The following is a 142,452-nucleotide window of genomic DNA, read 5'->3' as shown; positions in this document are numbered from 1 at the left end:
GTCGTGTGAGCAAGAACAAAAAGGTTGAAAGTCAAGTAATGGTCAAATAGTCCACAGTCACTTTGTGGAAGTATGTTTCGATTGGTAATTCACGTCCACAGAGATGAAGGCGGATTTAATTGTTGCATGTTGCAGCAATCATTCTAAAAATGTATAATTATAGTCGCAATATGCAACAATGAAACGAACACAATAAAAGACATGTTAGAAATGCATCGGGCTAACTCCTCCTAACCACCTCTTGAATTCCTGGTGTGTTACTCAGGTCCCATGGCTGCGGCAGTGCCAGTCTGCAATAAGCAGGGTCACATATTTCTGCGGAGATTGTAAAAAACAACAACATCGTTTTGCCATGTAGCCCACTCGGAAATATGTCTACTTTGGGTATTATTCCGTTTTTGTTTGGGTCAATATTAGATCGACTTAGGAAAACAACGACTACAACAGCCCTGTTAGACATATTTGAGGGAAAGCGATTCCCATCAAATGGAATTATGATCGTATGGCTTCAAATGTAATATCTTTCCCGTACACTTAAAGGCATCACTGGAACTTGTTCAACTTGTTGAAATAAGGCCAGGAAAACATTCACTGCGGGGTATAATCGGATGCATTTGTGCGTTTGAAAGCTCGTTTATCATCATGTGCCTGAACCCGCACTCTGACGTCGAGTAACAGGTGGTGAAAAAACAAGTCCGTCGAGAATCTATGTTTAACTTGGAAGAAAACTGGAACAAGATGCCATTATTTAGGTTTGGCAGACCCATCGGTTAATGTGTGCAGAAAATGAAAAACACTTCTGCCAGCAGATACATAGGTGAAGGCCTAGAGTATCAACCAAAATATGCGTCGTGGCAAACTGTCAACACAATAGAAATCATTTTTAGATACCTTTGCCGGAGTGTAGAGAGACAATTGCTGTCTTGATAGACGAATCCCTTTCTGTCCCGTCGACCAGTTGGATTTGTATTTAATAAAACCATTATAGCTGCACTACTGGAGGAAGTGTTCATATTGTAGTAGGTCCATTGTAAAATATATGAATTAACATTTAGCCTAGTTTCTTCTTGAAGAATAGTCCTGTCGTTGAAACGATGCGGCCGCTGCTGCTTGCTGTGAAGGCTACCTACTGTCCTAAACTCTGCCTCGGCGGTTCCTCCTCCTCCTCGGCCCCGTGTCTCCCCCGCCTCCTCTCCCCCGCGCCCCCCCCCTTCAACGGCGCATGTGAGCTTTGCAAAAGAAAACAAAGGGAATCGTAGGCCTACTTAAGTTTCACAGCACGTCACGATTACACACTTGTTTTGAATCTTTCGATCCACACAGTGACACGTTATACTGAATTGATCACAGAAAAAAAATTGTTGGAACAGTTTTTATTTGTTTGAAGGTGAATGTTTTCACCTTCATCGAATGAATCGAATTGAATTCAATATTTTTAGAGTACCATTATTATCATATTGTCCTAATGTAGTCATATGGTGATGATATTATTGGAATCTGAATTCGACAGTTGTGTATCTTATTCAATAGCAGATTTTCAACCACCAAAATATCCCTATTGAGATGCAAAATACACCAAGTATCGCTTGCTGAATTCATCAATCAATTATGACTCTAAACGGTTTTCCAAGCAATGCACTGCATGTCCAAATTGAATGGGTTCTCAGTGTAGTCGCTTCTGTTGAAGGAGGAATGATACTGTTGGAACGCAACTTGCAAACAATCCGGCCTATACAATGCTTCTTCATCACAAACAAATTATTTTATTAGCATTTGATGGCATGTGGCACTTTGTGGTAGAGAATACTGCCAACTAATGGCCAAAAGAGCCCCTGTACTTTTTGCTAGTTTTATCTATAATCATAATAATGATGCTTCTGTATCATTTTGTAAATATTAGCATATTACACAGCTTGAACCGTGTGTGCAGTTTCAGGCTAGTACACCTCGTAAATGCTTATTTTCATCAGAGCAGCTTGTCTGTTTATTCAGTCATACCCTCTGGGGCATTTGTCAGAAGTCATACTACTCCAAATATATTTACAATTAAAAAAAAAGAAATATGTATATATGTGTGTGTGTGTGTGTGTGTGTGTGTGTGTGTGTGTGTGTGTGTGTGTGTGTGTGTGTGTGTGTGTGTGTGTGTGTGTGTGTGTGTGTGTGTGTGTGAGAGCCATTGCATCACCAAGTGCTATTTCAAATTATGTGATATATGTAAGACAGTAACAGCAAAAAAGGCTATACAGCAGGAAGCAGCGGTGGTGGGTGAATGACAGCTGTTAGAGAGTGAGTGAGTGAGTGAGTGAGTGAGTGAGTGAGTGAGTGAGTGAGTGAGTGAGTGAGTGAGTGAGTGAGTGAGTGACTGACTGACTGACTGACTGACTGACTGACTGACTGACTGACTGACTGACTGAGTGAGTGAGTGAGTGAGTCACTTTTTTAAAAAACTATTTTCAAGGTTTTCTCAATTAAGCAATAAACAACTATGAAAACCTTGTTAGAATTCAAATTAGCAGAAAGATTAGTACAACTTTAAAATAGAAGGGCAGTAAAAATTTCCTATATTGGCCTAATATCAAAGCCTTAATAGGAGAAGACAAAATTTAAATGTGAATTAAATATATAATACCATAATTGAATGAGAAAATACAATTAAGAACATGCTAAAGGTTTTCAAAAGATGGCCTGAATATTAATTCGACCAAAATAGGGTTTCAGTAAGTAAAAACTTGCGTCTGGAAAATGATGAAGAAGTAGAATAGTATTACTTATACAAAACATCTGCGATCCACTGTCCACTGGTATCAATACATTTTGTCCAGCAGATGGCGCCTCAGGCCTGCATAAGGTGCCGCTACTCGCAGACACTTCAGAACGCGTCATTGATGTGATTGGAAGATTGATTGAAGATCTATTGATTGCACTGGTCTAATTTTAACAACACTCGTAAATTGCATTTATTTAACTAGTCCTACTGTCCGCGATGGCTATACCCAGACATGTAGCTAACCTAGATCAACTGTAGGTTTGTATAATTCAGTAGTTATTCGGACCCCACCCGAGACTTTCACATTCATTTCTCGAAGATGAACCTTCTAGTGATGTAATGATCGTGTATGTAAATTGGCCGACGCGCCTCAACCAGACCGAACAAGTTTGGGTCAGTTCAATCCGGAGATTCGGCACGCTGCGATGAGCCACACGCGAGGTCTTCTGTGTCATGCTGTTGTTATAAGCGGTCCTTGAGTTCAAGTTACATCCTTTGATATCCAAAAGACATCTCAATTAAAAAAACGATTTATTAAGAAAAACGACGCATCCGGTTAACTGAATATTGTATGCGCCTAGCCTATGAAAAAAGTGACTGCCTCGGTAGTTGACATGTTTGTTATTGTTTAGAGCAAATCTGTGCCTCTAGTTTCTAGAACAAGCAAATACTTTGTAACGCGAATTAAATGTCACTTATCTCTTGCATTGTTATCATCAGTGTAGTCGTATATAAACTCTGTTGCGCAAAAATGATTCTATCTTGTGCCCGAAAATAAATGGATATTGCAAAACCTTACTACTTGATTAATGGATGTTTTTCAGCATCGCAGTACATTATATGAATGCAGAGGGGGATATAAAGGTGTCGGGGATATAAACGTGTCGGACACATACGGAACATTTACATTGTTGCTAGGTAAACTACCACACGCCCTCCCTGCATGACTTTTCTAGGTTGTCTTGCGTCTCAAATCCAGTATTTTTCCATCAAGTAGCGTATGAGTCACGTGATGTTAGAAAAAAACCGCTGTCATGTTTGCATCCTCTGTTGACATGTTTATAAAGTCGCACAAGTATTTGAAAGGACGCAGAGTCGAGCGTGTGTGCATTTCAGTCACAGCCTTTATCAAGTGAAATCGCGACAATTCCCTGTGCACTTTAAAAGGCGTCGCGAGACATTATTCTCCTGGAGGTCGTTTTTCTAACCTCGTGCGTTCATGATCAGCTAGCCACGCCCACTCGTGGCTGGTGGAAAATTACCAGCTTATAGGCAACAGGACAACGGTTCGCGATTGTGTATATAGATCATGTTTTCAATAATGACACCTTACCGAGCAGTTGGAAGCTCTTCCTGATATGTCATTAACTATCCGTAACAAGCCAGAATGATATTATGCATTAAATGAATAGCATTTTGCCTTCCATGTCAGGTCATCACTATGTAGATATTTAAGAAAAATAACGAAAACATGCTGTAAAAGGAAATCTGGTTGGCAAAAAGGTAGAAACAAGGTAATACTGTGACAACTCTTTCCTGACTGTAAACGAGGAGTCCATTCTGCATGGAGTCTGCCCTCTTTTTCTCTCCACGGGCGTAGTGGTGGCGTAGGCGCTTGGGCGAACTGAATTAGACCGACAGCTAAATGGTCCAATGGGATCACGAATAGGAAGTCCCTGGCGTAGACGACACCAATCGCAATGGAGTGTGGGTGTTGCTTCAGTCCAAACTTTGCGCGGCGCCATGGGCTGAAAGCTAAACCGAGATGGAATCTCCCAGTCTGAACCGGTTTCAACCGGTTACGAGTTAGTTGCTTGAGAGAGGAGAGGAGGCGCAGGGACACCATCACCACACCGCCCCGCTGCAACATTATTTAAGTAAATACTTAATTTGTCCGTCAATGATTATTTTATTCAGGATAATGTGTTGGGATAGACATTCTGTGGGATGCCTGGATGCTAGTTGAGGATTTTTCATCCCTGGCTCTTATCCTCCAGACATCACTCACTGCTGGGACTGGACACAGACACCGTTGCAGATAGTGTTTTTTATTTGCAGTGATACACAGTGTTTATATATAAAGTATACTTATAACTTATTTGGCAAAAGTCGCTCTTTCAGCCAGAGCCTGGGACTTTAGGGTAGGTAACGTGGTTGCAATGTGACGATTCTGTACGTATTTTAGTTACATTGAAAGAGGAAGGCTTCAGAGTGCATTAGCGTGATTAAGGGAATAATAATCCAGGTAGTTCTGATGTGCTAAAATATGAATTAACCTAACAGCACCAATGTCATGTGCCAGTGTCTGCTGATTGCTGACCAGCTAGCACTGGCTCAATGCATAGTTAGTTACACTTTCGAAATCGGATGGTCGACTACTGTCCACTAATTGACCAAACAGTGCAGCACCAGTGTGTACCTGTGAATCACGGCTCTGCCGCTGAACGGTGAAACCAGCACTGGCTCTCCAAGAAATCACTTGTTTGAGAGGATGTCAAGTTGATGTTACTGGGCACTTTGCGTCAACTTTCTGCTTACAATCTGACCCAAAGGGCTGTAATCCCAAAGAAAGGGGATTTTTAGTAATCGGTTTTGTTACGTAATGTCTAAAGTGTAGGCCGGTGTAGCGTTAAACAACAGTTTAATTGGGGTGGCTTGTAATGTTGGACCTCCTCGTCGTGCCCTCCCGCCCCTCGCTTTGTGAAGGGGGAGTGGTCGCAGCTCTGTCAAGGTTAGAGTGATGGTCCAAGGGAGGACCACCTGTAAACCGCAGCCTCTCACCACCAATGAACTGTCAACCGTTTGCAATTGTGAAACGGTGATCGTATAACGTTATACGTAACGCTGACATGCGTAAATACGGTTTTCGTTATGGGTTTGCAACTAAGGATGTTTATAAGATGTGGGCTTTCCCTTGTGCGGATGTAAACAATGTGACGTATGCGTTTGTTACACACATGTGGTTTGCTTGGTATACGCCAATTAATTGCTGATCGATTGATCCAATAAATTGTAAATAAATGTAGTTACGAGTTGCGAGATCATTTAGTACAAATATTTACCGCTGTTTGTTTAGGTGGGAGCAAAAACTCGCTTTGTTGCTAGATTGTTATGTGTTTAAGCAGGTCAAGACCCTATTACACCTGTTCTTGTTGCCCCTGCCAGGGTAAGGGATTCACTTTAAAGTGGAATCCTAAAATGTACATACGGGATTACAATGCATACATATTGATATTGTATTTAACATGACTTGGAGGTTGAATTGTTTTGATCTCCAATATGAAAACATATTTTTCAGAGCTCTATGCCAGCAATAATGACAATGTTGGCAGACCATGCAGCACAGCAGCTGCTGGACTTTAACCAGAAACTGGACATCAACCTGTTGGATAATGTAGTAAACTGTTTATATCATGGAGTGGGACCACAGGTAGGTAACAAATTGTATTTTTGCTACATTACATAGCATTTTGTATTACATTTTGGATGACATTTAAAATTGTATTGAGGGTATGTTAAGCATTGTTGTACAAATATGTCAAGTCCGAAACATGTCACCTACTAAGTGGTACAATAGCATTAAGATAGCATTAACAGTAGTTTGTAAATGCTGTGTTTCTTCTGCACCTGTAAAATGTACCTGTTTACCACCTGGGATATTTGATCCTCAGGACTTTATTCTAAATGCAACACTCTACTGTTATCTATTCCAACGCAGCAAAGAATGGCACAAGAAGTGTTGACACATTTGAAAGAGCACCCGGATGCCTGGACCCGCGTCGACACCATACTGGAATTCTCCCAGAATATGAACACCAAAGTAAGTGTACTGTGGCTCACATGGCACTGGTGCAGGGGGGCAGGCGTAGCCGCTGTTGACATCCCTTCTTTATCACATTTGAGGGAACAACAAGAACACAAATCGAATTCAGATATTTTTGAGGAACGCCCTTTGGGTGCGTTGTGAGTTGTGCAGGTCCCATTTGATATATCGCACACAGTCCATGACTTATCAGCATGGGTGCAGGCGTCACTGGGAACAACACCACTGGTCCTGGCAGTGTCTTGCTTTCCATGCTTTTCGGAGCCTACCCCAGGACACTGGGACACAGTTGGTGACAGTGGACCTGTGGCACTGTCACCTCTTCGACTATAGATATAATTTGCATTCAAATGAGGCCATATAGCCTCTCCACCTTCTGATCAAAAATAAGGATTACACCTTGAACCCTTTTTTAAAAACATGACCCTGTCTGTTAAAAGGTCCTCTTACGACTCAACAGCCTCTGCTCCCCTGCTCTTTTCCCTTGTTAGCTCGTGACCCAGAGGCCCTCCGTGGAGAGCCATGTCGTTGCTGCCCCCACTTTGCACCACTGAAGTGCATCACTTGTATGCACTTCATATCCAGCAAGTCATGCTGGATTTTGTATACCATTAGACCACCGGTTCTTGCTCAAAGTTAGGGACTCTCCTTGGCCAATTCTTATCACTTTCTATTATCATGGTCTTGTAGGCATAATTTAACATCATGGACATGACAAAATATTCACAGGGTTTCCGTCCGTGCTCGAAAACCTTGAAATGAACAAAAACATTTTCCAGTCCTGTAAACCAATACAAATTTTTAAATGAAAACCAAATCATGCAAATTGGGTATAAAAACATCCAATATCAGCCACATTGAGGGAGAATTGGGAAATCTGTTTTTGCGTGTAAGAATGCATTTGTTACCAGGTAATTGTGCTGGAAAATGAGTTGGTTAATCCAGGGCATTTCCTTTATGACTATAAACAAGGGTCGCATTGCTTGCCCATTCAATGGCTTTTAACACTGCATTCAATACTAACTTCTATCAAAATAGCATAAGATTTTTTCCCAATTTGTTACAAGCCAAAGATGAGGGCATTAAACGGAGAAGAGAAAACAGCCTTGAATTGTTATTGAGTTTAAAAGCAAAAAGGTACAAAGCCAAAAATTTAAAAACTTTTGGGATAACAGTTGACGTTTTCATAAGCCATCATTTCAGTCATGATAACATGCCAATGTATTGACTTGAAAGTTGTGACTTTTTTGATATTAATCACAATGTTCCATTATGTTTAAGGCCTGTAATAGGACGAAACGGGGTGTGTCTTCCTGTGCACCTTGACACAGCTAGGCTTTGACGGCAGGCCTCCACAAGGTCTACCCTTTTTTAAATTCCCTTTGACTGAATTCTGTTCATCCGTTTCTGTTGCATCTGTTACACTGGACAGAGGGAAGGCACAGGCTTGCAGTCAGGCGGCTCGGTTGAAGATGATGTCTTTTAAGGACCTAGATTCTCTGATTGGTTTTCAACTGTAGGGATCATGGCTCTGTCACCAACCCTCTTCCTTTTTTGTGTTTCCTCCTTGTTCGTCCTCCTTCATGTCTCCAAAAAGTCTTTAAGAAAGTCCTAAGTGGCAGGACCTTGGCTGTTTTTTCTGCTGATAACGTCATTCTAGTGCTTGTGTTTTTTGAGTGTCTCTTCTGGTTTAGTTAGCTGAAACAAAACAATAATTTCAGGATGGTCTGTGGCACCTGCTATTGTGTGCCCTTATTGCTGTAAACCTGCAATCTGGAGTTAATGCATGCCTGGTGTCACCTCTTTGGTTGTTTTGGTCTTGCAAATAGGATTATTTACTTTTTTACTGCTACAGTGTTATTGTCTTATAAGGTCATATATATATATATATATATATATATATATATATATATATATATATATATATATATATATATATATATATATATATATATATATATATATATATATATATATATATATATAGAATCAAGTAATCATTGGATGGGATGTAGGTGTGTTGGTGTTATCTGCTGTTCATCAATGACCCAATTGATTTACCTAATTCATCAAACAAGATGTTTTACAATGTGGATTTTAGAACAATCACATCAATTATTTACCATCTCCACGTGCAGAAATCACCCGACAAGAAAACGGCCATGTCTTGAAAGACATTTTCAACATATCACATTAGTTCCTGTTGTGGATAATGATGTTGAATGTATCCCTCGCTCTTTCCTCCCCAACCTCTCTCCCCAGCCTCAACCTCTTCTAATGCATGCCACTTGTTGTTTCCAACACATCGCACTCCTGAACCGATGATGATCCCTACAGTTGAAACTGTCAATCGTAACCATAGACCTTTTGATAGCATAAGTGGCTCCAAACAAAATAAGGAATTTAACCAAGCAAAGTTGTGCGGTTGTTCTCAGCGTGCCGAGGAGTTAACATAGGGCTCAACCTGTGGTGGGTCTTGCTGTTCCCTATGAGACACACCAGTTAAAGGGTACAACAGGACTTTCTCATTTAATGTCACCGTGTGTTATGGCTGAATCGGTGTGAATAATAAATATGTGACGTTTATTCCCTGATGCTTTGTGAATTGGCACTGGGTTTAGAACCTTTTTAATACTACGTATGTATATATATTTGGAAATAAATATACACCAGCAGGTCATAGCAGTGCCTCCTGGACCTCTGTTCTCCGTTGCTTTCTGGTGTGACACTCGGAGAAACAGCAGGACTTCTGCAGCGTTCAAACCTAATGCCTGTTGAGACCGAAGAGACAAGGCTGATCTTAGTCTATATTTTTCATATCGCCGACATCCCCAATGAATAAACCCTAAATCACACGGCAGTTTAAGGAATGTCAGACAGACGCATGTTTGCCATTGCTTTGGTCGGCAGAAGCCATCCTTCATAAGTTTTCCTGAAGCGTCTGTGTTGTGCGGTGGCACGGTGGATTTCCTGTGTACATTGTACGGCACATAGGCAGTGAGTTTGTTGACATCCTATTCCTGTGTCACGTTTTGGATGAACACAGCTGTTTTAGGGTCACTTGTTTGATAGTCAAATGAATGGGCTGGATTGAGTCTGCAGGCCAAAGCACCTGGGGGTTTGAGCTACACATTTATTCATGATAGATGTCCACCGCAGAGAAGGTAAGCGTCTGGGTGCCACTCACTAGACCACAACTTGTTTTTTGAGCGTTTCTTTGGGGATGTTCGCAATAGGAAAAAAATATAATTAAAGCAGTCTTACTCTTTTAAAGAGAGGAGGAGGGAAGCAAAATGTTTTCTTACGCTACTATGTGCATGAAAGATGTCACTTGTCAGGGGTTCTTGCATTCAACATGTACACTGCTTGTTTATTGACCTCTGTCGTAACAGCCGTAGCCCTAACGCCGCCTTCTCCTTTCAGTACTATGCTCTTCAAATTCTGGAAACGGTTATCAAAACAAGGTGGAAAATTCTGCCCAGGAATCAATGTGAAGGTAAGTTCAATTCGGTCTCAGAGTTATTTACTGCTGGTGCCTCGTTTTCTCGAAATCCACCCTCCCAGAATTCAAGACGTGGTGCCCTCATCTGTGACCGTGGTGACTTGTGGTTGCCAAGTCGAGCAGTTTCCACCATTTGAGAATGCAGTTTTTGCTGGTTTTTTTTGTTGCTGGCTCTGACTGACAATTAGAAAATGACTTCAGTGAGAGGGTGAACCAGTAAAGCAAGCTAAGGCGGTCTAGATTTTAATTGTGATGTCATGCCGAAGAAATCACTGCTATTATAGGCATTCGAGTGTGTTGGATCAATTGAAAACATTAACATGAATTATCTTAACATTCACACAGTAACTGATCATGAGATTGACCATTTAGTCATTTAGACATTCTTTGCTTATACAAATGAGGAAATGACAACGAAAAACCATTGTGCAAAGAAGCTCTTTTCATAAAGGGAAATTGCCCCTTGCACAACAAAAAACAAAACGATGAATGCATACACCATGATGGTGTAAAATGTGACCTTGTTTTTATTTTTATTGTGATATTGCTGTTGGTTATTACAGCATTGATTTTCAACTTTGTTGCCACCTGCTGTTCAAAACAATCAGTGCAGAGGGACCCTTAAGAATGTGGGGCAGTTTAGTTGATAATCTTACGCTTTAATCTAAATCTATAATCGTTCTACCCCCATATTTCTAGTTCTTTAATTTCCGTAATAATTCTGCTAAACCTCTACTTTCCTCATTGACCCAAGACTTCCCCACTTCTGACCGTAGATGCCTGACTTTTGTTCAAGTGGCAAACCCAGTGCAGGGTGACCGGCAAGTATGTCTTTCCCCCCTTTGTGTCAAAGAGAATTGCTTCCGGCTCCGCCCATCACACCCTTCCACATAACACTCACAAATGTCACTTCTGCAGACAGCATCTCAAGCAGAGAAAAGACAAGGTGGTGATAGGTGGAGGTACCTGCTCCTAATAAGCCCACATTCAGGAAAATGGCATGCCAACTTCCACTGAATTGCCCTGCAATTTTATTTGGTTTTGCCCACCATGGCAGAAACTCTAGCGGCGGTAGCACACTACATCCATGCCTATCCCTACTGGGTTTTTCGGCACCTGGAGACTGGAGTTAATGCCATGGAGCAGAGCACCTCTCCTCTTCTAAACCAGTGGAAAGTACTGGGCTAGGATGGGTTAGTTTCAGCTGAGCTACCAGCCATTAGCCTTTGGTAGGACCACTAAGATAGGAAGGCTCCACGCCACCGGGTCATGTCAGTGGTACCATAAGGGGGGTGTATTTGTACCCTCACCCAGACCACTCAACGGCGGCTCTCTTGTGGTACTTTTCTGTTTCCATGCAGGTATTAAAAAGTACGTTGTGGGTCTCATTATCAAGACCTCGTCGGACGCGACTAATGTAGAGGTGAGTCAAGGAGTTCAAAGAGCCTTCCGGTAGTAGTCACTGGTCGAACATGAATCTCTTTTTTTTTTATACTTGTGGTCCACGGGCTGCAAAGATAAATGAATTAATCGATAAATTGATGGACAGAAACTTTACCAAATCTTAATTTGATAATATATGTTGGTAGTAGAAATAAAAGACATTTGCCTAATGCTTCAGAAATTCTAGATTATTATAATTACGGTACTTTACATATTTTGGCTGGCCGTCAGATAATTGACCAGGAAAATAATAGTTAGTTGCAGCCCCTCTGTATGTGCTTAACTGTTTCGGATTATGCATTATTGTTGATCAGGAATTTTGTCAGAATGATTATGGTTTTGTTTGCGTGCTATTTTCCAGCGCTTTTGATGTGTCTGGTGGAGGAAAACAGTTGAGACAGCCGATTAATGTTTCTGGACATTTCTAAGTAATGTTGTCTTTCTTTTCCAGAAGGAAAAAGTGTATATCGGGAAGTTGAATATGATCCTCGTTCAGGTGAGGCACGGTTGTTCTTTGAGTAATCTTAAGGCTGTATTAATATTTTAAAATATCTCTGCTTTCTTATAATAGGATTTAGAGAATTGCTACTGGCTCTCAAAGAGCAAGAACAAGTCATCTTGTTCTTTGTCTGGTCAGGTAGCTCCCAATTACTGTGCTCCAAATTGTTTAGAAAGAGGACTTTGCTATAAAGACAGATGGGCAGACTTGACTGCAAATTCTATCCACACAAATTTAATTTTGTTCACTTGAATGAATTCAATTGTGTGTGTGTGTGTGTGTGTGTGTGTGTGTGTGTGTGTGTGTGTGTGTGTGTGTGTGTGTGTGTGTGTGTGTGTGTGTGTGTGTGTGTGTGTGTGTGTGTGTGTGTGTGTGTGTGTGTGACTCTGCAATAATGGTAATAAGAAAAAGCTAACTTTGCACCCCCTGGCACATTCCAGATTACACTCACCTACTCAGCGGTGCTAGCCAGTGTCTGTAGCACATTTGTGTGTGTAGACTTGCAGTGCATTTCCATTGTTAAACAAATGTCAACGATTGAATCTGGGGCAGCGCTCGAGGCGTAAACCTTACGTCACTGCTCCTGGTAGATCTTGAAGCAGGAGTGGCCCAAGCACTGGCCCACCTTCATCAGTGACATCGTGGGCGCGAGTCGCACAAGCGAGAGCCTGTGTCAGAACAACATGATCATCCTCAAGCTGCTCAGCGAGGAGGTGTTTGACTTCTCCAGCGGACAGATGACCCAGGTCAAGGCAAAGCACCTCAAGGACAGGTCAGTAAACTGAAACCCTCCGGCCACAGACCACCCTGACCTATGACCTCTGAGCCACACCCCCGTGTACTGAAACCCACCGGCCACAGACCACCCTGACCTACGACCTCTGAGCCACACCCCCATCTTGCGGGTCTGTGGAAGTTCATCTGGGCGGCAGTAGCCCCGGAGGTGGAGCGGGTTGGCTGGTAACAGCAAGGTTGCTAGTTCAAACCCCGGCTCCTCCTAGCTGAGTGTCGAGGTGTCCCTGAGCGAGGCACCTGACCCTAACTGCCCCCCACGAGCTGGCTGATGCCTTTGCATGGCTGACTCCGCCGTCGGTGTGTGAATGTTTGTATGAATGGGTGATTGTGAGGCAATATTGTAAAGCGCTTTGGGTGGCCACTGGTTACAGAATAAGCGCTATATAAATGCAGTCCATTTACTGTTTACCATCTGTTCAGGCGGGATTCGTGTGTAAATTAAAACTTATTATCTAGCGTGTCTTGGGGACCATCAAACATACAAAATGCCTCGCTGTGTAAGGATCTGCTTTCTAGACATTAAAAATCATTACTGGCCTACTGAAGAACATGGGCATGATGTTCATCTCACATACACTGTGAACTGATCCTCTCAAGCCCTGCATAAAATTGGCCTTCTCTGTCGGTCATAGAACAATAACTCCTTTCATCTTCCCCTTTTATTCTTATGGAAATTGATTTCTGACCTGTTTGTTATTGTTGGGTTTCTTTCAGCATGTGCAACGAATTCTCCCAGATTTTCCAGCTTTGCCAGTTTGTCATGGTATGTAGATGCACCTCTCCCATGGCGCTCGTTATTTTGTGTGGAATTGTCCTCCCTTTCATATTTCTGCATATTTGGATTTCAACTCCTTGTGCTGCTCTCCCCCTCCCAGGAGAATTCCCAGAATGCACCCTTGGTGCACGCAACCCTGGAGACCTTGCTACGGTTCCTCAACTGGATTCCACTGGGTTACATCTTTGAAACTAAACTCATTAGCACACTGGTGTATAAGGTAGGCCCATATCAAATGTGTTTATTTTTTTATTATTGTTAAAAAAATAAACTGGAAAATGAAGTCAATACATTTGTTTATTCCCTGTGCATTTTAAATAAATAAATAAAGACACAGTTTCAGACGGGATTCCTCATGAGATTTTCCTGGGGAATGAGCTTCTGGCTGTTTTCTGACCGGTAGCTTGACAGGCAGATATATTATAACATCGTGATGCCAGGCAGAGCTAACCTGGCCGGCTAGTGAAGTGATAATACCACTTTGTATTCTCACTTCATTTAAATAACGATCCCGACGGCAAGAATCAACTGACGAACACAGAACGGTTGTGTTAATGCGTGGCCCTTGCCTCCCGTCAGTTCCTGAACGTGCCCATGTTCCGCAACGTGACGCTGAAGTGCCTGACGGAGATCGCAGGCGTGAGCGTCAGCCAGTACGAAGAGCAGTTCGTCACCCTCTTCACGCTGACCATGTGTCAGCTCAAACAGGTAAGACCTATACAGTGTCTTATCTCTTTAATGGCCTTGTCCCGGGACACTAGGAGAGTATCAGAGCAAGCGGGGCAGGATAGTGTCCTGGTGGCATCGGTGCTCGTCTTCCAGTCGAAACGTTACAGTGTTCGATCCCAAATGTCAACAGCCTTCTTGTAGAGCCATATTCGCTAACTCCTTGCTCCTCAATGCCTGCATCTCAATTCAATACAAGACACTATGGTTCGATGGTATTTAGGAGGTCCCAAATGACTTGAAGGTGATCCGGAAGATCCCAAACGACGAGGAGCCAGTGTTGACCGTCGGTCTGTTTCCTTCTCCGTTCAGATGCTGCCCCTGAACACCAACATTCGGCTGGCCTACGCCAACGGGAAGGACGACGAGCAGAACTTCATCCAGAACCTCAGCCTGTTCCTCTGCACCTTCCTGAAGGAGCACGGCCAGCTGGTGGAGAAGAGGCTGAACCTGCGGGAGACGCTGATGGAGGTGAGGCCGCGCCGCTGCCTCTAAATAGTCCCTTTACCCCAGCCTGTTGTCAAGGACGGCTAGACGATCTCCGAGCTGTTGTCCACTAACTGCAACATTAACTTATTAAGGGGGAAAACTGTCGAATGGGTTTGATAAATATGCAGTCTTCCCACCACTTATCGGGGTACATTGTTAAGCATGATTCATTGCCGTTGTTATTTTTTAAGTGGCTGGTCATATCTCATCTTGGTCTCCCCCAGGGGGGCTGTAGTCTCTTTTATTTATTATTTATTTATTACCTTGTTTGTTAAGTGATTTGCTCTGGTAATGGCATCCTCATTGGAGGTCTTGATGGCGGGCTCTATTTTTTAGATTTAGCACTATTTGAATCACTATTTGCATTACTTGCCACCCTCTCATCGCAGGCCCTGCACTACATGCTGCTGGTGTCTGAGGTAGAGGAGACGGAGATCTTCAAGATCTGCCTGGAGTACTGGAACCACCTGGCGGCAGAGCTGTACCGCGAGAGCCCCTTCTCCACCTCCACCTCGCCCCTGCTCTCCGGCAACCAGCACTTTGACGTGCCGCCCCGCAGACAGCTCTACCTGCCCGTGCTCTCCAAGGTAGCGGGGGTTTAGTGTGATGGGGAAGGTTGGGGCGGGTGCATGTGTGTGGGATATCAGATCGTCTACTATATCAAACAGAGACGCTTTAAGTAATTTGTAAAGGATTGTTGAACCCTCCATGCTGTGTACTTTTGCCCTTTACTTTTTTGGTCCTTTCCGCTTCCTTATCAGGAAGGCTCAGGAAGTGGTCCCACTCAGGAGGGCTGGCAGGCAAGCCGCTGCCCATACTGAGGTGATGATTACAGACAACCTCGTACGGCCGAGCGTGTTATGACAAATTACTCCATCAGCGCCTGGAGGCGTGGTCGCTCCCAGAGCCAGCCCTTCCGAACAGATTTTTATTTAAAAAAAAAATGTATATGATTTTTAACGGTTGCTCCAGTAACTTAACGTATGATAAGTCACGTGGTGACATGTTGCAAATGGAAAAGGAAGAGGGGGAGACTAAATTGCGGTGGACACGCCCTTACCGAGAAGGTTCAACACCCATTGTCCCCAGTGAGGGGACAGCAGGCTGTGTGTGTGTGTAGGGGGGCCTGACCAGGTGCTCTGCCCCCTGCTCCAGGTGCGCCTGCTGATGGTGAGCCGCATGGCCAAGCCGGAGGAGGTGCTGGTGGTGGAGAACGACCAGGGTGAGGTGGTGCGGGAGTTCATGAAGGACACGGACTCCATCAACCTCTACAAGAACATGAGGGAGACGCTGGGTACGGCCGCGCCTTCCCTCACCTCTCGCTCTCTTCCTTGGCTTTTTCCTTTTTAAAGACTACGTGAGGGAATAATCCAAGGCAAGACATTTGGGAGTCGCAGCACTAAGTACAAGACGGTAGTGGAAGTAAAAAAAAAAGCATACTATCAAAAATGATGGAAACAAACCCTTACCCTATAATATGTCTCCATAGAATGACTGCTCTAATGGTTATAAACACCCTCCTTTATACCCCGTGCTCAAGTATAGTCTGCAGAACCACTTCATTCCCGCTGGCATGCCACACCTGTAATCTACCAAAGCATAAATCGTTTACGCGGGCTTAATCTCAATGGGGGGGGCGGTACTAATCTTCCTTTACTTAACCCACTCACCCGTCCATGACCCCGCAGTGTACCTGACCCATCTGGACTACGCCGACACGGAGCGCATCATGACGGAGAAGCTCCACAACCAGGTGAACGGCACCGAGTGGTCCTGGAAGAACCTGAACACGCTGTGCTGGGCCATCGGCTCCATCAGCGGCGCCATGCACGAGGAGGACGAGAAGAGGTTCCTGGTCACCGTCATCAAGGTGCGTACGCCACCGTGGTAGCCAAACCACTAGACTGTGGGCCAGGGTTTGTTCCATAACACCGTTCCTGGGGTTCTGAACCCTTTTCAGCCTGAGGCCCACTTCCCTGTTCCTAGAACGTGTTCGAGACCCACAGCCGACCGAACTCTCAGTATTTCGGAACCCAGCTGTAACTAAGGAGTGATTCCAGGATTATTAATGACATGCCCACATGAGAATTACACTGTGCACAGCCAGTATTCTTTCAGCATGGATTCATTGTGAAAAGCTCATGCTTTTTAATTGCCCCTGCACGAGGAATATTCAGTTTGTCTCTGCATGGGGCCCTTGCCTTCGGCAGACTTACCAGGAAAACAACCACATTTCCCTAATTTGACTAATAGATGTGACACATAAATAACACACACCACAAAGTTCAGCAGAGTGCAGACGGTTCTCGGGTCAAACGGGGGAGTCTCTCTCACTGGGTCGATATGAGACGATATTCTGTTGCACCAGCGATAACACTCAAGCGGCGGGGTGTGATATGTTCGTGACGCACTCTCTGCCTCCAGGATCTGCTGGGTCTTTGTGAGCAGAAGAGGGGCAAGGACAACAAGGCCATCATAGCCTCCAACATCATGTACATCGTGGGCCAGTACCCCCGCTTCCTCCGGGCCCACTGGAAGTTCCTGAAGACGGTGGTCAACAAGCTCTTTGAGTTCATGCATGGTGAGTGCAGCTGGACAGCACCGGGGGCTAGCACGGATAGCACTAACACTAGATAGGACACTGTGTGGACCTATAAGCTACCGTGTTCCAGAGAGGTTAATAAAGCATTGACAAACTGATGGGGTTTATGGATTAGGCCTACTATACTCTTAACTTACATCCTCACTCCTGCTACTGAGGCCTAAAAAAAAAAGTTTGGTTCCTGTTGGTTGTCAGTTGAGGTCATGCGTAAGTAGGGAATTTATTTTAGTTTTTTATTTTAGTTTTTCCAGCGGCAGTGAATGATTTAAAAACGAGAAAATTCTCTCAACCTTGTATAGAATGAAGAGGTGCTGTACCAAAACGTAATTATAGTTTGCATTAAAAAAATATATATATTTTTTTTTTTAAAGCTCATAACATAATTTGGGTCGCACATAAATTGACAGGGTCGGTCGGAAACCGGAACCAAACATTTTTTTATTTTAGGCCTGATTGTAAAAGAGGCATCAGATGAACAAATGCTGTCTCCACTTCCTAATTTGGAGTTTTTGCTCATCGTTTGCCTTAGCAACTTCATGGAAGTCACCTCATGCATTTGTATGTGTGCGTGTGTGTGCTGATTCAGTGTGCTCAGCAATGCCTCACCCGTCTCTCTCGCTCTCTCTCTCTCTCTCTCTCTCTCTCTCTCTCTCTCTCTCTCCGCCAGAGACCCATGACGGTGTGCAAGACATGGCGTGCGACACTTTCATCAAGATCGCCCAGAAGTGCCGGCGCCATTTTGTCCAGGTGCAGGTGGGAGAGGTGATGCCCTTCATCGACGAGATCCTCAGCAACATCAACACCATCATCTGTGACCTGCAGCCGCAGCAGGTACTACACACACTGCTGCTTCCAGCAGCGCTGCTGAGGTGTGTGGGAGGTGCACTGGGTTGATTTGTCCGTGCGCAGGAATCCAAATATATACATGGATATATAAAACATATTTGCAGTGGTGCTAGTATTCCATCAGTGGCGCTGTTCCACTGATGCATGTAGGGGAAACGCTAAAACATGTTTAAGTTCAACCTGGAAGCTAATCTTCATGTCCCCAAATGTCCTTTTCCTTAGTATTGTAACACAATCCAACAAATTTAGATTATTTGAATAAGATACGTGATCTGTTTTGTATCTTTGAAACATCTGTGGTAATCAGATGCGTAGTATGTTTTCCTATCGATGTGTTTCCGTCATAGAACCCAGATCAAGGGGGTACATATTTTTTAGCTTCCAGCCACCTCACTAAAGCAGTCTAGTGTGTCTCTTTAAAGATGTCCAGACAGCCTGTGACTCTTCCTTCACCTAATGCATGCATTTCTTGTGTCCCCAGGTTCACACCTTTTACGAGGCTGTGGGCTATATGATTGGGGCCCAGACGGACCAGGCGGTCCAGGAGCACCTGATAGAGAAGTACATGATGCTGCCCAACCAGGTGTGGGACAGCATCATCCAGCAGGCCACTAAGGTACCTCCAGCGCCCCCGACGATCCTCAAACCACACTGCGGTCGGATTTGTTCTTTGTGATGTTACATTTGATTAACAATCATTTTTGGAGTAGTCTCATCTGTTAATTATAATTTAATTTTTTTTAATTTGAGGGGGCGTGTCTGCTGTGTTTAGTTAATTAGGTGGTTCTCAAAGTTCTTGCCACGCACCCCCTTTATCATAATATTACTAAAATTTAATTAATGAACTTCTCAATCAGCATAGTGATGCATTTCAAATACAGCAGGCGCTTATTTACAGAACAGCATTTCCCCAGACAAATAATTTCCTCAATGTATTGCACATGAGCTCTTAAAAGACAGTCCCTCACCTCGTCACCATGCAGAGCCGTGCTCACCTGCCCCCCCCCCCCCCCCCCCCTCCTCTGCAGAACGTGGACATCCTGAAGGACCCAGAGACGGTGAAGCAGCTGGGCAGCATCCTGAAGACCAACGTGCGCGCCTGCAAGGCGGTGGGCCACCCCTTCGTCATCCAGCTGGGCCGCATCTACCTGGACATGCTCAACGTCTACAAGTGCCTCAGCGAGAACATCTCTGCGGCCATCCAGACCAACGGTGGGTGGGGGCCCGTGGGGGGGGGCCCGTGGGGGGGGGCCCGTGTGGCGCTCGGGTTCAGGGTTGGTTTGGTTAAAGGGAACCTGTATTTGGACATGGTATAATTATTGGAATGTTTTTGTGTGTGCGTGTGTGTTCAGGATTCATCTTTGAGTTGAGCGGGGAAACCTTTAATGGTCTTTCTGACTATTTATTTGACTCAATGTTTTCCTATTTACCGATGCATTTCAACAGTGTTTCCGATCTGCTTTTGAGGCTGTAAAGTCTTTTTTGAAGAATGTGACCAGAGTCGGTGCTCATCAATGTCCCTTGCAGGTGAGATGGTAACCAAGCAACCCTTGATCCGGAGCATGCGGACGGTGAAACGAGAGACGCTCAAACTGATTTCAGGCTGGGTCAGCCGATCCAACGATCCACAGATGGTGAGCAACAGCAGTGCAGCTCTGTGCTTGAGTACACTTGACCTCGACAATGACCAACCTCTAGAATCATCTGAATCCGCTGATGGCAATAAGAAGTATACTTAAAGTAATAAGAATGCACTTTTAGTTATCCTGAATCTCTTTTTCGTTTCACTTCATGATTTAGACACTTTATTTTGCCTGTGCTGTTGTCAGAGGCTGGGCCAGGTCAGGAAGTGAATTGTTAGAATTGTACCCCCTTGCTTCTACCTACATTTATTTATTTTTTAAACAGGAATCATTTTTTAAACATTAAACAACAGCGAGAGCCCAGAGGCTAAAAGACACTTCAAAGGCAGAATCCAATCCCTCACTATGGGAATCGCCATGCTGTTAGTCCCATGGAATCCATCATCATATCTGTGCTTCCAGTCCTGCCAACAAGACACCGGCCGGCTCAGAGAGAGAACATGCAGCGCCGAGCCCCACCTGACACCAGTCATTAGCTTCCGCAGAAAATCAAATCACAGAATTATTATGTCCTTGAGTGGGCAGGGACTCGACAGCGTCGACCGGTGAAGGCTCAGAGGTACCCCGTGCCAGGGGGCGCCCGTCCCTGACCACATCCGCCCCCTCCCCACCAGGTGGGGGAGAACTTTGTGCCGCCGCTGCTGGACGCCGTGCTCATCGACTACCAGCGCAACGTGCCGGCGGCCCGGGAGCCCGAGGTCCTGAGCACCATGGCGACCATCGTCAACAAGCTGGGCGGACACATCACGGGCGAGATCCCCCAGATCTTCGACGCCGTCTTCGAGTGCACGCTCAACATGATCAACAAGGTGGGGCCTCAGGAGCACACTGAGCACAGGGCTGGTTTACGTCCGGACGCAGTGTTGACCGCCACCTGACGCGTTAAGGTCTGAGACTTACAGTCGGGGGTGGTAGTTGGTTTCTTTGCGTTACGGAGAGTTGTCACATACTTTCCGACGTCATGTGCAACCATGACTAGTGTGGGCGCTCTTGATGGCCATATATGGAGGGGCGTGGCCTGTAGGTCGTTTAGGTTCCAGTGTTACATGATCTGTGTTGAAGGGTTGCGTCACAAGAAGACACTGTAGCTAAAAAAAGCTCATTCACTCCACGCACCCTGGAGGAAAATAGATGGATGGATGACAAGGTTGTGTTTGTTAAAGTTAACAATATATCAAAAACTAAATAATTACAATGAATTATAGCTAGGGATAGAGGACACTAATACCAGTTCAGATGAATACCAGTACACACTAATGGTTGTTTCACCGTTTCCTTGATGGCGATAGAATTTCGAGGAGTTCCCGGAGCACAGGACCCATTTCTTCTACCTTCTCCAAGCCGTCAACTCCCACTGCTTCCCTGCATTCCTGGCCATCCCGCCGGCCCAGTTCAAGCTGGTGCTGGACTCCATCATCTGGGCCTTCAAGCACACCATGAGGAACGTGGCTGACACTGGTAGGGCTCGGTCACACAGGACCCAACACTGAGATCAACCTGAGAACATGGTGCATTACAGATGAATCATGTGTATGTTCTGATTCACGAAACCCATTGTGTACAAATCTAGACACTTAGTGCAATAGAATTCAGTGTACGGTACGACCCTGGACCCATGACTCCACACGTCATCACTCCTATTGGCAGGGGGTCATCCAGTGACGGTGTGTGTGTGGTCCTGGCCCTCCCTCCCTCCCTCCCCAGGCCTGCAGATCCTCTACACCCTCCTCCAGAACGTGGCCCAGGAGGAGGCGGCGGCGCAGAGCTTCTACCAGACGTACTTCTGTGACATCCTGCAGCACATCTTCTCCGTGGTCACCGACACGTCGCACACGGCCGGTGAGCCATTCAGCCGGCCCCCCACTCCCCCCTCCAGTCTGGTTGCCTGGATGGGAACGTTGGGATCATGTCAGAACCATTCATTTTATAACACTAGCCATAGAGCAGTGTTCCCCCCTCTGAAACGTCCTTTCTGGGGTTAATGACGTTAATGTTATTCATGTGGGGGGAATAAGGTTACCTAGAGAGACGGCTATTATTGAATACTTTGCACACAGAAATGTACATTTGTCGTTGAACCCTTGCTGTAGGCCTCTATATCATAATATCCAGCAGTGGTAATAACGTGTGTGTGTGTGTGTGTGTGTGTGTGTGTGTGTGTGTGTGTGTGTGTGTGTGTGTGTGTGTGTGTGTGTGTGTGTGTGTGTGTGTGTGTGTGTGTGTGTGTGTGTGTGCACGCTGCAGGCCTGACGATGCATGCGTCCATCCTGGCCTACCTGTTCAACCTGGTGGAGGAGGGCAAGATCAGTACGGCCCTCAACCCCGCGGCCCCCACCAGCAACCAGGTCTTCATCCAGGAGTACGTCGCCAACCTGCTGAAGACCGCCTTCCCTCACCTACAGGAGTACGTACACACACGCACGCACGCACGTACACACACACAATGAAGCTGTCTTTTGAGGGAATAGCAAGTATGCTCACCAGGTTGTGTGTTGTCTCGACCAGTGCCCAGGTGAAGGTGTTTGTGACGGGGCTGTTCAGCTTGAACCAGGACATACCTGCTTTCAAGGAGCACCTAAGAGACTTCCTAGTCCAGATCAAGGTGAGGCCAGCCTCTGCTTTCGAGCTCTGCTTTGTGTCCTTAAGTCGACATCGGGGCTATTGCACCGTGCCCACTGCGTGCCCAGTGTTTTGTTCACCTCCGGATGGCCGGGGCTATTTTTAACAACGAGGTTTATCATTAGCACGGCAGTGCCACTCGGCTCTTGTTTCTATAAATAACATTTTCCTACGGGTCCACGGGCTGCCCCCTTTTAAACAAAGCTGGAGACCATAACATGGGGATGGAAGCGGCAGTGAGGACTGTTGGGATAGGTAACCCCCCCCCCCCCCCTCTCTCTCTCTCTCTCTGCCCCCCAGGAGTTTGCGGGCGAGGACACCACAGACCTGTTCCTGGAGGAGCGGGAGGCGTCGCTGCGCCAGTCCCAGGAGGAGAAGCACAAGATCCAGCTGTCTGTGCCAGGCATCCTCAACCCCCACGAGATCCCCGAGGAGATGTGTGACTGAGGCCCCCCCCCCCCTCCGCCCCTCGTTCCCTTGACAAACTGTACAGCCCTCCCCCCATTCCTCTGCAAACAAAACGTGCAAACGTAGGAGAGAAACAAGAAGCTAACCGCATGAAGTGACACCACAGCAGAACCCAAAAGGGGCGTTCCCCCCCCCCCCCCCCCATGTGCCGGCAGAGCGGGGCATCCCATTGGATGTTTATCGACCAAAACAATGCCAACAATATGTAAATGATAACCATGTCACCCTGTGGCTCTTTTGCATCATAGGCATTTTGTATGGTGACTTGGTGTAATATCTTTACAAAACGGTTATTTCAACTGAAGTTTGTTTGATCTGTGACACATCCCAAGAACTTGCATGAGGTTGCGACAGTTTGGAAAAGTGAACATGTTCTTTTTTTGTCTTTTCTTCCTTTCTCCTCCTTTTTCTTGTTTTTTTTATATTTTCAGTTCCCTGTCGTCCACATAATTGTTTATAATATATATTTATATATACGCACAGTTTAAGCAGACGGTGTGTGTGTGTGTGTGTGTGTGTGTGTGTGTGTGTGTGTGTGTGTGTGTGTGTGGCGAAGCGAAGCATGTGTGAAGAGGCATCAGAATGGAGGCTTCTAGAGGAGTGGCAATGGACACATGTTTGGTGCCCCCACTGCACCAATGATGTGAATCTGGATGCGTTTTGAATGGAGGCTTGAAGAGAAGCTGCTCTTCTCACAGAGCGTGGAGTTGTATGTAGGCCTTGAATTAACAAACAAAAAGGAGGGGGAAAATAGGATGTTTGGCCGCGGCCAGACAGGAATCTGTTTTTTCTTTTTAAGGGAAAACAAAGTCGATAATGTGCATATCCTCCCAACTGTAACGCATTATGAATACCGTGGGAACAGAAAATGGATGATTATTTCTTCCTTATTCTATTTTTTTTTTTTTTTGGTGTGTGTGTGCGTGTGTGCTGTCGCCTGGTCGACATCAGAGTTTTGTTTTCCTCTAAGAGGACTGTTGCTCATTTATGAGCCTTCATTAATGGCATGTTTTAAGGAAGCAGTGGATATATTTATGGGTTCTTGGTTTGGTTGCATCTTTATAACTCCTGTTTCACTCTGACAGCTTTTCAAGGATTTTGAATTCTACTAATTTACGTTGTTTACCATAATCCTGTAGTGCTTCAATTCACTACCTTTAGAAACCAATACAACCTTGGTTTACTTATTTTATATATTTTTTTTCCTTTGTCATTTGTAACTGTTTTAAGATCAATCCAAATAAACAAAAGGCTTTTTTCCAGAGAGCAAAAGTAATTGCCAATTAGCTTAATTAGGGAAAGAATGTATAAATCCAAATAATTACCTAATATCTAATGGAAAATATCCCTTCTCAAGTGATGGATTTGTTGTGAACTTTTTGAACTGATTAAAGATGAGAATTTTATAAGCACCTGTTTCTTTATTTTACCAACAAAAAAAACATAAATAAAACAATCTAGCGTTATTGTGTTCCATATCACTCTCCGTGTTCCTAGTCTGTGCTTGGGCTGTGATAGATGGCTTTACAATAAAATAACTGCCCGAGGACTGATTGGATTGTTAGGGGAGAAAAGATGATGGTTATTTAGGTTTACATTTGGTACTGCTGGTTGTTTGTACTTTGTGATTGTTACCTTGATCACAGAATTCATAGTTTAGCCATTATTTGAACTACTAAACCCCTGTGTCTGTATGTGTGTGTGTGTGTGTGTGTGTGTATGTATATATATATATATATATATATATATATATATATATATATATATATATATATATATATATATATAAATGAGTGCAGCAAAATTGCTGGACCAGGGAGTCAATTCACAAAATAAATCAGAAACATTTAAGAATAACAATGAAGTTAAGAAACGATATCCTGTGAATTGTTGAGTCCTTTAAAACCGAGATCCCAGCATGTATCTAGATCAGATCAGTTTCCTGATGAGTTCTGGAGGCCTTGTTCTGATTTCTGCCATTTTATTATGGGAAGCTTGTGGGGGTGTTGGTGATGATGCATATGGGTTGAATGATGTTCGTTTTTGAAACCTAAGGACTAAGCAGAGGATGAGTCAATGGATGAGTGAATGGGTGAATTGAAGAATATGTGTTGAATGAGGTGGATGAATGAATTGGCAGATCTTAAAACCATCGCCTACCATCATTAAAAATTATTTATTATTGCCTCCCACGTCGTTTTTTTAAGATAGAATATGACACAGTTTATAGACAACATTAGACGACATTGATAATCCTTGTTTATTCTCCCATCCATCCACTCCCTCACATCCAACCTGATTCACTGGCCACTCACCCATTCATCCATCAACCTTTAATAATTTAACCGGCCACACCCACTCACCATTTCATTCATTCCCCCACCAATCCACACACCCTTTAACTCATATCAACCGGGGAGGGATTCCAGAACTGATTAACAACAGTTCTGTCCACTGACCCAATGAGAAGGCTATAATCTACTCACGGTTTATGTTTGAAATTAGAATTCACATGTTCCCAAAAACTCAAAGGTTCCTCAAAAGTGCATTCTTGGCAAGACTTGAACTCAGATCCACAGGGCTGATAAGCAACAGCTCTCTGCTGGATCGAAGAGATGGTGACTATAATGTGGACAGAGGTTCTGATTACAATTCACATGATTTTTTTTGTTACATTTCTAAAATTGCATTACTCTTTGATGGTGACCGCCATCGGCAGGAGTTTAGCCCAGGGTCTCCAGAGATGAAAGCCAACAACCAGCCGTGTTACGAAATTGCTGGCTATAACCTGGTCAGAGGTTACAAATAGCATTACAATGTCCATGACTTTACATTTCTATGGAGAAAGCCCTCTGGGGGAGTTGATGTGTCCATAACTGATAAACAACCACTCTCAGTCACTGGCTGGGAGTTTATATCTGACATCTGAACAAAATAACAGACGGGGCAGTTAATATGGTCTAATATTGTTTTGGTCCAAACAAAGACAAAGCAATAGGAGATATTTATTTGTAATTTAACAGATGCAATGAAGGCTCGCCAACTGCCCAGTCTCAGAACCGCACCTACAAAACGAGAGGGGTTGAGTTGGAACAAACATCATGGCTAATTTACATCTGAACATGCACAATTAACCTGGGTTCTTGACCAATAGGCCAATCCTTTAATATTTTCAGTTTTATTTCCCTTAATTACCCACGGCCACTTATTGGCAGACCGTTGATCTGTGTCTGATTGTAAATCCAAAAATAAGCATAATAAAATAACTTCAGGTTGAAATGTAGGCTTTTTTTTTTCCAAATCAATAAATACATTTTCAGATCACAAAGTTCACCTAGGGAAGTGATATGGTATTAATATACTCGGCCTGAGCTGGGCTGTCTGCGTCACGGGGCCTCCAGGATGGCATCATCATCCTGTGTCTGGCCAGGTGACCTCAATGAACACGTGACACCGGCCCTGATCAAATCTGACAAATGCACTTGAACCTGCACACCGATCGTTTTCTGGATAGTTCAAAAAAATGTATTGTTAAGAAATGTTCAGTTCAGTGCAATACCAATGTCTGAGTTCACTCTCCGTCTCAGTTTCTTATTATGTTGCACACTCGTATTCCTCTGGCATGTCACCTCGCTCTTCCGCTCAGACGTCTTTTCGCAAAGGTTGGGGCATGAGCCGACGGCTAATCCTTGTTAACGTGCTGGTATTCCGTTAAAGGCTACGGTGACGCTTTGTGTGAGTTAATAGGCCTATCGCTGCTCAAAGCCCCACGAGTCTGTCCCAGCTACACCACCAGCAGCGCATTCCACGAGGATCATCCCTGAAGCCCTTTACTGACCCCTTCCTCTGTCCCGCAATATTACATTTTATTATATATGATAAAATCATATTACATGTAAACATAATACATACTTTATGGATTTTTTTCAAGAAATTCTTATACCATATTCTTGTTCAACATGCCCCTAGGTAAATCTGTGTCATTTTCCAAGTGTTTTCACAGCAGCGTTTTTTTTAATAATTAGATGTTAATATAAGCAGATATAAAATAAACATAAAAAAGTAATCAAATAGTTTCCTACAAACTCCTACATATTATTGTTCAACATGTCCTTATTGCGGGTTTTTCAAGAATAGCATTTTCGAATAATTAGATGTTAAACTGATTCCCAATACACATCCATTTGCAGATATAAACAATCCAAAAAAGCCTAGGTACCTCTCTTCTGGTTGTCAAGGAATTATACTGCAGCATTCTTTTAGAATTTGATTTTAAAGTGATCCCCAAATGTTGGTTGTTCTATTAACATGTGAATCACTTTAGTGTGTCGATTGGCTGTCCGGGCTTCTCCGAAGTGCAGAAGGCGCGACTGCAGTGAGAAATCAGTGTGGCTGCTGCTGCAGGCTCCAATCCACCTACCCCTCCCCTCCCACCCCTCTGACCCTGATCACAGATCCCCAGCCGTCTGCGGCATGCGCCTTTGAGGAGAGGAGGCAACAGCTGGATTACTCTGATTACTGCTGGGCGCAAAGCCAGACTAACGGCCCCAAAAGCAGGCACACAGCCACCATCGCGTCTCCCTTATCCCCAAACCTTGCAAGAGGTGTGTGATGATGGCAAAGAGGGACAGGTTGGGCCCCTGCAGCCAATCACTGCTTTTCAGGCGGCAGAGGAGGCTCTAAAGATTCCAATAGAGGAAAACGTAGAAACCTTGTTCTACCTTTGATAATTGTGGAATTAAGAAATAGTGTCCCGTTTGTCCAAGTTTAAAACCCATTTGATTATGGATAAATCACTGGTCTAAATGTGGATACGGGAACGTTTTAAAAATAAACATTTTGAAATTTGACCCATGAAATGCTAAGAGCTCACCTTCGTTTTCCCTGGAAAGAAGAAATTGGTTTCGTTCCAATTGGGCTAAAGGTAGCGGGCAGCAGCAGCTGGTCTTAGAGAGGGATGTCTACTGACATCTGCTGGCCAATTACGGAAAATTTCATCGTTAAAAAAACCCACGAAATACACGACAAACTGCAGAAATTACTAGATTTATTTACCATGACATCACCCAGGTTTCTTGCGGTCATACAGGCATAAGGTACAGCCATAATAACATAATAACAGCAGCTACAATTATACATTTCTTTCTTAAATATCTAAGGATAAATCTGACGTGCAGTGCATGTAAATAAATGTGTTTATAACGTTCGTAAAAGGCGTGTGGCATGCTGAACGGTGCCCCAATCTGCACTCAGATTAGGAGACACTTTTATAAAGGACACTTTCATGCCCTGTGCAACCCAGAAGATGTATTTTCGATGCTGTAAATCTCACCATGGCATACACTTTGGTCCGGTAGGGATTTGGCTGGAGTAAAGTGGCACTGTCTGCAAAGGATATCGATTGTTTGCTTTCTTGTTCTTTAACCTCATGATGTAACCCAATTATCCTTCCTGACGGGGGTTTCAGACACAAATCGGAGGTTCAACAGGACCAGAACGTCCTCCTCCTGCAAAGGGTCGATGTCTATCAGGAAGTTTAAAACTGAAAGGTGCAAAGGAAGCTACTGTCCCTACGCGAGCTGGACTCAGAACGCACCCCTACCTGGTGGAGCGTATTAGATAGAATATTAACTCCACTTCTAAGCATAAGTGAGAGTACTGAATCGACTTCTAAATGTAGGCGAGTATATTAGATCCACTTCTAAGCATAGGAGAGTATATGTAAGCCACTTCTAAGTGTAGCAGAATGTGCTGGATCCACTGCTCTGGGCTTCTCTGTGTATGCAGGAGAGACTCCCACCAGGCGCGGCTGGGCGGGTTGTTTGGCTAAAGCGGCTTGAAGTGGTTTCTCTGCTAGTCGCTTCCAGTCCTTCACCCCCTCTATGCATCCATCCGCTCCCTCACGGCGTTCCCCCAGGGGGGTCTACGTGGTGCGGATCTGAGCGTAGCGGGTTTTAGTTCTGCAGAAGCGAGAGAGGGGCGTGAAGACGGAATCAGCAGCGAAACAATGGGAGCAATGGAGCAGAGACTGTGTGTGTGTGTGTGTGTGTGTGTGTGTGTGTGTGTGTGTGTGTGTGTGTGTGTGTGTGTGTGTGTGTGTGTGTGTGTGTGTGTGTGTGTGTGTGTGTGTGTGTGTGTGTGTGTAAATGGATTGTACCTAGGATTTTTGTCAGCACTCTGCTGCTTGGTCTGAACAGTGCTCTTGAACTGATTCTCCAACCTGCAGTAGATCCCTCCTGTCGGCTGTCACAGCAACCACACACACACACACACACACAATGTCTACTCAAACCGATGTAAACAACGTTACACACGTAAAGCTTGTAATCAACGCTACACCCATAAGGCCTCGATCACTAAGGAGGTGTGCATGTTCATGTGTATTATCAAGCAGACTGCACAAACAATGACTAACCCCCATTGTGGTTTGTCTTCATGCTTGATATAGAAATAACATTGTAAAAGCCTGATTTGCATTTTAAAATGAACTCTCACGTGCACACAAACAAACACACACCCTACCTCTTTGGTGTCCTTAGATTTGCTCTGCTCCTGGTCGCCAAATCTCATTTTGGTCAGGTGAGAGATTATCTCCACCGTCCTGCGTTGGTCTGTTGGGCAGAGTGAGCACCATTTACCATAGACACAGACACAGACACAGACACAGACACAGACAGACAGACAGAATAGGTGTAAGCAGTGGAGGTGAATGGAGTATCAATGTAAGGGAATGCTCGTGTTCCCCCAAAACTGTACCGGCTCCAATAAGTACGTCATAGAAAAGAGATAATAAAACATTCAAACATATGACATCAGATGGTATAATATAACAGCGTAGTTACCTTCTTCTCTCTGAGCATCCTGGTTGTATCGCAGGGAGCGCTTGCTGTCCCATCTGCTCTTCTGGACGCTCATGCTAGCAAACACAGAACAGCACCAGATATTCACTACGGATCTGTTCAGGTTCCTTCCAGGGGGTTGAGTCAGATTAGCTTAGAATGTCCTGGATTAATTTGATGCAAGTGTTATAGCCACTAGGAGGAATGTAGGGATGTAGGTCCACTCACGTGAAAGGTGTGTGGTCCCTCGATAGTGACTGGAAGAGAAAAGGACAAAGTTAGTTATTTATGCACACTGGTTGGCCTACATTCAGTGTGATGTAGTGGAGCATTATCTACACCTAGGGAACCAATAGATTTGGGACAATTATTATTCAACTCTAGAAACTATATGTAAGAATTCTTTATTCCTTGTATAATATAATATTCCATGTCAAATAATGATGTGCCTTGTAATGTTATAAATAATGATCTCATATTGTATCCATTGTTAATAAAGATAGCGTGAATGGTGAAAACCAAAGAGGAATTCACCTTCTCCGATTTTTCTTTGCGTTGAAAGCTGGGGGAGGACATTTGTCTTTTCAACGGTCTATGAGCCCGCTTGCCCTTCTTGGCAGCTGGTAGAAATGATACAAACACAACCGTGATGAAATAACCCTGCCTCGATTATAGCATCAGGACACAGTGCCATCTGGTGGCAGCAATTAAACTTTCCCTGGTCATACCTACCTACACAAAGAATAAAGCCGTTCCATTCCCTTCAATGATAGAATGGTATTGAAATCGCTATTTAATCATTTGTCTTCATCTTTTTTTATGCTGTATTTTATTCCTTTATCATATTACCCCACCACTAACTCCACCTTATGGCTGCCTCCTGACTCACTACTACTCCACCTTGTTCCTTATCGCCCCCTCCTGCTCCACTACTACTCCACCTTGTTCCCCATGGATCCCTCCTCACTCATTACTATTCAATCTTGTGTCTTATGGGTCCCTCCTCACTCACTACTACTCCACCTTGTTCCTCATGGATCCCTCCTGCCTCACTACTACTCCACCTTGTTCCTCATGGATCCCTCCTGCCTCACTACTACTCCACCTTGTTCCCCATGGATCCCTCCTGCTCCACTACTACTCCACCTTGTTCCTCATGGATCCCTCCTGCCTCACTACTACTCCACCTTGTTCCTCATGGATCCCTCCTGCCTCACTACTATTCCATCTTGTTTCTCTTGGGTCCCTCCTCACTCACTACTACTCAATCTTGTTTCTTATGGGTCCCTCCTCACTCACTACTAGTCCATCTTGATTCTTATGGGTCCCTCCTCACTCATTACTACTCCACCTTGTTCCTTTTCGCTCCCTCCTGCTCCAATGCTACTCCACCTTGTTTCTTGGAGAGCTCCTCCTCATCTCCGACCTCATCCTCCGTGATCTCCGACCCGGTGGTGTACTCCTCATCCTCGGACAGGAGGCACTGCTGCCTCTGGGGGTCCGAGACAGGGAGGAGACGGGGACCTTATACTAATAATGAGGACGAGGACTATGTTCGTCAACTGGGAGACCGACAACCACCAATGGCTGTGAGCCTATCGGTTGTTTTATTGTTGTTTATTGTTACTTATTTCTCCGGCACTATTTTCCATCTCTGCAGCATCTAGTAAAGACAGAAGACCTCAAGACAAGACCAAGAGACTTCATATGGAATAACTCAGAAAAAAAATTGAAGACTGAGAGAAAAAAGAACCTACCAGTTGCATACTCCAGCTTTTCAGAAGAGAAAACTGGTCCAAAAAAGAAATACAGAGAGAGCAGGAGGAGACAGTTAGACCCACTGGTTTAAAGAGGGACAAAGAGAACGAAAGAACAGAGATGGTAATGTAGAGTTCACCTGGCCAAAAAGGGGAATTACCACGGTCTGCCCGAGTTTGGGTTTCGATTCCCACCCAAAGAAGGTAAGCACTCCTTCTGAGTGCTTATATGGTATACTAAGATGCCTTTGATAAAACCCTACAACAAGCTTTCACGGTTTATATATACATATAAAAAAAATAGAAAAAAATAAAAAAAGAGCGAGCGAGCGAGAGCGAGACACTAGTCAGATACCAAGGAAAACCGACAGTCTTGTGAGAAGTGTGAGGCAGCAAGTGGGACAAGAGAAAGGTGGGGAGTGAAAGGTGGAGAGAGTAAGCCGGGATAGAAAAAGACAGCCAGACAGGAGCTGACTGGCAGGAAGAGGGCCTTTGGGACCTACCGTGCTGCCCTCTCCTCTGGAGGGTCTGAAGAGCCGGGGCTCCTGGAGAACATCACAATCCGGAGCCTTCTCTCCACCAGGGTTGGCCTCCTGGGCCCTGGCAAAAATACATGAAGCATCTGACTACATCACCCGGGACCGCTGGAGTGTGTGTGCTGTGCTCTACAGGTTACATGGCTGATATATCTACGTTATCTATCTATATCTGTCATATCTACTATATCTGTATAACATTGTTTAAATTATCATTAATACATTGCGTTATTCAGCAATGTATTACGCTTCAAAAGCACAATTTTGCATTTCAAACCCATGCAGTATTACCCACAGTAACAAATCCAACTTCCGTACAATAAATGAATCATTTTGCACACACACCAAGCAACACCCACACCTAGCAACACCCCCACACACACACAAACCAACACCCCCCCCCCCACACACACACACCCTCTCCCCTGCAATTTCCTGTTTGTTCAGTCGTTGAATGGCCCCCACTCACCGGTCGGGCGGGGGTGCATGGGCCGCACACACCGTGTCCCTGTGGAGCAGCAGGTCATTCAGCACCCGGGTCGGGGCCCACATCACGGGGTTCCCCGTGCTGCTCTCCTCGTCAGGGAGACTCACGATGTGGTCCCGCATCTTACAGCCCTGCATGCACACACACACACACACACACAGACACGCACGCACCCACACACAGTGACTGCATTAACAAACAAGCATTGAAACTGAAACTGCACACATAAGGGAAGATATGAAAAATAGCTCATGCAGCCCCGCTCAAATTAGTTTATTCACGTCAGTTTTTGCTAGCCAAACGAAGATCAGCAAACTTCTTGGTTATTCCACACTATTTTTAGACTTCCGTCCCCATCTACATTAATTATAGCTCAGCTCCGCTCAGCTCCCATTCTTACGTTAGAGTACAGTTAGGATTATTGGAGGATCTGGGGAAACATAAATTCCCCCACCTGCTCCCGAAGGGGGGGTTGCGTGCGTGCGTGTGTGCGTGCGTCACCTTGGGCAGGCCCGATGGGTCGAAGCGGAGCACCCTCTGGTTGCAGCAGGGGTAGAGACCCGTGCCGTGCCAGCCCTTCTCCGAGGCCATGCCCGGGTACTGCACACTCTCCGGGTGGTACCTGCAGTGGGTCAATTCTGCACACACAAACACCTATACCGGAAGCACACACACAAACACACACCGAATGAAAACAGACACACAGAATTTCGGTTAGATATATGTCAACAAGTAAAATACCAACTCACACACACACACACACACACACAGGTGTACCTGTTGGCAGCGGGAGCAGGTGAGGGAATTGATGGTTCCCCAGATCCTCCAATAGACCAGCACCCATGACTTTAGCTCCTCATGCACATTGCTGAGGTAGTCATGTACCTCCCAGCTCTTCTGTCTGAACGAACACACACACACACACACACACACACACACACACACACACACACACACACACACACACACACACACACACACACACACACACACACACACACACACACACACACACACACACACACTCCTATGTTGACTCCAGCAGGTAAAAAAACGATACACAAGATGAAATTATAGATGAAATCTCATTAATTCGTGATTGTTACTGGTGTGGTCTCCTCATTCAAAACCTTTTGATAAGACCACTGTAAGCCATGTGTGCTACTGTAACTTCACTTTAAGGTGACTGGTGTTTAACCAAGGGCAGCATGTGATTGGTTGTCCTACCTGATATGAGAGTAGGCGATCTCTCCCTTGGCGTCGATGTAAATCTTCCCAGGAACACAGGAGATCCTTCTCTCTGTGTCTTTGGTCAGCAGCTTGTGGCACAGACCGCATCTGGGAAGGGGAATCAATGTTTGGTTCAAAGTCTGCTTGCGTCAAGAATGACATCTTTTCCATTATATGCTTCATTAAAGTGTGAGAATGTATTTCTTAATATTCTGGAGTAGTAGAGACTAGAAGTGATCATAGATTAATTTATGAAAATGAACAAACCCCATTTAAAGCTATACTGTACGATGTGAGAGAGCTAGCATGATTTGAAATTAGCTTCTCTTCGGAGTTCCGTTTAACTCCTCCCCCACCCTTCAGGACTCCCTGCCCCCACCCCTCGACACAGAGCCGTGCACGAGCGCTGCTGCTGCTTACGGCTTACTTCAACGGCAACCATTGCGTCACTTTTCAGGCCATTCAACTCCCTCAGCTGTCGCCAAGCGCTGAAAAGCTAATCCAATATTTATTCTCGTTTTTCCTCGAGCAGTCTCCAACTTCTATTTTGTTGCTGCCTTTTCAGTTTCTGTCTTTCTTTTTCTTGCCTTTTTAAAAGGATGAACCGGGGCAAGTAACAGTGGCAGTGGTAACTTCAGTTGTTTCTCTTCCATTGTGCAAACGTTGTAGGCTCACTAGGTCTAGTCCACTGTCATGAACTACTATGACAACAACGCTTTCTTTGCCCTCCGTGAACGCGCTCAGGCCGGCTCAGGCTCGTACACAGAGGGGAGAGAACGCGCAGGGCTTGTGATTGGTTCTTTAGATCAGGGCACAGTGTCACCGATTGGTAAGCATTTTAACAGGTTTATAGCAGATACAGAATTTGTTTTTTTTTCGCTTCTTTTTCATTGCCCACAAGTTATTTATTGCTGTCAGGATATAAAAACCAATTTCAACAACATAATAAAAAGTGCATATTACTGGATCCCATACAATATGCCTTTAACAACATGGCAACATTAGAACTCAGCTTACTATGATACAACAAAGTCATAGTTTTAACGTAAATTTCTATTAAAACACCCTTTATTTGAACCCTGAACCTCACCTGTAGAGAGTTGATGCGTTTCCTGGGGAATCTCGGTTGTCAAAGCTGGGATCGAACAGACGCTCGATCTTCTTCTGAAACAACTTGCTGCAGGGGAGACACAAAGTACAGATTATACTGAGATCATATAAAGTGACCCTGATCGGAGGGTAGTAGTAGTCGTTTGACTTCTCATGGGGGAGTTGGCCTCTTCTCAAAGTACAAGCTGTGTACAATGCATTACAATACCTGTACCCCTAAAGTGAACCCTACTCTTGGCCAGCAAGAACACTGGCAAACCCCCTGACCAACTTATCTCTGTACCTTTTGAACTTGTCCTTTTTGTCCCTGACGTCGTCGGCCTCGTTGTGGTTGAAGAGGTCGGCGACGCGCATGGCCAGGTTGCTGTTGATGCAGTTCATGTTGCAGGGCGTGGCCACGATGGCACTCATGTGTTTGTGACAGTACTGTATACACTCCTCCACCTGTCACCAACACACATATGCACAAGCATACACACACACACACACACACACACACACACACACACACACACACACACACACACACATCACAAGGCGTCACTCTATGGGACTTTCTAAACCATCTGTGCGTGCAATATATTTAATTGCCCTGAAATAAATGGTGAACTTAAGGTTGATATGATGACGTGCTGCCTACCACAACAGACATGCATGCACTATTGACTAAACTAGCTTCTGTAGGGGTGTCTTGTTTATTACAGGAGCTATCTTGTTTGGTTTGTTTATAACAGAAGATCACCAAATAATATACACTCACATGTTATAGCTGCTTAATTTTTCTTCTACAATGCTCTGGGTAACGAAACGAGGAACCCCGAAAACATGCTCACACAAACACAGAGACACACAGCAGCAGTAACCCAGGTCACGCCACAACACTTACTAACGTATCCATCTTCAAGAACTCGGAGGAGATCAGGATTGAGATCACATTGCTGGGCTCTGTAACCGACAAACACCACGTGAACCGACCGAGCGATGCACACAAAAAACACACATTTACCACAACCAGAGAGCACACGTCCGCTGAACCAACAACCAACAAAAAAAGTTTAAATAAATGCAGTTGCACAACTAAATAAAGAATGAAAAGCCACCAACCACAAACTCCGAACAACAGAAATATAAATCAGCATCTCCGACATTCACGTGTTAATTTAGCGTGTGAGTTGTAATTCCTTTACCGAGCCGTGGTTTCTCCCTGATGCCCTCTGCCGGAGTGTTCCTGCGCACGTAGTTCATGAGCCAGTCAAAGATCTGCACGTCACAGTGCACGGATATGTCCACCTCCTCCCAGCGCTGGGAGTCCACCGACAGGTACTCGGCGAAGTAGCGCATCTCTTTGACCAGGAGGTCCCGCGCACACGTGAAGTCACGCTTCAGGTTCTTGGCCTCGTCACACACATGGATCACCATGTTGGGACTGAGGTTTGTGGACAGGGTTAAGAAAAAGAGAGAAGTGTTAACAATATAATAATATGACATAGAAAAAACAGAAATATTGATGAATGTAGAAATATGCAGACTCTTTCAAAAGTGTGTGGTGAAAATCATCCGTGTTATATATGAAATGTGATTTTTGGCTGCACTAAGGATAACCAAAATCATTTTCAAGCAAAAAGCCCTTGGACAGTTTTTTGTTCTACTTTAAGTATCATTAAAAACAAATGAGAAAATGTTTTTTCCCTGCAGGCAGAACCAGAGAACTGGTGTGTTTTTTGTCTGACTTACTCTCGAGCTTTAGGAGCGTTCTCCTCCTCTCCCATGGACAGGCTTTTCTCCTTCTGCCCCGCAACAACCATGCCTGAAGTGCTCCCTATGAATAAAAAGGGTAAATAAGTTAATCAGTGTGATTATCAATTAACAACAAATCCCCAACAGGCAAATGTATGATTCAGTTATCAGTCAAAAGCTTGTGCCTGCTCTCTACGGTTCGAAAAGGTTAAACGTGTTTAACACGACCGTTACACCTTCATGACATTCCAAGCCATCGACGGTTCATAAACCTTAAACAATGCACAGAGCTCTTTTATAAAAAAACAATATACAGATGTTATAAATAGTATAATAATAATAATCATAATACTCACAACTAAGCTAAGGCATTATTTGAGACAAACTATAATTGTAATATATATATAATACATATACTTCCTTAATTGCCACACAAGCTACGGCTCTTGGCGATCCAAGGGACCTACCATCCATGGTGCTGTTGCTCTGACTGGTCCTCATCTCCTCAGAGTCCCCGGGGTCCAGGTTGGACTTGATGTAGGAGGACAGGCTGTCCGACGGGGAGGAGCCATCCGTCGGCAGGGTGTTGCACTGGTTGTCGAGGTGGGGAAAACCCACCGTACTCTTCAGCTCCTCAAAGCGATGGGCACACTGTAGGGGAGCGTGGCAACAGCGTAAGAACTAATGGCCTGAGGTGGTGGGTGGATTGGTTGGTTGGGAAGATGGATGGAGGGGTGGGTGGATGGAGGGGCGGGTGGATGAAAGGGTTACCTCCTTGGGTGTGAAACCTGGGACAAGTTTCGCTACATTGTCCCAGTTTATGGGTTGAGGTAGTCCCCAGAGAGAACTCAGAACCATGTCCAATACAAGGATGTTGTTGTCGTAGGGAAAGTTGTTGTTGTCTGAGGAGAAGCGTCTCATCTCTGCAAGGTTAGAGAGACACAGACTTAGAAAAATAGAAATGGCATGATGAAAACACCATAAATGAATGGCAATAGAAACATAAGTGTCAATCATTTCGAGCCCCAGAGCAGGCACTTAACCAGATGTGTATTGAATGATGATGCATGCAAGTCTCTGTAGCCAGATCTGTAATGTATTATGCTGTAGAGGAGAACAGTAATCCGCCAACCAAATAAATCTGTTTAGTTAGTTACGATTCCGTGGTGACACCTCTTCACATAGCTAAATTCTCAAAAATTTCTTGTAGCTAGTCTGAAATCGAGTTAGTTCCTTCGTCATGTATGTTTTAACAGAGCAGCGAAGTGCCGGTGCAGGCCACCACGGGCCTGCCCGTAATTCCGACATCTCATTGTTCCGACGTCTCAATGGTCCGAAATATTTCCCATGAGATCGACATGCCACTATGCCGACGGTTCGAAAACGGAACCCATTGCTCAGAAGGTCCGTTGGTGCGACTTTTCAAAAAGGAGGCGCATTAGCCCGACGGTTCAATATGCCGAATAGGCCTTCATATAAAGAGTTTTATACCTCGATCTCGCTCTCACTCCAAAATACAACATAGGCCTACGTATCACGTTCACGATGAATATTGGAGAGCAAAGTGACAACACACACACACACACACACACACACACACACACACACACACACACACACACGTATAAGTTTGAGGGAACCAAGGCAGGGCGGGCTTTCCTATGATTGGCCGTTTCTGAGGCGCGATATTTGATTGACAGCCCTCCTCATTCAATTCTGAATTGTACAGTAAAAGGCTGAAACGATAGTTACGTATTGTAACAGCCTCTCGCGAATGATGTTCTGCTCTCGCGCGCAAATTTAGTTTTGGCACTATGGGGAGGGAACCAAGGCAGGGCGGGCTTTCCTATGATTGGCCGTTTCTGAAGCGCGATATTTGATTGACAGCCCTCCTCAGCCCTCCCCTCATTCAATTCTGAATTGTACAGTAAATGGCTGAAACGATAGTTACGTATTGTAACTCTAGAGTATAGGTGCAGCCTTTTAAGTGTCGGCCTCATTGTCCTTTAAGTAGCTGAAGAAAAGCTGTTTATTGGGAGCAGAACGTCCGCCGGCGCCCGACTATATCTGCGAAATGCGGACGTCGTTGACTTGAGGCACGCCGCACGCGGACGTAATTGAGGCCCACGCTGTTGGTGGGCGGGGATTACAAATGTTTCAGTGCTACCGTACGGCTCACGCCTAGGGATAACCCAATAGCGATAGCCTTTAAAGGCTGCGCCTATACTCATAGAATCTAGAGTTACAATACGTAACTATCGTTTCAGCCATTTACTGTACAATTCAGAATTGAATGAGGAGGGCTGTCAATCAAATATCGCGCTTCAGAAACGGCCAATCATAGGAAAGCCCGCCCTGCCTTGGTTCCCTCCCCTATAGTGCCAAAACTAAATTTGCGCGCGAGAGCAGAACATCATGCGCGAGAGGCTGTTTTGCACGCGCAGAGGTAATTTGCGCGCGCGAGAGGCTGTTTTGCGCGCGCAGAGGTAATTTGCGCGTGCGCAGAAATCATTTGCGCGCGCGCAGTTAATATCTACGCGTGTGGAATAATATAATACGCCCGAATGCATCTTTTATCCCATTAGTGAATTATTGCACTAATGTGTCGCCATAAACGTGGTGAAGTGCACTGCTGGAACTTGGCCTACATCGTCTTTTATTTTTGGTTTCATAATCACGCATGGGAATTGCGCCTTGGCCTATTCGGCATATTGAACTGTCGGCCTAATGCGCCTCCTTTTTGAAAAGTCGGACAAACGGACCTTCGGAGCAATGGGTTCCGTTTTCGGAACATTGAACCGTCGGCATAGTGGCATGTCGATCTAATGGGAAATATTTCGGACCATTGAGACGTCGGAACAATGAGGCGTCGGAATTACAGCATACCACCAAGCTGTCTCCCGGCTAGTTTCTGGATTCTAGCGCTCTACGCAAATCAGTGGTCACAAAATCCATTTTTATCCTAAATAACTGACAAAACACCATTGCTCTTTACATACTTATTGTTGTCCCGGGGATCCCTCAGGCGTCGGGCGTTTATCGGAAAGCGGTCTTGAATCTTCCCATGTGGATGATGCTGAGGGGAGCCCGGTTTAGCTCCAGAGCTGACCTCTGTTTACCATCAGCGGCTAGCAGCGCGTTAGCTTCGGTCTGCGTTAACGTGGAGCCAGCCCGCCCTGACCTCATTTCGGAGTAGCGTTACACTACTGTTAAACAACACAGTATTCACAGTCATAAATACCTACCAAGCGCCATTAGGCCAATGACTTATTTGGCAAATCCACTACGACAGCGTTGACCGCATCAGGGTTTGTATAGGGTGTATGCAGTGCACTAAGCTGTGTGACGTACTTCCTGTGTCAATTAATACAGCTCGGCCGGTTCCGGTCTGTGTGTTTATCGCGCTAGCCAGCTGACGTTGATACACTTTATACATGAATCAAGACCGCAAACATTTAAAAACGGTTCATTTTTATAGTCAGGAGAAACCTACGCCGAGCACTGCTGTGTCCCCCACTGTAAAGCGTCAGCCAAATCCAAAGGGGTATTAAGTTTCCATGGCTTTCCGAGCCAAACTGACGTGAGGAGTCAATGGATTGTAAACATACGCCGGGATAAATATGTCATCACCACTCACTCTAAGGTCTGTAGCAGACACTTTAGTTCTGACAAGATGATTGAGCCAACTACTCTTCAGGGTCGAAGGAGACTTACAAAAGGTGCCGTAGCGCCCATTTGTGAGTGGAACCAGTATACAGTCGAAACCCCAAGGCGCGGCGTGTGGGAGAGAGTGGATCGGTTCGTCGAAACTGCCCCTCCGGAAGATGAAGTTGATCTCATTTTCAACGATCAAGACTACTGCTCTGTCCCTGAACCGGCTGCCATGGATATGTCCGCATCCGCAGCTGAAAGCGTCTTTAATGAAGTACAGGAGCTGAGAAAGGAGCTACAGGAGTTACGTCTCCAGCGAGAGTTTGGACTGCAGCGGTCTGCTGGCTCCGACGCAGACATCCGAATTTACATTTACATTTAGGGCATTTAGCAGACGCTTTTATCCAAATCGACTTACAATAAGTACATTTGTCATAAGAAGTGTATCAATATATCGCTGTCGGTACAGAAAGGATGTTCATAGAACCAGGCATTTACACAAGGGAAGTCACTTTTTCACGGTCACATTTTTTGTATTAGCCTATGTCATTAGCCGAGTCCCTACGTGACGGGGATGTGTGTCAGGCAGGGACATTGTTGGTAAGAAAATAGCTCTACGCTACAGATTAATAGTATTATTATTTCTTAATAGGTCTATGTGAATGATAAATAACACACAAGTAGTGCCATGTTGAGAGATGGTGTAATTGGAGTTGGGGATGTCCATGTCTTATCAGAATTTATATACATGAATGTGACCGCACCAATAGTACAGAAACAAACAACATTTATAATACAGATTTGTGTAAAGACTTACAGAGACGTGTTTCCAGTTCAAGTCTACAAAAGTTTATTTTTAAATAGTTGAAAAAAGTCATGTTATTATTCTATGAGATGAAAATAGGAGCACTGAAGCGACAGCGCCAGAATGTGACCGTCTCCAACTCCACCAATGCTGGTCCTAGAACAAAAATACTATTAATAAACAATTGGAAAATTTATGAATTGATAACACCCTACTTATCTGCATGCAAGTACACACGGCAAACCACCAAACCGCGCCTCCCAAAGATATGGCCCGGACAGGAACACTACTCTAAAAAGAAAGAGCACAGAGACCACATTAGGGCATTGGATATCCAGACACGTCAGGTCGTTTTACAGGAAGTTGGGGTAGTTATTGAACTGAAGTAGTTACAGATGTAATTATACGTGATGACATTGCATTTGTTGTTTGAGCTATATTTTTTTTCTTTTCCTCTCAGAGGCAGCCCATAGATTTACTCTTTCTTTTTTCATCACTGGTGATGAATGACAAAGCTTGATCTAAGAGAAAAAGATAAATCATTAAAAATATAACCTCAGCATCATGGGTGTAAAAAACAACTTGGTTCTTATGAAGGTAAGTACCTCAACTGTGCTAGAAAAAGCCTACCATCCTGAATGCTTAATGTTATATTCTCTCCCTCTTAAAATAAAGATGTTTTTTTTTAAAGCAGACTCCAAGAATCACAATTATTCCAATGTACCTGTACTTCTGCTGTGTAAACGACAATAAATAACTTGAATATTGAAAAGTTGTAGTCTTTACTGTACTGTAGTCTGTACTCTACACTTAGCTACTGCTTAACTGAACAAACACCACTGAACAGGGATGAACACAGCTTCCTGCCTAGACTCAAACTGTGGTGCCTCGCTCTTCCTCATCGACCTGTAACACAAGGCTCTCACGCAATCACTTCTCCTCCATGCTGTGGTTCACTCATTTGAACAGCTCATTGGTATGCAATGGGAAGCAGCTAATTTGCATTAAAGCTTCAGACACCAGAGACAGCACATTCTCAAGGGATTGAAACAGAGGACAATAGTGGTAGGCAAGATTTCTTTTCCTAAAAGCTATTTCCAGCAAACAGCTTCAAAAACATGTTTTCTGGAACTCTGCTGTTTACTCATTGGAAAAACATCATTATATATCACCTTTAATCAACAATTAATTATTATTAATTATGGTCAATTTCTGGCTATCAAACATTTGATCAAATACAAATGTAATTTATTCAATCTCACTTTTTAAAATAAAGTCAATAAATAAATAAATATAGATATAAGTGCATTAACCTACCACTAGAGCACATACACAATGTAATAAGCCGAAAGTCTCAGCAAGAGTCGTATGGAGGTAGATTTGTGTCTTTATTATGCAATCAAAAATAATAGGTTTGAGAGCAAAACTTTCCACACTGCAATCAAAAAATAGATTTGAGAGCAAAACTATCGACACTGCAATCAAAAAATGTTTTATTGCAAGATAAATTAATGTGATAAAAAAAATATTAATGGGAATCCAAAAGTTTTGTTTGCAAACCCAAAAGTTTTGTTTGCAAATCCAAAAGTTTTGTTTGCGAATCCAAAAGTTTTCTTTGCGAATCAAAAAGCTTTGTTTGCGAATCCTAAAGTTTTGCTTGCGAATCCAAAAGCTTTGCTTGCTGTTGAGCTGAATCTCGTGGGCGGGACCTACGCCGAAAGATGTAAGACACGTCTCTATTGGCCAGTCTCGATCGGAGTGACAGCTTGGCAACATCCGAAAAGCCGCTGCCCCCCGACCGCCTCCAGAAGCAGATTGTCGGCCTGTTCGTTTGTGCCTCTCAATCCGCAGCGGCGGTCAACAACATCGCCCTGCTCTCCTCTGCCATGGTCTCCTTGTCGGCTGACAGGGAGGCCTACGGGATTTTCAGGGCACGCAAGCGCGCGCACGGGACAAGCCCATAGGGCGAAGCCTAGACGGCGTAGCCTGCATGAAATAGAACTCCCTCTCTCGTTACTAACTGTGGATGTTGCCAAGCTGTCACTCCGATCGAGACTGGCCAATAGGGACGTGTCTTACATCTTTTGGCGTAGGTCCCGCCCACGAGATTCAGCACAACAGCAAGCAAAGCTTTTGGATTCGCAAGGAAACTTTAGGATTCGCAAGCAAGCTTTTTGATTCGCAAACAAAACTTTTGGATTCGCAAACAAAACTTTTGGATTTGCAAACAAAACTTTTGGGTTTGCAAACAAAACTTTTGGATTCCCATTAATATTTTTTTTATCACATTAATTTATCTTGCAATAAAACATTTTTTGATTGCAGTGTCGATAGTTTTGCTCTCAAATCTATTTTTTGATTGCAGTGTGGAAAGTTTTGCTCTCAAACCTATTTTTTGATTGCAGTGTGGAAAGTTTTGCTCTCAAACCTATTATTTTTGATTGCATAATAAATACACAAATCTACCTCCATACAAATCTACCTCCATACCTCAACCAGGTGGGGGGTTAGGGGGGGGGGGGTAGTTAAGTAAGGGTTTCCGCGACAGGTTTTAAGAACTGGACAGGCTTAAAAAAAGTAGAATCAAATAATGCACAAAATACAAAATAATATATAGCTATTGAAATGTGACATGTTCGGAAAAATGTTCTCCAGGGATCGCACCATCTTGTCGGGGTGGATGGGCCGAAAGGCCGAAGATGAGGGTGACCACATCCACGCTGGCTGGCGGCACCAGAGCCCGTCTACGAAGAGCCTGGGCACTCCCTATACGCCCAATTGTACCGATTTTGGTTGTAGTTCCATGAGACATCCACTGGGGGTGATCGCGGGCGAGTCCAGATTGAATGGGAGTCTATGGGGCTAAACGGCTAATTATGCCTCTTTCACCTGCTTGTCGTTGAAATATCGCAAATTTTATTGTAGATTCCGCAAGTTCAATATAGATTATGGTTCAAAAGTCAAATGAGTGAGTACTTATGTCCTTTCGATTTCTTACAGTTTGGGCCGTTGTTGGCCATACACGCTAGCATTCTGCTAATGAATGCTGATTGGTCAGGGACGGACTTGCGACTGATTACGACCAGAGACCCCTCTTACGGCATCTGAAGCTGAAGAGCAATCAGAAACGTGTTAACTCAATTTTTGAGTAGGCCTACTGTATTTATATTTTCCTTCAGGTCCTTTTATTTTTTAGATAGTATGTATGGTGAAAGTACATGGGCATAAATGGAATTTCTTCCATTTCTTGTGTTCAATGTTCAATGTGTTATATACATGGTAGGTACGGTATGACCACCTTAAATAATACAGTCAATATCCCGCTCAATATCATTTAATCTGTCATTGTCTATTTTTCGAAAATAAAGATAGTTTAAAAAAGAAATGCCTCGTAAATGTGCAATGATAAACTGCACTTACAGTGGAAACGGATTGTCCGTCTTTTCGTTTACCAAGGACAGAAAAAGGTAACGTTCTTGCTTGCTCCTGTATGAATGGTCCTAGCTACCTGAGGCTTCACCTGGTAAGGAAAGTTGCGCTGGAGCCCGGGTAATATCGCACATGGCTTATTCAAGTTGCGCGCTAGACATTCTCTAAAGTGTCGAGACTCAAGCACTTAACTTACCTTAACCGATTGTTCCATACAAAGGGTTAGTTAACGATTTAACAACTTCAACATCTGCTATTACAGTCGTTATTTTTTTGTAGGACTTGGGCTAATGACCTTGCACAGAGGGAAAACCATCTACACCACTCGTCATTGATTTCTATGCATTCACTGATCTTTACAGATGGGTTTTTTATAAGCCATTGAATATACCGTAATTGCTCTGCCATGCAACACATTATAAGCTACACATGTTTGTTAAATGAGAAATATGGTATGGGTCACATTGAAACAGTAACAGTTGTATAACAGTAATTATACAAACATTATACCAACATTGCAACAGGCAAGTTTATTCAAACATCACACTAACAAGAACACAATAAGAACAGTAACTAATAAAAAAAAAAAAAGAGAAATGATTTAACAACACTGAACATACTGAACAGAGGCAGGGGAAAAGGACAGAGGAAGAAGACTTGTCCGTTGTCACAGCATCAAGGTCCGACAGTAGAGATCAAGAAAGGAAGAGGCATGAGGAGAACAACAGAACACTGCTCTCCAGCAGATTGTTTACTGATGTAAACTAAATTGATGCAGTCTTAAAATTATGATTCTAATCCAGGTTTCTATTTTAGGAGAAAGAAATGGCTCATAATCGTTACAAAAAAAAAAAGCTTTATCATCGGCACTAGTGAGGATTAGAAAAAACACTCTCTGTAAGTATGTAAAACATTCGCGCATTTCTTTTTTTTACATTAGCTCACTAAAACTCTGTAACTAGGGCAAAAAAAAAGCCTTACCTCCAACAGCTGGAGTTATCGTTGCGGGACAAGGGAAGTGCTTTAGAAACTGCCGTAAAGCAGTACCTCTGACAGTATTACAGTGTGTGACGTCATCGCATGTTTTTAACGCCTTTTTAGAACAGATACGTGACCTTAAAAAATGCAATATTCAGCTGAGTTTATTATCTTAGCCCCACCCTTTGATAGCAACTTTAAAATTACTTGACAAAAAATTACATCGTGAGAAAAGTGGATTCTGAGGATAAAACCCCGTTGGCTCCCATTCATTCTGGACTCGCCTACGAGCGCCCCGCGTGGTCAAAGATTATTACTGCAACCAGTCCAGAAAACCGGAACTAACCCGCGAGTGCCAGTTCTCCTCATATTAGACATTCTCTGGCGGCACTTCGCCCCGTTGGTCATCTTGGGTGAGGTCACACCGGAAGGCCTTGTAGCGTTCGGGGCAGTACAGGGGGTGTTGCTGCCCACAGACACACAGGCTGAAGTGGAGATACTTGCTTTCTACCAAATCTGTCTCATCTTCACCTTTGTCTGATGTAAGATTTCAGCTTCTTGCGATCCCTGTAGTCAAATACAGGGATGGCGTTTCATTCATTTGTATATTTTTCATTCATTCTTATGTTTTGTTACCATGTAGGGAGCTAGCCTCGTGAGACCATCCAGATTTCGCGAGTTCCATTGTATTTACTCGCAGATCAGCCTGGTAGCCTGCGATGGAGAAAATTTGAAGCCATTCGCTTAACGACTGGCCAATCAGCGTTGGTTTTGAGGCGGGTACCCAATCTGATAGGTCCATGGTGGTGATAGACAGATGGTTTATCCAATCAGCTTACCAGTATTTTCCCAAAAGTTAAAGTGGTATTGAATGTGTTTTATTAAAACACATCCAATACCACTGAATATCAAGCTGGCACAATTTCGCAAAACCCTAAAAACAGTGGTTACCGCCGATATATTACTCAGACTACTGTTAGAATTGAACAGCAAAGACAGATGTTAAGTCAACATAAACAGAATTTATTGCAGCAATTAAAGATTCCAAAAATACATGCGCAGCCAAAATGTACCGATCAAACGCCACGTCACAAGGCATATAATAAAATCAAATGATTCCATTGCTCTTGTGTGGGAGGTCGCTTTCGAGCTGCACCTGCTGTCTCCTTTTGATTTTAATTCAACCACCTTGGTTAATACGACCTCACATTGATCAATGACAGAAGACATACTGTACATGAATCACGCTGAGACTAACGGGTGTCTGAGAATTTCTGCAGGCGTCTTTTGTTGCGATTGTTTGCCATAAAGCACTGTGGGTGCATTTGTGAGTCTGTGATGGAGTTCACTATTTAATGGACTGTGTCTAGACGGTCACGGACAACCCTTTTTTTATACATGATTTATTTTTGAGATTTTGAGCATAACAGAATACAGTGCACCTCATACATAAAGTTAAATTGAAACATTCTGTGAAATAAGGTACTAACAAAGAGACAGTTTACCCCCGACTCCCATCCCCCCACCCCCTTCCCTCCCTTACAGAGAAGTATCAATGAAATATGGTATAATGGGCTTTGATACAGGTATTAATGGTAGTGAATTGGCCATGCATGCCTTAACATATACAGAAACATACGTATACAAGTCATGCATGCTCATTTGGTTACAAAGACACAAAATAAACTAATAACACTAACAGCACTAAAATGAAAGAAAAATATATTTATGATAATAATAAAAAATATATATTAAAAAAAACCACTTTTACAGTGCTACAAACTTCTGCTTATTGGGGGGGGGGGGGGGGGTGTATAACAAGGTTGTCTAGACATCATGGTCAATCTTTATGTGGAGAGATCTGATATGACCTAGGAAAGGTTGCCAGATGTTATGGAATTTCCCGTCTGAGAAACGAAGAGTGTGTTTAATTTTCTCTAATCGTTCTAAATGAAGGGCATCCTTCATCCACCGAGAGTGAGTGGGGGGACAAGGGTTTTTCCAACGCAACAGAATTGCACGTCTTGCCAGCAGTGCGAGAAATGCAACAAGCTCAGCAAAGTAGGACGGCAGTGAGAGGCCAATGGGAAGGACACCAAACAGGGCGAGTAATGGTGAGGGTTGGATGATGTGATGGCTGAGAGGGCGTCAAAAACTCAAGTCCAGAAAGGAGCATGGGTGGGGCAAGACCAGAACATGTGACTGAGATTGGCTGGTCCTTGCCGACATTTGTCACAGTTTGGATCAATGTCAGGGTAGATACGAGCATGCGTACTCTTAGACCAGTGAACTCTGTGAACCACTTTGCACTGTAAAACCCCATGACGAGCACAGGTAGACGATGAGTTGACCCACCACAGGGCATGCTCCCATGCGACTGGAAAATGATTACGAACAAAATCTCTTGACTTGCAAGTATTTAAAGAAATGAGTGGGCCTCAAATTGAAAATCTGAGTTAGCTGGTCGAGGGAAGCAAATATGCCACTAATGCAAAGCAGTTTTATTGACACAATCCCTAGGTCTTTCCAAATCAAAAAACCCTTGTCAATAACTGACGGAGTGAACAGAGGGTTAGAATGTACTGTGGCCGAGACAGGTATCATCTGTAGCCCAAAGTGCCGCCTGAACTGATTCCAGATTTTAAGGCAGTTCTTCACTACAACACTACTGGAGTGCGTGGTTGGCGACGAAGTCGGGGGGAGGCACAACAGCGACATCAGAGAAGAGACACTACATGAGGCTTCCTCAACCTGCAGCCATGATGGAGGTTGGCTGTTGGTGCTACACCAATGCAATATGGTTCTAATGTTTGCAGCCCAATAGTAAAGTAAAAACTTAGGGAGAGCTAGGCTGCCCAACTGTTTAGGTTTTTGTAGAATTTCATTTTTGAACCTAGGGGTGCTTTTGTTCCAAATAAATTATGAGAGTGAGCTATCAAGAGAATGGAAAAAGGTTTTATGGAGGAAAATAGGTATACATTGGAAAATATACAATAATTTGGGCCTCCTGTTGAAGACCTCTGCCCTACATGATGCAGTCATCTGCTTGAAAAGGCCCACCGAAACAGATTATGAACAACGCTATATCGATTGTCCCTCGATATGTGGTCACAGGCAAAGCAGGTGGGTAGCGTGAACTCGTTTGCAAGGGTCAGAAGATGCGGCGTGGCAGTGTAAAACCGCCTCCAAGCAAAGTACTTCATGTATTTCTCGTCGTTCTTGTCCAACTCGAGCAGGTGTTGGGCCATCGCCTTGGCATTGGGAAAGTCGTTGACATGAATGAAAGAATCACTCGGCACGAACTCTTCATAATTGTCTCTAGGTATCCCCAAAACGATTGGCACAGTTCCCGAAGACAAGGGTCCGTTCATCTTCTCTGTCATGTAGTCTTTGTGGGCGGAGTTCTCAAAAGCCAAGTAAAACTTGCAACTCTGCAATGTCGGGTAATAACTTTCCGGTGGCAGTTCCGCAGAAAACCCAAGACCAAAGACATCCACTTTGATATGCTTGGCGAGCTCTTTGTAGTATGCGTTTCTCACCTGCGTACCATCAGACCACATGTTACTAACAATCCAGCACACCAGTCTGTCCTTCTTGGGCAAAACAAAGTTGTCATCTGGTTCATCCTTTATCGCAACTTCATACCGCGCAGTGATGCCAGCATCTCTTCTGTAACTCAACGTCAGGTTGAATTTATTATATATTCCTGGAATCTCTTGCGTGTTTGATGGCGACTCCACGTTGTACCAGATCCACTTCTGTCGTTGTGGCCGTGGTCCTTGTGGCATATGGTCCACATTGCGTATACTCTTGTGATAGAACATGACCGCGTCCGCCTGCTGGTATAAGGATCTGTCGTATGTCAGATCACAGCCTGAGATATTATAATATTTCTTGCAATCATTGGGATCAAATTTGATCTCATAAGGTATGGCCCAGATTAACACCAGGGGCTTCTTAGGAGTCTCTTCTCTCACTACACTGGTGTAGTTTGCAAATAGACGTTTGTCCGATGAGCAGTTGTGCATGGGTGAGGGTTGAATGTAAAGCAAGTACACATAAGTGGTGGTCCCCAGTATGAGAGCAGCTGCAAAGACATTTTGTGACCACGTCATCTTTGTCCACCTTAGATACTGCTAAGGAATCAAAGGAATGAATGAATTATAAATAAGTTAAAAAAATATTTAATTTTTTTTTTTAATAATTTCTGCTGGTTGTCCGCAGAAGGCTAAAAGTCTGAATGCAGACCATGATAAATACCAAACACATCAACAGCTCACCTTTGAATGAGATTTTCCCTGCCAATGATGGACAAGGTTGGCTAGCGTTAATTCCGATCAGTGCTTTTGGGCCAGGGTGTGTTTGGCTTTGTGTTGATCGGAGTGTGCTGTATGCGGCCAGCAATACCTGCCCTTCCCCTTTGTGGGACACTCCCACAAAGTAGGCTATGTGGCAACTATGTGGGGAGGTATCCAGCAATACCTGCGGAGCAGATATTGCTGGACGGAGCAGGTATTGCTGGGTATCCTGTACCGCAGGTATTACTGCCCCTTACATTCCTTCTGCGGACCGGGACAGGCGGTTCATCTCCACCAACACACGTGATCTTTAATCCAATAGGACGATAGTTTTATTTGACGTTGTCTTTAACGATGGATTTGTAGTGAAATTACTTGTAAACGTTATTGACCAATCAGCGTATCAATCAAATATTGAACCATGCCGTGGAATACAACAATTCAGCAGAAAAAATAATAAAGAGGATTATAGATGTACATGCATCAGCAATTGCAGATGTTTACTCGAGACAGTTTATTTGTTTAGACGTCTGCTGCCGGCCGCCAGCTATCAAAGAGAGTCAAAGCCGAAGTTTCTGTCCCCCAATTCTTCTCAACCATGGCAGAGATAACCCCCACTACAAGTCTTAACTTGTTGTGGAAGTACCAGAGACGTCAGACGCAGTCTTTATGATTCATAATATCATTTGAGGCGCACATAGCTTGTGTATACAACATGACACACCAAGAAGCAGTGTATACAACATGAGCCCACCATGTCCGTCCCATATATTGTTCCGCGTCAGGTTTCTCACAATCCGTCATTTATCTCTAAAAAAAAGATTCAATGTTTCGGATGTGTAATGTAATATGTGTCGTTATATTTCAAAATGTGTAATCATGGATTATTAATCTAATGTTTAATGAAGGTAATAAGTATAATCTTAAAACGATGTGTTCGCATACTGTCTGAAGTATTTCGTAGCAGGAACCAAACAGGAAACAGATGCTCGCCGCAGTTCGTCATTGGGCTTACCAGTCCGCCTCTGATGGGTTCACTTTGCATGAATAAATTCTGTACATGTTCAGTGATTTTTAACAATGTCAATTTTGACCATATAATAGAAGCAATGAACTGAACTACAAATCCGCTTTTGCATTTGGATTTGGGGCGGCAGTAGCTCAGGAGGTAGAGCGGGTTGGCTGGTAACCTGAAGGTTGCTGGTTCGATCCCCGGCTTCTCCTAGCTGAGTGTCGAGGTGTCCTTGACAAGGTACCTAACCCTGACTGATGTCGTGATGTTTCCTGTTTGGTTCCTGCTACGAAATACTTCAGACAGTATGCGAACACATCGTTTTAAGTGATGTCGTGATGTCGAAGACAGACAGGATGTCTGTCTTCGACAGCTGCTGCTGGAACAGACTCCCAACTCTCCAGCAGTAGCGCCCCAAGGCCAGATATGCGCCCAGCGGGAAAAACTGATGATGATGATGATGATGATGATAAAGAGGAGCATGTGTTGAAGCTTGGAGAGAGATTGAGAAGAAGCCCAAATCGTCCTTCCATACAATCAGATATGAGTTTTTAAAAGAGCGCATGAGATGAGGGGATGAATGGCTTGAAGTCCAACTTCCACATTTACGAAGTGAATCGTTCCCCTTCCCCTTCCGTTCTGTACCCATCTGGTCTGCTGTGTGAACGCGTAGTTGCACAGGGACATACCCACATACCCTGCCCCTCCCCTCGATTATCTGTTTTCCTGTAGTGCGTCTCTCCCAATCAATTAGTCTTTGGTTGTACTTCCCCGAGTAGGCCCTGGGCATTTGTGCACAGGGCCCAATTGTCCCAGGATCTACCTATGCTCCTTTCAAAAAGAAAGACATTGTTGGGCACGGGGTGGGTCATAGTAATGCTGACATCAAGCCTACTGCTAAAATGTAAAACATCCAGAATTGCGGCATTACAACCCTGGCCAATTGTTTGTCGTACTTTCCAAATAAGCAATCTTCTTTCCAAATTGCGTTTGTAGAAGGAAAATATTTTTTTGGATCGGAGTGTGCTGTATGCGGCCAGCAATACCTGCATGGGCGGAGTGTCCCCTTTGAGGGACACCCCCACAAAGTAGCCTATGTGACCACTTTGTGGGGAGGTCTCCAGCAATACCTGTTCCGCAGGTATTACTGCCCCTTACATTCCTTCTGTGGACCGGGACAGGTGGCTCATCGCAACCAACACACGTGATCTTTAATCCAAATAGGTTGATCGTTTTATTTGACGTTGTTTTTAACGATGGATTTGCAGTGAGATGACTTTTATTTGGTACTAAACGTTATTGACCAATCAGCGTATCAATCAAATATTGCATTATGCCGTGGAATACAATAATTTAGCAGAAAAATTAATAAAGAGGGTTATAGCTGAATATGTATTTGCAATTGCAGATGTTTACTCCAGGCAGCTTATATGTTTAGACGTCTGCTGCCGCCAGCTGTCTGACAATAGGTTGGCCAACTCTAGAGCTGGACTGTTTTGAGGGGCAAACAAGAAAACTGGGGGCAGGCAACAAAAGGCTCAACAACAATAGCCTCATTCTTTTGGGCAGCTTCATCGGGAAGAAAAGGATATGGGTTCTGAACTCCCTGACTCAAATGACAGCGTAGAGCATTTAAATGTAACTTGTCAACCAAAAAATAATGCAAATTATATATTTACAAATGTCTATTGGGTTGGTGCCGCTTTTATATGTCACATGGAAAAGAGGTGCTGTAGCTTTAAAGTAATGCTGTCTATCCAGTGCACCGTCATTCGTCATTCCTAACTTGTTGTTGGCGGACACATGATCCAGGGAGGACTCGAAAATTATTTTGAGCTTCGATTCCATGTCTGTATAACACTTGTTCAGGTTATGGGAAAATGTTTTCCTGAAAGAAAAATATCCCTGTCTGCACAAAGAAATGCCTCACTGTAAAATCCACAAACAACAGGATAAAGTAGGCTATGATGAGGTCAATCGGTAGCAACACACAAGTTTCAAAACACAGGTTTTTGGAAACATGAGAACAAAAATTAAGTGGTCAATGAAAAATATTAAAAGATCACTTTATCCCATACAATTAAAACAGAAATGCACTTAAGCGGCGGTGACACATGCTGTTACTTTATGTGGTCCAAAGGCTGAATGAAACTGATCTATTTCGCAAGCTATGAGTGGGGGTAACGCGTTACCCCCACCGGCCTACACTACCATAGGCTCGGGCCTTGTGCTCAAGCACATCCCCATGTTTGGCTGACATTGGATCACATTCTCTAGCCTCAAATGACAGAAGGGGACATTAAGCAAAACAATAGTTATGTTAATATATCTCTAGTTCTATGATCGTTGGCGTAGACACCTAGAGTTCGCCTTATAGACCTCCACCACTCACCGCCACTCTTCTTGGCGATGACCGCTGCGAGATATGAGATCCGCCCGGAAGCTCTGGTCAACTGTTTCAACTGCGACCCAACCTGTGGCAGGTGAGCCACCGCTGTAGTCTGTGTATAAAGAGCAGACCCAGGGGAACCACGTGGTGGGCAGCTGCCATCAGCCCCAAAAGGTGCACGATGGACAGTGCGCTGCTGCGAACGTGAAAGCTGGAAAGTGCAGAACGGCATCTCGCCAAGGAGGCGAGAGCCTCGCTGACATCATGGCCGAGTCTAGGCAAAGTCCCAAGTAGACTAGCCGACGGCTAGGGAGCGGGGAGCTCTTTTCCCAGGTAATGATGAAACCCAAGGAAGAGAGATGATTTATCACCGTCATGGTGTCTCTGCTCGTAGCTTCCTTTGTGTGTCTTAGAATCAGAAGGTCTTTGAGGTAAAGCTTGACAGGCGGCACAGGAAGCAGATCCCGAGAGGGCTGACATGGCGTGCTCCACACCGAGGCAACGAAAGAACGCAGATTGCCCTTCACCTGGATCACACAACCCTAAGAGACAGCATCTCCTCCAGTGATTCCCTAGATGAGCTTTGTCCCCATCAGGTCACCAAATCTCTATTGCACCATTGCCCTTCCTTCTCCATGCATCCAAATCATTCTGCTATCCTTTGTTGCAACCGTCTTCCCCTTCTTCGTATTGTGGGTTCCTCAAAGTTCTTCCGAGATCCTTCTCAGGTCAGCATGTACTGGCATCCACTCATGACCGTTGTATGCCTTCAGCAACCCGTGTCCTTGGATGCTGCGGGTCTTGACCATCGGGGCTGCAGGTCCTCCCCGTTTGAATTTTTCTTCTCAAATATACTTCAAACCATTAGAGTCCGAGACAAGAATAATCTCGAGTAACAGCGAAGGAGAACCAAACCCTCTGACATAGCCTTTAAAAAAGTATTATTTTCGCTGGCCTGCCTTTCCCCTCGGAATGCCATTTCAATTCAGCTTCAATAAGCAGAGCACAGGTGTATCGCATAACCACTTAATTAGCTAAAATGACTTATTAAAACATTTTAAAGGGGATTTTATGAAAACAACACTTTTCCTTCGATTTGGGGTGTTGCTTTGGTTCACTGGTGCTTCCACACGCATACAAACTTTGAAATAAGTCTGTGCATGATTTTTTGAGTGAGATGTGCATTTCTGAAAGTATCCCGCCAATAGTTACCAAACGACAACATCACTTCTCCTCCATGCTGTGGTTCACTCTGACAGCTAATTTGTATGCAATGGTCAGCAGCTCAGTTGCATTAAAGCTATAGCCCGGGCACTATGGTATCATCACATCCGACGTACATTCCAATCACATGTACCGTTCACCGGGCTGTGCGTGATTGACAGTGCTCTGCCGATGACAAGAATGTGATTGGAATGTAAGTCAGTACATTCCAAGGGGTCAGTCAACTATCATACCGTCGCAGTCCACCGCCTATGGAAAGCCAAGAAGGCCACAATCCGGCCCTAGAATGGCGCGGTAAAAGTGCAAAACCGCACGGAATCCGCACGGAATCCGTAAGGAAACCGTACGGTTTGGCAAGAATTCCGTACGGAATCCGTACAGAATCCGTATGGATTCCGTACGGTTTTGAATGACTAATAGCCGCGGCTATTAGTCATTCACTCCGGCTATTAGTCATTCACTCCGGCTATTAGTTATTCACTCCGGCTATTAGGTATGCAGAACGAGCCCCTCCCTCTTCTTTGCTTGACCACTAAGTTTGAAGGCTGTCTAACCAATCAGAGCTGCAGTGCCTCCATGTTTCGCTGTAACATAAAGCTGCGTTGTCTTTACTAGTTTCACTACAATGTAATGACCACCATTAGCTAGTGGAAAATACATTTGTGTCTAGTACAGTGATATATGTGTATATGTTAGGGTATATATTGAGATGGCAGTGTGCGAAATACCCGACAATATTCGGGGATGTCCTCATCCCCAGATTGTTCTCGATATGCAGTAGCCAGCTAGGCCATAACATTACATAACATCAACATGAACTGAATAAATGCCAGGTAGCCTATATAGCATATCGGAGACGGGCACACATCAGTGCATTTGCAAATGAGAGCATGCAGTATGACCGATCTTGTGACATGTGCTCGGAGAGAGTCGTGTGTGTTAGTCTTGGTTTAGAGCTAAATGGTCCCGCCCCCAGGAACGTTTTTTTTTTCTTCAGACTTTTGACTGTCAGGAGTTTCAAAACAAATGCGCGACAGAACCATGGACATAATAAAGGATGGACCACAGACTGGAAAATGGCCGCCCATTCATTCCTATACAAACTGCTCAGTGGCGCAGGGTAACCATGGACATAATAAAGGATGGACCACAGACTGGAAAATGGCCGCCCATTCATTCCTATACAAACTGCTCAGTGGCGCAGGGTAACATCATGGACATATTAAAGGCCCACTATGCAACTTCGGGAATTTCTTCGCTGTTTTCTTGGTTTTGGCACGCACATTTCTCTACACAGCGCCCCCTTCGGCTTTGTAGTAGATATTTTACAACACTGTCGTAACAACTCGTTGACGACCCTTCCCCATGCACTTCTACGCGAGCCATGTGCATTTGTTTAAGAAGCCGGCGAATGCGTGGAGCCATGTCCATGTCCGAAGTAGATGTTCATAAAGTGTAGGCAAGGTTATGCATTTTTTAAATTGTGTATTTGTATTGCAATAAACATAAAGCCATCCTTCTTTATAGTTGACGGGGAGAATTTATTACGAGATTATAATTGTTTTATCTTATGTTGAACAGAACAATCAGTGTGAGAGTGTTGGCCAACATAATAATCTAAATAAAGAAGAACCTGGATTCGGGGATTCAGTCTGTATCTGGGGGACGAGACGGACGAACAGCTAAACACCAATGGAAACAAAGGTGTTTATATGGCTGCAACCAAGCAAGCTAGAAACATACAGGGCTCACAACAAAACGGTCGAGAAAACAATTTTTACAGGGCTCACAACAAAATGGTTGAGCAAACACATTTGTACAGAGACTATCAACATCAAGAATACCACGAGGACAAAGTTCACCCAAGGGTACTTTCAATTTCAAAAGCAACACGGCCAAATCGGAGTCTGATTTGCAGTCTTCTTTTTCTTTCAGTTCACGCTATTCCTGAAAAGCTTGCCCAACGTTTACTCGTGTCTGGCCTCTCTGTCGGTCAGTCTCCCTTTTCTCTTCTTCTGTTACTCCGACATTGAGTTTCTCTGTCTCTTTTTAGTCGGCTGATCTATGATGAATGTAACAATCCCGTTACTTGTGTTTATATCGAGCCGGTTCCGTGTTTGGGGGTCTGTGCCGTAAAGCAATTCGTTACTTCGCGAGACCCGAGACTAGTGATGGCAGTGTGACACTGAAGCTTCGATACGTGCTTCAAACCAACTCCCAAGAAGCACTGCTTCGAAGCTTGCTTCAGAGCAAAAAAAAACACGTGACATGTGACGTCCGAAGCAGCAACTGGTTCGTTGCCTGAATGAATCACTTGACTGGTCCGCTATGGGGTCAGAACAGTCTCAATAATAATGAATGCACAGAGAAGGAGTCACAAATGTATTTTCTGATTTATATATAAATTACTCTCTTCTCAGAAATACATTTCAATGCACACATAAATGGATATCGGTATGTATAAATGTAAAATAAATCCATAAACAAAAATAAGTTTCACAAACACATTTCTGATCCATACACAAATGTACCTTGTTTTAAATAAATGTAATATAAATCCATAAATATATTAATTTAAAAAATATTTGCAATTTTCATCACAATGTATTTGGATGTTGTTACATTTATATACAAACTGTTAAACTTGTATTTACAAGACGTTTTTCCATTTGTGAACTTATTTGCATTTGTGCGTGAACTGGTCTGTATTTATGTGTGGATTTTTGAGACTCTCCTGACGTCGCTAGATTCACAAATGCATTTTTTTCAACAAGGAACTCTCTGTAGCCAATCAGATGCCTCCCTCGTTTTCAGTCAACTACATGACTGCTGTGACTGGGTTTTCACTTCGGTGCCGTTTACTACTTTAACGGCACCGATAATCCCAAAACCCAGTCGAAATTAGATGGAAAAAGTGTGTGGCTAAACGTGACGCAGCATTTACTTCTTCACCACCTAGAGATTGTTATGTACGATCATTCAAAAAACCATGTTCTTTCCGATAGAGTAGACATTTGACAGAGAACCGGGAGGCTCGGAGGCTGGACTCAGAGGTCGGAACTGCAGCCATGTGATTGGCTGAAAACGAGGGAGGCATCTGATTGGCTACAGAGAGATCCTTGTTGAAAAAATTGCATTTGTGAATCTAGCGACGTCAGGAGAGTCTCAAAAATCCACACATAAATACAGACCAGTTCACGCACAAATGCAAATAAGTTCACAAATGAAAAACGTCTTGTAAATACAAGTTTAACAGTTTGTATATAAATGTAACAACATCCAAATACATTGTGATGAAAATTGCAAATATTTTTTAAATTAATATATTTATGGATTTATATTACATTTATTTAAAACAAGGTACATTTGTGTATGGATCAGAAATGTGTTTGTGAAACTTATTTTTGTTTATGGATTTATTTTACATTTATACATACCGATATCCATTTATGTGTGCATTGAAATGTATTTCTGAGAAGAGAGTAATTTATATATAAATCAGAAAATACATTTGTGAATCCTTCTCCGTGCATTCATTATTAATGAGACTGTTCTGACCCCATACCTCCGAGCCTCCCGGCTCTCTGTCAAATGTCTACTCTATCGGAAAGAACATGGTTTTTTGAATGATCGTACCTAACAATCTCTAGGTGGTGAAGAAGTAAATGCTGCGTCACGTTTAGCTACACACTATTTCCATCTAGTTTCGACTGGGTTTTGGGATTATCGGTGCCGTTAAAGTAGTAAACGGCACCGACGTAAAAACCCGGTCACAGCAGTCATGTGATCGGCTGAAAACGAGGGAGGCATCTGATTGGCTACAGAGACTTCCTTGTTGAAAAAAATGCATTTGCGAATCTAGCGACGTCAGGAGAGTCTCAAAAATCCACACATAAATACAGACCAGTTCAAGCACAAATGCAAATAAGTTCACAAATGGAAAACCGTCTTGTAAATACAAGTTTAACAGTTTGTATATAAATGTAACAACATCCAAATACATTGTGATGAAAATTGCAAATATTTTTTAAATTAATATATTTATGGATTTATATTACATTTATTTAAAACAAGGTACATTTGTGTATGGATCAGAAATGTGTTTGTGAAACTTATTTTTGTTTATGGATTTATTTTACATTTATACATACCGATATCCATTTATGTGTGCATTGAAATGTATTTCTGAGAAGAGAGTAATTTATATATAAATCAGAAAATACATTTGTGAATCCTTCTCTGTGCATTCATTATTATTGAGACTGTTCTGACCCCATAGTCCGCGGATCGGTGGAGAAGCTTTGGGCAAAAAAAAAGAAACCGACTCAATCCATTAAGCAGCCTACCTCAATACAAATCTTTGAGTGTCTAACCCCATCCCACATAATCACCCCCTAGAGTTACTCAAGCACACCCAACCAACCTTGTCCGAAGCCAGCTGGTCACCGCCTAATTATTTAATGAAAAAAGAAAACACAATCGATGCTTCAATCGTTAACGGGAGTTGTGCATAGTACAATATCTATGTAATAGATCAACGTAAGGTATCGATTAGAGTAGACTAGGGGATAACACACTGACTGTGGAGGGGAGAAACCGGGTTCGAATCCCATTCTTGGGTGGAAAGTTTTTATATGCTGTTTCAATTATATCCTAGCCTACATCAGTTAGCCTATGTGGACAGAAGGCTAGGCATATCCCTTTAAGAACAATTTAGACATCTGTATTTAGATCAATCTTTATTCGTGAAAAGATCATGCTATTAAGTATTTGGGTTTGTGTGTTTGTGCGTCAAATCGTTTTCAAAGCAGGGATACGTTGAATCCACTGCAGCCTCGAACTTCGCCAGCAGAGGTCACTGTCACTGAAGCTTCGAGTAATGAACCCATTTTCGAAACATTTGGCTCAACTGGTTCGATGCTTCATAAAAGCTTCATTTGCCTATCACTACCCGAGACTCCCGCGAGAGTTGGCGGCGGGTCGCCGGCAGAAACATATTCCTTTTCTCCGCCAAGATGCGCAAGGGGGAGTCGAAACAACGAACAATCGAACAAAAATGTATAATGGAACCATCGCAATGACTCCTAGCCTGTTATATTAAGGTAAATCAAGCCAAAAAAGTTGCATAGTTCCCCTTTCACTCGTGTCTGATCTCTTTTCTGGTCCATTCTTCTTTTGTTCCACCGACAGTCGCCTCTTGGGTCCCTTATCAGTCGATTGATCCATGATGAATGCAACAATTGCCTCGCAACTGGCTGTTTATATCTAGCCGGTGCCATGTTTGGGTGCGTGTCTGTGCCCATCCGGAATGTCCCGGTCCGAGCAAATCAAGTTGCATATGCTCTTTTTCACTGTAGAGGCGACATGGGAAAATGACACACCCACCAATCGACCCAGAAATGGATGCAGAACCATCAGCATAACTCTCAACCTGCATACTTAATGTAATTTTGGCTAAAAAAGTTGCATAGTGGGCCTTTAAAGGACTGAACACTGCCAATATAGAGTGGCGAAGTCACGCCTCTTCCGGTAGAGCTCATTGGACCTATGAGATCGAAAAATATGAATGGGTGTCAATGGAGAGAAAATAATTATTTTCTGGTGACCTGGATTACACATATGTTGTTTGTGGATTTGAATGATAATTTTTCATGCAAAGAAAACTAACAATTTTCGTGAAGAAGATTGATAATTTTAAGTTTTATGTGAGGCCGCTTTGTGAACTACAGCTCTTCGCTGCTCTCGACGCATATGATATACGTCACAACACCCGCCCTTGGAACTCGGCACAGAGACAGATGGCGATCTCTCTGCCCCACTTCACCGCTGTTTCCAAGGGGAGGATAAAAGCATCGAAAGAGGTGAAAACCATCATAAATCGAGGCACGTGCAGAGTTCCAGTTATGCCGATGGGAAGATTGTCGGTCTTCTCCACGCCAGTCGCAGGGAGCGTGACGTCACATACAAGCCGTGTAGTCTTTGTCGTTGTGTTTTCTCTACAGCCTTTATCTGAACAATTGCACAATAAACGGTTGAACTCTTTGCATGAAAAATTATCATTTAAATCCACAAACAACATATGTGTAATCCAGGGCATATAAAGACCGGGACCAGCAAATAATTATTTTCTCTCCATTGACACCCATTCATATTTTTCGATCTCATAGGTCCCATGAGCTCTACCGGAAGGGGCGTGACTTCGCCACTCTATTCGGGTGACTCAAACCTTGCGCCTGTCAAATCTCTGAAAAGTCAGTGCTGAAAAGTCAGTTCTGTAAAAATACATTGCAATGGCGTAAACGTACACCTTTACAAGTTTTTTAAATAAATATTCAACCTTTCAAAACTTATTACTCAATGTATGAACACATGTTTGCAGAATCCCATTTACAAGGTTTCAAAACCGGGAAACAATGAAATACACTGTTAGAACAGTGCCAGATTTGAAACTCTGCAAATGCGCTGGTGATATTGTTTGAACTTTGAAAAACAAACATGTTTGTGAAAAAAAAAAAACTTTGAAAATGTGTTGGTGAAAATGATGAAGAAGATAAAATAGAACACAAAATCATGTTTACAGATGTTAGAATTTTTTTCAGGTTAGAATCTCTTTTTTCAGTGTTACAAAACCTTTTTTTACAAGGTGTTGAGTTTTCAAACCCAGACTTACAAGCCATTTAAACTTTTTTTTTCAATTTTGAATTTAGGCAGGAAACTTGCTCCATAGGTTTGTTGTGTCGCAGTGCAGCAGGTGAATAAAATGCGCTCCGGTTGCCTAGTGACACCAGCACTGCCCGTCCTAAGTCTCAGCACCATGAGAGACTACAGATGCTTTATTATTGGGATTTGGATGATCACTAACAAATGCGTATACAATTTTTATTAATATTTGTGTAATATCTTGAACATTGTGTGCTGTCCTAGGTGTTTGTATCTCCTGTATATTGTGCTGCTATATAGGGTTTTGTTCTTTCAATACAAAAAGTTTGATTATTTTGGAAGAAATGTGGTTTTATACTGCTCCTGCCTTGCATTAATCTTTCGACCAAAAAAAAACTGATTACAAGTTTCAGAAAATAACACATTTTTCAAAATATTTATATTTCATTTACATAATTACATGTTGAAAGACAGAATTGTACAAACAATTACCCACTATTTTCGAATTGCCCATACAGTGTAAATCCAGATTTTGGTACTGAAAGGTCAGTAATAAAAGTAACCTACTTACAATGTTATTGCTTTCCATATAGCCTACTGTTCAGGTTTTGTGCAACAAACTTTCTGTAAACCATTAAGCAAAATCATACGTCAACTCAAATATTAAGATTATTCTTCACATAAATTAGTTGAAGAGAAACAACTGAAATTCACATATTCAATCGCAGCACAAGATGCCTTAGTCAGTTTTGGATTGTGTATGTCTTTGCTAGGAAGTCTTCATATTAGCATCTATAGCCATCAGTAGCAATGGCAGCACTAAGACAAATAGAGTATCCATTTAAATAAACACAAGTGTATACAGAACATTTGCATGTACGCATTAAGGTGTGTCCTAAACCTTTACCTCAGAGGTCTATCTTATCGGAAATATTCAGCACTGTGCTAGAGGGCATCCTGGAGTCTTGTGTTCCCAGATTGAAGTTGACTGTTGGTGATTCACTGTAAACAGACTCCAGAAGTTGCTCAGAAACAGCTGAAGTAGAGGCAAAAGTGGAGGCGTAAGCTGTGGCTGAACCGAGACCCGGAGTAATACTAGGAGATGGGGTTGAAGGAAGGCCTGCAACCGAGGCTGTCTGAGTGGCTGGAGCGCTCTCTCCCTGGGCCTGGGCAAGTCTCTCCAGCTCAGCTAGCTTTCGGCCCCTCCTCTTGCCGAGGACCTTTACATAGTTGGCCGGGACCAGGCCTGTGGTTTGGCCATCGGCGCTGGCCAGCAGCCAGCCACGTACCCTGGGCTGGTGCTCTGGGAAACAGAAAAAGTATAAATAGATGAGTGTCTGAACGGAGAGGGAGTTATTGTGTGTTGTATTGTGTGAGTGTTGAGGATTTCAGGAAAAGCAGATAATGGCTTCTGCCATGATAAACATTACAATCATTAACTAGGATGACAGTGAGAAAATAATTTCTTCAACCTTTCTCTGCTATAAAGGATTTATTCAGTAAATAAGGTTATCTCAAGCATCTTTTGAATATCAATTAGTCAATATTATTCGCTATAATATAGTTAATGATCAGATGTTTTTGAAATACATTTCTGATATTCAGAGCCCTGAGTCAGTGCTTGACAGCATACATGCACACAGCAACCCCAAAACCCCATACAGAAATCCCACTATGGTCATTTTGTCTGCAAAACGAATTCCCCTGACCATGATGCAAATGGGACTGAAGAAGCTACCACCAGTGATGATGAAGTCAAGTAGGATATGATATGAAAAGGTGGTGGTCAAGGGGTGGTACACATCATCCACTACCATGAGGTGGAATGAAATAAATGAACATCATTGAGGATGGAAATTCAACATGAGGGGGTCACCTTTGGGGGCGAGGTTGAGCATGTCTCCTGCCCTCAGGGAGATCTCCTCCTCAGATGCTGCAATGAAGTCATACTCGGCTCTGGCCACCACATGGTCATCTTCCCCACTGGCCCAGTTACTGGCTGAGAAGATAAAGGAACAAAAGAACATTAGCCCGTTGATGACAAAGGGTATTTCTTTGAGCTGGACTGGAATCGTTACTGGAACATCAACATATTTCTTAAGCTTAATCATTTACTTTTTGTGTTAATCTATCAGCTAGCGTTATAACATTGGCAGACGCTGTCTGGTAATATGTATTTGTGGTGGTTTAGGCCATTCCATACAGTCAGACATTAACCAGGCCAGTTATTAAATTATTATTAATTCAAGTTACGCAGAATATAAGTGTCTTATTTCAATGGTCAATTTGTTTGTTTTTTTCTTTTGTCTGAACATTTTTCTGAACCCGGCCAATGACATCATGAGGTGAAGCTAGAGGGTTTTGAAACTCTCCATGTCAGGGTTTAAGATGGTTTAATGGCTGCGGTCGATCTCAAATGTCCACAGCCTGCCTGTAGTCATCCTAGACTAATATGCCTAAACCTTAGCTGCTACTTGCGTTGGGTAAAATCATATGTTTAATGTAAAACAAACCAACAGTAATAACTCCTGGCTGTCTCACCACTTTCTGACGTCCCGTCGACGGAGCTCAGCAGCTTCCAGATTAGATAGGGTCCCCCCAGGACAACAGCCAAGAACAAAAAGATGGGCCACGACTTCACCCCCCCGGCCTTTGGATCCTCCAGCCCGGCCCCGCGGGCTAACGCATCGCTGGCGCTGTCCGCCCACAAGTCCTCCACCTCGCCTTCCGACCGCAACCCCATCATCCGCTGCAGCCGCCTGTACAGGTAGCGCAGCGTGCGCACCAGCGCAAACGCAGACAACACGCGGGTGAAGTGCGCCCGCAGCCGTGTCAGGTGGTTGGCTACGTCCAGCACGGCCCGGAAGCTGTTGTAGACGGCCGAGAAGGTGGCGTCCAGCATCATGCTGACAGAGCTGAAGGCCTGCACGATGCTCTCGATGGACTGGAAGGCGCCGCGGCTGCTCTCCTCCGCCTGCTGCACGAAGCGGCTGGGGGCTACGTCTTCCACCGCAGCGGGGAAACGGCCATAGCCCCCCATGCCCCCCATGCCATAGCCGCCGCCAACGCCGCCAGCGCCGTAGCTGTAGGGGCTGTAGCCGCCACCACTGAACATGGAGCTCCCATAGGGGCTGTAGGAGGAGGCGAAGGAGTTCAAGGCTGGACGGTAGGCCTGGTGCTGGACGGGGCGCGGGGGTAGGGGAGGCACCATCCTGGTCAGGACAGGGGGCCCAGTGGACGGGCCGGGGAGAATGCCTGGTCCTACAGAGAAGTCTGTGGATCTGTAGAGCAGACAGAGTCAACTGTTTGGATTTTAAGAATGCATTTATTTGACTGATTTAGAGACACGTCAATTAAACGCAGTGTTAAGTTATATTACAGCAAGTGAAGTTAGGAACACAAATGTGTGTATGTGCTTTCGGCATTGCCTGTATGCATGCAACATAAACATACATTTATGTTTACTTGTAATACAATGGCTGCCTAAAAAGACAACAACTTGTTGTGTAACTGGTTTATTAGTAAACAATCCCCACTAATGGCGTTAACGTTAATCCAAATATACTTATTGATGATTGCGTGTTGTAGTATTTCAGTCGTAAGCTAAAAAGTACCAAGCAAACATCACTGAATGTTAAAAGAACATGCCTAACAATGTGAACACCACTGTATTTTGTCGCTACTTGGGGCCTTTCTGCGCCTGCACAACACTCAACGGAGCAGCCGTAGCTAACATCTAGGCCTAAGAACTATAAACAAGTCTTATAAACCAAACAGATAAACGTGATTACCGGTAGTTGACAGGTGCTGCCATTGCACCCGGGATCCTTCTTTCCCACGGTTTGGGTGGAGGCTGAGAAGCCATCTGGATTTTTTTTTAAATATATAAAAATCAACCAAATCTTGAACTCTGTACTCTCCCCTACTGCTTCGCTCCACTGCTGTCAGACCAAAGTAGTTGCAACAGAAAACCGATAGACTGTAGCCTACTACTGCGATCTCCTTATGGTTTAAGATGGTAAACTTTCATTGGTTGGTTTCTAGTTTGTGTTGTCAAAAATGTCATTCGATTTTTTTAACTGTTTAATTGGTTTGAGTTTTTCGTTTGACTAATGTAGCCTTGGACGTAAAATCAACTAAAAATAAAGGACCCACGCCGTTGCACCTGTCCACAACATCCAGCAGGATGTGCCCTTGTCCAATTTTCTCATGCGTCTGAGCAGTCCAATCCACTGCAATAACATATTTAAAGGTCCCATGGCATGAACTCACTTCATGAGGTTTTCTAACATTAATATGAATTCCCCTAGCCTGCCTATGGTCCCCCAGAGGCTAAAACTTGCATTCGGTGTAAAACGAGCACTAGGTATCCTGCTCCGAAGTGGTAGTCAGTTAACAGTGAACTTGCGTGTGTTATTATCCATTATTATGAGTTAAACTTTAATCAGACAACGGTTATATGCTATAGATCCTAGAGTATTGAATTATAAATGTGCACAATACATAACGTTAGCTCCCTACTTATAGCTCAGCGGACTAGAATGCTTCCCGTTGCCAAGTAGTAGCTAAGGTCCGTCCTATTTACTGGAGGAGTGAACAACGTTTCCGTTGCACAGCTTTTGGCCGTGATAATATGTGATAATATGTATTATATGATCATATAGATATTTATGTATTATATGATATTATTTAGATATAGAGCTCCAGGACTGTGACGCAAATGTTGTACACTTCTTTGTTATTTGGATAGCCGTTCTGCTGTTGGTGTTATGGCGCATAACACGTCGGACTCTCGTCTCTGGTATTTCCACAACGAGATTCGTAGTGGGGGTTATCTCAGCCATGGTTGAGAAGGAATTGGGGGAAAGGAACTTTGGCGCACACAGTTTTTGGCCATGATAATATATATTTGATAATATGATATTGTTGTATAATATAATGTCATTTAGATATAGAGCTCCAGGACTCCCACCGGAGCACCCAGAAGTTCTAGAATATTTACAGAACACGGCCAAAGGCTGTGTGCGCCTCGCCATTGCGATACATCCACTGTAAACGGAGAACATGGTACCGCATGGCCGCAAGCTGCTCAGGGCCGCATCCTCCTCCTTGACCCGCCTCTCTCCTCCTCATTTGCATTAAAGCTACAGACACCGAAACGGCGCGTTTGGGGAATGCTCAATGTGCAACTGGCTCATAGTGGCTGTAATTCTGCAACACGGCTGAATTTCGGGAATGTCTTAAAATACTCTGTTAGGGGCCCACTAATATCTGTATTAAAGCATCCATAAAGTAGCATGCCATGGGACCTTTAATGTGACCATGGAAAATGCATGGTTTATGGTATGGTGCTAAACTATTGTAATGCCTAATCCATTTTCTAGTTATATCTATGGTGAAAGATAAATCCTGCTTTAATGGGATTTATTCAAAATGTAAAAATAAATGATAGAGTCCAAAGAAACATTTTAAAAGTGTAAGACTAATTAACTATGTTAATTGAACGCCTAACATCACAGGCATGAGAAATGAGTCTGGATAAAAGCTGATTTTGCAACTTTTGCATTAGACTGAGATAAAAGGATATTGTCAAGGTAAAGGTCTGGATGCCTATATGTGGGCGGCTTATGACGTTAGTTTGAAAGTTAACCCCCACCACCACACCTGCCCACACACACACCCTTCACTGATACCACTACACCGCCCTGTTAGGGGAGGACAACCTGTGCAGCCAATGTGCGAAAGAGTGTGGGATAAACATAGAACCTTCAACCAAACGGGGAACTATAAATCACGCCTTCCAGGGATTTTGGCTAAATCAAAAACTTCCTCTTAACCCAAGCCTATGAACTATACATTTTCCTGGCCAATGCTTTCCTTATCAACAATTTGAAATAGGCTATAATTGGCATACTTGTTGTGCAAGTCAAATATATCCATAAAGCAAATCTAGAAAAAAAAAGATTCAGAAAAAACACCCGAAGGCTAGGCCTATTATAGGCTACTTTGCACACTTTCAGTTATAATTTGTTTGTCCAGTGTTTGTTATCTTTTAATCATGCAGAGTTAAATAAAGAGGCCAGTGAGTATAAATAATATCACAGAGTTGGACTAGAAGGCTTAAATTCTGCAATATCGAAAATAAATGCTAAATTGAACACTCTTTTAGACATTAGGAGTGTATAAGATTGTATAACATTTTTCACATTGCAGATTGTTTAAATTTATAACTGATTTTCTTTTAGCAAAATATATCAAGTGGGCTTTGCATTTAGATCGACTAATCAGCACTTATTATGTTCAGGTATTGAGTTACAATTAAGGGAGCGAAATAATGATTATAAAATAATATTTGTATCAGGATGAGTAGTAACAAAGTTAATCTATGAATAGCTACTTCTACATCTTTATTCTACATCATCATGATACATCATCTCTATTTATTACAGATAGACCACAAAAGCGGTTTAAAGTTGTACAAGTTGTAAAGCTTACACTTTCACATCACACTCCAATCCTGTCAACGGAAAGATCTGTATGCCTGTGTGTCGGGCTTATGACGTTGGTTTGAAAGGTAACCCCCACAACCCCACACACACTGACACGCATTACACCGAACTGTATGGGGAAGACAGCGTGTGCAGCCAACGTATGAAAGATGTGTGTGAGTGTGCGAATTCTGGGGGTCTGTGAATCACGGACCACCTGACATCACAAACTCTGATGTCATCTGAGTGCTGTGGGAGGGTGGCAGGGGGATAGGGGGCGGGGTCTTTTGCAGTGCACGGCCGCAGTAGAGAGACGCTGTATTATGTCATTGTGGTGTTATCATCGAGTAGGTGTTTCGCTTGAGTGAGGAGTGGATGCCGATCTCGTGCAAAAAGACTGATGTCACGAGAATGGTAGTGCATTCTTATTTCCTTGCTCTCTTCACGCCTCCTCCCACACCTTCACGACTCCTCAACTGTGACATCAAGCCGTCACAAATGCTAGGAATGATGCAGTATGTGTGTGTGTGTGTGTGTGTGTGTGTGTGTGTGTGTGTGTGTGTGTGTGTGTGTGTGTGTGTGTGTGTGTGTGTGTGTGTGTGTGTGTACGTGTGTGTACGTGTGTGTGTGTGTGTGTGTGTGTGTGTGTGTGTGTGTGTGTGTGTGTGTGTGTGTGTGTGTGTGTGTGTGTGTGTGTACAAGACTGTGTGAATGTGTGTTAGTGTTAGACATGCATGCTTTCATTTCGATTTCGATTTAAATCTAGATATCCAAACGATGCTTTAATGCATCACCAGGGAAAATATAGCCTATAGATTTGGCCAAGGTAAAGCCCCTCTTTCTTTACCCAGTGATTGCATCACATAGCCTAAGTAGGCTATTATTAAATAGCTATAGTGCCAGGGTTCAAACTTGTTTTCTCTGAACTATCTAACAATGATACATACCGGGTCTGTTGCCAATAATGTGTAAAAGACACACGTCACTGATAGTCCGGCTGTTCCGGTCAATTATTTTGTTGTGCTTCTGGGACATTCCCTGCTCTGTCTTATGTCTTGTATGATAAGCCACACACATGTCTATAATTAAAATGTGCTCAATGAAGTTTGTAATTTGCAGGTAACAAGTAAAGTCAAATGCCCTCAAAGCAAGTCTTCCCCTTGCAGGTGTCTTGCCTCTGAGGCACATTTTCAGATATTCTTGATGACGGAGGGACGCGGCAGAGAGTAGCCTATCAGTCACGATGCGAATGAACGGAAGGAGGATTTATGATGATGAATGAGAGAAGAAGGTGGAGGCTGTACAGCAGAGGTGGAGTTTGGCGGGAAAGAGGCGTTGAACAGGTCTAGCATGCCTCTTCCGGCACATCGTTATGAAACACTTTTAAAGGAAGAGACACCGATAACACATAAAACAGGCTAGACTGCACTCTCGGACGTACAGGGATGAACTCAGATCAGTGGCAATAACAGGCACGCGCACGCGCGCGACAGTTCAAAGTGTGGACGTCAATACATTTTTGGATAATTGAGACACAAAGTAGTATTAGGATATCTGATGTCTGTAGGATGTCTGTTTAGCCTAATACCGCTTCTGCGGCTATTTTTTGTCTTATTTTATGACAGGGAATAAATCAAGCGACAGGTAGCTGTTACATTGTGATCCGTTCGTTTGTTTTGTGAATGAATTAGGCATGCATCCATCTAGGCTACAAGCAAGCCATCGACTTCTTAAAGTAGGCCTAAGCCCGCCAGTAGCTGTGTGTATCCTGTCAGTTGTAGTAAAATTGCAGTTATTCTTTTACCATGAACAGGAAGGAACCCCGTCTCACCAAGGTCTCCCAATTCAAGAGAAAAGTGCCTTCCAAATGAGCTGATGACGTCCTCCTCGTAGGCCACGGAAGTATTGGTACTTGACTGCAACATTTGTGAAACTGTTTTACTTTTTTTAAAGAAAAAAATCAATATTGTTTAGGGTGACCTCATTAGAAAGGTGAACTGAATTGGCAGAACTCGGTTCGGCACCATCTCACCTGTCGGTTGAAGGATCAGTTTACATTGCTATTTTGTTATGGTCAATCACCAGCCCCACTATAATGAAGTCTCCAAGGTGCTCTCATCAAACAGGATGTTTAGGCCTACTATATACCAAACTGGCTGAATTCAAGCCAAACTATTAATAGGCTATCATAAGGTTTTTTGATGATGAAAGATGATGGCCAATGATGAACATGGAATTTAGTTATTTTAGGTAACAAGCAATCGAGAGAAATACGATGAGTTAAAGACGTTTTTCTGAATGAATTAGGCCTGAAAGCTGAGCTACTGTATGTGGCATCGTTAACCACGAGGCAGGAAGGAAGCTGAGTACATCCTACCAAGGTCTCCAAATACAAGAGAAAAGAGATCAAACCGACAAGTCCTGCCTTCCAATTTAACAACGTCGTGTGGCAGGAAATGGACATTTCCCTTACACCTAATGACGAAAGAACATTAAGCCAATGGAACCTGACTGAACATTGTCCTTATTCTGGTTCCACAACTGAGGTGCATGATCTGTGTTTTGATCTAACCCTGAGGGCCGCGTTTCGGCAGATTGTGAGCCTGAAGTTTGTGTGGTGGTGGTTTGAAATCATGTCAACTCTACAGACCAAACAGCCAAACTCCGGTCCCCTTAAAAGCGGGGGTCCGCTTCCAAGTGAACTCTGGTGCGATTCGATGTGCTCGTGATTCGCCCCAACTATAGGAAGTGAATATAAACAATGCATTCTGGGTTAGGGCCTACACTTCTGCCAATTTGAGATTGTAAACATATTCAGCTTGGTATCTGTGAACTTTGCCTAGATTAAAGTGAGTCACGGTCAGTGGGGCAATCAGAAAGCACTCATCGCAAAACGGATACTCATAAAAACACTGACATTTTTAAATCATTCGGTGACAGAATGGTAGAAATAGTGTACTTTTTGATTTGTTTTGATAGCAAATGAAACACCCCAAGTCCGTTGTTTTTGCACCTGTATTATTGTCCGCAACAAGAAATTTCCCTATAGTTTTCTTTCCAATAGACGAGCGGCCTGTGGTTTGTTTGGTTCGCTTAACAAAGTCCTCTGGGAACTCTACCCGGACCAAATTAGAATTTCAACATAGCACCTCCAACACTGAACCTGTTCCGTCAGGTTGCCTGACAGTCTTTGTGGTATTCATGATACAGTCTTGTATTCATGGTGCAGTCTATGAAGAGTAGGCAGGCTGGGAATATACCCCAGAGGCCTCTGATCCATGATGCCAAAAATTGGCATTTCATCCCCTGGTAGGTGTTCTTAATGATTCTTTGGTAACACTTTAAATAAAGTTAAGTCATAACTTAAGTCTGGAGGCCTTTAGTTGATGATCATTAACAAAACATTAATACACATTTGCAGATTCCTGATAACTGCTACTTAAAAGGGCTCCTATAATACCACCAGGTATGATGTTGATTAACCACACCCAACACCCATGTCAAAATTGACTCCTGCTAGTGACATCACAAGTGGGAGTGTCCACCAAGTTTTATAATTGATAGGTCAACAGTCCGTACAGTCCACTGAATAGGCCGTGCACATATTGATCCTCTGCACATGTATATGCATTTTTTGTTAATGATTAGTCATAAGGCTTATCACAAGACTTATCAATTACCTATGACTGAACATTATTATAAAGAGTTACCAATTCTGTTCAGTAACACCGATAGCACGAGGGCACTATGGAATCCCGCCGGGATGCAATTGTGCACCATATAGGTTTCCAAACCAACTCCTGGTCCACACTGTCAAACACATTTTCTAAATCTAGGTTATGATAATGATTATCCTAAAATGTGGCTATTTGAACGCCACTGGCTCACTAATCTGACTCCGGCACACTGGGTTAAATTTGAATTGGAACAATCATGTTGCTGGAGGCGCGGATCTGTAAGCGTGTAATTGACTAACTACAAACACAAAATCAGCCAGCAGTAGTAAACTCTTTCCAGTAGGAAGATAAGCTAAAACATCCTGTTTGGTGGATGTCTGTTGGATGTTATTAATGAACACTGTGTAGGCTGGCCGCTGAGGAATATCATAATTAAAATCCCCTTCCGAAAACTAGATCCACTAAAGTAGTTTCTCTTCAGCAAAATATTGGCATAATGAAACAGAAAGTATGGCATTACTCTCCCGTTTTCAGTTTTTGGTCTTCTGCTGTAGCATGTGGGACGTCCCATGTTCCCCATGCCACCCTGCTTCCCCATAGTTTGTCAACCATTTTGCAATGTTATTACAATGCAATAGAACACTAAATAGTAAAGGAAAAGTAAAAAAAAGCAAAGTTCTTGAAGCTCCATCAAAGGGCCCTTGTTTTACCACCAGGTGTGAGCTTGATAAGCCATTACAAGAAGTTTGTAACTTGTAATGAGTGTCCATCTTTAGGAATGATAGGAAAGCAAAATTTGCAACTGTCCACTGGTTAGGCTAGTTGACTGATTCTAGGTATATATCTAGGCGGACACTCCCACTTGTGATGTGTGATGTCACTAACGCACATGGAATGGCAGATTTAAAACAGGCTTGTAATGCTAGCTCACACCTGGTGATAAAATAGCAACATCTCACCCCCCCCTGTTCTTTTATAGAGCTATAATTGATGATAGACACCCAGTTACATAGTGCTCTAGTGTTATCCAAGGACATACTCTGTGAATAGGTCAAGACAAGGTTGTACGCTACCATGGATCGACGCATAGCAACACAGAGACAAGAAAATAACAGGAACTACTGGAATTAGTCATTAAACATTTATTGTGTCAAAAAGGTCCCATTCTACCAACATTTTGTCTTGAAATAAGTGCAATACATAGGAATGTGCGATTTATATGTATGCCCACTAAAAGCTAAGCAGAGTATTATGTACCTTTTTTTCTAAACAATTGAAAGGAGATTGTTGAGCAGCCGTACACTGACCAATGGCGTGAGAGATCAATTTACTAAGCTAAACACAATCCGAGTCTGTTCATAGCTCCGCCCTGCCCCCACGGTCCTGGAAAAGCCACACAGTCTCCATCAGATGCCCACAGATAGTGTAAGAACAAGGTAAAGGGCAAACAAAACAAGAGGTGTATTGTAAAGGGTTCACAACCCAATACTCTGTTGACTTTCATAGGATCGCTACGAGCACAGTGGTATGACATAGTCATTACAAAGGAAATACGTCACAGTGCCGCTGGTGACTGTGATTTCTCCCACTTCCTCATTGGAAATTTCCCTAACTTGCCGTGTTTCGAGCACGTCGGCAAGATGGCCGCTTACAGCCTGAGTGTTGCAGAAATATACAGCATATATACAAACACATAACATTTACCCAATGCGTTGTTGATATAACTGGTGGTAAAACAATGACGAAACACTATCCAAAAGGGACCAATACCAATTGTTTACCGTTTAGCTGGCTGATGTTAGAGACATGTTTTTACATCCATCCAACTCTCCCTCCTATGAGAACACACCCACCTATATGCTACCAGTACCCAGAGGACACTCAGACAGCAGTAGATTTGCATTGAAAAGATACCAGTGCTAAAATGAGATTGCAAAACCTTGGTCTACCATAAGAGCTAACTGCATACATGAAAAAAACTCATCAGCCTCCAAATGAGCAACTCAAATGAGGCATTGCATTTTGTTCATCCTCAATTGTCCCCAAGTTATTTTGGTCAGTCACTTGGTCGTGTCATTGGTCTGATTGACCCAGTCAGCCAGAGAGGAGAAGTAGCCTTGTTGGAGGATGCGGCTGTTTGGATTAGGATGTTTGCAGCTATTGCCGCCGTCTTGTGCCATTGATTCGCTGCTGATGCCATTGTTCATGGGCCTTGGAAGCAGGTCAGTGTAAGTGATACCCTGACTTTCCATCGTGGGTTGTATGAAAGGAGCACGGTTGTCCTGTCCACCAGCAACCTGTTCCTGTTTCACCTGGAAACCATTATGAGGCCATCCGGCCATCAGACCCTTGATAAAATCATCTCCCTCAATCCCCTCCAAGAGGGGAAAACTACCGAGCCCTGGGTTGCCCATGCCATCTCCTGGCCCATTCAAGGTGCCCTCCATGGGGCTAGGGGAAGCAACACCAGACCATGCAGGCTGGAGACCATGGCTCTGGGCACCGGGAATGCTCTGGCCTTTGGTCTCCGTGCCGCACTCCACCCTGTGTTGTTGAAGTTGTTGATGCTGATGTTGCTGCGGCTGCTGCTGTTGCTGCTGCTGCGGTTGTTGCTGCTGCTGCTGCTGTGGTTGTTGCTGCTGCTGCTGCCGTGGCTGCTGAAAGAAATAATGCTGGGGCTGTTGTAGTGCCTGGCCTATCAAGGAACCATGGAGTTCCGGATCCAAAAACTGCAAGTCCTTCACGGAAAGCTCGGGTAAGAGGTTGGTGCCAGCAGGGTAACCAGAGGCAGCATTAGGCTGCTGCGGCCTAACGTTGTGCCCTGCAGGGCTCATGGTGCAAAGTGGGTGGGTCCTGATGGTGTCCATGGAGAATGCTGGGTTGGGGATTCGCCACGATTGGGTGTGTGAAACACCAGCGGGCTGAGGAAATGGCAACCCGGAGGTGCGTGGAGGGGCAAGGTTGAAGGCCGTGTTAAGTGCTACAGAGGTTTGGTGCATTGCCGATGCGAGGCTCCTCGGAATTGGATTGTTGTCTGAAGAAAAAAGAACGAAGACAATAGCGGGTCAAATTAAGTTGATCGTGGATGGGAGGACGAGCAAAGTACGAGCCAGGCTGAAACACTGACCTTTTCTGTGGCCCATCATGGGGCTAAATGGTACTAGTTTTTGCCGGTTGGCTGTCAAACCAGTCAGGGAACCAGCTGTAGGAGGAGGATCAAAGGGTGAGATCCAACGTATTTTACTAGTTGGGGTGATTTGGGTTCCAAACCATTGTTAACCCTGGCAACCCAACACAGCAAATGGGACACACTGACACAGGGAACTGTAAATAAACGTTATTAATTACCTGACAGATCAGACTTCTTTATTTGGAAATTATGCTCCAGTCTCCGCTTCTTCTCGTTATAACCATACGGGTCTGAAAAACAGTGAAATGGTTAATTTAACAGAGAGAATATATAATTAAAAAGTATATCATGACCATCAGCCATTTTATACACGAGTTTATATCATTAATCTGGACATGCGCTACAACCGAGGTGAATGTATCTGTCTTCAGTAACTTAGCTACACTTTGTCTTTTGATCTAGATTTCTGACAAGAAAAATCAGCAGCACGTAGAGAAGACAGTGTGAGTGGCTGGCAACCGCTGGCCAATAAAACACGATCCTATTTGTTTTATTCAACCGAGTGCCACGAATTAGCAACCCTGAGGTTCGTTGGTTACCACTCTCGAACACTTCCCACCTTTGTCGTCGGGCTGGTAATGGAAGTTGATGGCCTCGCTCACTTCCTGGTCAGTGGGCCGGCGCAGCTGCATCTGCACGACCACGGGATTGGTGATGGAGGCGTCGTAGTAGGGGGGGCTCTTGAAGACGATGGCCACCTGCCGGTGGACGTCCGCCTGGGAGAAGGTGCCCCTGGCCTCCCAGCCTTCTTTGGTGAAGAAGCGAACCTCGATGTCGTCTGAGGGGCGCGGGTGGAGGCAGAGAGGAAGAGGGAGGGCAGAGATGGACGAATGTGTGAATGAATGAACACAAAGATGGCTGATGGCAAAGAATGGCGGTTGAGGGGAAGGAAAATAAATGAGTGCAGATGTTAACACAAATAAAGTGATAACCAAGTGTGATAAGATAGACATGTTTTAAAAAGATCCCTTCGAGCTGAGGCCTCCTACCCACTGCAAGCCTTTTAGAGCCGGGCTGACTCCGACAGTAAACACTATATAGCAGGTCTTGAGAAACAGTCTTGCCTGGCCGTCAGGTTGTCGGTCCACAATAGGGACTAGGAACATGTGGGGGTACCTGCATTAAGCCTCTTCTATCCCGAGGTATGGGTTGGATTTTTCTCAGTCCCCCCCAAAAGAACGTGAGTCAAGCCTGATGATGCCAAATTGGTTTAAAGAAATCTTTGCCCTCGTAACTCTGAAGTGGGCTCGGATGACAATCAGAGCCCACTTCAGAGTGACGTCCCCGACACACCGGCGCACACTCACGTTGCCCTTGCTGGTTGGAGCGTTAAATCAACTTCCTGCCCCGCCCCACCAAAATCATTTTTAATGGCTGATCATTGGGTTAGATTGTGTACCTTTTTGAACTTTGTCACACAGCAAGAAGATCTCATCTCCTCCCCTAACGGCACCACTGTTCCTGTTGACTCGACAGATCCTCAACTCAGCCGTATTTGGGGCACCTGAGGACACACACACACATTAGATCCAACATCGTCTTCTGATAGCTCAGTATGTCTCGAAGGCAGCCTTTAATGGTCATGGACGACAGTTTATAGAGTGATGGGTTACAAATTTGGTTAATTAGACAGCAGCCTGCGTGTATAATTGAAAATGATCCGTGAACACGAAGATAAATTCATTATCTTTGGGGGATACTTTCACCAAAAAGGGAGTGTAATAACAACAGCGCTTTCGGTTTAGAATTTAAACTGATCGAGTCACATGATGGCTGCTAGAAAAGAGGAAGTGCACTATGGTAACGGGGCAGCTTGTTGAGTGAGTGCAGAGAACTTCCCCTTTCTCTTTGTGTGTGTGCGGAACAATGAACAGCCTCTGTCTGTACAACAGTTGAGAATAAAGCTAGCTGCTAATCACCTTAGAGCCATGTGCTATGGACATGTCTGGTCATTTTTGGATTATTGATTAATTATGAATTGAGCAATAATGAAGGCTTTCTGGTCTTGAATATATATATATATATAGCATAGATAGATATACATTTTTTGTGATAATACTGTATATGTAGTTGATTTTGTGATCTTATACGGTTCTGATTTACTAATGGTCTTTTCTCAAACTTTGTGGAGAAAAGACCATTGAACAACAGATTAAATAAATTGTAATATTCTGTTCAAATCTACCAACAATTGGTGTAAATGGCAGTGATGCAGATCCATCACCACACAGGTGGGGCCTGCATGTCTCAAGCCGAATCTCATTGCAGGGCTGACCAGATGACGCGGGGGGGGGGCTTAGCGTGGTCACTCACGGTTGTCGTAGATGGGGTTGGTGACGAGGGGCTTGATGGAGTAATGTCCGCTCTGGTCCTGGAGGAACACCTCGATGCAGAGACGCACCACGTTCAGGTCATACTCCTCGGTCTGCACGAGCTGCTCCTTGGGCACTGCACACACAGAGACACAAGGTCAATATAGCAGAGCTATTGCATACTGATTAGGTTATTTCATTCATTATGGTTTGGAGTCTTGGATATTATCCCCGACATAGACGAGAGTCTGACAGACTGACTAGCTGTCTGGTTTGAGGGGGGGGGGGGTGAGGGAGGGGTGGAAGGCTACCCTCATGCAAACTCAACCATGGCTCCCCATCAAATACGTCACGCAACGGCATAAGCCTACACACAGCAGTTAGTAGTATGCAGCCACCCCAGCGAACCCACACACACACACCACCTGCTGAAGATGCACACATGCACCTCCCGCCGCAACAACAGACACCCACACAAACTAAGTTTCACATCCCACTGACTTCCTTCAAATCTCTGCATCTTTGCTCTCCGCTCAAAAAACTCAGGGTTAAACTCAGACTTGCTGTGCGGAGTCCCGGCCCACCACCTACTGAGGCGACCACGTCACTCCTCCTCAGGTGGAAACTGAGCACACGAATGCCTGCGTCGGAGAGGACGTGCATGCCTCCTGTGGAGGGGATTCAGGGGTTAGGGAGGGGGAGTAGAGAACATGACCCCGGACTTTCTACCATTCCACCTCACCAGCACCACCATCCACCAAACCACGACACTGACCCCTCCCGGAGTAAAAAAGACAAAGCCTGACTAACTCTAGAAGATATCTGTTTATGTCTTTGGACTAGTATGTGAATGGATGCCCTAGTTACCAATAAACTGTTGTTCCTAATCCCCTCCCCTCCTCTCTAGAGAATATAAGTGCTGTGCCTCTTACTGTTGGCTGTACCAAGTTGCACCGTCTTCAAATGGTGCTTACCCGTATTTCTACTTTGTGTTTGGGTGATAGGTTCAAGCTTGCATTTGGCAACGACAACGGTGGAGAAAGTGAAAGGGAGGGAGAGAGAAGAAGATAAAATATATGGTCGGAAAATATATTGACACCTCTTGTTTTGTATGAGAGTTGAAGAGGGGGGGGGGGGGGTGAGAGAAAAAGAGCAAAAGAGTGACAGTGACAGAGACAGAGCGACAGAGAGAGACAGAGAGAGATCACCTGGCTGTTTGTTTGTGTAGCATGTTCAAGTGCGTTGGCCATGGGTTGGAAAGAGTGTGAAGGTGTGTGTGCCCACTTGATTTGCATGTGCATATCTATTGGTATTAATATGTACCTTGAGAATGAGGCCAAGGGAGAGAGAAAAAACTAGAGTGGGAGACGGGTGTCATACACAACCACTACAAGTTCTACGACATGACTCACCCAGAATGTGGATGAGTGCTAGACCAGTTCAGTCCGGTTAACCAAGCTGAGGGATGGACATCATGTGAATAACATTCATCTATCACCTGAGCTGCCATAGCTAGAATAATCACCAGATTGGATCATATTGCCTGCAAATTAGATGCACTGTAATACAGTTCAAGCAGTCATATTGTGTTGATATTTCAAAATAGATTTCTAAGTATAGTGATCATTGCTGTGGTAGACTGCGCTAAAGAGTAATGAGGAGACCAGAACCATATCAGCCCCAGAGCCATATCTGATGATCCTTTTGGGAAAGGGTTCATAGGATTTCAAAGCCTGAGGCCATCTTGTGGACCAACATAAGACCAAGCTCGCTGAAGCACTGATGCAAACTACAAACGTAACGTTGGTGCTGGTGACTGACGGAACACTCCAACACAAACGTGTACAGACACAAACAAAACGATGCAGATCTCTATGCTCTGGTTAATGATGAGAGAGACTGCATGAGACTCTTTCTGCACACAGGAAATGCGAGTTTCACAGCAGAAGTGAAGTAAGAATAATAGTGGGCTACAATAAATCTTGCTGAGAAAATGACCTACCAATCTTTCCGCTCGCTTCTGTTCTCCAAATCTCTCATAGCACGAGGGACAATAAACATGTGGCTCAATTGATTGTGGGATTTTATATAGACAATATCGATTATTCAAAATAGTAACCTACAAATGATTGAATGAACAAAGAAACAAATTGGCTCTCAATGCGTACAACCTAATCAAAATTGATACTCTCAACAGATCTGGGTACCAGATCACTGGGAAGACAGCTTTGAGTGTTGCACACTGTACACATCCATCCCATTAGCATTAGAAAAGCAATAAGGGGCGGGGTTGAATAGTGCTCCAGCTCTACTGCTGCAGTCTCACACAAGGAACTTGTGACATGGACAATGAGGAACCACGTATAACTCTCCTGGATTACGAAACAACAAAGAACCAAGATACTAAAATCGTCCCTCCCACAAAGCACAACTACAACCATGGGCTAACCATAGTGTGTGTGTGTGTGTGTGTGTGTGTGTGTGTGTGTGTGTGTGTGTGTGTGTGTGTGTGTGTGTGTGTGTGCGTGCGCGCGCACGCGCGCGCGCTCGCACACACGTACGTTCCTCGCCCTCTCAACATAAAAAAACGTAGCCGAACAACCATGTCATTTCGCCAAAGAAGAAGGCCTATAAAAGTGCCGTTGCTGTAAATATGGGGAAGCCCCGCGTTGCTCTGCCTCCCCCTCCCCCGCACGCTAGGCTGTTAATGAATGCCGCGCTTCCAGCTCTCCGGTGGCATCCAGCGCCACACTGGATTGAGCAACGTCAAGATGGAATGGGGAAGTGGAGCCCAACTCCTGTTAGTACATGAGGGGCGGCTGCCGCCACAGCCATCTGTCTGCACCACACGCCGGGGGGGTGAGGCAGGGGGCTGCCCACTGAACCACCACTGCTTTCAGACGCACAATTTTCCCCAGCATGGGAATCACACGCAAGGCCAACTACATAGAAACAAAATGCTCAAAAAGCACATATTCAACCATTTTCGTTCATATTTGTGTGAGGAAGGTTGATAGTTAGCTAAATAAATACATCTTACTACTATAAAAGCAGGCCTGTCGCACCAGTTAGTCATGTGTGCATGTGCCAAGCAGCCTGCAGCTCACACACAAACATACACGGAAACGCACACACACACACACACACACACACACACACACACACACACACACACACACACACACACACACACACACACACACACACACACACACACGTGCACAAACCGCACGACAAGAGAAATTGCGATAAAAGAAGGGAAGAGAAAATGTCTCACCTTGACAAGCAACGGCAGGTCGTTCTTTTTGTCACATAAAAACCGTTAAATTCAGACATCACGCCGACCGGCATATCAACACACATGTGACGCGATCTTAAAGAGACAGTAAGATCGCGTCACACGTGATAGTCAGTACCTGACAACCCTCACACCATTAAGGAGGAAGACTATTTAAAGCTACTGACAACTGAAATGTCTCAGACCGATGCATTTGTGCAATTCTCAAATGGGAGATGAATCGAGCGAGCGAGAGCGAGAGAGAGAGAGAGAGAGAGCTTACCATGAAAAGGGTTGATTCCTCTGGTGATTCGCTGCATGATGGCCTCCTTCACCTCCCTCCTCCTCACACACTGGATGCCCAGGTTCTGGAAGCTAGCGCCGGAAGACACAGACATCTCTTTAAGTACAAGTTGGCTACTTCCACAAACACCCCACATACCTTCCCAAAACCCCATGCAACATCACTCAATCTTTTAATGGCAAAGTCGGTTTGGTTTTGGAATAACAAACTAAATCGATTATGTGGTTTGTCTGAGTACCAAAGGGTAAACCGCGGTACCAAAAGGTTTGGGTTCGTTACTGATGGTTTAAAACATCCCATTCCTTTTAACATGGCTGTTTTAACTGTATTTGAAGTGGAAACCACTCCATACACCGCTGTCCCTATGCTACATCATACCACATTTTTTGGGAATACATAACCGAATATGTGGCATTTATCAATTAAATTAGTTATTATTGTGATTGATCAATTCATTAAGGCTATACAAGACTGATCTCTGATGGTATCAGAGCCAATATAATTTGCGATAAACGTAAACACGACATGCGTGACTGGGTACTCCCACACACACACACACACTCATCCTTCTTTCTCTCTAAAACAGGCAATGAGAGCGATGATGTGACTTGGGGAATTCCCCATTTCAAACCTCGTCACTGTTGAACTAATATTGTGTAGATGTGTGACATTGTTTGTGTGTTTCACATGTCTCATCCAAAATTGTTCTTTGAATGTTCAAATCCTTGAGCCCTGATGTGCTCTGATAAGACTAATGACAGCTTTTCTCCTTGAAAGGACAAACAGGGAATGCTACTGAAAAGGACGGTCACAGAGAGAGTTGGGGGTACTCACGCAATGACCCTGCGCTCCGGCCCGAACTCCGCCTCGTAGTACCCTTCCTTGCAGTCCTTTCCCACCAGGTCGTGGGGGTGGGGCCGGTAGGGCTCACTCTTGGTCACCAAGGAAACACGCACCTTGCCCTTGCCACAGTAGTTCAGGATCTACACGAAAGAGATCGGTCGGGTTCGGTTAGGACACAGCAATGCATTTTTAACTCGATTTACATAATAGCGACTCATATGACGTGCATTGAGTTATAACTACACTAAATCATAAAAGTTTGGGATGCCCTATATAAATCAAGTCGAATGAAGGATCGGACAATGATGAGTAATTGGATTATGCTTTACTCCGCTAATTCATTTAACGCAGAGAGAGCTGATAATTCTAAGCCCAATATCGCTCTATTGTCTTCACTATAGGGCTGCACACTGCGGTCATACTCGTCTGACTTTTACACCTGAGTAGAGCCATGCAGTGAGGGCGTAGGAGATTAGGGAGCAAAACACCCAACAAGTAATCGACAGTTTGGTATTTTTTCACAGCTAGGGAGAAGAGTTCTTAACTAAAACTTGGGTTTAAAACAATAAGAGATTTACCTTGGTTGGTCACAAACTGGAGGTCAATAACTTATCGATTAACGGCCAGATAACGAGGCAGATAATTAACAGATATCTTATTGGTTAAAAACATGTGACATGTGTACCTAACAAAAACAGAGGAGTGGGACACAAGTCAATAAAGTGCCCAGCTGGGCAGTGTTTGCAACAGGTGATGGTAGATGCAGAGGCGGCCTACTCCCACTGAACTTGTGAATGTATCTATTAAATTACATCGCAATATAAACTTCTTAGTTGTACGTGTGTTATGTGTAGAGAACCCTTCTGATCATGCTGTTGGTGGAAAGGTGTGCACCAACGGTGTTGGTGCCAATTAAGGTGTTCCCCATAATGGGAGGACGTGATTAATCAACAGGATGCAGTTAATCATGAGGGCCATCCCAGTGAGCAAAGCCTTAAGAGTTTGGAATCGCACCCACCTGCAGAACACCTGTCTGTGTGTGTCCCCAGGAGGGTGTGTGTGTGTGCGCGCGTGTGTGTGTGTCTCTATCTACCTGGATACTTGGGTAGGTCCTGTTGTTGTCAAAACTCCGCTCCCCGGGGATGCTTCCAGCGGAGCGACCCTCACACTTGTACCTGAAGCGCATGCCTCTCTGCTTGGGCTGCTCAAAGATCTGGACCTCTGGTACAGCCACTGCAGGGAACCAGGAATGGTGGAAGACCGCCCGTTAATCATGAACCTCTTTGCGTAGTAATTCAAATGTAATGGCCACGAGTAGGCCCAGTGCACCGTAGTGTTGGTTATGATTGTGGTTAATGCCGTGGTGAGAGATATGATTAAAAATAAAGACGCAGGATAGTGTTGGGCTAGAGCTAATTAAAGTAAAAGGACAGATGTTTCCCTCATGCATGGCACTTATTTCAACTCCAAGTCTGACAATGTTGACACCCTTCCATTAAAACAATGCTGTTTTACGCGTTTAGTGCCAGTGCCACTACGCTAAACCTTGGCACAACGCTTCTAAACCAGGTTACATTCAGGAAGAAAGGCGCAAAGCCAAACTGGCATGCAATCCCTAATAGACATTTAGGCAGGGCCGTCGTAAAGGGGTGAAAGGTGATGACGATTCTAGGGGCCCACAGCCCAGGGGGGGCCCATGGCAATAAAATAATAATAAAAAATAAAAAAAAGTAACTACCAGCCCATAGTACTAGGCCAGGCCAGGCCAGCCCCCCCCCCCCCCCCCCCCTCAACAATTGCTCCTTCCTTGGCCCCCGCACTCCCACCTGCTCACCCACCCTTGTCAATAAAAAAAAACCTTTGTCGCGAGCCTTCCATTAAAATAAATGAGGAAGTAGAAAGCAAGAAGTAACGACCACGAAGAGGGGAAACGGCCAGCGATGTTCGCCAGCGTTCACATGACATTTGAAAACTAACATAAATGTGGACTTACTTGTATGTTGGTTGTCCCCCAGCAAGGGCGGCAGATGAGCTGTGGAAGGGAAGCGAGGGGGCGCGTTTTAGGCAGGCTCTGAGTCCAAGTGCGCTACTAACAGGGACGAGATGCTCTAATAAAATGGTCATTTAAAACTGATAGTTTTTTTTTTGTTCGTATATTTACTTTGGATGTAGTTTGTAATTCAATAATGAATACATGTATTCAGTTCTCTCCCTCTGCAGTCGTAGACCGAAGTCACATGCACTCCCTCGTTCTCAATTTAGAGAAGTTGTACTCACCGTCCATATTGCGTTATCTCGACACAGACGGTTGTTCTTTCCGGCTCCCCGAGCAGAATGAGTGTCGATGTGTGATGAAATTAATATTTGTCAGAGCTCTAGAGACACGTCTGGGAATTCCCCCCCCCCTCGTCCCCGCCCTCGAACGGAGCGGACCAATGAAATGGACAAGCGCCTCAGGAGACACTGAGCGCCGCAAAGAGCAAGTGGCTGCATCACCGATGTGACGTCACAACACCAATGTAACCAAAAGAACGTAAAAAAGTCATACTTAGAAGAGGTATGAAAAGGTCTTAGCCTTACGATCGTCTGACTTTGGGGCAATTACCTCCCCCGTCCCAAAATACCACACATCGCTGTAAGATAGCCAGACTTGAAAGACTGTCAATTCGTATAAGAGTACTATTACTTTGATGAATAGTACTCTAATCTAGAAGTATTGGTACAAAATCTACAAGTAAGACCATAAATTAGTGCATTTTGAAAAAAGTCCATTTTGAAAGAAGAGATTTCCCACAATACAAATAAGTTTAGCAAGTCTATTCTTAGAATTAAATAATGTCAATTAGAACATTTGAGTCGTAATGAGTTAACAACCCAATGCATACGGTGGATGAATAATAAAGAGACAAAAGACCATTGTAGGTTTCAAGGATTTAATGGGTGTGTGGATTCGTTTAAAGGAAGTGATACACATACAAAAATACCATCTCAATACAATTTAGAAACAAACATCTAAATGACACTTTAAATGTTTCCAAAACAGCAAAAGCTAAGCCTGAAAAAAAAAAGATGATGAGTTTTCTTCTCAAAAAAGAGACCTAGATGTTGTGAATGCTATAAAAATAAGATCATATGGTACAAATATGCAAATATAAATAAAGTGATAAGAAACAGCCCCCCACCCCAAAAATGATGAATAAGCCATTTGGAGAAAAAAAAAGAAAATTAAGTAAAACTAAAAAGGGTAACAAAAAGGAAACATGCTATCTGTACATTGGGGAGTCGGTCGCTGGGGGCCCCGCTCCACTCAATCAGGGGGCCACCTGACGGTGGTACCGCCACTGGTGTCTCCAGAGTCGTGTGGTTCTGCATTCGCCAGCTACCAACACCCAATGGAGGATGCTTGGGTTTCACTAGCCACTAGAAAAAGAGTGGGACCCCAGCTTCAGGAGCCACGACTGTCACCCTACGAGATGATTTTTTTTAAGGAGCAGCCTCCATGGGAGGCACAGAGGGTCAAACCCCCACACCCGGGGGAATTACTCACACTTGACAGTCAAAAAAAAAAATAATGAACACACCCACATATTCACGCGTGTGCCTCTGCGCTCTCTCCACGCTCGCACAACAAACACACATGCGTGTCATTCACAAAAACTAAATAGAAAAAACAAAACACAACGATCTCCAACCCGTTTCCGCAAAACTCACCAGAGACCGGGTCAAGCTCACAACCAGGACGGGGTCCTGCAGCCACAAGCACCGACAGCAGAATTCTAAAAAGACCGCAGTTTCCTCGAGCGCCCCCTCCGAGGACGGCTCGGCGTCACCAAACCCAACGCAGGAGCGCTTCAGGAAGCAGTATTTCGTTATTTATAATGTGTATAAACGTGTTGAAAAAAAATAATACAACCAAAAAAAATGGGCTTCCACACACACAAAGAAATCTGAGGGGGAAAAAACATTGAAAGACAGCCCTTTGAGCCCCTCTCCACCAACGTCAGGGTGGCGCTGGCATGGGACTTGGGTGAGTGGAACAGCAAGCATATACGTTGAAAATATAAATACATGGTTTTAAAATCCTTCTTTAAAAAAGAAAACGGTCTGTTTAGAAGGGCCTCCAGTAGGTGTCATGAGGGATCCCTTAAATCGACCTCTGGCCAGATGAGTTGTTGTGGCAAACCGCGGATAAAAGTAATTATATTCTTGGTGTGAATCCTTAAAAAACAAAAAAAAAAAGGGGGGGGGGGCGGAGAAAGCACCAAAGATACTTGCAGAAGTGTGTGCGGTGCGCGTGTGTTTTTTGGTTGCACTGTTTTGTTGGTGGCGCCTGTCAGTTGTGAAGTCGGCCATGTTCCTGTCAATCCACGTCTTGCCGGTTTAATTCCTCCCTGCAACTGTAAACTATACAGCCATTAGAAAAAATATAAGTATGTATATATATGTATATATAGATTCAGGGCAAGGGACATTTAGCTTTGTTTCTTTTTTTCTCCGCTAGACAAACGAGAGAAAAGAAAAAAGAAAACTTAAAAAATAAGCAAATTCATACGATTTTTTTCAGTTTCTTTTTTTAGGTAATTAAAAACTACAATATAATGTTCAAAAGACTCAACAGTGATCTGTCATTTTTGCATTTTTTTTTAAGACATGTTTTTTTTTTTTAAGAAAAGTTATGTACATCGACATGTATTGTACATTGTTCTGTATGAAGGAGAGGGAAGGGGAGAGGGAAGGGAGCGAGGGAAGGCGGAGGGGAGAGGGCTGCCGCAGGTCATGGCCACTGTAGAGGACTGAATGGTTAAAAGAAAAAAGGTAAAGGAAACGCTTCTACACTCCAGTCTAGCTTCATGTGCCAGCATCGCCACGGTCTGGAGTGAACGCGGGTCTGGATGCAAGAGTTACAAAAGGAAGGACAAGACGATTTGGACAGAAAACGACCTGCCGACAGCCCCCATAGAAGAAAGAGAGTGGGGACGGGGGGGATGGTTACGTGAGCATAGCCCGCTCCAACCTTCTCGCTTTCAAAAAAAGGATCATCTGTGGTTGTCTGGGCCTTGTTGTGCAGAGCCCTACTTACATATATCCTGGGTGATCATTAGGTCCATATATACCTCGATATACATATGAACATATATAGAGGTTCCTGTTGGGGTATGTATGGGTGTCTACGAGTGCTCAGGCTATGTGGATGCGGGCCTTCTCCGTCTCCTTCAGCCTCTTGGCCTGCTCCTCCAGGGTGGGCGAGTGGGGCCTCTTGGACGGAGCGCCGTTCATGGGGTCCGGGCCTCTGCTCACCAGCGTGGGGATGGAGTTCCCCACCGCCGCCGCCACTGCTGCTGGGGCTGCTGGGGCTACGTGCTTCACTGGCATGTGCTCTGGGGTCAGAGGAGGGAGAGGGCATGAGTGAGATGATGACGGGGTTATATCCGGGCAATACCTCCGCCCCCCTCCCCCTCTGGCGGAAACTCACTTGAGCCAATGACAGGAATGGACATGCCCTTCTCTTCACTGGCAGCAGGGAGGTCAGTGGTCAGGGAGCCCTCGAATACTGGGGGTTTGGGAGGAGAAATGCTGTGGACAGACGAGATCATCAGAAACCAACCGTGGAAAGGACCCCATGGGACTCCTCGGGCCATGGACCACGGCCATCCCTCAGGTGCATGGTTAAACATGGGTTTGGGTCGTCATTAATGCTCACTTGTGTCGGTTGAGGGCCAGTTTGATCGAGTTCTTCACCACGCGACAACTCTGGCTGGCGGGCAGCGGGGAGGAGGCGTCGGGCAGCTCCATGCTGGGAAGTCTCTGATGAAGACAACATCATCATCACCGTCATCATTATGTACACGCGTTCATACAGACCCGCCACCTGTACTACTACCTTTACTAGTACACAAACAAATCATTGGCAAAAACAGAAACTCAGGAACTTGAATGCGATGGAGAATTGAAACGTGAACACCTAGTTCTACAGAGGTCCTGGTTACCTGAGTTCTTGAAGTGTCTATGGTTGGAATGGGCTTGGCTTTGGACTCTGCCTGTCGGGAAACAAGCAACAAAAGGAGATTTAATAATGGATCCATTTTTTATAGCACTTTTCTAAGCACTCAAAGACGCTTTACAAATAAGAAAGGAATTCATAGACATGAACAAAAGAGGGGCCTCACTACAAATACTACAAAATGCTTCTTGTTTTTATATCATTTACAGGAAGCACATTGATCCCGTCAATCTGGTCAATCTGTTCCTTAATTTCTTTTTTGGTGCACGTTCCTTATATTAAACATTTATATTTATGTTGACTTTGCTCCTTTCCCAGAGTATCGGTTTAGAGTCAAACTTAACAAAACTCAGAAGTTGCTATCTCTACAGTTTTCGGAGGTTTCGCCATTCAATATTGATTGAAAAATGCCTATACTCATTCCTGGACAAACTTCAAGAAGACCAAAGAGACTAGGCGTGCCACGGTTCATTTCACTAATTTTTGGTTTGGTAAATCGTATTCATTTGACATTTAAATTAAAAAAAACAAAAACAACCTTCTGTGCCAAATCTTGCATTGACAGCAGGTTGAAGAGTGTTGACTGAAGGCGTTAGTTAACAAGCGGCCGAGCCTTTAGGGACTTCCTTGTATCGCTCTGGGTCGGGTGTAAGATGTCTCCGGCCTGATGGAACCCCACCCACGTGAACCCCCGACCCCGTCACACCTACGTTTAATGCTGAGTCTCCCTGCGCCAGTGGGTCGAACGATGGCGGGTAGGGCTCCTTGAAGGCAGAGTCGTCGTTGAGCTCCGGCTGCTGCATCAGCAACAGAACCAGAACCACATTGGTTAACTGTGACTCAATGGCATGTGATGGAGTCAGGGATTCAACATTAATACTAGCAAAACTCAAAATCTGTGTGTTGCGGTTCGTTTTCTCCTAGTAAACCTCACTTTAAGGACAAGATTCTCATCGGTGACCATCAGTGCAAAGGCAACCATTTCTATAGCGATACCAAAACAAGGTGTAGTTTCACAAGGTGGGCAAATCAGGTACAAGCGTTTTTAACTTTAATGGGAATGGCTCTGTCCTCCAATAATTAATTTGAATGGACACTTGAACTTTGGCAAAGTTGGAACCAACTTGAGGGTAACACACAATAGCCATTCAACATCGACTAATGATTTTTGAAAACTGCCATGTAAATGAATCACGTCATTCAAGCCTCAGGAGGGTGAAAAGAGACCACCCTGGGTTATTGACAGAGGGCACCACTCCACCCACCTCCGGGTCTTTGGGCCTCTTGGCCAGGTCCTCCTGTGTGGGTGAGTGCGGTCTCTTGGAGGGGGCTGTGGTGGTGGTGGTGGTGGCGGCGGCGGCGGGGGGGGCTCCGTTGAGGGGCGGCTGGGCGTCGACCCGGGGCTGATCGTCGGGGGGCGCGGGCTCCTCTCCGGGACCGCTGCCGGCACTGGGCTCCACGTCTCCGCTGGTCACGGCGGCCGGGGGGGAGGCGGCGGGTGGCGATGGGGCATTGGCAACGACTGCTGGATTGGCGCAAGACATTGAAAGAGCGGAACGGGTGAGTGGGGACGGCTTCTGTCCATGCTAATCTGTTTACCAAGACACGATCTGATGCCTTAGAATGATTAGGACCCAAGTATTGATGAGGCAACGACTACTAATGGTGAACGGTTTGGCATGTACTGCATGGAAACTCAAAATCGACCTATTCCGTTTCTTAGGTGGATCCATTATCAGCGCATGCGTTAGTAGCTGGAGGGTTCATCAGCAGAGGGGAGCTTACTTGAGCTGGTGTCGGGGGTGGAGGTACCCTGGTTGGTAGGGGCTGGTGAGGCGTTGGGAGCTGGGGAGCCGTCCACCAGCTGGGGCTGTGGGGGGCTGGAGCTACAGAGCACAGTTGGGGAAAGAAAAAAAAAAAAAATTGGTCACGTGTTTTTTCTGGAGCTGCAAAATAAATAAGCGATCTGCGGAGAGGTGATTTGTCGGAATTGTATTCCGGTTCGGTTCTGGGTAAAACAAGGAACATGTGGGTTTTCTTGTTCGGTTGGCGGTGTTCGGTTCAAGAGTTATTCTCACAATGTTTCATTATCAATCGGTTCATTCATTTACCATTTTAGACATCTCTAAAATAGTGTTTGAGGAACCAAACCACAGGCTCATGAATATTACAACTAAAGGTCTCGCAGTCATACTGTGAAGACGAGGATTACCGGGTCGGCTGCAGCAATGCATTTACTATACTTAAAATTCCATCCCACGCCGAATATGTGATAGGTCATTGTAACGTGATCGCTATGAGATGGTTCCCCTACTCAAGGTCATTATGGGATTGGATACAGAATATAGGACCACTTTCAATAAGTGCTGGTTACCCGCCGTCGATGTCCGTCTTGGTCGCGGGCTTGCAGGTGGGGGTGGGCGAGCTGAAGGGGGTCCCGGAGTCTGTGTCTCTTGAGGAGTCCAGGTGACTGCTGTCCAATGACAGGCGCTTGGAGCTGCTGCCGTTGGAGCTCCGGTTCAGATCCGCTATGCTCTGGAGGAGGGTGCAGGGCAAGGACTTGGTAAACAGGATGCACTTCAAACACTCAGAGGTGCCTATAAAAAAAACGATAATGGGTATAGTGTGTCCAGCCTGTAGCAAAACTCACCCTCTTCTTCTTCTGCACCAGCTCGGGGGGGAGGTACTGGTGGAGCTGCTTCTTTTTCACGTGCATGGCTTCAATCTTCATGCCATCCTTCAGCATGTTGATGTTGTTGGCTTGTCTGTACACTGAACATTAAACCACAGCACCGTCCATTACAGATCAACCACAAATGACTATTCACCTGGTGCCATCTGCATCAAGAACATACAAGCTAGACTGTTCACTGGAGATTGTACTTTATGAAGCAGCGTTGTGGTACATTAGCCCCCCCATGTGGCCAAACACTACATTTGTTTTGGAAGCTCCCCGTATTGTGAGGGGGGAATATAAATTAATGCTGTAGTCTAGATACTTACTACTTATGTACCAAAGTGTTCAAAACATGAAGGAAATGCTAATAACGACAGCTCATAGACAGCTGAATGGCCTTCAGCGTGTTGAAGGCGCATGGACCCACCTGTGTCTGTAAAAGACTGGATGTCGAATGTCAAGTCGATGTTCACGCTCTCTGCATTCTCCACCTTCTTGAAGTTAATCCCGATGAACCACATTGAAACAAAGTCGTTCCTGTTTAGGGCCAAAAGGAAAGAGATCAGTGTTGGTTCCCCTATTTAAAGCCATGTCAGCATCCATTATTTGCAATACCATGGTAACCCACACTCACGATAATTCCTGTTTCAAATAATTTATCATGAAACATCCTCTCTACACCAACCAGAACTCAATCGTAGCCTTTTGCCATGTATCCATATCGTATTGATCAACAAATAATTAACACAACAAAACAATACTCACTCGCTACGGTTTTCCTTGGAGCCCGGGAAGGACTGGGGGTTGACGTGGGCCAGGGTGATGTACTCATTCCTCTCCAGGTTCCCCACCAGCACTCGGATCTTGGACTCCACCAGTCCAATCCTTAGGAGGGAACATGTGGGTCTTTAGATTGAGCTTCAGGCCAAGAACCATAAGGGATGGGAACCGGCAAGGACCTGAGGGTACCCTAATGCAACGATTTAAGAGTGCTTATAATGTGTTGCGATTCTATAAATATTGCAATTCTGTTCGAGCTAGGGTAGTCAATTTATTTTTGAAGCATTTGTCAAATTTGTTTTTATTAACTTTTTATTAAACAATCAATAAATTGCTTTGACAGAAAGAAACTAAAAACATTTAATTCAGCCCAAATAAAATGATTGGACAACCTACCTCCCCATCTACATCCACACACCTCACCTCTCAAGGCAAAGGTTTTGCTCAAGCGAGCGAGCTACTCATGTGTTTTGAGAAGTGGCTTTAGAGGGAGCCCTGAAGGGAGGGCTGGGATTCTTTCGGTTTGATACTTTCAAAATATCACTTACTCTGGCTGGGATCTCCAAATTAGCTAGCTTTAAAAAGGTGCATACATGCACATATAAGTGGCATAAGGCGGACCAGACTAGCAAGTAGAATAATATTTATAACTAGTTTTCCATGAAACAACAATAACAATAGTGTTATGTGCTATTCAGTCTCTGTATGACTACCAATGACTTGGGAGACCAAAAGAATTAAACAGCGACATGTACTACTCACCACTCCAAGTGGTTTTCTTCTGTTGATGCACTGGCAGTGAGAACGATGTAATGTCTGAAAAAGAATAGTTCAAATAGGCGACAGTTTAGAATGAATAATCCAAATCACGCAGTGATGCAGTGTACATGTTAGTCTGGTTTGGTTAAGCAAATTATTACACATCATTTACTCTGCCACCACAACGCAATAAAAGCTAATCTGAATCGTGGTGCACGGAATGACGCAGTAAGCATATGAAAATCTGCGGCCTAGAGTTTAAAAGTTATAACGCTAAGACAATATAAAGTATTCAAGATCCTTACACTTGAGGTCTAATATCTGATGTCTTTGAGCATTTAGGAAATTCAGCACAGAAGTGGTGTACCCAAACTACTAGGGGTGCAACGGATCACAAATCTCACTGTTCGGATGGTGTCACGGTTTTTGAGTCGCGGGTCGGATCAACTACAAAAATAAAATCTTCAAATGTGTTAAAACAAAATAGAGTGAAAAATTTGGTAATAATAGTAAGTAATAATTCTGCTTCCTTTTAGCATAACATTTTTTTTTTTTTAATTGCTTCCATTGTATAAATTCAATCTTAAAATAATTAAAACAAAATAAAGTGCAATCTGAGGCATAGTTCCTTCTTTTAACATGGATAGTAATCAAATAAAATAAAAACCCGTTTCCAAAGGTCACAGGTTTTTATTTTACTTGCATGTTTAACTAGGAAAATGCTGGTCTCTTGTTGTAAATCCAGCAGACCTTGATTTACAATAGTAAATTCAGACCAGAGTTCTCGTTGTCCGGTAATTACCGGTCTTTGACCGGAAAAAAATGAGGAGGACCGGAAATTCTAAATGCCTCCGGTCAGAATGACCGATTGGAAATAAGGCCCCGTCCACACGGAGCCGAAACGGGCGAAAACGACCTGGTTTCGTTTTAAGCGGAATATTCAAGGCGCTGGTTCTCCACAGAATAAAGTGGAGAGCATCAACCCTGCGCGCATACAGCATGCGCGCTGTATACAAACATTCAGTCACGAGGAGATTCAACCTTTTAAATTGAGCAGAAATACTTTTTAATGTGTTCATTTGAATTGTGTTCAAATATGCTACAGTGGTCATTTGTTTAGCCAATTCATGTAAAACAATGAGGGTTTTGATTGTAGCGTAGCCTTTGTGATAAAATAAATAAGTTGTTACATTTCGTGCACTCGCTCAAATTGATCGCTATAGACTACCGTAGGTTTATGAACTAAACGGCGGCAAGCTAGCGAAAGCCTGCGGCAAGCTTTGCGGAGTACCTGTATTTAACAACCATGGCGAATCAAAATATGATCACACACTTCTTACTCTTTATATAGCCTGCCTATCAATTTTTTTAAGTGCAATAAACACGGACAACATCCAACCGATTTTTTTCCAATTTGACGGTAAAATGAAACCTTCCCGGCCATATGACCGGCACCAATTTCTTCTAGCGGAAACACTGGACCAGACCATGGACTTATTAAAGGTGTGGACTCTACACTCTCCCCAGGCAATGCAGACATCCTCATATTTATTTTTTTCATCAAGTGTCGTAGCGAAATACAGTTTGTCATGTTTTATTTGGCATTTTGTAAATCGATTGATTTCTGTAGGAAGACTCATTGCTTGTTGAACGGAAACGGAAAGGGGGGCTTGTTGTATTCTTTTTGCTCGGTTCTAGCCCTACTGTTACCCTACCGAGCAAAATTTCTACAACCAAATATAAACAGCCCCTTTCCGTTTCCGGTCCGTCACCGTTTCAATGTTTTTTTCAAAATGCCAAATAAAACACGACAGAAGCTGTATTTCGCTACAATAATTGATTAGTAACATCAACGAACACCAATAACCACTTAGTGAGTTGCACTTTTCTGAAAATGAACGTTTAGGGTTGTTTTAAGGAAAGGTTTTTGAATGCCCATAGCCAGCCATTCTGAAGCAGGCAGGGGCGATATGAAATGAGCCGATTACCCAAGACAGGACCAATCGTCAACATTTCGGTGTCAACCACATTATTTCATCCTAGACAAACCAGAAAGGGGGCTCAATGCGCTAAATACCGGAATTGTCCTTTAAACATGCGCCGATCACGTGAACGCACAATTGTATCCGTTTTTTTGCATAGTCAGCCGATTCGCGGATCACTTGCTGCCCCAACCATGATGGTTGAGCCGTACCGATCACGGGTGATCCGTGATCCGTTGCACCACTACAAACTACTGTCTATAGCTCATGTGGATGTGTATGAGAATGTTTGAACTATAACAATACAACGTTGTTACGTTATCCAGCTAGTCGAGTAGCTGACATTTTTTGTGTTTTTTTGTCTTCAACTTGTATACCCCTATAAAGTAACGGTATTCAGCTTGGTAATCATTTATGTTACAAATACACCCAAGAGTAGGCATGACATACAAGCATTCGAAAACAGCTCCCAAAATGATCTTCTCATATTACACCAAAACATGAAATGCTAATACTAATCAAAACAGGCTTTCATGAGGTCATCACCCATTGAAGAATACTTACTTGTACTTTTGAAAGAAGTTGGGCGGCTCAAAGAGTTTCGACCACTCCGTTTTACCCTGAAGAATCTCATCCGTGACGCTGAGACCTATTGGAAGCACATCGTTAAAAGGGATAGGGATGTGCATTTCTGGCAAAAATACTATTCAATATTCGCTGAGAAGTATTCAAATGATAATAATAATAATCAAGAACCCCCCACGCACACGCGCATCTCGTATACACAATGACACAGGAGGAGGCTTTTATGAAATCAATCTGTGTATTTCAGCAACTGCGCCATCAACATTCAATATCAAAATTAATTAAACGTGGGCTTAGAAAGATCGGCCTACATTTATTTATTTATTGTACTGAACACAGCTTGCATGAAGGTGAACTAGACACGTCTTTAGCATATGAAAACTATGGCCCATCGGTAATTGTTCATAACTTTTCAATTAACAACTGCAAAATCATCTTCAAAAGAAATAAGCCCGACAGGGCGAACAGGACACCTACGCGAAGCGGAAGCATCCTGCCTCGCCCTGAAGGGGCTTAATTTCGATAATGACCGGCGACGTTCTATAAATTATTCGCTTTCGGCTACTTGCCAGAACTAAAAAATAACTTCACACGCTGTGTCTTTTTCAATTTATTTGTTACCAGCATTCGCAGTGATGATCAGCAGAGAAATAGTCTGCCAAAGGCGTTGACGTCGCTTAGCAACTGAGGACGCTGGGGTTGATGAGTAACCAGACTATTTGCGGAGTGATACGTAAGAAAAAACCAAAACTTTCCTTGACAGCAGTCATTATATGCCTAGCAACAGTGAATTATCAAAAAATTATTCACCACCTTTGTGAAAGCCCATGCAAGTGTAAGGAACGTTTCACAGCATCGAGAAGAGCCGTGTAATAAATAACTATAGTCACATTCATTATTCAATATTCTACGTGACTCTTCGACGATCGTTTCCCATCCCTGGTAGATAGGCATACATATCAAAATTGCACGTCCATCATAAAACCACTGAATATCAACTACTTGTGACCTTCTGATAGGATGCATTGTGTGTGTGGCAGTGATGTGTGTGTGGCACTTCCCAGATCGACTGACCATATTTGAACTCCTCGCTCATGATGGTGCGTGTGGAGGTGGAGACGTTGTAGGTGGAGTTCTGCTGGGGATAGGCCGGTGTAATGATCGGCATCAGATGGTATCTGTCAGACGGGTTGACCTAAATAGGGATCAGGATAGTAATAGTTAGTACAGCCTTTCATAGAACAGGTGCTCATACACCTATTGTCATGAGAAGTCTGAAATTGTCCTAAATCTATTTCAAGTACAATGTGGACCAAAGACTCACTCTGGGGTCCCACACTGGAAGGTTCAGATTGCTGTCTTCTGGCTGTTTCAAGAGCACCGGGTTTGGCCATTCCCTTCAGAAGGATCATTGACAAATCAAAATTATGATTAGCCCCACATGAAGCCCATAAAAGTGAAGATTCTTTGGTCAACAGGACATTCATTAGACAACAGCTACAGCAATAGAACAGCCACAGAGCACATCCAAATTAATGAACAGCGGGTTGTCACAATGTTTTTGCTTGGGAGCAGTGACAAGGCAACCTTACCATTTAGAGAAGACCAGGAAGAATTTGTGGACTAAGGTGGCAGCCACAGCGTTGGGGTAGAGCTGGCAGGTTCTGGCCACCAGCATGGCCCACGACACACCTCCCAGGAAACCCAGCATGTTGGAGTAGATCCCACGACCTGGGTGCACGCACAGATACAATGCAACAATATGAGATACAAGCCATCCGGAATTGAAGAACTGGCAGTGTAACCATAAAACACACAATTCTCTATAATGTATTTTTTAAACATTGATAAACTGCTGTTACCCTTCTTCAGAAAAGTAGGAAAGAAACAAAATGTTGCACATACGTTTGGCCCATAGTTTGATTGCTCTCAGAGTCAGCCTGAAGTTCTCCTTGTTTGGCACCAGGTACAAGATCTCATCTGTCACCCTACAGCCTGTGTCAACAGAGGGATGGCATGAAAATCACAATCAGAAAGGACTTGGCGACATCTTGTAAATATCAAGGCATGCAGGAGATGCAGTATTTACCGTTGAGGCTGCGTATACAGCGAATATCAAGATTCCTCAACATGGAGTCGCCCCTCAGGTCCAGGTTGTCTGGTATGGACTGCAGGGCCAGTCTGGCAAACAGCAGATCAATCTGAGAATACGAAGGGGAAACGTTCTATGAGACCATACAATGAAAAATAGCAAACCCTGGATTGCTACAAGGGAATAGGTCAGGGAGGGAAATAACGTTATCTTAAAACTGGTTTACCCTATGTTTTTTTTTTACATTTGGTATATTTCATATCAATCTGTGACTTATCAGTGTTGTGATTTTGTATGCGTGCCAATTTGGGTACCCAGATGTCAAGCCATAGGACACATTTATTTTAAAACAAGTAGAGGCTTTGTAAGACATCCACAGCCATTGGAAGCAGTAGAGCACTGAGAGAGCCAAGTGAAAAGTTAAGCAAGGCACAAACGAGACGGAAAATTAACATACCTCTATTCCATCAAATTTGAACTTGATCACTGGTACAAAGGCATCCTCCACAGCCTGGAAGGACAAAGAGAAGGTACATCAAAGACAGGGCAGGTCCCAGGAAAAGTCACAGTTTATGGGTAAAGGGGCTTATTCAACTAGTGGCCGTCTTGGTGTCTAAATAGCTGGGTAAAAAAAAGTAAAAAAGATAAAAACATCCAGCTACCAGCTTTAGCACTCAGCTAGTGCTAAACTCTGTTAGACATGTTTAAAACCATCTGTTCTTCCTTATCTATAGGAACTATAGTAAACAGCCTTACAGATACTCTAAGTGGGGATATCTTGTCCCTGAGTGCAGAGATGGAATGTGCTGTTCCCAACACATAAGGAATAATCAGCGACGTATGGTAAATGTATTCCTTCAATGGTTTGGTAGGTAATTCCTGCAGTAGTCCAGTTATACTTCCAGTAGGTTTGGGGAATGACTGAAAGCAGATGGATTTTAAAAAAAAAAAAATACTTGATGATATCTGCTGTGATTTCAATGGAACACTTGCCCTGAGGTCTTTGATCTCTTCGTGGAGTTTGATCTTCTCAAAGAATGAAGAGAAAAAGTCAGTCCTCTCTACATGACGAGGAGCCACACATAAGGCATCGATATCAGCTCCTGCAAAGCAGAGAAATTGCAGACATCAGCTCCCAGTAATATCTTCTAAATGTAATGTCAAGCTGGATGTAGCATCAACATTAACAAGAAATAGAAATTTTGATTACCTTTTGTGTGCACCCCGAGCCGGTAAGAACCAAACGTGAATATCTTTCCCCCAACATTAGTTACTGCAGATGGGGGAAGGTTCTGAAAAGAAAACCAAGAAAGCATTAACGTTCCAGGACGTCACCATTCGTTATTTTCAAAGCTAATAATTTTCCTTTTAAGGGCGGATCTATAGTCACCTTTTATGACTCCATATTGAAGACAATAGTTAATAGTCCAGCAAACCTCCCAATGTGACCTACCTTAGACTCACTGATCTCTGATATCCATTCTTTAACAAAGTTATTTAATTTCCCGAGAACTGCAAGTCTGAAAATAAAAATACAATGAATCACATCAACATTCCATACCCATCAAAACTCACACCCAATGTATGTATTAAACTAAATATAACATACACTTAAATATCCATGCATAAATTAGGTAAGGACAATCAATGTAATAATTAGTTTTATCGAACCAACCTTGGATGTACTATTAAATAACCATACTTTTACACTAAAAAAGGTCAAACACATAACCATTAAGATTTAAATACATCTGAAAAAATTGTATGGATTATATGGTCTACCACATTATGAATCACTCCACATTGCATGCCAGAATTTCTCACCTATGGTTTAGTTCATCTTCATCCTCAAACACCCCGAATGGTTTCATAGCATCGCTGAGTTTCTTTGTGTATTGGTTGTCTATTTCTCTCGGGGGTGCGTGACTAATGGCAGAGGTGATGCCATAATGTTTCTGAGGCTGCTGCCCGCTAAAAGATAGGACACAAGCAAACAGAACAACAAATAGAGAAAAACAATGATAGCAGTCATCATCATGTGAAAAACAAGTGATTTACCTAAGGATATTTCTGTTGCTACAAAATAATAAAGATTTTTTTAATCACCATGACTGATTTATCGACCAGGCATGAGAACACAAAAAGTCTCAAACCAAAAACGTATCCATTGAAAGTTGGTAATAAGTATTGGAAATAAGATGCTATAAATGATGCACAAACATTAAGGCTAGGGACACTTGGTAGTGTTTTTTTTTTTTTTTACTATTTGAAGGCAGAATTGGACTTTTCTTTTACAATGGTAATTGGTGTGGATAGGCTGTCTAAAGTGTATGTTTGAGGTAGTAGCCCTCATTAGCTTCCAACAGGCTGGACACGCTACGGACGCTAGGCAGCAGACTTCACAGGTTAGCACCCGACCAGCGGGACAAACTGTCATCAACGGACCGGAGAAATTACCTTAAACATCACCTCAAAGCACCAGTCTTCCTAATGTTATTTTTTAACAGCATTGGGCTTAATACTACGATATCGCTGTACTTGTTGCAAGCCACCCAGCTCACGGTAGCCACAGGCCTTTTAAGATGTTTTGATGGATAGCATGTTAGCCGTTAGCCTATTCTTTTAAATCCGCTGCTGATGCTAACGCAAAGGAAGTGCAAATGGAGAGGAATACTTCCGATGCATCGCTTACCTTGACATTTCTTTCATGACACACCAAAAGCTCCACTCCTGTGGCTCTGGTAAGGCTGTAGAGAAGTTGCAGTTAAACTCTACAGCATCGACCCAGTTAACAACAATGGTTACTTTCCCCCAAACCACTTCACTGATCAGTCAGCCCCTGCCCCGGAAGTAGTCCCGGCAAAACAGCAATCAGGACCGTTTGAAATTGACACCTGGCTTATTCGTTTAATAAAACAAACAACTGCAATCATTCACGCAATTCCCCATTATTTGTTATGAGTCTTGTTTTTTCTACATATAAATGGTGCTATGATATATTATTAATTTAGAAGGCCGGTAACTTTCAGTCACTTCTCAGATGTCCTCCTGTATCCGCTCATGCTTTTCAACTATTTTACGGGCGTGATGTTGCCACCTTGTGGTGGCCGCAGGTTAAAAAAAAACAGATGGGTCGACCGTTTCTTTATAATACTATAATCGACAAATATATGCCTATTATTCGGCCATTACGTTCTAATATTTGTTTTCATTAATTGTAGCTTGCAATTATTAGCAGTGGCCATATGTTGAAGATACACTGCGCAAATAATTCTTTTTATATTTAAGGAAATTATTAGTATGTCTTTTTAATGTTATAGCTATAGAGGACCTATAGTCCCCCAAGTCAATGCCTTGGTTAGCATAATGTAGACAAACATTATGCACGTAGACAAAACCAAATAGATGGTTGCTGACTTCAGGAGAGCACAGAGGGACCACGAGCCGCTGAACGTTGATGGCACCCGGTGGAGATCGTGAAGAACACCAAATTCCTTGGTGTCCACCTGGCCGAGAGCTTAACCTGGTCCCTCAACACCGGCTCCACTGTTAAGAAATCCCAGCAACGCCTCCACTTCCTGAGAAGGCTGAAGAGAGCCCACCTCCCCCCCCCCATTCTCACCACTTTTTACAGAGGGACCATAGAGAGCATCCTGGGTAGCTGCATCACTGCCTGGTTCGGAAACTGCACCAAACTGGACCGAAAGAACCTGCAGCGAGTAGTGAGGACAGCCGAGAAGATCATCGGCTTCTCTCTCCCCTCCATCTCAGACATTTACACCACTCGCTGCATCCGCAAGGCAACCAGCATTGTGGATGACCCCTCCCACCCCTCACACAAATTTTTCTCCCCCCTACCATCTGGCACCATATTTAATTATATTCCCGCACTACAAATTCCACACAGTCACTTTACTGGTTTGCAGTTATATGTAGCATGTTGTTGTTGTTGATGTTGTTATTATTGTCGCTCTATGTTGCACCTTATGTTCTTGGGAAACGCTATTTCATCTCACTGTATACTGTGTATATGGCTGAAATGACAATAAATTATCTTGAATCTTGAATCACTGCCAGAACATTGTTTTTGGTTTGGAATATATGTTTCTTGTCATAATAGGAAGACTCATCTCTAATACTGTTAAGAAGCCAGAGTCACAGAACCTCAACATATGCAATACAGAGCAGACACACAACTGGTAAACAGAATTCAGCCAATGTGATAGATTTCTCTTTATTTCTTAAACATTTCTAAATGCAGAAGGTAACAATGATAACTGCAAATAACATACAACAAAACAACTGTAGCAAAAATATATACTATATAAGTAATAAGTATACTATATCTAGACATGATCTTGCTGGTTTCTTATTATTTTTAAGTTTGTCCTAGTTTTTGTTTGTGATGAGGGGTAGATAAATATGGGTGGATATGCATATATTTATAAATAACACTGAGAACCAGAGAATGAAGACCGAGTGGATAAATTTTCACTGATTGAAAAACAAAGGATATCCTGCTGTTATCTAAAATATTTCAAAGCAAACGGGATATCAATGCAATGTATTTTGCAGGCGGGATGTGATTTGACCTTTCAGAGACTGATTGGCAGTGGTGGAAGCCCCTCACCAACCAAGGGCTTAATGGTATTATCATGGTCTTCTTGGACTTTGCGCATGTTCTTTCTAAAATCATTATCAGTCCGTCATTTTCAGCCGTCAGTATTTGTGCTACTACGGAGGTTCCTGCCTTGACGATACTTCCCCCCCGGAGTCAGGCTGTAGAACAGACTCTTGAGGGCATCGCGGAACATGGAGCTGGAGAGGCTGTAAATGATGGGGTCCAGGGCGCTGTTCAAGTAGGTGAAGCCGATAGACAACCTGAACAGCTGGCTCACAATCCCAGCTCTCTTGCAGTCCTGCTCCAATCCCATGAACGCCCACCCTACAATGCCCATCATGACCCCCGGCAAGAAGCAGACCACAAACACCGCCACGATGGTGGCGACCGTGCGCACCGCCCGCTGCACCTTCTGCTCCCTGTCCAGCTTTCGCTGATGCAGCACGCAGGCGATCCGCGCTGTGCAGAAAATCAACATTGCCAGCGGCAGGAAGAACTCCCCGATGTAGACCACGTAGTGTATTATTATCCCCGTATTTATCGTGTGGAAGCCGAAGCTCCGGCACAAGGATGTGTTGTCGCGCTTATCGAGGAGGGGCTCGGCCAGCAGCGGGAGACGCAGGGCCAGAACCACGGCCCAGATCAGGAAGGCCAACAAGGGAGCCTGGTTCTTGGTCATGTGGTTGATGCGGTGGTGTGGGTGAACCACCTTCAGGTAGCGATCCACAGCCACGGTGGTCATGAAGGCGATGCTGGCTGAGCGGTTGACCGCCAGCATGAAGAGGTTGATGCGGCACCACGCATCGCCGAACCACCAGTACTCCCCGTGGAGGATGTTGTGAATCCGGAAGGGAACACTGACCAGCAGGAAGAAGTCGGCCAGCACCAGGTTGAACAGGAACAGAGTGTTGGCCTTCCACTTCTGCTTCAGCCTGAAGCAGAAGATCCACAATGCCAACAAGGTCCCTGGCAAGCCCACAATCATCTCCAGGATGAGGACTGGAGGCAGGATTTTGCCCACAATTCCTTGTGGATTATTTTGACAAGGCAGGGTGGAGTTTGACGGTGTTTCCGAGACCATTCTTGGTTTTGATTATGAGATATTGGGATAATGATCTCCTGTGGATTTTCCTTGAACTCCGCTAGGCGTATTCACTATTCAAAATTCTTCACCTAGGATGCATAGAGATAGGCATAGGTATATTTGTATATGAATAGAGAGAAACGGTGAGAGGGAGACATATATGGAGAGAGAAAGAGTGAATAGAGAGTGAGAGAAGAGAGAGAGAACATATGTAAGTACCAGTTAGACATACATCGGGCTTCAGTGGGGCCTCCAAAATATTTAACTGATATGTTTCCACTACATAAGCCTTCTAGACCACCAAGATCCTCTGAGACCAATCTGTTAATTATCCCCAGAGTAAACAGGAAACGTGGGAAAGCAGGATTTAGTTACTATGCAACAAATAGCTGGAATAAACTCCCAGAGGATTTAAGACTTGCCCCAACTCTGAGCACCTTTAAAACAAGACTGAAGACTTTTATGTTTGCTTTAGCTTTCTGCTAAATCTAAAAATAAATTGCACTTTCTAAAAAGCTATTTTAACTTTTATTTTTAACTTTTATTTTCTATTTTAATACTAAAATGCATTTTTAACACTCTATTTTACCCATTTCTTTACATATGTTTTCTTTTACTTATTTATTGTTTTATTTTATTGTATGACAATGTTTATATGTGAAGCACTTTGAGTCTGCCTTGTGTATGAAAAGTGCTACATAAATAAAGTTGCCTTGCCTTGTGAGAAATCCACATATTTGGCAGAAAATCGGGGGCTTTTTAAGTCCTGGAAAAGCTTCCCAGGGAATACAATGATAGTTTTCCTGTGCTCAGTAAAGAATCGTTTCGGAACATGTTTAACCAGCAAATGTGTTAAAAGCAAATGTACTTCATTTCTCTTTTATACATTAACTATGGCCATCGTTTGCGTTTATGCAAAAAGCCAAACATTTTTGGGTGATCAGTTTGAACTAGGTATAACCAGTCATTCTTGGGTAGATAATGTAGAAATTGTAGGATGTTTAATTTTCTTATACTTAGGTAAAGTCTGCGTAAATGTAAAATCCAAAGTATTTACAAACGCATAATTTTAAGCTAAATAGTCAGACTAGTAAGGAAATATTATTCGGTACATACCAGCTTCCAGTCAATAAAGCCTCTTTGTTATCTGCCCTCCTCAGATAGATCGGAGAGCAATGCAGAGGTTATTCAGCCGTTGTGGCGACCTACTAGTGCAGACACGCCTTTGCCAAAGCAGTAAGTGGAGTGCAGCAACAAGTGGTTGGCCTGGTTCTTCTCTCTCTCTCTTATTTCGTAAGTCACTTCCTTCCTACGCTTGCACTTGCATGATATGCTGATAAAAAAAAAGAATTCTAGTGACTGGGAGTGTCTGTGTATTTGGAAAATTATACTATGTACTATGATGTACTATGACTAAGAATTCCAAAGAACCAAACATTTTCTTGTTGAGCCTTGGGAACTAATGTTACAGTAACAGTAGTGGACCCCTCCCTACTCAGTTTCCCACTAATGAAGCCATCCAATTTTATTATTTATTTTATTTTATCCATTTATTTTACATTTATCTGAACAAAACATAGGAAGACAAAAACTAATCTGAACACACACCTGGGGGTGAGCAGGAACAGGTGTGTTCCACTATTGATTTTTAAACCTGGCTGCCTATCAGATGGTGTAACACCGACATTAAACATGCACACCAATAACCAATTAACTAATCATCCAAGAAAATCAAAAAAACAGGCTAGCATGCAAGGAAACATGAACAGGGGGGGACATTAACACAAACACATAACTTTCAACTATGATCAAGGGCCATAACACCTCCCGCCTTAAAATAAAACATCCAAGGTATTTGATAAAGCAACATTTCTGATGAAGCCTAAAGCCAACAGCATTGAATATTCCTCTTCAAGGTCTTCCCTCGACTCCCATCAGGGATGAAGAGTTGGCCTTGAAGGGACGAGTAGAATACACCGGCTTTGAATGGACGAGTGGGCCTCATAGAGAAGGGTCTAGCGGGCCACCAAAGCCTCACAGAGAGGAGTCTAGTGGGCCAGCAAGGCCCCAAATAGAAGGGTCTATGGGCGACCAAGGCCTCAAAGAGAAGGGTCTAGTGGGCCACCAAGGCCTCACAGAGAAGGGTCTAGTGGGCCACCAAGGCCCCAAAGTGAAGGCTCTAGTGGGCGACCAAGGCCTGACAGGGAAGGGTCGGGTGGGCCACCAAGGCCTCGTGTTTCCTTCTCAATGGTGGAATATTTGAGTTGGTGCAAAAATACGAGAAAATAAACAAACAGGATGTTCAATTCCATCCACACTTTCCTGCAACAGCACAGCACCAGCTGCAAGGGCGCTGGCGTCTCCCTCTAGTAGGACAGTCTGGAGCAGAGGGCATTATAAAGTTTTACCACAATCAATGCTGGCAATCCGCTGACCAAGCAATCTGTCTGGTAGCACTGAGCAAACACTGTGCGGATGCTGGGGAACCCATTATGGCCTTGACTTTTGCTTCAACTGGACGAACCTGTCCATGACCCACCGGCTTACTCAAGGAGGTGACCGAATTGGCCAAATTGAGAGTAAAAGAGGCATTCGCAAACCTCTCGAAACACCATTGTCTAAACACTACTCAAGTCCGTACAGAACCTTAGTGTTCCTTCAGACTTACGCCTCATGCCCACTGCACCGTCAGTCAAAGGACGTCGGAAGGCTTGGCTGACGGATGGGGGAGCTTTCCGGGGTCGTCAGAGCCCGAGACATTGCACACATTTGCATACGCGATCTGATTGGATGAAGGATCCGTCGCTGTCGAACGAAATCTTTTTAAATGTTTCAACTATTTGACGGGGCCGAAGGCTCCAAGGGAGCGAACGGATCCACAATGCATTGCGCGTCCGTCCCCATTCAAAGTCAATGGGGATCAGTCAACGGACGGATGGCAGTGGGCACGAGGCGTTAAGCATAAACTTCTGCTTCATGAGAAGCAGAAGCTAACATGCCTCCTAGCATCATATGGGATAGGTAGTGGATGTGTGTGCGTACTTAGAGAAGCCATCGAAGCGGTGTGCTCTGCAGCAATGGCTGAAGCCATCGGCTTCACTGTCTCGGCCTCAATCTCAAGCATACCCAGAGCTATTTCATCCTCCAGCCTCGGAGTCCTCTCCTGTGCCCCAAATACCAGAGCCTTCTCCTGGACCTCTCAGTGAAGATGTGCTAACCGGGCCTTCAACCTGGCATCAACCATCAACCCCAAGGAGCTCAGGGTAGAGGCCTCAAACCTCGGCAAGGTAGCCAGGGGCTTCTCCTTCCTGGTGGAAAAAAAGGAATGTACTTGTGACTGGGTTGTTTCCCCAAGGCAAGGAGCTTAGGGTGACTCAGGGCGGCTGGGAGGTAGAACAAAGACATTACAATCTATCCCGTACCGCTTTTTCCATGTAACAGATGTCAAATCGCCGGGTTATGGATGATTGATGTGGGTGAACAATAAAAGGACTGGAAAAAGATGGCAGATATGGGTTTAATGGGCATGCAACTTGGCTCTGGGGCTTGGGGGTTTCCAAAGAAAATATAAATGGAGGTAACCACCACAGGATGGCAGATCTTACCAGCTGCTAAGTAGACCACAAACTTCCCTAAACTTCAATAACCCCAAAAATACAGTTGGTAGTAACATTACTTACCTAAAGTGTCTTAACAGAGAACAGCACTACGTGTTGTTAATGTATGGAGGCCTCTGTCTTACCTGGCCCAAGACTGCAAGGTAGCAACAAAGGACATAGAAATAGTGGGGCTGCTACACAGTTCCCAATAAACACAAGCAGAGAAACGAAGTAACCAATCCTATCAACTCAGTAGAGGTCACAAACAGAGTTACCCCCAGCCGACCACAAAGAGAGTGAGAGCTAGACTAACAAAACCGTCTCATCAGTGTGTGGCAGGCCTCCCCTTGCTGGGAAGTGATAAGGTTATTGGTGGAACGGGGTGAGCTGGCGGCAGATTCGGGATTGATGAAAGTTTTTAATGACTGGCACCTGCACAAGACAACAGAGGGAAAACAAGAAATCAACATAACCCAAATGTACACACAGGGTTTTATCTTTGGTCTCCTCGTAGGCTCGCCTTGACCTCTGCCCATGACAGAGACATCGCTATCTCCCTCGGCCCACATTGTCCAACACACCGCTTAATGTTTAGCTAACACACACACGTGCGCGCCACACACACACGCACAGACACATACACACACACGGGACGGCAGGATTAAATCTGAAGCCACAGGGATCCTGCGCTGACCCGGGATGGAGACACAGACACTACACATGAGGGGGGCTTCTTCTTCCGGCATAAAGAACTCAGGTGAGCGTCTAGGTTTCTTTTTGACGGTTGGATATTACCCTAATGTTTACCTGTTATTGTTGCTGTCAACCAAGCATTTTCTGGCCTTCGATAGTAGCTACCGGTAACAGCAGCAGTGGCTAGTAACAGTTGAATGGTTGAATTGTGGAATGAGGAATTCGTTCTTTCTGGTCACTGACACAATGTTGGCTTTTCACCCTGTAAAGAGAAATATTTTTTTAGCTATTGACACGCTTTGTAGATGTGTCGAGTTGAAAATGTGTTGTTGAAGATCGAAGGATTTCTTATCTTGTTATATTGTAATAGCTTTGTTAATCTGCTTGAGCATGTGTTCATCTTTCAAAGGTTGGCCAACACTCCTCTTGAACGATTGGCAATAATCAAAGAACAATAAGCACTCTGTGTTCTAGGTGTCCACATTTTTGTTCAGTCGAGGTCGTAATTATTTATTTGTTTTGTGGTGTTTGATTGTTTAGACAGGTTCCTCAAGAGAAAATAGGGCACAGCCGTTTTCCAAATATTTGAATTAAAGACGTGAAATGATAAAGTCTTACAAATACATCACATTGCAGGAAGAAAATGTTCCTTGATTGTCCTGCTTTCTTATTTTAAAGATACAGATTTGACTGTGACCGACATGCCTCCATTTACCTTATTATTAGCAAAACCTATGATTCAAAACACAGTATAACGGGTAGTAGAGGGCTCTTCTGTTGTACCTTGGTTATTGTGAAATCGTTTTGCATGCTTCAAGTATAGCCCAACATCTCTTTCAGTTGTATTTTGGATGGCCTGAGTACTTTGGTTTGCATTATTTCAAAATCTATGATTAACAATTTTTTAATGCGAACGTTAGCGGATGTGATAAAAAACCACCGTATAACGGGAAGTAGAGGGCTCTTCCGTTGTACCTTGGATATTGTGAAATCGTTTTGCAAGCATCAAGTATTGCCCCACTTCTCTTTCAGTTGTATTTCTATAAGGTGTTAATGACAATAATATGCATTGTCCCTTAATATCACGTAACAAATAGGATATATTATTATGTAAAAAACAGAAAATGGTTGATACGTCCAAGTAACTTTAAATTAAGTCTTTCTAATGCAGAATATCTTCCCAATTCTTAAGTGAGGTCTCTCTCAAAACAAATTCACCATGATTTATATATGCTATTATTAACCCACACATGTTTCCTATTCTTAAGTTGCCTCCTCTTCACAGTAAATCCATTATATCTCATTACTAGTGACACCTTGATACACATTATTGAGTTATATTGAATGCAAAGGTTATTTTCTCTTCAGTTGTATAGGGACATAGTCTGCACATCTAAAAAAACTGTCTGCACATCTATTTCTATTTCCAGTAAGCAACTAGTTAATGATTAATATTTGTACCTTAATATGAAGTGTTGAAAAAATATATGCAGAGGACATTCAATTGTAAACTTAGGGCTGGCCGGCAAACAGCTCTGAAACAATTACAGTGAACAGTTATAATATGTTTATAGTTGTTAAAAGCCATAACATATAAAAAATAATGCATCGTTCAGAACTATGAGTACAATTGAATGTCAATCTAAGGTTATTGTCGTTAAACACTTATTTCTGAAGACAATGTTGGCAATATGTTCTTCTTGATAATGAAAGCACCTACTGGCATTGAAACGCAGTAGGCTTTTATTTCCAGAATGACCACTAAGATAATGGTCTTCCACTACGGAATCATTCATTTAATTAATTCATTCTAGTGTTAGTTATGCAGACCTACATATATTTCATATTTTCATCATTAACATAATAACATAATAATTATGCACATAGTTGTGAGACAATGCTTACGTAGCAAATTCAAGTATGACACACGTTGGATTTCATGAGACTTTGTTTAGCGTAGGAAACCACCCCCGCATCTAGGATTTCACTAATCTGTCCCATTACAGCAATGAATCTGTCACATGTTCCTTGATTGTCCTTCTTTTATATAATACAGAGACATATTTGAGTCTGACCCATGGTAATCGATTGGGTTAAAGACATTAAAAGAACAGCAATCAGACAGATTGTGGCTCCGTTTTCCTTATTTCAAATCCTAAGATTAAAACTTTTAAAATAAAAACTTGCGCGGATGTGATGAAAAAAATAAAATATAAAGCAATGTTACGTTTTACTTTGGATATTGTGAAATCGTTTTGAAAATATCAATTCTATGCCTTCTCATTGATTGGTTTTTGGGATGGCCTGAGTACTTTTGAGTTTAGATGTGTGAAATATAAAGTATAATTTATTAGTTATTATTTAACACTTATTGGCTTTTTCTTGATAACAAATCAGTTTCTGGCAACAGAGCAAATACTATGGTTGTTTTTATGGTTGTACCTATATTCCTTCGACAGGATCCAGTGGGAATGCTAATGCACGGGCAGAGCCGACCGCAAACAGCTCCAGCCTCCAGCCTCTCTCCCCATTGGCTCGCTTCTACATCTACTCCCTGCATGGCTGCCTCTGCGAGGTGGCCTTCACGGCCACATGTGACTGGTACGACACCCGGGACAGGAGACTGGCAGGACACAGTAGCTTGTGGTCCCTGCCCATGTACGCCTCAGCCATCTTCCTGATGGAGAGGCTGAGGGCTGTGCTGCTGGCCCGCCGCTGGCTGCTGGCGATGCGCCTGGTAGCCTACACCCTGTTCATCTACCTGTGGGAGCTCAGCTGGGGCCTGGGGCTGAGGCTCCTGGGGGCCTGCCCCTGGGACTACTCCGGGTACCGCTACAACCTGGCGGGGCTGGTGACACTTGAGTACGCGCTGCCCTGGGCTGTGGCATCGCTGATTGCAGAGAAACACGTGATACGGAACACTCTGAGAATCAGGCTGGAGCCATGAGACGGGACTGGACTTTCATGGCCTTGTGGATTGATTGGTCGTGTCATAGGGCCCTTATCATAATACAAATGTAATTAAAGGTATAAACATTTGTAGTTGTATGTGTTTGTATTCAAGAGATAGTCATCATCCATCTTCCTTAACAAGAGTGAGAATAGATAATGAAGAAAAAACGTACTGGCATTGAAACGCAGACGACATTTCCAGAATGGTCGCTTTACCTAGACTGGGTAGCCCCGCCCATTCTGCCTGCGATCTGAGTTCGCCCTGCAGAAGAGTCTGGAGAACAGCAATACATTTCCTTCTAGTTTCGATACAATCACCAAGCTGGCTTTTCCCCCTGGCACGCTATTGGCTGGTTTAACACCATGACGACAGGGAAGCGACGGCAAGCACATTGCGTAAAGAGTAATTGTAACCAGGCCCATTGATCACGCCTCATCTGTATCAACCTCACTCTGACCGTCACTACTATGGAGTCAGTTTCCTGCCATAATTCAAACCTGAAAAAAAAAGTTTCAAAGGCTTGTAAGTCTGGGTTTGAAAACTCAACACCTTGTAAAAAAGGTTTTGCAACACTGAAAAAAGAGATTATAACCTGAAAAAAAAATAAAACTAAAATTCAAACATCTGTAAACATGATTTTGTGTTCTATTTTATCTTCTTCATCATTTTCACCAACACATTTTCAAAGTTCAAACAATTTCACCAGCGCATTTGCAGAGTTTCAAATCTGGCACTGTTCTAACAGTGTATTTCATTGTTGCCCGGTTTTGAAACCTTGTAAATGGGATTCTGCAAACAGGTGTTCATACATTGAGAAATACGTTTTGAAAGGTTGAATATTTAGTTTTAAAAACTTGTAAAGGTGTACGTTTACGACATTGCAACGTATTTTTTCAGAACTGGCTTTTCAGCACTGACTTTTCAGAGATTTGACCACACAGGCGCAAGCTTTGAGTCACGTGAATATTGGCAGTGTTCTGACGCCACTTGTTTTGAAACTCCTTGGCAGTCGAATCTGAAAAAGAAAAAAACGTTCCTGGGGGCGGGACCATTTAGCTCTAAACCTATTGGTTGCTCTCGGCTGACGTACATTCCAATCACATGTGCCGTTCACCGGGCTGTGCGTGATTGACAGTGCTCTGCCGATGACACGAATAACAAGCGACTTTCGCGGTTGATTATGATTTCCATTTTTTGGAACCATGGCTGTTTCCCAAAGTGAAGGCTGCGTCCTTGCTAGTCGCGTCCTATGGAGATGAGACTAGCTGTGTTCGAAAACGTTCCCTATCATGGATGTAGTGCACTAAATAGGGTGCACGCCATTTTGTAGGGTGTTCGAATTCTCAGTGGTCCACTATATAGGGCACTATATAGTGGACTTGAAATAGGGTACATACGATGTTCCCTACATGTTACTCCCGTATACCACAATGCAATGCGGTTGTATTTTTCCAGGGGAGAAGAAGCTGAATAACCGCGAAAACGAATACATTTAATGATGGAGTCTCCGGCTTGTGTTTAGAAATGTCAACAATTTATTTGGGATTTAACATTCAAAATTAATTTAAAAAAAACTTGAACAAGGAAATGTAACATTCAACATCAATACAACCTCCAGCCCGGTTTGTTTAGATGATGTCGGCGCATCACGTCACACAAATACCAGGCGCATTTACTGACGCAAATGACGTTTAGAAATGTTAGGCGTAGTGTCCGAATTCTCGTTCCCTATTCCCTATATAGTGCACTATATCATGTACACTATATAGGGAATAGGGAACGAGTGTATAGGGAACGATTTCGAACACAGCTTCTGGTTCCAGAAAATGAAAATGAAAATCAACCGCGAAAGTCGCTTGTTATTCGTGTCATCGGCTGAGCACTGTCAATCACGCACAGCCCGGTGAACGGCACATGTGATTGGAATGTACGTCAGCCGAGAGCAACCAATAGGTTTAGAGCTAAATGGTCCCGCCCCCAGGAACGTTTTTTTCTTTTTCAGATTCGACTGTCAGGAGTTTCAAAACGAGTGGCGTCAGAACACTGCCAATATTCACGTGACTCAAAGCTTGCGCCTGTGTGGTCAAATCTCTGAAAAGTCAGTGCTGAAAAGCCAGTTCTGAAAAAATACGTTGCAATGTCGTAAACGTACACCTTTACAAGTTTTTAAAACTAAATATTCAACCTTTCAAAACGTATTTCTCAATGTATGCATGACCTGTTTGCAGAATCCCATTTACAAGGTTTCAAAACCGGGCAACAATGAAATACACTGTTAGAACAGTGCCAGATTTGAAACTCTGCAAATGCGCTGGTGAAATTGTTTGAACTTTGAAAATGTGTTGGTGAAAATGATGAAGAAGATAAAATAGAACACAAAATCATGTTTACAGATGTTTGAATTTTAGTTTTATTTTTTTTCAGGTTATAATCTCTTTTTTCAGTGTTGCAAAACCTTTTTTACAAGGTGTTGAGTTTTCAAACCCAGACTTACAAGCCTTTGAAACTTTTTTTTTCAGGTTTGAATTATGGCAGGAAACTGACTCCATACACTACGGTCTAAAAAGGAATGAGTACATCGCCTATCACCGAGACCATATGTCAAAATCGTCATGCCCATGACCTCCGGAAGCACACCGTCCCGCGCTTGTAAATAGCATAGATTGCCGGTTCGTCCCCTTTACATTGATTGCCTCACCGGACCAGGCAAGACGTTGATCTTATTTCAGAGCTAACACACAGCCACAAGATCGTAACCCACGGGTATAGGCGCCTTTGGGTCCCTGTGGATCTCTCTTACGTTAACGTGCAGATCACTTAACGTTGGACTGTAAATTGTCTTTTTCGTTTGTTTGGTAGAGCACTAGCGCACCCTAGCCGGCTGTCGGCAGTTGTGCGGTTTGTGTGAGCCCGCTAGGTTGCGTCCGCGCACTGGTGCGGGCCAGCGCTGCGCTTTTCAGTTGCTGTTTGTGACCAGACACAAGGCGAGCCTTTGCGACGCGGTCATGCGTGCCTGCAGACCACCTTTGCACTACGGGCAGATTGTTTGTTGCCTGTAGTATATTGTTTGAGTTAAGAACTCCCAGAGTGAAGTCTCCCTTATTTAAATCTTTGCACTACTCCACCGCTGTTGCAGATGGTGAGTTAGTTAAGCCAGCTGGTGCATCCGTGCACTGGCGTGAGCCACTATAATTTGTATTGTTGTAGGCACAATATCGTGTCATATACTTTTGATTTGTGGTTAGCTTGTCTCCTGGCATTTATAGGTAAGTAGCCAGGAAGAGTGGAGATTATTGTTTAAAAAATATAATTATTTATAATTTTGGTGTACTGAATTAGTGTATGCTTACTGAATTAGCAATAAGTGTGCATTGTCATTATTCAGACAATTACTGTCTTCACCTGGGTCAGTGTAGTTAAACAAACAGCACCCTAAAGCCGCTGTTCGCAGCCGCTGGGGGGAGTGTGAGCCGGGTCAGGTGCGTCCGCGCGCCCTTGCCGGCCACCAAGATGTACTCCTGACTTTGCGTAAGTGCTTAATCAAACAGCACCCTATAGCCGCTGTCCGCCGCCACTGGGGGGAGTGGGAGCCGGGTCAGGTGCGTCCGAGCACCCTTGCTGGCCACCAAGGTGTACTCCTGACTTTGCGACGGTAGAAATGCTTAATCCAACAGCGCCCTTTGGCCGCTATCCGCAGCCGCTGCGGTAAGTGTGAGCCGGGTCAGGTGTGTTCGCTCGCCCGTGCTGGCTACCAGAGCGTACTGGTTATTCGGTGTTGGGGGAAGTACAACTTGCCAGGATGGCCCCACACCACTGCAGAATCTGCAGCGCGGCGATGAGCGCTGACGATGAGCACAGAGAGTGCCCTGATTGCCTGGGGGCCGTCCAGGTGCTGGAGGACGTAGACAACCCCTGCAGTGCAGCTGTTGACCTGTCCAGGGGGGAGGGACTTCGCCGTGCCAACCAGATGCGCGGTCACATGCAGGAGGGCAGGGCGGAGAGGCGACGTTCACCCCGTCTGTCGCCCCGATCCTGTAAGCGTGGGCATAAGCACACACGCATTCAGAAGATCGGCAGTATGAGTCTTCCCCCGCCCCCGCCCCGGCTGAGGCAGCAGGGGGCGGTAGTGCAGAGTCACGTCATATCCTCGCAGTCCTCCAAGCAATAACAGAGAGGCTAGGCAGGCTGGAAGAGCAGAGAGGTCTGCCATCCCTACCATTAGGGCAGGAGGGTTTACCCTTACGCAGGCCTGACAGCCAGGATGAGCGAGAGGATGAGGCCAATGATGTGTTATCTCTCCTGGCATCACAGGCCACGGAGGACACAACAGGTGTAGCTGGCCGCAGTGGTGAACCACGTACGGACTCTAGAGGGGAGTCCACAGGGGTGGGGGAGATGCCTGTTAGCTCTCTGATGTCCAGGGTGCTGAGCGCCGCTAACTACCTGGGCCTCCAGCCCCCCATACTGGACCCAGTCCCTAAGGGGGGTGTTTTGGAGGGCGTCTCGCACACTAGCCCCCCACTTTCTATTCCTGTGGCAGAGGATGCTCATGTCCAGTTGGGGCAGGACCTTGAAGCGGCCCCAGTTTAATGCAGGCTAACGTCAGCTGGCAATGACTGTTTACCCAGCTGAAACAGGGCTTGGGGACATGCCGCCATTGGAGGTGTCAATTGCCTCCTGGACATCGCTGGGCCCTTCCCGGGTGTTCTCTAACCCATGTTGCCCACGTAAGGAGTGTGCAAAGACGGACCGCCTGGTCACTCGCTCCTTGCATCGGCACAAGCAGCCCGCACAGGCAACGCTCTAGCTATGACACTGGCGGCTCTGCGTAGGATGCTTGACCCGGCGGGTGAAGATGCCATGGGCCTGGTCGAAGCTGCCCTATCGGCTCACTCCTAGCTTACACGTGACGAGGGAGATTCGATGGCTGCTGCAGTGTTGTGCCGTCGTCAGGTGTGGCTTGCGCAGACCTCTCTGCCAGAGGCCATCAGGACGGAGCTGCTCAATCTCCCTGTGGCGCCTGGCCATGCTTTTCATCCGGAGTCCCAGGCGGTGTTTGACCGCACTGAATGTGCTGCAGCGTCTAGGGAAGCGGTCCAGCGCGTATGTATTAGAACAGTGCTAACCGCTCACCAAACACCAAGGGGTAAGCCCAGGCTACAGCGGCCCAGCCGGCCTTCACGGACAGCTGGTAACTTTCGGGACCAGCCTGTTCAGGCGGAATACCGAGGCCCAGCCCGAGATCATTATTCCAGAGGGGGACAGAGACCGAGTAGGGGCAAGTACGCAGGCCGCCGCGGCGGTGCTGCCTAGCTGTCAGGGGCTGCCTGTCGGATGCCCTTCCCAGTTATCTCGGATCTCCTGGGAGGGGATCGTGCCAGACCCCTTGGGTTGTGGCAACAGTAGCCCGTGGGTATCGGCTACAAATTCGACGTACCGGCTACAAATTCAAAGTAACGCCTGTAATAGACCCAATTTTAAAGTCAGTGCTCGACAAGGAGGTCCAGGAGCTACTTTTAAAAGGTGCCATAGCAGAGGTACCACTCAGCGCACAGCAAGTTGGGTTTTATTCCAAATATTTTATTGTGCCCAAAAAGGACGGCGGTCAGCGACCTGTTCTCGATCTAAGGCCCCTGAATCAGTACCTCAAGGTGTTGCCATTCAAAAGGGTCCACACCCCAGTGGTGATAAGGTCAATACAGGGGGGGGAGTGGTTTACGTCTCTGGCCAAGTGGTCTCCGCCGCACTAATCCCACTACAGACACGTGGGTTGAAAATACTCCCGTACCTGGACGACTTGCGCCCCCTTTCGAGAGCAGGTAGTGCGCGACACCAATATGTTGCTGGCCCACATCCAGTTCTTAGGCTTCACAGTCAACTGGAAGAAGAGCAATGTGCAGCCCCGTTGACAGGCAGTGTTCCTGGGGATTCTCTTCGATTCAGCCAGTATGAAAGCGTCTCGCACTGGTCGGAGAGCGGACAGCTTGATCGAGACCCTGAGGCATTTTCGGCTGGGCAAGCTGGTTACAGCCAACAGATCCTAGAGACTGCTGGGCTTGATGGCTGCAGCAGCTGTAGTAGCTCCACTTGGTCTGCTGAGGTCTCGGCCCTTCCAGTGCTGGTTCAATGCTTTTCAACTCCACCAAAGAGACGACAGGCAGGTCAAGCTGCGTGTTTCTCGAGCTTGCATTCGGGCCCTGCGTCCTTGGAGGAACAGCAGTTCCTGCTCAGAGGTGTCCCCTTGGGGGTCTTCCACACAGGAGGCAGGTCATCTTGACAGATGCATCCCTAACAGGGTGAGGGGCTGTCTGGGAAAGACGTTCGGTAAGGGGCATTTGGCAACCTCCGTGGACGTCAGAGCATATAAATGTCCTCGAACTGAAGGCCATTCACCTCGCCCTTCAGCGATTCCTGCCAGCGATACAGCACAACGTTCATGTCAATCACCAGGGGGGGACAAAGTCTCAGAGATGCCTCCAGGTGGCGGAGGAACTACTGACGTGGGCATGGCCTCGACTTGCCTCAGTAAGGGCTGTGCACATTCCGGGCGTAGCAAACAGTGCGGCCGACATGCTCTCCAGGACGGGACCACTCCCGGGAGAGTGGAGACTGCACACAGACGTTGTCAAACAGATCTGGATTCGCTACGAGGTTGCGCAAGTGGATCTGTTTGCGTCAGCGGAAACAACCCACTGCCCAGAGTGGTATTCTCTCAGGGGGCAGGGGGGCAGTTTGGGCCTGGATGCTCTATCACAAGAGTGGCCGACAGGCTTATTGTACGCTTTTCTTCCGATCCCTCTCATCTCTCAGGTTCTGCAGAGGATCAGGGAGGGCCAACACACAGTCCTGCTGGTTGCCCCACGTTGGCCAGCGAGAACCTGGTTTTCAGATCTGCTCCATCTACTGCAGGGTCAGCCATGGCAGTTGCCGAGCAGGGCAGACCTGCTGGCACAAGCAGGTGGGCAGATATGGCATCCGAACCCGGTCGCCCTGCGCCTTTGGGTTTGGCCAGTACAGAGCCCGTGAGCGTTTAGATGCGTATGTTCGGGAAACAATCAACAACGCTACTAGAGACAGCTATGCGCACAGTTGGAGAATTTTTTTCAGGCTGGTGCCAGAATATGGATATTGAGCCAGCAGCGGCTTGCCCTGTGCCTCACGTGCTGCGTTTCTTGCAGTCCCAGCTGGACCAAGGCAAGGCGGTTAGTACGGTGAAAGTCTACGCTTCGGCAATTTCTGCTTTCCACCAGGGCACGAAAAACGGGCCTCTCGGGAGGCATCCCTTGGTGGGCCAGTTCTTGAAGGGAGCATGCTGTTTGCGTCCAGCCCGTACCCTACTCGATTACGATTATTAATCGCGATAAAACTCACGTAGATTACGACGATAAGCATTAGACATAAATGCTCGATATAAAAAAAAAAGTTAAAAAAGATCGCAGTTTTGCGGTTAATGTCTAAGTACACGCCCATTTCCTGGTGCGTGTTTGAGCTTCCGTTCCAGCACCGCGGTAAGGAAAGACGAGGGGAGAGGAGTGTTTTGCGACAGAATAAAAATGAGTGGAACAACGGAGGGTGAAGTAGTCGATAAAAAAGGTTACAAGACGTCCATTTTATGGAAGTGGTTTGGCTATCTCAAAACTGATGAAGCACAGGATAAGACCGACTGTAAATTATGCCGTCGGTCGGTGCCAGCACACTTGGGGAACACAACTAATTTATTTCAACATCTGAATACATACCCTCCCAGCGACTACACAGAGAGTATGAAAATGCGCAACAAGTTTTGCCCGCCATCCTACCGCAGATGTCAGCAGCGCGAGCGGGGCTGTTCCAAAACAGCAATCTATCGTGTCGTCATTTGCGGCAGTTGTACCGTATGATGAACAGAAGAGGTTTTCTGAAGCCCTAAATGTGATTAAATGTTCCCTGGCTTATCACAAATATGATAATAAACAAGTGTATGGTTTAACTAATGAAGACTTTGGTTTCTTCAGGCTTCAGCAGTATCAAATTATATATCACACACACACAGCCTATCAACAACAATGCAAAAATATGCAACGACTTCCTGTATTTTCTTTGTCTCGTCTGTCTGTCTTATACATGTCTGTGAACACTAACATTGTCATGTTCCTCACCTAAAGTGATATATGTCACCTGTCAAAAAAAATAAATATATAAATATATATTATTTAATATATAGTATATATCGTGATTAATATCTATCGATCCATTCCGAAAAAATAATGATCATATTTTTTGCAATATCACCCAGCCCTAGCTGGGACCTCACTGAAGCTCCGTACGAGCCCATTGCGGATGCCGATCTACGCTCTTTGTCACTTAAAACAGCATTCCTTTTAGCCCTCTGCTCAGCAAGACGGGTTGGGGAGCTGTGTGCCCTCTCTGTCAGTGACGATTGCCACAGGTGGAGGGAAGGTGGCACCAGTGTGTCACTGTGGCCAAATCCGACTTTTATGCCAGAAGTATGGCAACGTCCTGGGCTGCCCTCAGGGGAGTGCCAGCTGACGACATCTGTGCAGCGGCCTCATGGTCTACGCCATGCATGTTCACAAGGTTTTATAGGGTGGATGTAACTCGCCCGGCTTCGGCCCTCATGTCCATGACCGAGCGAGGTTTTAACAATTAATTTTTAACAATTTTAACAATACGTTCCTCGCGACCATTTTGGTATTAGTCATCCCTTTTTAGACCTCACTCTGACCCCGTAGTGAGGGTCAGAGTGAGGTCGATACAGATCGTAAGTTACGGACGTAACTATGGAACTATGGATCCTTGTCTTTTTGCCCTCCAAAATTCATCGTGAACGTGATATGTAGGCCTAGGTTGTATTTTGGAGACAGAGAGAGAGTGAGAGTGAGATTGAGAGAGAGAGGGAGAGGGAGCGAGCGAGGTATAAAACTATTTTTCCTATTCGGCATATTGAACCGTCGGCCTAATGCGCCTCCTTTTCGAAAAGTCGGACTAACGGACCTTCGGACCAATGGGTTTCGTTTTCGGAACATTGAACCGTCGGAATAGTGACATGTCGATCTAATGGGAAATATTTCGGAACATTGAGACGTCGGAACAATGAGGCGTCGGAATTACGGCATGGCACCGCGACTGAATGCTGTCGTCGGCCCAAATTTCAAGTAAACACTCGCCTTCACTATCGCACCAACGTAAACCCACTCGTGAACCGCTTGCCGCCATTGTTTAAAATTATTGTTGTGGGGAACGGCATGGACCTATAAAGAAAGAAGGGTCGCTTAAGGACTACGTCATCCAGCTCACGTTGCGTATCCGCGCGTGTCATCTCATTAGCATCTGTACTTTGGCCACGGCACACCTCTCCTAAGCAAGCAGATCTCCTGCAGGAGATCTACACGGTACCCAGAAACCTGACCCCCCCCCCCCCCCCCCCCCCGACCGGGCGGTCTGGGACCCGTCCCTGTAATACCCTGGTCCTGTTATAGCAGGCCTCACCACCCCTCTCTCTCTCGTCTGAAGGTGTGGGAAACATATGTTTCATAAGGTGTGGGACAAGGTCAACATCATCATCATTATTCCCCCCCCAGAGAGAGAGAGAGAGAGAGAGAGACAGAGAGAGAGAGACAGAGAGGACGAGAGAGAGAGAGAGAGAGAGAGAGAGAGAGAGAGAGAGAGAGAGAGAGAGAGAGAGAGAGAGAGAGAGAGAGAAAACGAGAGAGCGAGAATGGGAGAGAACGAGAGAGAGAGATTGAGAGAGAGAGAGAGATTGACTAACAAGACGATGCTAACAGGACGATAAAAAAAGCACATACAGTATCGCCACTGTATGGAAGGCAACACTTGCCCTTATCTAGAGCTGGTTTACCAGTAGCCTACACTACGTTTACAACTGAGCAAAGTCATGCCAACAGACGTTACAATGTCAATCAGTAGTAAAGCATGTGATATGATGGTTGATTATTTTATATTATTAAAACGTTCATGTTCCGCCATGTTCATGGGCGTCACTTGTAAACCATACGTCACCAACTGGGCAATTCTGTTTTCAAAATTTGGCCCGAGTTGCCGAACGGCAGTAGAATCAAAATAGGGACATTAGGTGTCGTTCACGCGAACTTTCCGACGGCGCGAAAATGTTTTCCCCATAATTTCCAGCGATGTGAACGCACCATTTGCCTCGCAGTAGCCAGGCTACGCTATTCATTTAATCAATTCATTCTAGTATTAGTTAAACTGTCTGTCTACTTATTTTCATAACCTCTAAAAACAGAACCATGCAGGTATTTGTAAGACACTGCTTATACCTTACTAATTAATGTCCACACAGGTTGGATTTCATGATAATTTTTTAACCACACCCACATCTATTACTGCACTGGGAATCTATTTTTTATTTGGGAAACCCCATGGACCCATGGGAATCTGCAGGTATCAGCAGTTCAAAGAAAGGCATTCAGATTGCCTACACTTGCCCTAATTCAAGATTAAAACTTTAGATACAAACTTGAGTGGATGTGATGGAAATAAAATAGAGACCATTATCTTGGATACCCAAAGTAGGCTACAACTGAAATGACCCCTACTTCCCTTTCTTGTATAGAAAGGGAAGTAGGTGTCCCTTTCTATACTAGAAAGGGACAGGCGTCATTTCAGTTGTAGCCTACTTTGGGAATCCAAGATAATGGTCAACTACTTCAACTACTGATTCATTCATTTAATTAAAGGGTAGTTAAGCTGTCAACATATGTTTTTATCATTTACATAAACAACTATGCACGCATTGGTAAGACAATATTTTTGTAACGATTATAACAAATCGAAGTACATATAGGTTATATTTCATGATATACCTAACCTATTTATAATTAATCCTTTATATAAGGACAATGAGAACAAAATCTGAAGGCTTAAGTACTATAAATCAAATGCAATTCCTCTTGGAGGACTTACACTTAAAGTAAAATTTATAAAAACACAATCATGCAGGTATTTGTAAGACACTGCTTACGTTACAAATTCAAGTCCACACAGGTTATATTTCATGATAATTTGTTTTGCCATACTTCCACACCCGCATTTATGATATCAGTTATCCGATGATCTCCTGATTAAAACAGGAATGGGCGTTGCAAGGAATGTGATATTTTTTTAGACATGTCCCCACAATTTAATTTCATAAGTGACTTGTTGTTCTTGCACATAACCGTGTTACTGTAGTTCCTCACACTGATGATGAAATTAAGTTATCAAATGTCTGGTCTCGATATATTTAGAAACTTAATCATAGGCCTATCAAAGCAAAATAATCAAAGCAGAAGCAAGTATCCAAATATCAGTATATTTGCTAGGTCTAGGCTACACAATGTTAACCGCGTGTGTTCATCCGTTTTGGCTGCTGCATTGGGATCACAAATACATTTGAGTAGTAGGCTATCTGCCCGTGTTAAGGGATGGTTATGCAACGAAATTGAATGCATGCTCATTTTTTTTCTTCTAATAGCGGCTATCATTAAATGAGGAAAGAACAGTGGAACAGGGAAGTTTCCTTTGAGCTCTTTAGACTGTGCAAGATTGGTGTATATGCCGACACATAAGTGCCATAAAGCACTAATGTGATAAAACATGCATTCGAGCGTATTCTATTATTTCACAAGCGTAGATATTGACTGCGCACGCGCACTCAGAGCGCTGCTCACCGAGCGAGGAAAACAGCTCCTCGAGTATGAAGGTATTATTGTAGCAAAACTGCAGAATTTGAATGCGTACACTAAATTCACAGTACGTTTGAAGTCGACTTCAAATTTACTGTGACTTTAGTGTACGCATTCAAATTCTGCAGTTACAGGTGCTGAAGACTTTTGCTACAATAATACCTTCATAGAGGAGCCAGCTCCCTGTGCACATACTGTAGCTGCTTGCCAGGCTGTTCATACTTGAATAAACGGTAACCTGAACGGCAGCCTCATACTTCCAAAGCTCACGCCACACACTGGTATCAAACATTTGGGCAAGATGTTCCTTGAAGTCTCGATAATTTTTCGACCATAGTAGGATAACAACCAAATTCCAGAATGCAGAAGTTATGTAAGGGGAAGGGCTTTGGTCGACTGTGTGTCTGCTGAACTAATAGACACACACACACGCACACACACACACACGCGCACATGTAACATTCTTATGTAATATTACATAAGAGTTTATTATTTTTCATAATGTTTGGTCGATGTTGGTCTAATGTTACGAGATAGGGGACACTCTCGCCGCAAGGCGTACTCTGGTCCGTCGGTCCTGGTGGAATTTATTAGCGACCAACTGCAGTAATCTGGACAGCTTCACGGGTACAGATGGATGTACGCTAAATGCAGGGAGCATGGACTGCGTGTGAGGAAAGAGAATGTGCGGTTGTTGTTGAAAGAGCTCGACCCAGTGGAGTGTCATGAAGGCTAGCGAGACGTCTCAGACGACGAAACTAACTACTAGTGTAGATAATAATAGTGTACATAATATACAACTAGTATTACTTTTCATACCCTGACATGTTTTGATTGTTAATGTTCCTGCAGTCTTCTTCTAAATGTCACATGATGTTGCTGTGGTGTCAAGACAGCTGATTTTATACAGGTTTCAGGTCATCCTACTTGAACCGGCAGGACGACCGCACCCCCTGCTGTATACAATCAGCTGTCTTGACACCACAGCAACATCATGTGACATCAAGAAGAAGACCGCAGGAACTTGTAATGGTATGAGAAGTAATACTAGTCTGATTACAAGAACAATTAAGTCAATTGTTCTTGAACCAGTACAATTATTAATTCATTGTTAAGTTTTTCATAATGTGGCCAGTGAAAAATATGGCCTGAAAATATCAGGAAACAGCACCAAACTTGTTTGGCAATTTTTTGTTTATTCAGAGTTCCACATACTGGATAGCAAGAATATAGTTACAGTAATAAAGATTTTTCCAGTCTCAACAAAAACATGAATAGCGTGTGTTGTCGTTTTTTAACCCCTCTCTCAGTACATGAAACTACAGGTTGTAAATGCACAGATAATTTCAAAATGCTTTTCTGTCTGTAACAAGTCAATATTTGTACTGATTGGCCATCAGAAGTTCAGAGTTCGATAGATACATCCATTTTTTTGGTCCCATCATTTGAAATCCAATGATATTCTATCATGAAAGACTCAGAATAAGTATTCACATTTAGTTACTGAAGCCAGTTAGATTTTTTGTTAAATACAATTCTAACTGAAAAAAGTGATACATTTGTTAAAGTAAAGTTCTGAAATTGATACACATTTGATTTACTTTTTACAGGCTTTGTCTATAAAACCCCCCCTCATTTCTGTGTTTCTAAACTATCGTTTAAAGTAGTGATGCACCGAATATTCGGCCACCGAACATGTTCGGCCGACAATGGCCCAAAACATAATGTTCGGTTTCGGCCGAAGGAGTAAAAAGGCCGAACATAATACACCAAACTTTTTTATTTATTTATTAAAAAAAAAAAAAAGTTTTACTCATTTATTTAAAGGTGGACTGTTCTTAAATTCTTGCTATAATGTCTACTGGAATGTTAGAAAACGTTCAGTATTAAATAAATATTTTTTATCAAATTTGTAATTGATTTTTTTTATTGAAAAGCAAGACAAAAAAGTTTACAAATGAAATTCAATTGTTTGATTTATGCAATGGGGAAAAATTAAAGCAAAATGAATGAAAAACGGTAAAAGCCACATTCGGTAATCAGTTTCGGCCTTCGGCCAAGTTTTTCAGTATATTCGGTTTCGGTTTTGGCCAAGAATTTTCATTTCGGTGCATCCCTAGTTTAAAGGAATATAACATTTGCCAAAAGCTAGAGACGTTGAGCTATGACTTTAAAGGAAACTTATAAAGGAAAAGGACAGCAAGGTGAATTACTTATGTTACCAAAAAATCCTGCCACTTCGAAGCTCAACACAAGACACAACTAAATACGTCTGACCTACACACATGCCCTGATGGCCTCTCTGAGGTGCCTGATATGGATCTGTTGCTAGAGTGAGATTAGAATCAGCCATAAAGATGTTGCATAGTTCATATAGATCTGGCGAAAGATACATTCATTTTTGCACAGTTGAAAACACCATCTTCAATTGGGGAAAGGAAGTCTCTTGTCCCATAGAGTTCAGGTAATGCAAACATCACGTTCGGCCGACCGCTGGGGACGTTAAGGTTTTTCGATGGCCTGATGGTGTGTGTGTTCCAGGCCTGTGCAGTGTCATCCAACTCATCCTGTTAAAAGCAAGAATATAAAAACAGTAAATACATTAAGGAAGAATTATAAATGCATATCCAGGGCTGTTCGCTTATTTTTTTTTAAGTGGTAGCACTGGTGCCAGCAAGCACAAAAATTCAGTAGCATAAAAATAAATTTTGTAGCACACAGTGTGATCGAAAACCTGCATAACCTTAACCCTTGCATTTCACTCTAATTACCTTTGAGCATGTCATCTTGGTCTCATTTGAGATTCACAATCAATATTATATCCTTGTGTGCAGTAATAATTGCAGAAAAAATGAATAGGGCTGCACTTATTTAGAAAAGAGCCTAACCAGCCAATAGCAACTTTTGCTGATTCAGAATTGTTTCCCCCCCATAGAACAATAATATTAATATCTATATCTGTATATTGTTTATCTATACACATATTTATTATAATAATGATAAACATTTTTAGAACATTTCCTTTTAATTAAAACCAAACTTCATACATTGAACACAGCCTATTCAATTAATTAGTATACAAATTTCTACAATTTAGGATAAATTAAATAGGTTGTTGTGAATGTTTTTGGAGTACTTCTTCCATGGCTTATTTCAAAATATGTCTATAGGCTACTGTTGACTGCTCTCAGCTCTCTGCAGCTGAAGGACAAGATGTGTCCAGCCAAAGTGGCGGGTGGACTCAATAACTTAAGACTACTTTACCCAGTTTGGCGAGTGTTAATTTTGAGCCCTCTAAGCAGTGTTGTGCATCACTTATGGAAGTAAATCTGTGCCATCGGATTTTGAATACAACAAACCCATTGAATTCTAAGCAATGAATATTTATGCATTGAAATAAAGTAACTCAAAAATAAAATGTTTGTATTATTGGATATTTTGAATAATTATGAGCTATTGCATATATAAACCCACACATGCATAATCCCATTCAGAAATATATACAAGTTTTAACAATACTTGCTACAATTTTGTAGTTGAAGTTATTTATTTAGTTTAATTGATTATTTATGTTTTTTCTTGAAGTGCTATTTTTTTTACATTACATACATTGCACAGACTGCACCCCTGAAATCTTCAATATATACGTTATAAAACAGCATAAACAATGTACATGGGGTGAGTAGTGGTGTAAAATAACGTGATTCTGCAGTGGGAGCACTATTTGATAGAGGCAATTGTTCTATCCACATACTGTGTAACGTGCGATGGTGTAGGACAGGGTTAGCATGAAGGAGGCAACATGCAAGATTCTCCTCACGGTACTTTTAGCATACTATAAGCTTTTGACCATTCCACGCCAGGTCTCTACGGCACTATATATATTTAACACACAGGTGGAAAGTCCGGGATTCCTGCCTACAACAAATCATTTACTAAATAACTCATATTAAAAAGGGAGACTTCGATCGTATACTGCTGTTTATTCTAGCCGAGCGGAAGAGCACGCACTTCTTCACTCCACCTTATCTCGTATAACCAAACAAAAGAGGGCTTACATATTATAAACCTGACTTTTGTCAGTACGCTGTCCTATACTGTCCTCAACATACTACACCCGTAATATAGTGCAATTTTGTTGATTAAGCCGATTGCTGGATTAATCCGATTGCAAAACTGAATATCCGGCGAATATCCAACCCGCTGCTAACTTTTACCCGCTGTCTCTAATGATAAAGAACACCAAGGCTAACTTGGGAATCAGGCCCTATGTCCAAAATTCCGAACTACCCTTATTTTTCAATTCGACGTCCTTCTTATATACAAGTGTCCGTTAGTATTGTCCATTGCTGAATCTATACAGAAACAACCCATACTAATGGCATATATATATCGAAAAATGTACTCACCGAAGCACTATTACTGCTGCTGTTGCCGTTGGACATGGCTAAATCTGTTTTGCCTTCCCGCGTGAGAGAGTCTCAGGTATCCAACGACGCGCCGCCCACTCTTTTGACCGCGATCTAGCATCTAGGATCGATTGCTCTTTCTTGGGTCCCCGGATGTTAACACTGAATTTCGTACATTGAATTTTGATGGTGACTTTGGCGGACTGAATTTTGGGACGTTGAAAATATTTGAGTTGAATATTTTAACGTTGAATATTTTAACATTGAAAAATAAAGGTGAATATGATTTATTGAAAATGTAAAGAGTTAAATTCAGAGGCAAAAAAATCAGATAGGTTATTTCAATGCACAAATATTCAGTGCTTATAATTTAATGTGTTTTTATTTTCAAAACCCGATGGCACAGATTTACTTCCATATACAGGTGCTGGTCATATTATTAGAATATCATGAAAAAGTTGATTTATTTCATTAATTCCATTTAGAAAGTCAAACCTGTAGAATGTATACATTCATTCCAAACAGACTGATACATTATAAGTGTTTTTTGCCAAAAAGAAGATGATTATAGCTGACAACCAATGAAAACCCTAAATTCAACATCTCAGAAAATTAGAATATGGTGAAAAGGTCAGATATTGAAGACACCTGGTGCCACACTCTAATTAGCTAACTAACTCAAAACACCTGGAAAAGCCTTTAAACGGTCTCTCGTTTTGATTCTGTATGACACACAATCATGGGGAAGACTGCTGACTTGACAACTGTCCAAAAGATGACCATTGATACTTTAAAGAAGGAGGGCAAGACACAAAAGGTCATTGCCAAAGAGGTTGGATGTTCCCAGAGCTCTGTGTCCAAGCACATTAATAGAGAGGCGAAGGGAAGAAAAAGATGTGGTAGAAAAGAGTGTACAAGCAAGAGGGATAAACGCGCCCTGGAGAGGATTGTCAAACAAAACCGATTCAAAAATGTGGGGGAGATCCACAAAGAGTGGACTGTAGCTGGAGTCAGTGCTTCAAGAAGCACCACACACCGACGTATGCAAGATATGGGCTTCAGCTGTCGCATTCCTCGTGTAAAGCCACTCTTGAATAAGAGACAACGTCAAAAGCGTCTCGCCTGGGCTCAAGACAAAAAGGACTGGACTGCTGCTGAGTGGTCCAAAGTTATGTTTTCAGATGAAAGTAAATTTTGTATCTCCTTTGGAAATCAAGGTCCCAGAGTCTGGAGGAAGACAGGAGAGGCACAGAATCCACGTTGCCTGAAGTCCAGTGTAAAATTTCCACAGTCAGTAATGGTCTGGGGTGCCATGTCATCTGCTGCTGTTGGTCCACTGTGTTTCCTGAGGTCCAGGGTCAATGCAGCAGTCTACCAGGAAGTTTTAGAACACTTTATGCTGTCTGCCGCGGACCAACTTTATGGAGGTGACGATTTCATTTTCCAACATGACTTGGCACCTGCACACAGTGCCAAATCTACCAGTACCTGGTTTAAGGACCATGGTATCCCTCTTCTTGATTGGCCTGCAAACTCACCTGACCTTAACCCCATAGAAAACCTATGGGGTATTGTGAAGCGGAAGATGCGAGATGCCAGACCCAACAATGCTGAAGAGCTGAAGGCCACTATTAAAGCAACCTGGGCTCTCATAACACCTGAGGAGTGCAACAGACTGGTCGACTCCATGCCACGCCGTATTGCTGCAGCAATTCAGGCAAAAGGAGCTGCAACTAAGTATTGATTGCCATACATGCTGAAACTTTCCATGTTCATACTTTTCAGTTGGCCCACATTTCTAAAAAATCATTTTTTGTACTAGTCGTAACTAATATTCTAATTTTCTGAGATACTGAATTTGGGATTTTCAGTAATTGTCAGTACTAATCATCCAAATTAAAAGAAATAAACATTTCAAATATATCACTCTGTGTGTAATGAATTGATATAATATGCAAGTTTCACGTTATGAATATAATTACTGAAATAAATCAACTTTTTCATGATATTCTAATAATTTGACCAGCACCTGTATATATATAATATCACGGCCAAAAGCTGTGTGAGCCTCCGGATGGCCGTAGGGCTTGGAGCTGTCTTTGATGGGTTTGTTTACCTGCGTTTGTTTACCGGCGTTGCTATGGTTACCATGGTTACCGGTCTTTTGTGTTCCAACGGTTTATTAGGAATCTAATAAATGGCTGTCTACTGTGCGTTCACACCAAACGCGACGGGGCGACAGGATCCCATACAAAGTGAACGTATAGACGCGTATGGGGCGAATTTTTCCCGAGAGAAAACCGGCGACAAGTTCTATTTCATGTAGGCTACGCCGTCTAGGCTTCGCCTTATGGGCGAAGCCTAGACGGCCTAGACGCTGATAGGTGCATAGTAAATTCAAACTATGCACCTATCAGCGTGGGCACCGCCCACATTTCCCCACGGTATCGTGTCTATATAACGCGGTGTATACCGTTGCTCATCCTCCCTTTTCTTTCAGCACTTGTGCTTATCAGCGAGAAATTTAGAACTACTATTAAGAAGATGAAAACTTCAACACGGATCTCCCAAGCCGTTGGCAGCGGCTCGGGAGAGGCCGCGGACAAACGGCCCTTTTCAGGGCCACCTGAGAGCGCTCCTGGAGCTAGGTCCTTTTCAGGACTCCTATGCGCCTCCTGTCCCGCCTCCCTGGCACCGGGTGACGGGCACTTGGCGTGCTTTCGGTGCCTCAGCGCCGACCACGCCGCGGCTGCTATGGCGGCCCCTGTCTCCTGTGTCGCCTGCCGGGAGCTGCCTGAAGAGGGGATCCTCTCCAGGCATCTCTTCTTTTCCCCTGCGGTGGAACTGGCTGACGCCATCGACCTGTTCAGGGCCGGCCCTGGCGACGACGATGGCATCATCGACGCCTCCATGGACGACGTCTTCGGCGACTCGGCGTCCGGTTTTTCCCGCTCTCGGGTTACAACCGCCACCGTCGTACAACACGAGGGTCCGCGCCGGATGACCGATCTCTTCCGGGAGATCATGGGTGAGGCGGCGGCCATCAAAGGGATTCCCATGCCGGCCCCGCCTCTCGCCCCTGTATCTGACGATATGCAGGGCGAGTGCTTTCGCACCCCATCTTCTTCCCGGCGGGTTACCCAGTGCCCCTTGTTCCCGCCTGTGCAGCACTTGTTTACTGCTGCAGGTGGGGACCCTTCGACCCTGAAGGCTCCGGTAAGATCCTACACGGATTTCACCAACGTGGAGGGGTGGGCCGATACTCAGGCGAGGGGGATCCCTCGCCTGGAGCCTCCCCTGGCAGCGCTTCTCTGTCCAGGCGCCGGATGGCGCCCTAACGAAAAGCCGCTGCCCCCCGACCGCCTCCAGAAGCAGATTGTCGGCCTAACGGACAGGGTGTTCGTTTGTGCCTTTCAATCCGCGGCGGCGGTCAACAACATCGCCCTGCTCTCCTCTGCCATGGTCTCCTTGTCGGCTGACAGGGAGGCCTACGGCCCGGAGGAAGCCGTGAGATGGCTGTCGGTTTCCCGCTTTTCCAGCGCCATCCTCCAGCTATGCCAGCCGATAGCCGCTTCGGCCGGCCGGCATATGGCGTGGGCTACCATGATTCAAAGGGTCATATGGCTCTCCCACACTGCGGTGCCGGAACGAAAGCGGGCCAGCCTCATCCAGGGTCCACTAGCGCCAGATGGCCTATTTGGTCCCCGGTTCTCCGAGGTGCTCGCGCACCAGCAGTCAGTCCGCAGGGACGCGGGAAGTCAGTCCGAGTGGGGGGTGCTGAGAGAGAGTCTATATAATGACGTCATAATAAATGCTGCGCAACATCCAATGTTTACAGAGACGAGATTAAGGGTGACGTCACATTCAGGGCTCCGCTCTGATAAACACTCTTCTGGTGTGTAAAAAGACTTACTCTGCCAACTAGCCACTGTTATTCACAAACATCAGCAAGTAAACAATGTGGAAATTAGAGTCAACTCGGCTGATACTGTGCTGAATTTCACACACTAACAACATGCCGACAAGCTGTTGCGGTCCGGGATTATACACAGCGTTATAACAAGGATTCAGGAGGTTATTTCTAAAGGTTTACAAAGGAAAGTGACAGTAAAAGAAAGTCTTCATTTTCATCCAGAGTTACGAGTTGTCTGATATGAGGAAAGTGACGATTTCTCCGTCAAGTGAACCGTCCGTCTTTGCTCTTTTTTTGCCAACCAGTTTACGTGCGGGATTCCAGAATCAAAACGATAACATTCAACGTGTCTATTAATATGGCCAGCAACATTTTCCGTTTCTCATTAAGGCTTCTGACGTCCTGGAGCAGAACTTATCGGCTCTTGAGCAGGAACCTTTAATTGAACTGTCCTGTGACGAGACGTTGAAGTCTGCCTTCAGCGGCCAGACATTGCTGGACTTTTGGATGCAGCGACGCTCCGAATATCCTGCGCTTTCAGACAAGGCTGTGCGCTTTCTCATTCCATTTGCGACCACGTATTTGTGCGAGAAAGGCTTCTCTTCCCTCTCCGTCATTAAGACTAAATATAGAAGCAGGTTGGATGCTGAACCAAGTCTGAGGCTAAAGCTAACCTCAATCGACCCAGACATCACAGAACTCTGTTCACAGAGCCACGCACACCCCTCTCACTAAGCATGATAGGCCCAGAGTCGCCATTACCAACTTCTTTTTTATTCTTAATTTTCAATGTGTGCCTGAGAACACTCTCCTTCAAACCTAAACATTGTTTATATTCTGACCTTATGGCACTTACTGCAGTAGTTTAAATACTGAATACGTTGTTTTTCTATAATACACTTGTTCTTACTAATGATAGTTTGATTACAGTGTTTTCGCTGTACACATGATTTCTCTCTTTGCTGTGCAGGATTAATGCTGCAATTGCTTACAACATGATTGTTTGACCAGGGTTACTAGAGGTGCGCTGGATTTAGCTAAAACAGATAGGTAAGCTTGGCAACTTCATAGTTATCACTAAAATATCATCAGTTAATCACAGAAGGCTGCAAGGCCTCATAGGCAGAAGCTTAAACAAGATACCCAGTCGCAGAAGATTACTGACTTTGTTAAACAGTCTCCAATTAAAAAGACATGCTCTGATGCTGAGAGTGGTGATGAATATCCATCAGATGATGCATTGGCAATTATTGAGGGGGACAGTAAGGTGATAACATTACAGTCCATCAACAAGAAACTTGACAAACTGGATATGTTGAATGCTATGATGGAGGAGATAAAGGGCCTAAAAGAAAGCTTAGAGTTCAGTCAAGAACTCATTTCAGATTTGGTCAAGGACAATGTAGAACTGAAGGGTAAGATGGAACTTATGGAAGCCAGAGTTGATACCATTGAAACAGTAAACATTGTGTTTACTGGGATACCAGAGGCAGAGGGTAAGAACTGTGAAATAGTCATTAGGGAGTTTATGTCAGACCAGCTTAACATGCCTAGTGAAACTGTTCAGGGTGTCACATTCTCCCGTGTGCACAGAGTGGGAAGACCCTCAAAGGACAGACCCCGTGCAATTGTGGCTTGTTTCGAACAATATCAGCAGAAGGAGCTTGTCAAGGGGAGGGGCAGAGAGCTGAGGAACACCTCCTTCGGCATGAATGACCAATTCCCTCCTGAGATACATGACAGGCGTAAAGTACTTTTCCCTATCATGAGAGAACATCGGAGCCATAACAGCCGCGTTACCCTGGTAGTCGACAAATTGTACATCAATAATCAACTGTTCAGAGACTCCAGCATCACTCCCTGGTTATTTTAATGTCACAATCCCAGTAGGCCTGTGTATTGGCATGCTGGACTTGTTTTATGGCTAGTTCAAGCATTGATGGGACTTTTTCCAAACCGGGTCTTCCTAAGGGCCTGGCATTAGCTCATTTAAACATCTGCAGCTTGAGGAATAAAACACATGAACTCTCAGCGAAATTGATGGACAATGGAATTCATGCAATGGCTATAACTGAAACACACTTGGATAGTACATTTGATGACTCATTGATATCAATTGAGGGTTTTTCCATGTTCAGAAAAGATAGAAATAGATTTGGCGGGGGCGTGGCAATCTACGTGAAACATCATATACCAGTAAAACTAAGACCTGATTTGATGAATGACAACATTGAGGCATTGTGGTTACAGGTGTATTTACCCCATACTAGCCCAATACTGATTAGTTGTTGCTATAGACCACCCAACTCTAGAATAGAATATCTCAATGGAATCTGTGATATGTTTGACAGAGTTGCAGATGAAAATAGAGAAATGTACTGTCTTGGTGATTTTAATGTGAACTGGTTTGAAGATGGCTGCTCTATGAAGAAAAGGTTGCTTGATATGACCAATACTTGTCATTTGAGTCAAATTGTTTCCATACCAACTAGGAATGCTCTGAACCGAGATGGAGCTCAATCATCCTCCTGTATAGATCATATTTATACAAATTTGCCTGACAGGTGTTCCAAGGTAATGTCATTGTTAGTTGGCTTCAGTGACCATGACCTGGTTGCTGTGTCCAGAAAGTCAAAGATTCCAAAAGCAAAGTCAAAGATATTCTGTGCTAGGTCATATAAGAATTTCAGCAACAATGCTTTTTTAGAAGATGTCAAGTATGCTCAATGGTCTAAAGTCTGTGTTGAACCTGATGCTGAAAAATCGTTAAATATTTTTATGGATTTGTTCGTACCCATTGTAAACAAACATGCACCACTTAGGAAATTCACTGTCAAGCCTAATGGAGCTCCCTGGATTGATGAGGAGTTAAAGAACTTAATGAAACAAAGAAATTAGCTAAAAAGATGCTTTATTGCCTCTGGTTCAGTCAATGATAAAAGTGCATATTGTAAAATACGGAATCTAGTTACGAAGGTGAACAGAGAAAAAAAGAGAGAATTGTATCGGCAAAGGATTGATAGAGCCCAACATGACAGTAAGAAATTATGGAAAGTGATGAATGATATTATGGGTCGGAGTACTAATGCTTCTGCATCCTTCATTGAAACTGATAATGGTGTATTTATCAGGCATGAAAACGGGTTAGGGGTGAAAAAGGTGAGAAGGATATTATCCCTCTAGGGGGGTCCGGGGTATCCTCCCCCGGTAGAATTTTTTTAATATTCTGTTCGAGCCTGCATGAGAGTTCAATGTTGTCATTAGCCGTTACGTCTTTCTGACCAAACGCAGTTCAAGGCCGACCTGGGCTGTACCACTTCGGGAGGGGGCGCTCAGTTACTCCCCTCTAGACAAAATCGAATTGGTTGCGACGTTGACCCGGCGCCCCCCAAAACGTTAACGGGCCACAGGGAATTCTCCCAACTCTCCCGATTACCACTCTGCGTGTGCGTGCGTGCGTGACTTTGTGTGTGTGCAGGCGTTATTCAACTGCCTGGTAAACATGTAGGCCTACGGTAATATTCATACTGGTTTAAATAATGCATTTGATAGTAGGCTATTTCCCATCGTTGCTAAGCAAGAGTTTTTACCCGAAAGTTCAATGATAGAAAACAAATAATAGCCCGGGCTATTGACGTTTTACGGTACCACTGTCATGCACCTACCCGATGTCAAGTGGACCGGGTTGAATTCACTGCGGGTCTCTCTTATATCCATCTTACCAAAGATATTTTGGTACTGTCCTTCTCAACACTCTCTGATCTCACTAAAAGGCTGGCAGCACAAAACAGCAATATCGACGAGATGCGCTATGCATAGAGAAGAAAGAATACCGACATTGAATTTGCAACATTTTGCAACAAATTATTCTAAATCTGCCCATACATGGACACGGCAGAATTTTGCGGTTTTCACTCGCTACAATGTTGCATCTGTGGCTGCTGGTAATTCAATCACAAAGAAGTAAACTCTACGGGGCTACTTTCAGCATTATGATGTTTTTTTTTACGGCACAGCGATCCGGGGCTATTCCCAAAAGATCCGGGGCTATAGCCTCGAATGCCCAGGTCTAACGAGGCGCCTGCTCGCGTATTCAAAGTTCTCCGTCCGTCTGTCAGAGACGCATTGCAATTCTCCGCCCGATCGATCTTATATGTTGACAACAAAATATTTGTAAATAGTTTTGTAAATAAACTTCCAAAGCTTTAAAAATCCTATTTGGTATTTTATTGGTCCTTTGCAAAGTAAACAACGTACAAAGTAAATAAGGTCCAAAGTCAAACCGAGTAGCGTTTCCGGAAAGGATTTTGTTAGAGGACCAATCACAGCCCTTACCGTCTCGTTTGCGTCGACTGATAGTTAAAAGATATTGGATGGGCACGTAAACTACGGAGAGGTTCTCCGACAGGCTCTCCATGTCTATTGCTGCGTTTTAATATCCATCCGTCTCGGAGGTCCGAGGACGTTGCCAAGCGAAACGTCCCTTTTCCTCGGACGGCGAACTCGCCATCTCGGTTGAACTCAGTGGTGACCGAGCAAAATTCCGAGACAGAATTCAAGATGGCTGCGCCCATTGTGACTTGAAGTATGAACTGTTTTCATTGTGCTTGGACCACTTTGGTGGTTAAAATGGTAATTTCAATCACTCGTATTACTGCAATACCTTACTGCGTCCTTATCTCTGCCTATGTACACAAATATATTGTATTCGTGTACAGCACTTTGGTCAACTACTGTTGTTTTAAATGTGCTATGTAAATAAACTTGACTTGACTTGACTATGGCCTATAGCCTACTTATTTTGGAGCGCCTGGTCCTCTGCCAATGCTACCGCGACAACAGCTTTTCGGGTGGCGTCCATGTTTTCCTGTGTGTGGGCGTGGCGTCAGATCCGAGATCCGAGTCGGTTCGCACTTCGCAGAGAATACTCGAACGCAGCATAAGTACAGCACTTTACGGAGGACTATAAACTGGCCGGCCTCTGAACCTACCCCCCCCCCCACCCCATAAATATTTTTTCATCGAATCTACACGATTCACGGAGGTCACCTATTTTGGTTTCAAAACGGCGAATTTCGCCGAAAGGTGAGTGATTTTCATTTTATTTCTAAGCCTAAGGATGTGTCAAATTACCTAAATAAGTATTTTGTGGAAAAAGTTGAAAATTTGAGGGGGGGCTTTTGTACAAATGTAAAGAACAAATCGTGTCTGCTCATTGATGATCTCATAATGAAAGGCAAACATTGTACTTTTGAGTTCAATTCGGTTGAAATCAAGGAGGTTGAAAAATTGTTACGATCCATTTCTAAAGACAACTCTGCTGGTACAGATTGTATTGAAGGTAAATTACTCAGAATAGCTGTTGATTATATAGCTCTTCCTGTATGTCACATATTTAATTCCTGTCTATCTAATGGAACCTGTCCTAAAATCTGGAAAGAAGGAAAAATTATTCCCATACCAAAAGATACCGAATCCACATTCAGTGGTCCTAACTGTAGACCTATAACAATCCTACCTGTTTTGAGTAAAATTTTAGAAAGGATTGTATATAACCAAATCCATGATTATATGTCTAAGAATGATTTGATAAGTAATGCACAACATGCCTACAGAGAGGGTCATTCCACCTGCACAGCCTTGGTAAAAATGACTGACGATTGGTTAAGGGGGATTGACAATTCATTGTTATCTGGTGCTGTCATGTTGGACTTCAGCGCTGCATTTGACCTAATTGACCATAAGTTGTTGATTGAAAAACTCACGCATTATGGTTTTGGACCTATGGCAATCTCTTGGTTTGAAAATTATTTATGTTTCAGAACTCAACAGGTTTTCTTGAATGGTACTCTGTCCAACAGCATTAACATAGACTGTGGTGTGCCGCAAGGAAGTTGTTTGGGTCCGCTCTTATTTTCAATTTTTACGAATGATCTCCCGCTTGTTATTCAAGAATCCACTTTGGTTTTATACGCTGACGATTCTACACTGTACTATTCTGCATCTTCATGCTGTAAACTTAAGTCCGTTCTGTCACAAGATCTGAAAGCAGTGGTCAATTGGGTTACTGCAAATAGACTTGTTTTAAATCTATCAAAAACTGTCAGCATTGTCTTTGGATCTCGGCATAATGTAGCCAGTCAGCCTATGCTTGATCTGCAGATTTCTAGTCAGCCAGTCAAGCAGGAGAGCAAGTTAAAGCTTCTGGGACTTTCTATTTGTAACACTCTGTCCTGGACTGATCATGTTAGGCAGATAGTTGCCAAGATGAGTAGGAGCATTGCTACGGTCCGGAAATGTGCCACCTACTTACCAGCTACTTTACGGAGACAGGTGGTTCAAATATTAGTATTATGCCATCTCGACTATTGTTCTGTTATTTGGGCCTCTGCCTCTAAGACTGACCTAAGCAAACTACAAACTGTACAAAACCGGGCTGCTAGACTTGATAGATCTTACAGATCAAATGTAGATCAGATGCATTCTGATCTCAAGTGGCCTAAAGCTCTTGATAGGTTATCCATTAGGTCCTTGATATTTATTAAGAATGTAATTTCCACTCATGTTCCTAGAGCTCTTTTTAATTAAATTGGTTTTTGCTCTGATGCTCATTCATACGGTACTAGATCTGCAACAGCAGGGCTAGTTGTGCTCCCACACTGTAGGAGTAATGCAATGAGGAGGACATCCTTCTATAGGTCAATTTCTTTGTGGAATATACTCCCTTCCCACATTCGTGTTATACCTGTGAAGAGGGAATTCAAGAGGCAAATTAAATCCTATTTTTATTTATGTTAAATATGAACTCCGGACTCTGACTTGGCTTGGCGCTCAATGAATTATATTTTGATGAAGGTGTTTGCGCTCTGAGGCGCCCAGATGCCCATTTATTTGTTTGTTTGACTATGTATTTGTAGTTTTGTCACTACTTTTACTGTATTTGAGTGATGATTAATTGTTTGTATGTTCAGATTTTAATTGGACCCCAGGAAGACTAGTCTGCCGCTTCTGCGACAACTAATGGGGATCCATAATAAACAATAAACAATAAACAATAAACAAAGACTCCAGTATTTAAATATTCATGTTCAATTCGTTGAATGTAGTTCATTCCACCAGCGGTCGACGTTACCGATTACCTATACGGTCGTCATGTAGCCGCCTAGCCGATTACGTCTGCCCGGCAGAATTAGTTTATCGAGTCCCATTATGCTTGACACCCACATTGCTGCTCACAGCTATATTTCAAGATTAAAACTTTATATACAAACTTAAGTGGATGTGATGAAAATAAAATAGAGGGACCTCTACTAGAAAGGGAAGTAGGTGTCTTTTCTGTTGTAACCAATTTGATTATACCGAACCTAATTATAACTAACCCTTTATATAATGACAATGAGAACAAAGTTGGAAGGCTACAAATTAAGTAATACAAATCAATTGCAATTCCTCTTGGAGTACTAACACTTCTAAAGAAGTGTATAATTAACTTTTAATAATGCTTCATAGAGTTTGCTCTTCAACTGGGTACAGAAGTTGAATAGTTAAGGCAGAATATACCGCAGTTCAAGGCACTGGAATCCATCCTAAAAGTCAAGCAGTGAAATGATTGGACCATAACGTATAGACTTGGATATGTGTTCTTGAGTGTGTGTTTGTGAAAGAAGAGCATCTGATCAATGTATTTTCCTCTCTGGGTTCTGAACCACGAACAAGGCCACAGTACCATTTTCCCTCAGCCATTGATACCTACAGCAGAAAAAAAAGACACACAGTTAGAAATATTTCATAAATCTCGATAAAAGATTATTAGCGCATCCTTCATGATTTCAGTACTAAAAGCACCCAGACACAGAAACATGAGTGCGTGCACGCACACACCAGCCAACACACACACACACACACATATATTTCATGTCCCACTCACTGGCTCTGCGCCAGAATAAGTAAACTGTCTCCAGAAAAAAGAGAAAATTCCTGATCGTCTATAGTTACTGTTGACGAGCCCTCCTGGGAAGAAACACACACAGAAGAGAAAGAGAGAGAAAAATTAACAAAGCAAGACAAAAGGGTTTACAGTTTGGGTCTTGCATAGAATGGTCATTGCTATATCCCTCTGGGATAAAACAACAGCGGCAAGCATGGTTGTTATCGGTGACCTTATACAGCAAGAGACGGAAACATGGATGTGATTCACGCACCTGCTGCCAAATCCAAGCATCATTTTGTTCCGTACACAGTTCTGTCTGCCCGGCTCCATACAGAATCACCTGCGGGGAACGTAGTTAAAGCATTTATACCGAGAACTTGGGGGGACTAGCTGGTAGTGGGTGAGGAAGATCCTGAGGAAGATCCTGATGATTGTTTTCTTAGGCTGGCTTTGTGAGGTTAATAAAGTGATGTATTAATGTATGAATCAAATTATAGAAAACAGAAGGGTTTAGTTGACCATGGTTGACCTCAGTCTCGAACTGCGCTCCGAACATGTCTATGTGGCCCCTGGCGGCCAGGGGGCCCCTCTGTTTATCAAGCCAGTCCTTGAAGCAGAATGGGGACATCACGTTCATGGTGTTCATGGGGAACGGAGGCTGCCGGAAGATTTCGTCTGATCGGCCACACACACAAACACTTGTGTTACAATGGATCCACTTTTGGATCAAGAGCAGATATAAGAGCAGATTAATATGATCAAATTTCAACTAGCTCACTTGGATCGGGTTTTCCTGTTATTTGCTGATTCGAGGCAAAGAACCTGAGGGAGTCAGGTACTATGTTAGATAGGTGCACTTCCTCTTTATTCTTAGGGATACTGTCAAAAACAAGGTGAACAGTCTAAGCTTACTCCTTTATGATAGGCACCAGTTGCGTTCCTAGGTTCTGACAGAAGAACCACCTCTCAAACAGAATGTCTGTGGAATTGTCAACATAGTACCTGAAACGACAAAATATGTCGTAACCACTTTAAATTCAAACATTCTAGTCATATTCGATGTAATATTATTGAATGTGATATTGGATTTCATATTTGACAGGTCAATTGGCAAACATATCGTAATAGTGATATTATTATGACATTCTGCTATTGTTATTGTTATTGTTGCTAAAAGATAGCAAATGCATGGTATTACCCAGTCTCAGATAGGGTCATGGTCTTTGCAGGTGGCTCACCTCAGGCAGTCCGTCTCAGTGGGTAGCCGCATCCTCTCCACCACCAGTCCTACAGTGTTGGCTTCTCTCTGGGGAGAATGGGGGATGCGGGCCGGCAGCAGGAACATCTAAATATGGGCATAAGAACAGCCCAGCAATCGATTGGATGATGGTACTAATGTGCTGAAGGGAATTAGGGAATATTTAATTTTGAGGTTGTAAATATGATAGTGTTTAGACTAAACTCTAATAATGGAGCTCTTAATGTCATCATAATATTGTTCGGAAACTTTTTGATTGAAGATTTAATTTGTGATGCATAATCAGGAGAAACACCGAAACCGAACCACACATGCACACACGCACGCACCCAACCACAAATGCATGACAGCCAACTAACCAAGCACGCTCCCAACCACAAAGCACAAACCCAACCACACGTGCATGCACCCAACCACACATGCACGCACACACCCACCTCTCCTTCTTTGATGTGCACATCCTTGTGTTTTCCATTTTCAACTACCTTCAGACACATATCTCCTTTCAGCTGGTAGAAGAACTGGTAAAACAGAATTAAAGAGAGACCAGAGATAAAAATACTTCTGCCCATTTTGGTTGAGACAAACAAGCTATTGTTTTCAGGGTCATTAATGTTGTTCAGATTTGTGCTGTGATATTGAACCCCCTCTAATGATTAGTGCATTAAATAGCTTGAGTAAATTCTTAAACCAACCATCTTAATCAGAGAAGAACTATTGGTCGGTAAAGAAAATCAACTGAATTGAAATTATACTGTCCTCAACACATCAGTGTGTCATCAACACATCAATGAATATTATGTCAGTGTGCAGGTAAAATATTTCAGAATTGCTGGTGTTTATTAACTGGATTGAAGTGGCCATTATACATTTATACAATAACAATCAGAACAAAATCTGAGGCACATCGTCCCACACTGATAGTAACCTATGCCTATTATATTATAGGCCTACAATCTGTGTACTTTACGTTTACAGTATATTATATATATACACTTATATATAATATAATATTTAGTTACTTAATAACAAATAAAATCAAAAATATATTTTTAGTTGCTTAATAACTTAAATAAAATGAAAAAATAATCAACAACTTAATATCTATACTTAATGACGAAATAATGACGAAATAATATTAGTTCTTATCACAGGTATCTGATGTTTTGAGATGCATTTTCCTGTCTACCTAGATGTCCATTAAAGTCATCCATAGTCATGATACTTTGGGCCCATCAGATTATAAGTACTGCTCGAGGGGACTGTTTGAACAGACTTAAGTCAACATTTGCAACATTCTGTTTCTGGGAAATCGTGAGATTTTTAATTAATTGAATACAGAAAGAACTGAGAAAAAATTTACAATCTGTGTGTACTTTACGTTTACAGTATATTATATATATACACTTATATATAATATAATATTTAGTTCCTTAATAACTTAAATAAAATCAAAAATATATTTTTAGTTACTTAATAACTTAAATAAAATCAAAAAAACAATCAACAACTTAATATCTATACTTAATGACGAAATAATGAGGAAATAATATTAGTTCTTATCACAGGTATCTGATGTTTTGAGATGCATTTTCCTGTCTACCTAGATGTCCATTAAATTCATCCATAGTCATGATACTTTGGGCCCATCAGATTATAAGTACTGCTCGAGGGGACTGTTTGAACAGACATAAGTCAACATTTGCAACATTCTGTTTCTGGGAAATCGTGAGATTTTTAATTAATTGAATACAGAAAGAACTGAGAAAAAAACAAGTAAGTTAGATTATTCAAAACTCTCCTGACCATAACCTCATTATCTTATATGATAGTAGGACATGTTTACTGTACACGTTTCTATTGGTACTATATTGTATTTCAGACAATTATATTATATATTTAAATGGTCAGACTTTTAATATCCCTTTTTATTTTATCTTTAGTTGGATCTTGTTTTAGAATGTTCTATGCTAATAACGCCCTCTGAATTGGGTGAGCGCCTTGACTGAGCTGAGAGGGTCTCTTGCGGAGGGGGGTTCTCGGGGCCCTTTCTCTCACCTCTTCTCCTTCCTCGATGTGATAGTCTTTTCTTGTGTTGGGTCCTCCAACGAACATGACTTTCAGCTGCTGTTCGTGCCTGGGGCACAGAGAGTTGAAATCATTACATTACACATTGAACGCTACCGTTGTACCCTGCTGTTAATTATTAGCGTTGAGATACAAAATTGACATGTTTCAACAGAACACAAAGTAAGCTAGGCCTAGAAGCCAACTTTTAATTTCATAAAATGATTGAGAAAGTGCCAGAAATTACATGTCATTGGATGTGTTACATGCTAGAGTTTATGAACAATGTGCTACTATCAGGTTTGGTCATCCGAATTAAGGGTGTGAAACATACTTTACTCACATTAGTTTGTTGCATACTGGTGGGAGAAACTCATTCTCATTCTCCAAGATCCATTTGTTCACGTTGACAAACAGAGGACCCTCCGACATGATTGTGACCCACAACAACGCATTGCAACAAAATACAAAAGCTAGAAAAGGACTAGGTTTGAAAGATAAAGGCTTCATTACCACTTGCATGAAGTAACAGCAACAACTGATTTGGTTTACAAATAAGTGCTTTATAGTCCTCTTGTGTGGCTTCCCCCAACATGCCAACAGGCCAATCGCAACGCTCTAAACTACGGGGTCACTCCCGTTCCTCATTATCTTCCCGCCCTGTATTCTCAGTATAACCTAGCGAAAAAACGTAAAAAACGAAACAAAAAACCTGATCTTAAACCGACATGACTTACCATATTGTACCAATATTTGTTTAAACAATAAAAAAATTAAAAATTTGCGGTTCTAGACATATTTTACTAGGGGGGCCAAGGAGGTGCCAGTGTTTAACCAGAGAGGCACAAAAAAGGCAAAATATGATATTCAAAGATTATAATTATCAACTTTATTTTACTTTAAAGGTCCCATGACATGCTATTTTATGTATTCTTTAATATAGGTATTAGTGGGCAACACAGTATTCAAAGACGTTCCCGAAATTCAGCTGTGGTGCAGAGTTACAGCCACTCCGAGCCAGTCGCACATTGAGCTTCCCCCAAATGCGCTGTTTTGGTGTCTGTAGCTATAATGCAAATGAGGAGGAGCGAGGCGGGTCAAGGAGGAGGGTGGGGGTGTGGCCCTGAGCAGCTTGCAGCCACGGTACCATGCGCTCTGTTTACAGTGGATGTATTGTAATGGCGAGGCGCACACAGCCTTTAGCCGTGTTCTGTAAATATTCTAGAAAACAGTCCTGGAGCTCTATATCTAAATATTATCATATAGCCTACATAGATATCTATATCATATAATATATATTATCACGGCCAAAAGCTGTGTGAGCCGATATTATGAATCTCAAACGACCGCGTTGGGTTCTCAGACGTTCCTGGTTCTTCCACTTCCACATCAATGTGAGGTAGACTGAACCGCGACAAGGAGGAGAAAGGGATTGTTGCCGGGCAGCGCTTAGGCACCTCCGCCTCCGGCGGTGGTCCCTCAGCGGGGCTCAAGCGGGAGACATTCGCCGCCAACAATCCCTTTCTCCTCCCTGTCGTTGTTCATGTTCTTGAGGGAGTCAAAGCCAAAGTTCCTTTCCCCCAATTCCTTCTCAACCATGGCTCAGATAACCCCCACTGCCTCGTTGTGGAAATACAAGAGACGTCAAAGAACCGACAAGAAACACTTGCGTTACAGTGTGTGTATTCACACACACACATGTGGCGCTCACACGGTCGTGTCTCATTGGCGGGCCAACGTCTCTGGGCGGGCCAGGCAGAGTAAGGGGAGGAGCTTAGATGCTTTATGAAGACATAAATAAAGACATTCCAAATCAGCGCGCTTGAGCCTCCGTTTTTTCAAAGGCGAGCAGAACAGCCAGTGCCCGTTTTACACCAAACGCAATTTTTAGCCACTGGGGGACCATAGGCAGGCTAGGGGAACTCATATTTATGTTAGAAAACCTCATAAAGTAAGATTTTCATGTCATGGGACCTTTAAAATCCTCAAACATTTCATTTGTACGAGTTTATAACTTCACCAGTCTGTCATTTTCTGTCTTACTATCTTATATAGATGGAGCTTATGCCCTAAATCCTCAAAATCATTTAAACATTTGTTTTGTACAAGCGTGC

The 142,452-nt window shown here is 43.8% G+C and overlaps 10 protein-coding genes across 19 annotated transcripts in view; 2 read left to right on the top strand and 8 right to left on the bottom strand.

Moving 5' to 3' along the window:
- rin2a (Ras and Rab interactor 2a) overlaps positions 1-1,153 on the bottom strand; it is a 30,754-nt gene extending 29,601 nt beyond the window's left edge. Inside the window, 1 exon segment of the mRNA XM_030379911.1 lies at positions 892-1,153. The gene's annotated coding sequence lies outside the window, so the exon portion shown is untranslated.
- Positions 1,154-4,504: 3,351 nt separating this feature from the next.
- Positions 4,505-24,409, top strand: xpo1b (exportin 1 (CRM1 homolog, yeast) b). Of its 4 annotated transcripts, none has more exons than XM_030379912.1 (26): positions 4,505-4,644; positions 6,066-6,197; positions 6,486-6,587; positions 10,014-10,086; positions 11,454-11,515; positions 11,987-12,031; positions 12,625-12,806; positions 13,544-13,592; positions 13,705-13,824; positions 14,184-14,312; positions 14,643-14,801; positions 15,209-15,406; positions 15,585-15,641; positions 15,975-16,113; positions 16,508-16,689; positions 17,244-17,400; positions 18,089-18,252; positions 18,749-18,883; positions 19,296-19,479; positions 19,795-19,901; positions 20,525-20,719; positions 21,200-21,368; positions 21,615-21,749; positions 22,155-22,314; positions 22,416-22,512; positions 22,830-24,409. In XM_030379912.1, exons 2-26 carry the CDS (start codon positions 6,072-6,074, stop codon positions 22,974-22,976), a joined length of 3,273 nt encoding a protein of 1,090 aa, XP_030235772.1. In that variant the 5' UTR covers positions 4,505-4,644; positions 6,066-6,071; the 3' UTR covers positions 22,977-24,409. The 4 variants fall into 4 exon arrangements, with proteins under 4 accessions (XP_030235772.1, XP_030235774.1, XP_030235773.1 ...); XM_030379913.1 differs by lacking the exon at positions 4,505-4,644 and adding an exon at positions 4,889-4,908; XM_030379914.1 differs by lacking the exon at positions 15,585-15,641.
- Positions 24,410-28,024: 3,615 nt separating this feature from the next.
- On the bottom strand, positions 28,025-40,052 carry sanbr (SANT and BTB domain regulator of CSR). 3 transcript variants are annotated; one of them, XM_030379283.1, is made up of 21 exons: positions 39,939-40,052; positions 37,465-37,616; positions 37,161-37,344; positions 36,691-36,775; positions 36,144-36,382; positions 35,843-35,901; positions 35,240-35,400; positions 34,937-35,023; positions 33,844-33,954; positions 33,394-33,517; positions 33,118-33,270; positions 32,599-32,747; positions 32,097-32,193; positions 31,594-31,626; positions 31,229-31,328; positions 30,371-30,456; positions 30,065-30,093; positions 29,840-29,913; positions 29,520-29,608; positions 29,155-29,240; positions 28,025-28,957 (listed from the first exon to the last, which is right to left on the bottom strand). In XM_030379283.1, the coding sequence occupies exons 1-21, from the start codon at positions 39,946-39,948 to the stop codon at positions 28,921-28,923; spliced, it is 2,145 nt and encodes a 714-aa protein (XP_030235143.1). In that variant the 5' UTR covers positions 39,949-40,052; the 3' UTR covers positions 28,025-28,920. The 3 variants fall into 3 exon arrangements, with proteins under 3 accessions (XP_030235143.1, XP_030235144.1, XP_030235145.1); XM_030379284.1 differs by having other exon boundaries at positions 39,693-40,048; XM_030379285.1 differs by lacking the exon at positions 31,594-31,626.
- Positions 40,053-47,348: 7,296 nt separating this feature from the next.
- On the bottom strand, positions 47,349-51,483 carry LOC115559476 (alpha-(1,3)-fucosyltransferase 9-like). 2 transcript variants are annotated; one of them, XM_030378237.1, is made up of 2 exons: positions 49,837-51,483; positions 47,349-49,692 (listed from the first exon to the last, which is right to left on the bottom strand). In XM_030378237.1, exon 2 carries the CDS (start codon positions 49,669-49,671, stop codon positions 48,595-48,597), a length of 1,077 nt encoding a protein of 358 aa, XP_030234097.1. In that variant the 5' UTR covers positions 49,672-49,692; positions 49,837-51,483; the 3' UTR covers positions 47,349-48,594. The 2 variants fall into 2 exon arrangements, with proteins under 2 accessions (XP_030234097.1, XP_030234098.1); XM_030378238.1 differs by having other exon boundaries at positions 47,349-49,689.
- Positions 51,484-61,556: 10,073 nt separating this feature from the next.
- pex13 (peroxisomal biogenesis factor 13) lies at positions 61,557-65,273 on the bottom strand. Its single transcript, XM_030379597.1, has 4 exons — positions 64,931-65,273; positions 63,681-64,420; positions 63,016-63,138; positions 61,557-62,442 (listed from the first exon to the last, which is right to left on the bottom strand). Exons 1-4 carry the CDS (start codon positions 65,002-65,004, stop codon positions 62,048-62,050), a joined length of 1,332 nt encoding a protein of 443 aa, XP_030235457.1. The 5' UTR covers positions 65,005-65,273; the 3' UTR covers positions 61,557-62,047.
- A 7,157-nt stretch (positions 65,274-72,430) lies between these two features.
- rel (v-rel avian reticuloendotheliosis viral oncogene homolog) lies at positions 72,431-83,628 on the bottom strand. Its single transcript, XM_030378483.1, has 11 exons — positions 83,508-83,628; positions 83,224-83,262; positions 82,324-82,463; positions 81,222-81,370; positions 80,367-80,458; positions 76,808-76,942; positions 75,894-75,998; positions 75,054-75,272; positions 74,653-74,724; positions 74,432-74,506; positions 72,431-74,338 (listed from the first exon to the last, which is right to left on the bottom strand). The coding sequence occupies exons 1-11, from the start codon at positions 83,512-83,514 to the stop codon at positions 73,365-73,367; spliced, it is 2,007 nt and encodes a 668-aa protein (XP_030234343.1). The 5' UTR covers positions 83,515-83,628; the 3' UTR covers positions 72,431-73,364.
- A 521-nt stretch (positions 83,629-84,149) lies between these two features.
- papolg (poly(A) polymerase gamma) lies at positions 84,150-99,008 on the bottom strand. 3 transcript variants are annotated; one of them, XM_030378481.1, is made up of 24 exons: positions 98,799-98,972; positions 97,931-98,077; positions 97,560-97,626; positions 97,317-97,398; positions 97,100-97,209; positions 96,564-96,617; positions 96,104-96,215; positions 95,920-96,009; positions 95,607-95,745; positions 95,339-95,411; positions 95,089-95,209; positions 93,994-94,078; positions 91,451-91,504; positions 90,674-90,793; positions 90,336-90,445; positions 89,882-90,003; positions 89,606-89,766; positions 89,017-89,117; positions 88,497-88,753; positions 87,942-88,028; positions 87,218-87,268; positions 86,932-87,035; positions 86,704-86,804; positions 84,150-86,608 (listed from the first exon to the last, which is right to left on the bottom strand). In XM_030378481.1, exons 1-24 carry the CDS (start codon positions 98,813-98,815, stop codon positions 86,409-86,411), a joined length of 2,565 nt encoding a protein of 854 aa, XP_030234341.1. In that variant the 5' UTR covers positions 98,816-98,972; the 3' UTR covers positions 84,150-86,408. The 3 variants fall into 3 exon arrangements, with proteins under 3 accessions (XP_030234341.1, XP_030234340.1, XP_030234342.1); XM_030378480.1 differs by having other exon boundaries at positions 88,497-88,756; positions 98,799-98,971; XM_030378482.1 differs by lacking the exons at positions 84,150-86,608; positions 86,704-86,804; positions 86,932-87,035; ... (10 more) ...; positions 95,089-95,209; positions 95,339-95,411 and having other exon boundaries at positions 95,603-95,745; positions 98,799-99,008.
- Positions 99,009-100,315: 1,307 nt separating this feature from the next.
- Positions 100,316-103,103, bottom strand: hcar1-3 (hydroxycarboxylic acid receptor 1-3). Its single transcript, XM_030379298.1, has 2 exons — positions 102,928-103,103; positions 100,316-101,900 (listed from the first exon to the last, which is right to left on the bottom strand). The coding sequence occupies exon 2, from the start codon at positions 101,806-101,808 to the stop codon at positions 100,819-100,821; it is 990 nt and encodes a 329-aa protein (XP_030235158.1). The 5' UTR covers positions 101,809-101,900; positions 102,928-103,103; the 3' UTR covers positions 100,316-100,818.
- Positions 103,104-105,838: 2,735 nt separating this feature from the next.
- LOC115560022 (transmembrane protein 229B) lies at positions 105,839-109,142 on the top strand. Its single transcript, XM_030379299.1, has 2 exons — positions 105,839-106,167; positions 108,563-109,142. Exons 1-2 carry the CDS (start codon positions 106,110-106,112, stop codon positions 109,048-109,050), a joined length of 546 nt encoding a protein of 181 aa, XP_030235159.1. The 5' UTR covers positions 105,839-106,109; the 3' UTR covers positions 109,051-109,142.
- A 26,708-nt stretch (positions 109,143-135,850) lies between these two features.
- Positions 135,851-140,931, bottom strand: LOC115559888 (3-hydroxyanthranilate 3,4-dioxygenase). Of its 2 annotated transcripts, XM_030379040.1 has the most exons (10): positions 140,682-140,931; positions 140,330-140,408; positions 138,709-138,792; positions 138,252-138,358; positions 137,926-138,015; positions 137,792-137,835; positions 137,543-137,688; positions 137,285-137,353; positions 137,011-137,093; positions 135,851-136,832 (listed from the first exon to the last, which is right to left on the bottom strand). In XM_030379040.1, exons 1-10 carry the CDS (start codon positions 140,858-140,860, stop codon positions 136,760-136,762), a joined length of 954 nt encoding a protein of 317 aa, XP_030234900.1. In that variant the 5' UTR covers positions 140,861-140,931; the 3' UTR covers positions 135,851-136,759. The 2 variants fall into 2 exon arrangements, with proteins under 2 accessions (XP_030234900.1, XP_030234901.1); XM_030379041.1 differs by lacking the exon at positions 137,926-138,015 and having other exon boundaries at positions 137,792-137,892.
- Positions 140,932-142,452: the final 1,521 nt, after the last annotated feature.

Source organism: Gadus morhua, chromosome 15 (genome assembly GCF_902167405.1).
Source record: "Gadus morhua chromosome 15, gadMor3.0, whole genome shotgun sequence".
Taxonomy (NCBI): Eukaryota; Metazoa; Chordata; class Actinopteri; order Gadiformes; family Gadidae; genus Gadus; species Gadus morhua.
This window is presented reverse-complemented; position numbering and strand designations above follow the sequence as displayed.

Bases quoted from the DNA above. Each gene is read 5' to 3' on its own strand.
- rel (XM_030378483.1), bottom strand. The intron at 75,273-75,893 runs GTACACAATCTA...CGCGCCCCTCAG, and splicing joins GTGTGACAAAGTTCAAAAAG to ACGACATCGAGGTTCGCTTC. The intron at 74,725-75,053 runs GTGGGAAGTGTT...ACTGTTTTTCAG, and splicing joins TTACCAGCCCGACGACAAAG to ACCCGTATGGTTATAACGAG.
- LOC115559888 (XM_030379040.1), bottom strand. From the start codon at position 140,860: ATGCAAGTGGTAATGAAGCCTTTATCTTTCAAACCTAGTCCTTTTCTA. The intron at 138,359-138,708 runs GTGGGTGTGTGC...GCCCATATTTAG, and splicing joins TGCACATCAAAGAAGGAGAG to ATGTTCCTGCTGCCGGCCCG. The intron at 137,354-137,542 runs GTCAACCATGGT...CGTTCCCCGCAG, and splicing joins GAGCGCAGTTCGAGACTGAG to GTGATTCTGTATGGAGCCGG.
- hcar1-3 (XM_030379298.1), bottom strand. From the start codon at position 101,808: ATGGTCTCGGAAACACCGTCAAACTCCACCCTGCCTTGTCAAAATAAT.
- LOC115559476 (XM_030378237.1), bottom strand. From the start codon at position 49,671: ATGACGTGGTCACAAAATGTCTTTGCAGCTGCTCTCATACTGGGGACC.
- xpo1b (XM_030379912.1), top strand. From the start codon at position 6,072: ATGCCAGCAATAATGACAATGTTGGCAGACCATGCAGCACAGCAGCTG. The intron at 17,401-18,088 runs GTGAGTGCAGCT...TCTCTCCGCCAG, and splicing joins GCTCTTTGAGTTCATGCATG to AGACCCATGACGGTGTGCAA. The intron at 22,315-22,415 runs GTACGTACACAC...TGTCTCGACCAG, and splicing joins GCCTTCCCTCACCTACAGGA to TGCCCAGGTGAAGGTGTTTG.
- sanbr (XM_030379283.1), bottom strand. The intron at 35,902-36,143 runs GTAAAGGAATTA...TGTCGGTTACAG, and splicing joins CAGGGAGAAACCACGGCTCG to AGCCCAGCAATGTGATCTCA. The intron at 33,518-33,843 runs GTAGGACAACCA...GTGTTCGTTCAG, and splicing joins ATCGCCTACTCTCATATCAG to ACAGAAGAGCTGGGAGGTAC.
- pex13 (XM_030379597.1), bottom strand. From the start codon at position 65,004: ATGGCTTCTCAGCCTCCACCCAAACCGTGGGAAAGAAGGATCCCGGGT. The intron at 64,421-64,930 runs GTAATCACGTTT...TCTGCTCTACAG, and splicing joins GCAGCACCTGTCAACTACCG to ATCCACAGACTTCTCTGTAG. The intron at 63,139-63,680 runs GTGAGACAGCCA...TTATCTTCTCAG, and splicing joins CGACGGGACGTCAGAAAGTG to CCAGTAACTGGGCCAGTGGG.
- papolg (XM_030378480.1), bottom strand. The intron at 97,399-97,559 runs GTAGGTCACATT...TTTTCTTTTCAG, and splicing joins CAGAGATCAGTGAGTCTAAG to AACCTTCCCCCATCTGCAGT. The intron at 95,210-95,338 runs GTGAGTCTTTGG...ATCCCTATTTAG, and splicing joins TTCCAGTGTGGGACCCCAGA to GTCAACCCGTCTGACAGATA.
- LOC115560022 (XM_030379299.1), top strand. From the start codon at position 106,110: ATGGAGACACAGACACTACACATGAGGGGGGCTTCTTCTTCCGGCATA. The intron at 106,168-108,562 runs GTGAGCGTCTAG...TTCCTTCGACAG, and splicing joins TTCCGGCATAAAGAACTCAG to GATCCAGTGGGAATGCTAAT.